Raw genomic sequence first — 115014 nt, 5'->3', positions numbered from 1 at the left:
ATGGTTGTTTGTCTATATGTGCCCTGTGATTGGCTGGTGACCAGTCCAGGGTGTACCCCGCCTCTCGTCCGAAGGCAGCTCGGATAGGCTCCAGCACCCCCGCGACCCTCGTGAGGAAAAAGCGGTAGAAAATGAACGAATGAATGAATGCTATGTAACATGACAATAGTTATCAGCAAATGTTGTTACCTTGCATTTAAAAATAAGTTTAAGTATTCATTTTGTCTGAACTGTGCACTTTTGTGTAAATGTTGTATAATGTCTGTACATAAAGTCTGTATATTTTTACTTTTTTTGTATCCATGCAGCGGTTGCAGTCACACATTTGATAGTCGACATCCCACCTTTCCAAGGGCAGCGATGGGATACGCTCGTTTCATGTTATTCTATTTGGATGCCACCCATACCAGGAAGCAGCAGTCACATATCCCGCCCATCTAACTGGTTCCGTTAATAGAACATGAGCGCTCCTTGTTGGTCATGTGACCTGGAAAAAAATGGGAGAAAGAAGGAAGATAGATAAATTATTGTTCTACAAGGATTTAACCGAGACGAAGCATCTTTTGTAACGGGTAACGTGTTTAAAGCTAACATTTACGTTGTTCATATTGTAATCGGGTCGCTAACGGTGCTAGCTGACATCGCTACTGAGGTTTATTGTGTTTTTGTGAACTCTTCCGCAGTTAAAGTGTATATTGTCTCGAGCCAGTCAAACCGGGGGAAACGGTATACCGCGAATAACAAAAATGGTGTACTAGATACTTTGCTTGTCTTTTTACTTCAACATTTTTCCAGTCTGAGCAAAGTGCTGATGTGCCAAAAAAAAGGGTGGCGACAAAGCCTGAATCATTATCTGGGTGTAGGACATAACAGCGACATGTTAATTTCCATGTAACATAAACTGTTGTTTTAGTCATGTTTTTTTTGTGAAATAGTGTGGAGATATGATATTTGAAGGTTTGTAAACAAACGATGATGGACGCAGGAGACAACTTGGCGCGTAAGTCACTAATAGTTTTAGATGAGTAGGGGTTTTCATATTTCATATGGTGGCCTGGGGCATTTATTTTTATTTTATTTATCAACTGCAGAGAGAACCTGGTAGCTAGTAGGGGGCTACACTTCCACCTTCAGTTATTTTTATTTTGTATATCATGGCAAGAATTTGTTATACCTTCGCATATTTCATATTTACCTCCGTATCCAACAAGATATGGATATCTAGGTATGAGCCTGTATATATTTTTCTAAAATTCAATCGTGAAATTATGACTTTTAAGAGGATGCCCTGTGTTGAATGTGTGTTGTTTACCAAAGGCTGTGACCCAGTTTATGGTAGCGCATGTGACTCCAAAGCAAAGTTTATCCTATTGTGAAAGACTTAAATCTGAAATGTCTGCCTTTCCAATGGCTTACAGATGAATAAAGCACACGGCGAGGAAGAAGAAGAGGAGCGACGATGAAGCTGAACGAACGCAGCGTGGCTCACTACGCCACCTGCGACTCACCGCCCGACAAGACGGGCTTCCTGTTCAAAAAGGGCGAGCGCAACACAGCCTACCACCGCCGCTGGTTCGTCCTGAAGGGAAACATGCTGTTCTACTTTGAGGAGCGCGACGGACGCGAGCCCATCGGTGTCATCGTCCTGGAGGGGTGCACCGTGGAGCTCTGCGAGTCGGCCGAGGAGTTCGCCTTTGCCATCAAGTTTGACTGCGCCAGGGCTCGGGTGTACAAGATGGCGGCCGACAATCAGGCCGCCATGGAGTCGTGGGTGAAGGCGTTGTCACGAGCTAGTTTTGACTACATGAGGCTGGTGGTGAAGGAGCTGGAGAGGCAGCTGGAGGAGATCCAGGAGGCTGCAAACGGAAGCAGGGCGAGGACATCCAAGCGAGGGTCCAAATCAAGATCTGGAGCATCTTCAACATCATCCTCTTTGTCATCATCATCAAGCATCTCTTCCACATCAGCTTCTAGTCAAAAGAACCACCAGGATGATTCCCAGCTCATATCCGGATCTTCTAAGGAGAACTGTGTCGCATGGAGCAAACCACACTCAGGCTTAGCCAACGGTTCCTCTGATGTAGTGTCCTCCTGTGTGGCCTGGGAGGGCGGGGGTCAATCTGGGAATGGCTGCATGGGGATGGGTCACAGGGCCAACGGGGTGAAGGCGCCACCGGTGCCACCCAGAAGAAGAGGAGCCTCTCTGGAGAGCCCCGTCTGCCCCGGTACGGGATGCTTTACCAAGCTTCATGACTGGTACGGCCTGGAAGTGGAGGAACTGAGGGCCCAGTGGCTGCAGAGCCAATAAACATAAGGAATCTAAGCATATGTCATTCCGGAGGCTGGAATGAGCCTGGACCTAACGCAAAAGGGAGACAACATTCTGGACTGATTACCAATCAATCTCAGTCAGCTGTGTGAACCACTACACTATTAATAGCAAATACAACATTCCTTCTTAACAAATGATTTGCTTTACCTCTAAGAGAGGACTTATTGTAATGGTGATTGACACTACATCCTGTCTGGCACAGGAGGACGAATCAGTCTTATTTACTAGTCAGGTTGGTATAATGCAAAAGAATCCATAAGTCATCACTTTATGACACAAAGTAGTGTTTAAAATGTAGCTAACGTTCACTGCATGTCTTAATATCTAATTATAATTTAGTGCCTATACTATATTTACATTTACCGGTACCTACCGTGACCCATATCTTGTGAACACATACTTTTTAGTTTGGCTTGGCAGTCAACTTCAGCATTACGGTACATTGTTTGCGTATTTGATGATCGATGCACCCTCTTCTGTTTGAGTTGAGTTGTTCAGGTACACCCTAGGTTCCCAAAGCGGGGTACGCATACCCCAAATAAGTACATTTGAGGATTATTTTGTGCATTTGGAGTGTTGAATCTTAAAGAATCCATGCACTGAGGCTTTATCATTGGTTGAATGTATTTTTTTTTTACTTTGGATACTGCTTCATCGTGGTTGTTAAAACATTCCCCTTCAATCTGGTATTAAATGACTATGCAGTCTTAAACCATAATCATTGTGAGTGGACAAAAATGCACAAATTGAAGCCATTCAAAGGGTAGAACGCCAACATCAGACTGGAATAAAAAGTAGGATGATTATCTATTTCTTACTGAAACTGTATAAAAACGTGGCAATATAAAAAACACATTTTTGACCCGGAATCACTATAAAATTAATTCACCAGTTAATCATTTTCAATATTTCTAGTTAATTAAGTAGGAGTAGAGGGTGCTTTGCTTCAGGTCAAATGTATTAAGAGCGATGCAGCTGCAAAAATGAACACCAGAGATTGACTAACTCAACAAACTAGCCAAATTATAGCTAAAGGGACTTTTGGAATTCTGTACACTATTATAAAGGGTCCTAGTAACTTCTAACATCGTCTACACTGTAAAAAGTGGAAATCTATGCAAGCTTAAATCTTTTTTTCTCACCAGCCACTTTATCTCAGACCAATCAGGTTATGTTAATATATCTATACATAAGGTAAACTTAAGGTAAACACATTTTGCATGATAAAAGTGCCTAGTAAGAAACATTTTGACTTTTGATTTCCACTAATTGCAGTGTAGCACAGTTTTCCCTATCTGGGACAGCCCTAATAAAAGTCCTCAGATAGCCATAGTAATTGATGGAGCAAATAGTATAATATTACATATTATGAGCATTTGTAGGGGTCAGTTTCAATTCCCACATTCAACTTCAAGGACACAAGTTTTGACTTACTGGAAGTGACGATTGCAATATTTATAGGCTTTCTCTTATGTAGTTTGTTTTGGTGAATTATAACCACTCCAGGTAGTTCCTACGTAGCCAAGATGGCGATGAGCGAGGGTGTTTAGGATACATTGTTGCGCACTCGCCATTTGTGGCATGATGAGTGCAACAGCCAGGTACTGACGCTGCACTGCATTTTGCAGTTCAGTATGCTAAGTGTAGGCTGGGTTAAATATATATTTTTTGCACTTTTTATAACAGATCCTGAGGTTTTAGCAATTTTTACTATTTCATGGCACACTTGATCAAATGCTCTTCTTGGCTGGAGTTTGATCACCGTTGAGCTAGAGCTTGCTAAAGAACTATAGAGTTCATACAAAAAAAAAATCAAATGGCTAATATTTTGCATCAGTAACGTCCTTATTGTATGTACCAGGTGTACATTCATCATTCACTTGAAAGGAAAACTGCACTTTTGGGGGGGGGGGGGGGGGGGATTTTGCCCATCATCAATGTTGAACACATGAACACATGTCTTTTTCTGTTGAGTTCTAAAGATATAAAAATAGATTTCAAAAATTAATGCGCATAGCGGGACACACCTATTGACCTGATACATGTTGTGACCTTCCTGTCCTTCCTGGGTGCATTAATTTCACAAAGCAACACCTACACCTAGCATCAACTTTTCCAAACTCAAAAATAAAGTGGCAAGTGGCCCAATACATTTTGAGCGCAGAGCTGATGCACTGTGAGGAATGTGTGGTGAGGTTAGTTGCTAGCCGGCTAGTAGCTAGCCGATGTGGTGTGGCGAGGTGTCACTACACCAGGAAAGTAATTATTTGGCATAACAATGTTGCTGTAGCGATGCAGGTCACATTATGCACTGTACTGCACTTTGTGGCCGTTTTTTGAAGGATTTTCAAGGGCAAAATTCCCCCCAAAAGTTTTCCCTTATTATTTTTTTAGTTGACGGTAGGCTGATGATGTATTTCCATTCTATTTTTTCCACTACAGTGCCAGTTGTGATCGAGGCTTCATTCAATTGTGAGGATATTTGTCTCTGTGCGTTTATTTTCCGCTTACTCTGCCATGACACGTATTTGAAGTGGGTCACATGGAAGAATGTGGAAAATTTGGTTGCATGAAGCGTAGTAGTGGACATCTAACAGTGCCTCCACGTAGTAGTGTAGTGTGTACATATGCTTTTGCAGTCCATGTGAGTCAAGAAACAGATACGGATAGGTGAAATCATACTGTCACATGAGATGAAGACATTAGGTTGCTATACATATTTTTGCTAGTGGCTTGACATTGGGTATAACTGAGGTTTACAGGATTTCAGTGGTGTCCTTTGTCATTTGGCTGCACAATCAAATCATGTCGTTCCTTCACAGTTCACAAAACCTGTGTTATCAGTGAACATCTAACCTCATGTTTCCTCTTCCATGTTGGAAGCACACCAGCGCCTCCACAGTGACTCAGTCAGTGCACATTCACAAAGCATTTACTTTGCTGCGGCCTTATGTTTATTTTTATAACCATTTTCCAGTCAAGTATTATTTTAGGACCAGATTTCTTTTCGGTTTTGTTTTTTTGTTTTGGCTTGTTTCTTTTTTTTCTGTGAAACGTTTAGTGGCTGGGTGGCTTCATCTGTTGATGCACAACATTATTAATACATTATCATAACATTATTAATCTGTTGATTAACTTTACAAATCATGATTGTTAAATCACACATTGTACTATGATGAAAAGTGCCAATTTATTAATGAAAATCTCAAATTTAATAACATCTTAGTTAATAGTTTAGTCATTTTTTTATGTCTTTGCAAGTGTCTGTGTTTATTTAAAAAATGTGTTTACAAATGGATCATGTTCTGAAAATCAGTAATAATCAAATATACTGTAATGATGATGATGGTACTCTCCAATATGTTTAATCACTTCTTCAAACAACCGAATAAACTATCAACGTATATCCTTAATGTGAATGGTTTTATTGTTTAAAAGGTGTGAACTTTTGATTCATTCTTTAGATTTAGGAACAGTTACGGTTATTTGACTTTACGGCATTACAGCTATTAATGGCTTGTACCCATTGACGTTCTTCGGAATATTCCGGCGATTTCCGTTTTTTCCTGAACGACGGGCTACTAGCTAATTGGTTAAACACATTGTGAACTTGACTGACTTTATGACAGTCAGTCTAGAACAGGGGTGGGCAAACTACAGCCCGGGGGCCACATCCGGCCCGCCAAGTGTTTGAATATGGCCCGCCCAATCTTTCCAAAGTACTTCATTTAAACTCAACATACAACCTGGCATCATGGCCTGAGCCAACCTTTTGATGGTTTTATCAATTTCATTTTTTAACATGGTCTGTTGTTTACAAAGTGCTCCTGAAAAAAGGGACACAAGCACATAATAATAATAATAATTATAAAGATTATTATAATTATTATTAGAACTATTGTGATGATTATAATTATTATATTAATGCTAATTATTATATTATTTATATATAATCTTATTGTTATATTTGCATATTTTACATAATAATATACTAATTATTATTTTAATTTTATTGTAATTATAATATTTTATTATTTTTAAAATATTTAAATATAAATATAAAATAATAAATAATAATAGCAGATTGCATGACAATTTTACAGATACAATAATACCAGGTGGACTGTTACGTGTAAAATATATAGTCCCCCCCCGTAAATTTTGTCATATCAATGCGGCCCGCGAGTCAAAAAGTTTGCCCACCCCTGGTCTGCAACCAAGAGAAAGGCACTTCTGTCACCGTCGGTGACAAAACAGTGCGACACAAGCACAAGATACAGGTAATTATGCTGCAACGTTAACTACGCAGGAATGTGTTAGAAACGGTGAGTTAAGGTACCGTAAAAGTTAAAGTTGCTAAAGTTGGCCAAAGTCTTCATAATGAAATGTCATCTTATTTTAAAACGTGTGTCCATCCACAAAAAAAACAGCCAAGTTGCATCTCTCAATATTATCTTTGTTGTTTCCATTACAAATGACCACACACCGCTTCACACACGGGTTGGTGTTATGCCACTTATGAACACTGAGCGTCGCTGTGCATCAGTTTGACCATTCACCGACCATCACTTTGCAGAATTGTATAGAGTATAATCAAAGACAAGTTAAAATGTTAGATTTTATGCATGTTACATTAGCTTTACGATGTGAGTTTTTCCAAATATTGTTGAGATGTTATGTTTTTGTTTGTATAAGGTGCATGTTCTCTGAGGCTAATCATGCAATGTATAATATAACATAATATATATATATATAAAATATATAATATATAATAATATAATACAATATGGGGCGGCATGGCGGTCGTGTGGTGAGCGCGCAGACCTCACTGCTAGGAGACCAGGGTTCATTTCCACCCTCGGCCATCTCTGTGTGGAGTTTGCATGGTAGAAAATGAATGAATGAATGAATAATATAATATGATATGATATCACAGGGCACATATAGACAAACAACCATTCACACTCACATTCATACCTATGGACAATTTGGAGTCGCCAATTAACCTAGCATGTTTTTGGAATGTGGGAGGAAACCGGAGTACCCGGAGAAAACCCACGCATGCACGGGGAGAACATGCAAACTCCACACAGAGATGGCCGAGGGTGGAATTGAACCCTGGTCTATTATATATCATTATATTAATAATATTATTAATAATTATATTATATTATATTATTACAATACAGTTGGAGAATAAAGTCATACTATAACCTTTGCCCACGGCCAAAGGGCACACAAGTCCCCCTTTTCATAGCTGTCTCAGGCAATGTCTGTTATGATAGAATATTAAAATAATCTGAGATTTTGAGGGAAAAAGTTGTAAATTTACTTGAAAAAAATGTAATATTACAAGAATAAAATTGTAAATGTATGAGAATAAAATCATACATTTATTTGAAAAAATTATGTTACCGGCATTGTCTTAGACAGCTACAAGATGAAAAGGGGGGACTTGTGTGAATTTTGGCATATGGAGGGGGCGGGCTAAGGATGGCAGAAATGAAAAAGGCTACACATAATCTGTTTGTGCTCAACTGCACTGTTTTGCTGCAACGTTATAAATAAAATTACATTAATTTCAAGATACTCGGTCGTAAATGAAATTATCATTACACTTGAGTTTATGCACCATGTGGGCAAATGCTATTCCTATATAAAGATCCAATAGTTATTGAAATATTAATTATTGAAATAATTTCATTTGACATTAATTATTAATAAATTATGATTAATTGCAATCTACATTACAAAATATACAAAAAGAAAATAAGATGCAAATAAATAAACGAATATACCTTACAAAACAATATATTAAGACAGGAAATGATAAGTGAATAAGTTGAGCTTTATCTTGAAAAAAACGCTTTACTGCTATTGTGCTTCATATTTGGAAGGCTTAATGTAATTTAGAATATTATCAAATTATCAAATTGCTATTTTTATTCATCATATGTCTTCATGTTAATTGATTATTTTAACCACAAGATGTTGACCAAGGAGTCAGTTGGTTTCTGTGGAACTTTTATTTTGGTGAGGCGGAAGTAGAGACGCGCCGTTGTGAAATTTCCCCAACTTGTCACTGTTGGACAGTGGTGGTGGTTTTTTTCGGTGAGCGGAAACGAGGGGTCGCCACTTTTCTTTCTTTCCGCGTCAAGTTCGTGCCTGAACCCCCCCCCCCCCTCCTCTTTTTTTCAGTCGGGGAGACATCGCCAAGACAGTCACAATGGGAGCCAGCGAAGAGACGTTTTGGTCCTCGTATATTTCTTCCCGCTAACTTTGTAGTCTTTTTTGACTCACTTTTAAAAAGTTTTTTCGCCACATGTCCGTTATGCGAAGTCCAAACTGTTGTGCTGTCGTCGTGCTGCGGTGCGTGCCCATCCGAGATAACGGAGGACGTGAGTATGCTACGAACACGCCGTTTTACTAACTTGAAACTCTTTTCACAACGTGTCCTTTTCCGAACGTGTTTTTTCTCCCAAATCCAAATTCAAGTCATTAATTGTTCTTATGTGAACCTTTAAAAGGAACTGGTATAAACGTTCCGTGAAGTGCTTGGCTTCTCATCAAGACGTTAACTTTCCATATATTTGTATTGGAAGTAGCAAGTTTTTGTGACGCTGCCCTCCAAAATTTGCTCTTGTGGCTGTCACCATGGCAATGACGCACACATTCTGTACAAACATGCAGCAAAATTAGCATTGGCATGTAGGAGCTAATGCTAATGTTGTCACTGCAGATAAGCGTTAAAGGAAGGTGCCCAAATTGTTATGTAAACATGACGTGAATCAATGACAAACAGCAGGTAGCATGCTACCAAGCTAATAAGTGACACCTCCGTGAGCAGTACCATTGTGTGTCACAAGGGGCACCAGAGAGTCACTAAAACACAAGGAAGTACACAGCACAAGTTAGAAAGCTAACCTGCTAGCACAGTGTTTGTATCCTGGGTGCAATATCACTTTGTTCCTCAGGAGGTATTTCTAAAACACAAGGAATTACAAACGAAGTGCAGTACCACTTTGTGTCATGAGAGGAGTTAGGTAGTTGCTGCCATACATGAAAAAGATCGTGCAGTGTATGTAATTTGCGTAATACCACATTACACCACAAGAGGCTTCAGAGAGTCATCATCGCACAAACACAAATGAAAAGTATGCAGCAAGTGTGCACTGAAGCTAGAATACTATCTTACGAACTAGTAAAACATATTTGTGTCATCTGGGAGTTATTGAGTGCAAAAAAATAGCCCTGTTTTAGTGTATTACCTCTGTGAGCCACAAGCAGCATCAGGAAGTCACCATGGCACAAATAAGCCACCCTAGAATCTCAAATCCACTGAAGCTAAAATGCTAACCCACTAGCACATGTTCTATTCTGTATGAATTATCACCATCAGTCCTGATTGTTGTCCCCATAATACAGGAAAAGAAAAGTAATGAAACACGTCAAGTGCCCACCAACCTAACCCATAACCCCAATGCCTGTCCTGTGTGTAATACTACTGTGTGCCTCTAGAGGCATCATGGAACCATTCCACAATTGTAGCTAGCTTTCACCATTTTTTTTCACTTTTATATCATAATATCAACTTTTGTATGTATTTACGCAAAAGAATACAAGCACCATTTATCTGCTGCAGCGGATGTATAGGCTGATAATTTACACCCCTGCAGCAGTGGAAGGCATGTGGTTGCGTCATGTCTGATTGAGTCACTCAGACGTGTCTAAAGTGAAAGATGTGCCTGGAGGGTGTGGAAGCAGCAGGTTAACTGGTGTAAAGTGTGATTTATGACTTGATGTTTTGTCACACATCATTAATTGCCTTTGTTTTTGCTAGTTTTTGCACGCACAGCTTTGCTCCTATTGTTATACATAGATGCACAGATAACATGAGCATTGTGCTTTGTTGGACTTGTCTGTGAACTTTTATCATTAATTTAAAGACAAAGTCAACTTCACCGGCTCACTTACAGACCAGTACACGTGACACCCACCTCATGCACAATATTTATTGTTTGATTGTCCCTAATTTATCACAAATCTACCACAATAAAAACACATAAACAATACTCTGCACATTCAGCGAAATGCTATATTTGTATTATTCTTTAATGGTCCTGCATCACTTACTTTTCTGCTTTTTTCATTCTTACTCTTGTATTGTACGTTTTATTTTTACGCTCTTAAATTGTTATTATCCCTGTGATTGGTGGGTGTACCCCGCCTCTCGCCCAAAGACAGCTGGGATAGGCTCCAGCACCCCGTGACCCTCGTGAGGAAAAGCGGTAGAAAATGAATGAATGAAATTGTTATTATATAAGACTCTTCTGGTTTTTTCCACATCTCATCTCATGATATGCTAATACAATGACCATAAAGACTTGAATCAATTAGCTCTTCCTCGGTCCTCGGGGGTTCTAAGAACTCTGCAGACAAGACCACGAGAGAGGCCGAAACGGCGCAGCAGGGAGGGGGCAATGGACAAGGAATGGAGTTAATTGACTGACTAATTGGAGTATGAGTTGTGGTTTTTAAGAAGAACGAAACAAATTAGGCCGTTAATATTGAAAAGAAAGACGCTGTATGTTTGGGAGTAGTACGGAAACTATAGACACTGTTTGGAAGTGTGGCTGTGTCAGAATTGTGGATTTTTCTTCCGTCCCCCCCAAGACAAAAAACACAGAATTCCCATCTTAAGTTCATGTTTGTTTTGAGGCAAACGCATACATATGGCCTTCAAAGCAGACGTAATTAGAGAGTCCTCATTCTCCGAAGTGTCCCTCCACCGCAATCTTGTTGCTTTGTGGGTGTGGAGGGGGTTGTTGATTACAGGTCCGATTTGTAGTTGCAGCAGTGTTGAAAAGCATGTGTGTACTTGTCTGTTCCATGGTTGTTCTTAGCACGGAAGGAGACACCGTCAAAGAAACGCATTTGTTTCTTTGCTGTTTAGCCACAGCACGGTTCCCCAAGCTTCACGGACACATCTTGATATATTTCTACATAGATTTTAGTTTAATCGAGATGTTGTGTTGTGCAGCAGAACTGTCACAAGAAGTAAAAGCACATGTGTTATCACACAAGTGGGAGGACAAGCCTTAAACCTGCTTATTCCAAAAACTTGTTCAAACAAGATACGGCGGAACATATGAGGTTGCGGCCAATCCTTTACGGCACATTATGTAATTTGCTCAAATGTACAGATGACTTTCACCATACAGCAGGGGTGTCCAAACCTTTTCAATCGAGGGCCACACACACAAGCGTTGATACATTACGTGCTTTCAAAAATGCTTAAACCTGTTCGGTATAGGTCAATATACGCTACGCCAGGGCTGCTCACTTTTTCAGCCGTTCAACTACTTTTAAAATGACAAAGAAGAGCAGCCATCAAACGGTTGACTTTTTATTCTATATAAATAGGCACTACAACTGAAAGCAATGTTATTAAATATAGACATCTTACTGCTGAGTTAGTCTATCCGTAATCGGAATAATAAAGATGAAAGTTGGATACGCGTGTGTTGCTGGAGAAATCTGTTCACCGCAAAGACGCAACAGCCAATCAGGAGGGGAGACGACTGATGTCTTGTGACATCTACAAAGTGATGTTTATGATGGCCGACGCTAACTTTTGTGAGCTCTCCAGCTCTCAATTGACATCTTGACCACCCCTGCTCTAAAGTATTTCGACAAAACTTCTATACAGAATTGCCAACATGTTGCATTTTTTTGGACTTGGCACACGCATTTCAACACTTGAATATGATTGTGCGCTTTGCTGCACTCAGGGTACCCATATAACTGGGTTTAGTTTCGCACCAGAGTACAGTACGCATGAAAACCTTCCCGCGTAGCGTGATCTGACGTGGGGAAAAAAGGCAGTTGCTTCTGCCAAAGCCTTTTCCCCCGATTTTGGGCTATAATAAATTTGACTGTTGTAATGCATTCATTAGTTCCAGCTGTAATTATAGTGTCTCTTTAATTACCTTTGTTCACTCGCAAACCGGTACATTTAGGAATCAGCATTCCTGGCACAACAAATTTACGGAAGTTTTTTTTGTTTTCTCTGAAATTTTTCTTCAGCACAAAACGGCACATTTCCCCCACTCAGATAATTTATGTCTAGTATTAACGTCTAGTGACATTTTGTCCCAGCCTGAAAACGCAATCACGACTGACTGGTGCATTGAATTGGTATGTTCCAAAATCTTTTTTTTTTTTTTTTTTGAGCTCGGATTAGTGGGCATGTCCTGTCATGTTGGCAGCATCAAACGACCGTGTGTGTGTGTACTGATAATACATGAGTGTGCTACAGTACATAGACCAGCTATGTTGATTAATAGGACAAGAAAGTTTTAAGGTTTTTAATACTTTCAATGTGTAGAAATATACAATTATTGAAAATGTGCCATTTTCTAAGCAGCATTTGCTCAAAGCTGTCTAGAAAATATGCCTCCATAATTGGACTTCCAGGAAGTCAGATGGCTGCCAATGATTCACAGTTGAATTATCCACCACCACCATTCACCCACCCGCGTATCTCTCGTCTCCAATATTGTCAGGAGTTTTCACAGTTTGCAATTAATCGAACAGTTCACACGTAGCGATGAGTCATTCCTTAAAGCCTTTCCTGGCTCAGCAAGAGACGGCGTCATACTCCCAGGGTGGAATATTTAAGCTTGGCTCTAGTCGTGTGCCTGATGGATTGTTGCTTTCAGCTTTTTGTGCAAACAAGCACGTGTTTAAAGATTCCAATGATAAGTTGTTGTTTCATGTTCTCAGTTATGTAGTGTAGGGTTTGGTTTGCAATAAAAGGTTCTTTGTGCCCCTTCAATAGCCATGTATACATGGACCTAAATATTCCAATTGCATTCAGTTTATTTGCTCAAACAGAAAGAATGTAACCTTTGTATACACCTCATTCCGAAAGAAAATTGCCAATCCGAATAACTTATTATCGGATTCACAGGGGTGGAATATTCCTTTCCCCAATACGATTGAAGTATTTTGTACCTGCTCAAACGGAAAGTTGTAAGGGTGCGTTCTTCTTGTTTTTTGTGTCGTGTTTTTCTTCTTCTGTTGTTTATTGGCGGTTGGCAAGCAGCCTTCTATACTTTATTCAGAAGTCAAGTTTTTCTTTGAAAAGAAAATATATATCTACATAAAACATGTGCCGAGTGTAATTATAAAATATTAAAATAATTTTTATCTTTTCCTGTTTAAATTTATCCCAGGTGCGTTCTTTCAGCGCATACTCAGAGATATGACGTAACACGCAGCTCGAGACGTTCTTCAGTTTTAAAAATGGAGGCGAGCAATTGGCACTAGACTAATTTTTTGATGCAAACTAAATTTCAAGACTGGACGAACGGAAAACTGGCAATACGGAGTTATTCCAACAAGTATAGAAAAACTCGGAAGTCGGTATCACGTGATGTTGATGTTTACTGCGCATGCCACATTGACTATTCTGTTTGATTATAGCGGCACATGTAGACAAGAGATTGGAATATTCCTTTGCATGTACACCATTATTTTCGGAAAGAGGAAAAACTCATGTAAACGTGGCTAATGTCACGATTGTGTGTCATGTAGACTTAAATAACGCCACTTGTGATAAGACTAACTGATCATGTACAGTCTTTTATTTGCCTTGCATAAATTCAATAACAAAGTGTTCTTGTTGGAGTACAAACACTGACATTGTCAGTCTGTAGAAAATTAACCTGGAAAGATAAAAAAAAAATCTCCAATGTGTTCAGATTTATGATGCATTCATTTTATAGACTGTGCTCCTGAAAACTGGATCAATCTACTCCAGGGTCAAACTTTTGCCTTTATAAAACCTTCATAAACTGTACAGGCATTTTTTAAATAAATAAACATACAATCTGGGATGTCCTATTTTTATCTTTCAATTATATTTGTGGTGCTCCCTATGGGAAACATGCTAGCATACATGTACAGTAATCCATCATTTATCGCAGTTAATTGGTTCCAGATCTGATTGTGATAGTAATTTCCGATCACGTGATCAGATTGGGTCATCCCTAATTTTCACCCCAGTGTGTTCAGCCTTTTAGGAGAAGAGTGAGATTCCACAAACACACCCATACAGCGGAACTTTAATCTCGACCATAATCTGTATGACTTTATACGACATTTGCCTTGTTTCTTATAGCTACATCAGGCGACCATGTGAATTGTACAAAGAGATCAATGGGGATGCTAATAAAGCTCTTATTGTGCGTTGTATCCTCGACGATTGTCTGTGACGCCAGATGCTCGTTGCTGGCCTCGTTCCCAAACTTCACATGTGTCCATCTTTCCAAAACGTTCCCCTACTCAACTGTGTCTGTCATTGGATCTCTGGAAGTTTTATTATTTCCTTAACATGCCAGGTTCAGTCTTTGGGGGGCATAATGATTGACTGCAGACATCTTTTATTATTCATGCTGGAAGAGAAGACATTGTTTTACGACTATGATCATTTATCGACTTCTTTTCACGGAATTGTCTTGTCCCACAACACGTCCATGTATTGCTTATTCTTCCAGCCCTTGCTTGGTGCTTTTCAAATTTTCCCAGCGTGCCTCTTCGTTCCCAGACCACGGGAAATAGTCCAAGAGCTGCAGAGCTTTATTTCTGTGCGTCGTAAGAATAGCAGCATTGTGTCGTGGCCGAGCGTGCATTGTTGTGGGAATGGAGAAACAAGCTAGAGAATGGAGAGGAAAAAAAAAAACCTTTTTGCTGACCTTACGAGTGTCTACCACCTCATGTTTGCACTTGTTTTTCTAGGTGTGGAAAAAAGGGTCTTGTAACATATCAAAGGAGTTTCCTCAAGCCACCCAGAATAAAAGAGTTATTAAATGCCAAGCATTCGACAAAAGAGGTGGTTTAAGGTTGCCGTGGCCCCTCAGCGTTGGTATTTTCGCTAAATTCAAGAGTTCGGTGAAAACTCGTGCTGCAAAGTAGCCGGCGGCTCCTCTCGTTTTTTTGTTACCGCAGACCAGCTGATGCTCCGCTCAGGTTGTGGGAAGTAAGTCTAAGGTTATCTCATGTTTCAGTGTCGCTTCCTCCTTTACAGCGTGTTCTTCAATTATGCAAGCCATGTGATATGTTCAGACTCAAAGCGCGACGGCGTCTCATTCACACAATGGCCTGTCCCCTTATATCTTCTGCACAGCATTGAGACATGATGCTCTTTCACGGCGCAGAGCTCCTGCTGGCCTTCCACAGCGGCCTGTCGCGCTCCATTATAAAACATGAAGTGAAAGTTACAGGAAAAAGGTCACATGGTGTCTGCGCTTCCTAACTAGTGTGTTGGCTAACATGAAGCGGGTTGTTTGCCCGTAATAACAATAATGAAGGGTTGGATAATTCCGGTTCTTTTTATTCCCTCCCCCACTTCTATTGACAGACTTGCATAATAACTGCTATTCTAGCCTTTTCCAACTGTTTTTGCTTTGTCATCATGTAAATATACACCAAATCTTCCACCCCCACCCCACTTGCATCAGATGTTTGAGAGCCTGGTGAGTTCTGACCACTCCATCTTTAAATAAATGCCAGACTTGAAACGCCAGAATGTTTCTTAACAAAGAACTGAAAGGAAGAATCTGGTGTATAGTCATTGGAAAGGATTTTTGGATATGGGATTGGATGAGCCATCTGTCAATCATCCATCACCCCATTCAGCAGATGAGTCATAGCGTTTCTGTCTTCCATGCTATTCTTCACTCCTTTGAGCCATGAAATACACCTCATTTGACAAAGCAGGAGGGGGAGAATAGAGGAACGTGTGGAGCACTAACAGCCTTCAGTCTTCTTCTTGCAAACTTGGTGTTTCTGTGATTTTTTTTTTTTTGTCAATTTATCCTATGCAACGTTTGCAAAATTTGGACCTGAGCATAAGGTTAATTGTACAGTGCTGGACTTGGGTGCAATTCCCCCTACCTTTCCTACCATTACTTCAATTTCTATGACATAGCAGACTATTTGCAATCTTATTTAGAGTCATTCTGATTTATATATTTTGCACAGGGTTGCTGCTGTCATGGATTTTCTTTCGCAAGGGTAGCACCCACATGAATGAAATGGCATGGCTTTAAACAGACTTCCCCAGACTTTTCCACTCTCCCTCCTCTGGCACAATTCGAAGATGTGGGCTAGGGCGCGATTGAATGTGCACACACTTTCAAGCATAAACGTGTCAGAGTTGTAGAATGAGTGGAATACGATCACAACTTAATGATAACCGACACACTTCCTAATAGAATTAACATGCAAAATAATCTAACACAAGGCACACCCACTAACTCGTAACGACTTTCATGTTCGCATTTAATTTTTAATGCAGGGGTCTCAAACTCAATTTACCTGGGGGCCACTGGAGCTAGGGTCTGGGCGAGGCTGGGCCGCATCAGGTTTTCCCCCCCAAAAAACGCATTTATTAAAAACAGAAAAATGAATAAACTTTGCTTTGGTTCCGATTTTCTACAAGAAAAGCTCTGATAAAACATTCCACTGTTCTCAAATATCTTATTATATTTTATTTTTCTACATAAAATAAGATGAAAAATAAATAAACAAATCAAGAATAAAGAAAATCTATCAATCAGTAATAAATAAATATAATAATAATAATAATAATAATAATAATAAAATGGCAAATAATAAAAACTTAAGAAACCACATATAGTTGGTGGGTAGACAAATTATTTTTTTCAGATTAAAATGAACAAAGCATTATTAGAGCCCTGTAGAAATGACAAAACACGACTATAGTCACATTTATACTCTTTTTATTTACAACATATTGCGCAACTGCAGGGCTTTGAGACACATGCTAACTCGCAAACTAGAGAGCTAGCGACCTAAACGGTATCCTTCAAGTTATTTCCTTTAAACTTAAATAGCCAAAAACTTACCACTTCCACACGGATAGGGAGGATAACTATTAACACTTATTTAACCTTTAACATGAACATTAATCAAACGTAATAATTTTTTCTGGGTACATGATACCATACAGCATCCATATCAAACTTGAGCGGGCCGCACTAACATTAAACTTATATCAAGGCATATGAAAGGCATATATTTCATATCATATCAATATCTGAGTTAATGCGATTACTCCTCTCGTAAGTAATTCATGACAATCGCCGCCTTCCACAATAGAAATAATCATATCAATAATCAATCAATAATCGACTCCAAATAAGACTGGAAATAATTGCAGTAATACAGCAGTCTATAAGTGATGGCACACGCATGCTCGGTGTGATGGGGGGAGGTGGAATCAGACATGGCACCAATGACGTGGCGCGAGTACTCCCTGAGAGAGAGCCCATAGTCTGTGTTTTAATTCATCCCTACAGTGTTTGATGGGGTTTGAGGTCAGGGCTCGCAATACTGAACAAGTTCTAGCATGCCTCTGTGGACTACAGGGGGTACAATCATGCTGGGCCGTTGCTCTGCACAAACTGCAAATTCGGGGAGACTTGGGGCATACTCACACTTGCTTGTACAATGCTGTAAACCTGCAATTTTTTCAAGTCATTATTTCAATTGTAGAAGGTGGCGGCGACATTTCTTTATAACGCAAAAGGATTATTCGCAGATAAATAAGCATATGGTGGGTTTTGACTTAAATCTCTCTTTGTACAGTATATTACTATTGGCAAGGATGAATTGTATTGCCATTCTATTACTAGACTATATTTCATACATGCATAAATAACCATGCCGTGCCCTGGCCCACCAATTTGAATTGAGCCAAAGGAGGGGAAGTGTACTGAACGAGCGTGGATCAGAACACCCACACTAGGCAAAGGTGCCGGACCTCAGTTGTGAAGTCGCAAAATGTGGCCAACTGTGTAGCTCCTTAAAAGGCTAGGTCAACCTTTTATGAGTTAATTTGATGTATATAATGCTACAGCAACATTTACACTAACCTTAGATGCACAGCTGGATGCCTGGTAGAACAAAGATCCTTTGCTAGGCCACCTGGACCTCCACCCCCAAACCAAGCCCTGTCTCCCTTTCGACCTCGCCCTATGATTTTCACACTTCCGGACATCTGTCAATACCTCAAACTTGTGCCTTAACTTTTCTCCTTTTTGCTTTCTAGTTTTATTTCCTCCCCCGCCCCCTTTCTTTCTTTTATTCAACCCCCCTTATGCCCACACATTTGTAGTGCTTTGTAAATGCAAGCCACTGTGATTCATTCTGTGAGTCACACAATTAAAATTCAAAGGTGGTAACAAAATCTGTTTTTCCTAGCAGTACCCTGTGATGCACATGTTGACATTTTTTTCCTCATCTTTTTTTTTTTTTTACACTCCACGTTTTCAGGGAAATTACGAATGTGATATGTCTAATAGATTCATGCAGTCTCATCAAATTATATCACAAGCTGCCTAATCATAGCAGTAAATTGTTGGGAGGCAGAGCCCACATTGTGTGCATCCATATTGTGTCCCAACAAGTGTCAACATCACTTTCCCAAAGCCCAAATAACAGACCTTTTAACCAGAGTTCCAACCAGAGCTCTGCAGATAGTATAATTAGGCTTTCCTTTCAATTGGGGTTTCCACCCAAACCGTGTACTGTTGTCTAATGTCGCACACCACAAAACCACATAAACCCAGACGCAGGTCAAGACCAAGATTTTGAGCAGCAGCTGAGACCAAGTCAAGATCAAGACTGAGGCAAAGTCAGACATGACCAGTACTTTGTAGTACTGATTGTAGTACCAGTACAGTACTACAATCTGGTTACTATAATCACTAAAAATGTACAATACAAAGATGAAACACTGCTGTCCCTACATCTTTTGTAGAGTCGAATCTGAGAGGAGACCAAATTAAAATGCAAATACTGACACTGAAAAAGTGATCTGAAGTCAGTCCAATGTTGAGTTGTACACAGCATATATATATATATATATATGCTGAAAAAGTGATCTGAAGTCAGTCCAATGTTGAGTTGTACACAGCGTATATATATATATATATATATATATATATATATATATATTTCATTATGATCAGTGGGTTACAAGGTCAAATTTACTGTACAACACTTATGTTATTTTAAGAATTTGTGCTTCAAATTGGTGTGTTTATGATGTAATCTTTACTGTGTAAACATTAATGTGCCTAAAATTTACTTAATAAATAATACTTAACTTAATAAGTTAAGAAAAACATTCATCACAAGAAAAATGTCTGATATTCAAAGTTAGAGGTTGGTACATGCAAACCAGCAGGCAGGTGTGTGAAGACACCCTTGGCAAACAACAGAGAATGAGTTATGATGTTAATTTTAAGATAATAGTCATCAATGAAGCAGAGTTAACTGTTGTTTAGGCAAGGAATAACTCTGACTTAACTTATGTTGGATGAATTATTGGTTAGTTACAACTTTGCAAATGTGAGTGCTCAGTGTTCTTCTGGCTTTTTTGATGTAGGCATCAAAAAGGGCATCATTGGCATCCTTGCTTGCAGTGATAGGCACCCACATATGCAGCTTTGCTTGCAATAATCTGCAACCACTAGATCATTTAGTCGCCACATGATGATATCTATCTGAGGCATGTCAGGGCAACAACTGCTTGCATCACACGTTCATCTCAAAATGCTTGGAGGTCCATTTCAAGGACTTTGTTAAAAATCAAACCAGCGAGTCATGAGGTAACTCGTGCCGACAAGATCAATTGGTATGTGTCTGTCATGCATCCTGCTTACTTCCTGCTCGATTAGAATCGGCTTGGGGAATACAGGGGAGCTTAGTTGCACTACGCCTGTGAAGTTAGAAGAGGTGAGTGTAACTATTTATTTTGATGTTTGCAGTCTGTGTGGTGATGAGAGGCAGAGAACTCCCCTGATGACGACTGAAACTAACAGTCTGGATCATCCATGAATCTGCTGATTAGTTCCTCTGCAGTTTTTTTCTTGAATGCCCATCACAAGGTCACTGGGTTTGGTTTGTTGGACAATAGGTTATACAACAACTACAAGCAATAAATGTTGCCGAAGGTCAGTGCGGGTTGCTTTTTCCACTTTTCTGACCCATAAATGTAGTTAGAATGTTGTATTCTCGTGTTAAACGATGCCAAAGTTTTAGATAATGAGGTTTTTGCATTTGGAAGTGAGCCCTGACAGAAGTTTGAGATGGCTCAAAACGCAAGATTTCAAAAGGCGTGGGATCCAGAAGCAGAGCGTTCTCACCGGGAAAGGTGTATTAATATTGGACAAGCTGTGCATCCACGTGCCGCCCTTACGTCAGGCTTCTGAGCTCCATGGCACCAACAGTGCCTCTGACAAAGTTTGTCCCACAATGACCACTCTTCCTCGGACAGGCGAGGTTTCCACATGTTCGCCTTTTCTTGAGCGGTGCTACGTTACCACCGAGTTATTTACCAAGTTTATACACGGCAAGTCAGGGGTCTCCGGCCAGTAGCTCCTTAACGCTCTCCAAAGACTTTATTCATATATTATAACTCCTATACCCACTATATGTATTAGAAAGTGGGGTTTGTTTGTAGTTAGGAAGCACTTTGGGCATGTCACCAATCACAGTGGAGTGGGTGTGGGCGGAGGCAGACCATGGATGGAATAAATTAAAAACAATCCAAGGAAATACAGCCATGGTTATTGTGTGTAGTTGCTCTATAGCAGTCCAAAACTCAATACAAAGGGTTGAAAAATGAGCATAATAGGTCCCCTTTAACACCAGTCATGGCAGATTAGTTTGGTCTCTGGGATAATTTGATTCATCAGCTAATAGTGAATGTCAGATGAAGACCATTTTCTCCATTCTCATTGCGAGCTGCTTTCCTGGAAGACAATTTGTACCAGCAGCTGTTTGACACGTGAGTATGTCCAATAAAGGCTGTGTTGCTGTTTTTAATTTGAAGCTTGCATTTGAGCGGCAGCATTGGTAGTTTTTCCTTCATACTGTAGCTGGGACCAAGCCTGTGGCTGATGTAGTTGTCTGAATTTATAGTACAGAGCAGGAAATAACTGACGTTTTTTGAGGTTGAGGCTGAGAAAAGCTGTGACCGATTTTGATGTGGGTTTGAACATGTGCATTGTGCGCATTTGACTTTTTTGAGTCTGTTTTCTTGAGTTTTTGAGGAAATAATTTCTTTTTATTATAATTTTTCCTTTCTGCAATCCTTTATATTGCAAAATAACCGAACTGGCCAGTAAAAATGTTTGTGTTTACGCGAAATCTCGCAAAATGTGACATAATGTGTATGAAATGACATCCTCATGGGGAAGAATGTTGCGGTAGGGAATGATTTTGCTGGCTGAATCTCATCACAAACACTAACCCATCCCCTTTCGAACTAAACATGCCAAAACGGTGGCAAAAAGACTTGGAAACTACTAAGGTAGTGGGGACTCAGGCTGGGTGAGTGTTTACACGGTGTTGTTTTACCGATTTAATTTCAGCTAGTGTTTTATAATGCCCGCTGACAACGTGCAGGTTCTGACACACCTACTTGTCAGGTAATGATAGTGATTTAGCTAGGTTTAGCTACTAACATTAACTATTTTTGAATGTATTGCCTATAATAACAACATCATGGCTGCAAATTGATTTGTTGACCGCCTCTCTGTGACTGCTTTTGTGTAGTGAATGCGTTGTTTCCCTGGGGAAAACTAGTTGTAGTTGTATAGCGTAGTTCACACATTCCATTTTATTGTCTGGCTTAATATGAAATGATTGAGAATATTTACCGATCATCTTGGAAATGATGTTTCCACATACCCCCTGCAATTTTGTCATGTACCACTTGGGGTACACGTAACCCTGGTTTGGGAATAACTGTCCTATATGTGCTGTTTTTAAGAATCTACTGCAAAAACACTAGTCAAAGATGCTTTATTAGAAAACAAGAATGTTGTGGTGTTTTTCTAGCAGTCTGTTGCAAAAATGTTAGTTTTGAAGTAAACATGTAGCCACCAGTTGAATAACCTTGTCATAGGAAGACAAAAGGACAGCTTAATGGCTGTAGTCAGAGTTCACAAGGAACAGTTCGGTGATCCAAAAATGTTATGTTTCCCCTCACATCTAGAATCCATAACTCCGAGGTGCGTTAATGCAAGCACATCTGGAGGAGCAGACAACAGGATGACAACCATGGGAACAGTGGCAGCTCAGACCCCCACCAGAGGCATCCAGCAGAGAGGAAGTGTGTGTTCATATGTGTGCGCGTGTTGAGTCAGTCACTGCTGAGTCATCGCTGGGCTGGCCACGCAGATAGAAACAGCCTTCTGGGGGGGCCAGCTGCAGGGGCGCGATGGGGACATGCACTGATGCATGCTTTAAAGAGTACAGGAAGGGAATTAGTTGTTGTGACAGGACTCCTCCAGGAACTTAAGTGATGCAATATTGGGCCATGCCAAGTTACTCTGCTCCCCGCCCTCCTACATTGGCGTTTGTATGTTCTAATTTGTAAAAAAAAACAAACCAAGCGCAAGCGTGTTTCATGACACAGTAAAGAAACGTCTGCCTCCGAGTGGCGTCACTGGGGACACGGCTGGAGATTTGGTGGAGAGATAACCGGTCAGGTTGGAGCATGTTTTTGCAGAAACACAAAGAAGCCCCCTTCTATTTCTTGTGGTTTTCTGTGATCTGTTGGATTACTGAATGTGCCCCCCTCCCCCCCAACACACAAACCCACATTTAACCATACGCACATATACTCGCATGCTTCCTGTGTGTAGAAAAGACCCTTCTCAGCTGCATGGCAGTAAGATGGTATGTATTGTAGACGTATGCTGACTTGTGTCGTGAAAATGAAAAATGTAGTGTTTTCTTGAAATCCTTGAAAGTCATCCACAGAGAAAGTTCTTTTTAGTTAGATATTTTACCTATTTGTGCTGATTTTACTGCATTTTTATTTCCCCGAAGACTGAACCCAGGCTCAAGCATCGTCATGCATACAAAGGCAGGGTGTTTGAAGACGTGATAGACAGGATCTGCATTTCCTTTGGATAGCCATGACTACAAACAGTCTCTTTGTCGAGATAAATGGTTAATTCCCAAAACTGCAGTGCCATGCCTTTCTAATTATGAGAAAAACTGCTCGGTATCAGTGGTGGGTATTCTTTTTGCTTAAAGCTTCATTGGGAATGTGACTCTCCGTCATTATTGAATTTAAGGAAGGTTTGAGGCCGCTCCAAAAGCCGCATCTATTGTAGAGCTACCAACTCTGCCGGATTCTGCAATTAGACTCCTGGAAATTGCCCTTGTCTCCCTACATCCTGACTGAAGTTAAAAAATCTCCCAGATTGTGAGGTTTTTGTGTGGCTATAAAATACTTAATTTTGTTTTTCGAATTTTGGAGAAAAAAAAACAAATATATTGTGTCCATGGGTTGAAGGCAACCACATTCTCGGTGGCTAGTTCTGTATGCCGCCTTCGAGTGCAGCTAGCTTGCATCAATCGCCAGCTTGCTCGCACCATCAGCACATCAGACTTACAGATTTGATTACAAGGAAATGGCTTCCAAGAAGATAAAACATTCCTAGAAGGCCATGTTTTCGGAAGTTGAGTCAAGGCAAATATCACGCATTCTGTACGGTTTGCATATTTCTCTAAAGAGCGGTGCGCGAAAATGTTAATGAAAATGAAATCTTATTTAATTTTCAGTCCCACTATTCATGGCTACATCCTTGCTGTTAATAATAAAAATGAATGGGTTTCAATTCTCATTGATTGCGGTTTATTGGTTCCAGATCTGTCCGCGATAAGTGAAATTCCGCTAAGTAGGAATTCCGCATTTTACAAATGCTCTGTTTTTAAGGACAACATTGGCGTGAGGGGGCGGCACGGCGGAAGAGTGGATAGCGCACAGACCTCACAGCGAGGAGACCAGGGTTCAATTCCACCCTCAGCCATCGCTGTGTGGAGTTTGCATGTTCTCCCCGTGCATGCGTGGGTTTTCTCCGGGTACTCCGGTTTCCTCCCACATTCCAAAAACATGCTCGGTTAATTGCAGACTCCAAATTGTCCATAGGTATGAATGTGATTATGAATGGTTGTTTGTCTATATGTGCCCTGTGATTGGCTGGCGACCAGTCCAGGGTGTACCCCGCTTCTCACCCGAAGACAGCTGGGATAGGCTCCAGCATCCCCGCAACCCTTGTGAGGAAAAAGCAGTAGAAAATGAATGAATGAATGAATGAATGAATGAATGAATGAATGAATTGGCGTGAGGACAAATTGCCAAAACATCTGTTTTTGAAAGAAGTTTGTGATGGCTGTGAGCACAAAAGAAACTAAGCTAAAGCGCCATACACATCCGACCAGAGTGTGAAAATGGGCCGTATGGTGTTTGTCATTTTATGTCAAGACAAATGGAAGTGTCCCAGTGATAATCCTAACCCAGTGAGCACTTCAAACTTCAAAGCCAAAAAGGCAAGAGGAAGAAGGGGAGGGAGGCGGAGGAAGAGGAGCATTGGGGGTGCACTTCGAAACGGGTCACGTGTCAACACCCAAGCGTACAGATGGCAGAGTCGGCAGTGTGGTTGATTGAGAAATTTTCCAACCATACTTCCTTCATCAGACCTCATTCAGTGTCTGTCTCAATGACTTATTACTGTGTTCATTCATTTCACATACTGGACCTTCTGCAATCTGTGGAGGGACTTTAGAAGAGATTTAATTGTCTAAATTGCTTTCACTTTTTTCTCCTTGTGTCATTCCTCTCCTCACTAGACGATTCGATAAACTCCAAATTTGAGAGGGAACCAGTCTTTTATTTATTTACTCAAGGTTCTTTGCAGACTCATGTAATTCAATTTGTACTATTTGAGATAGACTGCGGATGTTTTCTCGCAAAGTTTGAACATTTCAGTATTTGACCAAAATGCTGTGACTTGGTCACTCTTTATTGCACAGCACATTATTTCAATTTGCTTGTAATTAAATTTCTGTTTTGGAACTCTGTGTTTGTCCGCAGTGATTCTCAGACGGTCTGGTTACTGCAATGAATGGTAACACATTCCATCCAGCCAACACCACCGTGACAGCAGGGGGCGGCCCTGGCGTCGCAGCGCCCCCGAGAGGCTGGAGGGAGTTCTGCGAGCTGCACGCCATCGCCACAGCGCGCCAACTTGCAGGACACTACCGGAGCTTCGCCAGGGAGCGCCCCCACAATGACATCCTCCCGCCGGAGACGTTTTCCAAGCAGTTCACCGACCTCTTCCAGCAGCATTTCAGCTATGAGGTCGACAAAGATGGCGCTCCCCTCCAGCAAAGCAACTGCCCCACTGCTGCCGGCAATGCTACTGTGGCTCCCCCCATTCCTTCACAAACCGTAATCAGTCGATTGCGGATCACCTCTTTGTCCGGAGTCCAGGACTATCGGGAGGCCGGTCGACAATCGGGAGGAGCCGCTCGCTTTGCGGTGGTGTCACCCAAAGTGGAGCCGGTGGTGGCGAGCAGGGAGCAGGAGCAGCTGCTGCGATGTGCCCCAGGAAACCCCCGATCAGGAAACCCAGTGCTGCTCAGGGGCTTGACCCGTACTTTTGGAAGCGGATCGGTGCTGTTCCGTAGCCGTAGTAACGAGGAGCTGTCTGGCACAGACAGTCGACAAGCATCCGACTCCTCAGCCTCCACCCCTGCACACGATGTCACACACTTCTCCGTTAGTCAGATTCGGCAATCCGTAAGGCGGCTTTTTAAGAAACGGCCACTTCCCAGGCCCCCCTCATCACAGGACCTGTCCACCAGCAACCCCACCCATTCCGTCATCAGCCCCTCAAACAGTAGCGATAGAGTCAGCAGCGTGCCCTTCACATCTGAGCAACCTTCCTCTTCCTCACAAACCCGCTCTTCACTGAACTCTGACTCCACTCCCGCAGCGCCACCATTATTATCTGGAGTAGCTTCCAACTTCCTGGATCGTTTCCGTTGGTTACGCAGCGGGAGCATGAGGCAGAGGAGGTCAGAGGTCAGCAGCTGCTGTAAAGAGGGCCAGCTGAGGTACTTGCTCGTGGATGACGCCATCTCAGACTCGCAGCCACGCTGGCAGCGCTGCCGCCTGCTGGTCAGGAGGATCAGGGTCGCTGAAGGCGGAGGAGGCGAGGGCTACCAGTTGGAGCTTTATGATCCTCCAAAGGTACGAACACGTGGTCATGCACACATCTCTTCAAATAAATTATCATGAAGCGTAATTTATCACACTGAGATGGTTGATATGAAAGATCTCAAGCATCCCAACGAACAATGTAGTTGTTAATCACATTTCAAACTATTGTCAAGTTGCTTCTCTCTGCCTTCATTGCAGTTCAGAGCCAGGCTTAACATGCTCTGAACATACTGTAGAAATGCTAGTAGTGTAACGAGCGTTCCTCGGTTTTTTTTTCTCGGTTGTTTTTAAGTGCATTTTATGAATGAAACATTTTAAAATGATAAATGACGTGATTGTTGACCAGAACATGTCTGTGTAGAGTTTGCATGTTCTCCCCTTCCTCCCACATTCCAAAAATATGCATGCTGCATGCTTGCATCCTTTCATTTTTCATTATGTGGCCTTCAGTTGAAAAAGTTCGGACACCCCTGATTGATATATTTCACTGGGAAAGTGAAGCAAAAAGGTCTGACTTCTCTTCTGCACTGTCACTAGCCATGACTCCTGTTAGGCCTGCCCCTCACTCACTCGGTGTGGCAACACGGTATACCTCTGTACCTTATCAGATATTTCGTACCATGTATTCATATGATGCAACCCTTGGGCCAGCAATTGAAACCGTGCCCAGTACAGTGAAAGGCACCAACGTGTACCATTCCACCACCAGACGTGTAAAATAATTGATGTTATAATCAGCAGGATAAAAGCCACCACGTTTTTCTTGTCTTTTGTACATTGCATACAAGTCTCACACAACATACAGTGGGGGTACAAAGTCATTTCCTGCATCCAGCTTGTTTAGTCTCAGGGGCTTTCCCCTGCTTTTTAAAATCATCTCTGTTTGCCTTTGGTTGATTCCTTATGTGCATAATGCATCAGTTAACTTAGTTGTGAGTTTGCCATGTGACAACACACAGCAATGCTATCTTGCTATTTGTCTGTTTTTGTTTTCTGATCAGTCATTGTCACATTTTAACTATGCCCAATGAGTGTTGTGTGATGTTGTGGAACTAACCACACTCACCGGATGTTCTTTTTCAAGGTTCACACGTTAAAACTGAACTCCGTTTGTTGAAGCGTGAACGCGATCACCCCAACCCCGGTGTGTACCGAACATGTCTTGAGACTGCTTGAGCGATGGGTATTAGCTATGGATGGGAATCGGGATCCGGTTCTTGTTCAACTGGTTCCCAGTGTTGCAATTCCTTGGAATAATCTGCATAGGCTACATGATGTGTGTGATGATGTCATTCGTCATTCCAGTCAGCAGGAAACATGGCGAATTAGTGGCACAAAGCTACATTTGAAAAGAAAGGATGACAACAGGGCAACTTGTATAACCTGCAAAGCGCATATTTAATTGAGGACATTTTCATATTACCAATATGCAGAAACATTTGCACACACCGTATGCAGATAACTTTGAATGAACGTTGCACTTTTATTATTATAGTTTATATTTTCAAATTTTTATTTTTAAACGACTTTTTCCTGGGAAGACACCCTGGTACCCATCGACGAGCCGTTGTCTGTGGGCCTCTTAAGACCTTACTGTTGGGTTTGTAAGGTTTATGTTACTTCTAAACTAAGCAAAGTTGATGCTAACCGACTTCTTGGTCTTTGTTTTTTCCAAATGGAATTGCAAAAATTGAATTGATTACTCCTTAGCCTCCAATCCCTCCTGTGAGCTTGACATAAACTCATTCGTTACCAAAGATATAGTTATACGACTTTCAGGCGTATTTATGTGTATTGTATGTTTTTTTGAGAGAGTCGATGATGCAACTCAAAAATAGCGCATGTGTGGTGCAGTTCTAAGCTGCAAAAACAGCCACAAGGTGGCGGCACTGCATTTTATAATGTAAGCCTGCATATCTCCCATTGAAATACATGCTCCGCAGCAACCAGAAAGTGATTGCACAAAGGAAGTTACGCATTGAAGGTCAATTTTAACGCATGTACACCCATGTGCACACACACAGTTCAGTTGGAAATGGGAACATTTGAAATAGTTCATGGTGTTATACAGTAGTTGTAAAATATATATATATATATTTTCATGTGAAACAACCATTTTTTGGTGTTGGTTTTTGTTGAGGACTGATATTTTGCTGAAACGCACCTGCTGCTTCTGCTTCTTACTAAAGAACGGAAAAAGGTAGAAACAAACTTTTTTCCCCCGATGAAAGATGAGTCTAATTCTTCTTTTGATATATACCATGTCCTTTATAACCCAACAACACAATGTTCTATGTACCTTAAAAAATCAGTCAAAATCATCAAAAATGGCTGGTACCTAGAGGGACGGCGTTTGAAATATGTCTGACATTTGATGAACATTTGCAACAATAGTGACTGTTAGATTCAGCTTGGGTCGCTCACGACAAAGGACGCTAACAAGCCAAATGCACAGAAAATATATAGGTACTCGCCACTAATGAAAGGTAATGTAAGGCGATGAGTAGAACAGATGGAATCGGATTCACAGTCTAGCATTTAGCCTGGTGGTCAGTCTAGAGCTGCAACCATACTTCCGTCTGTTGTGGCACTGCCTCCATTATGCGGTGGTAAGCGGCTCCACCACTGTGCAGCCTGCTGGGTGGGTCATCCCACCTGGCTGTTAGGACATGGTTTCTAACCCTAATTTCAGTAACTTGTGTTCAGCTCTCTGCAACGTTTGGGGCCTGAAGAGTTAACTGGATAATTGTGCTGCTGTATGCATTTGGATTATGCTGTTCATTTTGTGCTTTAAAAATGCAATCAATCGTCATGCATACATGCAACATTTTAATGCCAAATTGCCATTCAGCTAATGTGCAAGGATTCATGTCCTCTTGCACTCTGGTGATTATGTATGCCTCCCACGCTGCTTCCTGTTTGTTTGGGGCTCACTTCAGCCACACGCTTTCCTAAAAGTGTTCTACATGTGACTTGATCAGTCTTGAATATGAAACTTGCCCTCACGTGTCAAGTTTTGGGCCAAACAAACCTAAAGTTTGCATGTTTGCGTTAGCACCATAGTCACAGCACTAGTCTATTCTTTTCTTTACTCATGCATGAGCCCGTGCTTGGCTCTCACATTGTGGTAGAAAACACTGCAATATATCAAGTTGGGTCCAGCTGCAAGGCGGCTCTTGTTTGCACACCCAGTCCCTCAGGAGCCCCACACTGGTAATCATAGTGGCTCACTTGACTGTTGTCCTAGCCACAGTCATCTATAAGGTCAATGGAAACAGAGCTCTGTCTCGTCTGGGTGGGTGCCAGTGTGTATTCTGGCCTACGCGCTTACGGTAGGTCAATGAGAAAGATGTTGCATGTGTGCGCTTCGTAGTGTTTTATATTTAGAAGCCCTCAAACTCTCTGCCAGCTGTAAGCCCAACCACATGCTTGAAGTAATTGAGTTAATGATAGAGGCCGAGCTCTGTGTGCCCGCGCATACGTGTGCATTTGTGCGCGGCAGCAAAGGCCTCGGCAAGGTTTTTGCCGACTGCTATGGCCGCTCTTCTTTGAGGGCTCTCGCTTTTGTGTGTTTGTGCGTGCACACACGTGTGGAATCTTGGCAAGGCAGAGACTTAAGAGCCCAGAGAATGGCCTTAAAAGGAAGGAGTGCTGTTCACTATCATGCACACAAGTTAAGAGTCATGTGAAGAAAAAGATCATGTGAGGAAAATTAGTTTTAACTTGCACTGATGTTTCACGCACTTGATAACTGTGTGAGAGCACAAATATGGCTGTAATCACCACGTCCGGTGTTGGCAAGTGTTATTTATATCTTTGGTATGTGTCTTTTGTGTGAAACAGCGGCATTATCAACAAACTCATTTAGCCAAAAGAGGAAGCTGCTTGCCCACTGATAATATATTCAAGTGGGAAAGTTGCAGCCATGACGCAGAAGTCCAAAGAAATTGATCAGATAATCTTGCAAGAGGATTTGTCCGATTAGTTGCAGAGACAGTGGAGTGTTACAGTAAATATGTCAATGGTGGGGGATGACGGTGAATAAAAGTGCAAATGCAGTCTTTATCAAGTGTTGTCAGTGGAGGGAAAACTTAAGGCCTGTTTCACTTCTGCATTGTCAAGATTGAGGTTGGAACGCGGCATTGTGTAATGAACGTCTGCGGCCTCATCCTTGTTTGCAATGGAAGTTTGATCCAAAGTGATACATACAGGATTGTTCTTTGAAGCCAAAAAATCTGCATGATCAGATGTTTTAAAGTCGGCCTGAAAGTGGCGGTCAACTTTTTGGCATGTAGATTAAAATTCCCAGTAGGAAATAATGGAAAATATATGAATCTCTTCCAGGGAGACTTACTGCGTTTCAACCTCTAAACTAAGTGTTTTCAAACGGTCTCATCCAGGGACCCACATTTTCCAATTAAGTTGCAATCCACTTTCATTGAAGTCATTTATTTGCATTCTTTTTTTGCATTTTTATTTATGTCAATTTTATTGTTATATACACTTGCTAATTGTTTTGTATTTTTTTAACAGTTGTAAGTCATTTTTATTTTTATTCATTTATTTTACATTTTTAATTCTTTTTAATGAACGGGTAACCATTATGCTCATTTTCTGCCCTTTGTATTGGTTTATGGACTCCTATAGCGCAGCTACACACAATAACCCATAACAGAAAGCTTTCTAGATCTTCCAGGTTGTGCACCTCTTTCTGCAGCCTTTCCATGGATTTCCTGCTTCCCACCCTAATGGTCTTTTTAATTTACTCCACCCACACTCCCAAGCGCTCCCTAGGACTTCTGGATATGTATGTCCGTGTTTGAGTACAGGAAATCTGCAACCCATATAAGGAAGTTCAACTACAGGATGCACATACACTTATGTTAATTTATCGAGGGCTCATAATTATCAATCTATTTTTTCAATAAATCGATATATCCATGATCGTGACAGGCTTATATTTGACTTTAAACATTCTTAACACACAGATGGACAAATGTCTATAGAGTGAATAATGCCTGGGCTTTCTTCCATTATTATTATTAGTGTTGTTGTCTTTGTTTTTACATTGTTGCCATGTTGAACTGAATAGCCAGGGCAGAGATGTTCTCTGCTTTTCTACATTATTTCAATTTCATGGTCATCACACATTTCTTCATCGCCATTGCTGGTGACTTTCAGATTTTGAGGTTTTACTCCTACAGTTACTCAGTCAGGGAGGTCAAAATGTGTTTTTGTAGTATGGTATCTGGTCCAATCTGGACCTTGTGCAAATTTGATTGAAACCAATCGTTTAACTGAATTTTTTTATTTTTTACTGCCGCAACCACTTTTTATAGCTGTGTGGGAATGACTGCAATAACCAAAACAATTTTCTTTTCATAACCACCATAAGTAGGCATCACGTCTGTTTTTGTTCTGCACATGTGATGACAAAACTAGTAGGCCCTGCAGAAGTGAATCTTGTCATTTCAGCTGAAAAGACGGAAGCAGAGACATCACTGACGCCGCGATATCTTCTCGGTCCTTAGTGTTCAGTATCTCCAGGAGGACAAACCAACCCGAGAACCTGTAAACAATTTACATTCCCCTGTTTGTCGTTTTAGATTAAGCAGCCTCTACAGCCAATGTGACATTGACATTGCGTATCGCTACACTTTCTTAGCTTCAAGGTTGTATTCTGTCAACGTGAACCCTGCTTTCTCTCAACTGATGCACACTTCAAAAAAATCAAAAAGGACTGCCGACAAGCTGAGAATGTTGCCAGGAAAGTTGCGGTGTTGTTCCCTTCCAAAAGTCACTTCGATTCCCACAGACGGCTAAAAGTCTCACAGCGGATATGTTTCCTCAGACCTCCTGTAGACTTCACCCTAATCACATCTCAGCTGTGCATGTGTGCGTGCATGTGTGTATTTGTTCCAACTTTTCTCGCCTTAATCTTTCCCACATGGTTTCTTTTCATGCTTGTGTGATGTTCTTGACTTTGTCCTTTGCTTTCTGTACGTGTTTATCCTCCCAACCACATATTTAATGAACTGTGTTTTCCGGTCTATAAGTTGCTTCATAGTATGTCACATCAGTCACAAAATGTGTCATGATGGGGAAAAAAAGCCCATAAAAGTCGCACTGAACTATATTTACCGATATTTAGGATTTAGCAGTCATCAGAGCGAGTTTGTTTTTTACAACGTTTAACAGCATTCAACTCACGAGAAGATGACGAAGCCAGAGGGAGGATGCAATGTGTACATCAACAAACAAAAGCTACACAAGCGGAAATAAGTCATTATTCGAGTATATGGATACAATAAAAACGTAGCTGTTTAATACATTTCAGAATATTCCCGAATAATTTTTAATAGTAGGAGCGTATGAAGCAGCAGTATTTTAACACCAAAATGCCATTTTCTGTATTCATAAATGAATGAAAATAGACTGAAAATCATGATTTAGTATTTAGTTAGTCTGTTGCTGACACAGTAACAACACTATCCAAGCTAGACATAACTAGTGTCCAAATTAAACAACACTGCTGTTTAAGCCATTCTCAATCCACACGTATCATATATTCAGATTTGTACATCACTTACCGACACAGTCGTAAAATAATTACTTTTTTCAGTTCTATGCTAGTCGTCATACCTTTCTGGTGTTTTAGAGTTTCAAGTTGGGCGCTCAACTGTGGTTATGGACATGCTTATGCAGATGGTAGGTAAAGGCGTTTGTAGCGTCAGTGTATAATAGTTTTTGCATAGCCCGACCGCCTTGTCCATCTGTTGCATGTTACTTGTACTTGAGCTTCTCATATGGCAACACGCAGCGTTAATTTGGCTCTCGTTGCATACCACAACTAAAGCACTCAACACACATGGGGCCAGTCAACTTAACCAAAAACCAAATGGAAGCAACTAAGCAAGCGAGAGGGAGAGTGGGATGGAGAGACACCGGAAATGCAACAGCAGGAGACATTAGAGACACAGCCGGGAGCGTTAAGATAGGAAAGCCAGGATGTCTGTTTTTTAAGTGTTAAATTATTTCTCTTGGACCAGGATTTGCAGAAGTCTTGCATAATCTGGTGTCACAAAATGTCCTGTTGTAGTTTTGTGGTTGATGTTTTGATGTGTTTGATGTGTTTGATTGGTATTCAAGACTCACTTTTACTTGTCAGTTTTGACGCAAATCCTGTGAGTTTTCCTGGAAAATTGATGACACGTGCACATTGAATCGTGCCTGGGCTATTGCATCAGAAGAAAAAGTGAGCAAGCCTTCGCTATTTGCATTTTAACCATTATCGGCCAAAGAAAAGTGATTAAAATGTGAGCTGAGCTAAGATGTGGTAAGCAATAATTCAGTATTTTGTTTACATTATGCTCCATTGAGTCTTTGGCCTGCATCTCACATATTCTGGAACTTCACTGTGAGTGTGTGTGTGCTTTGCTGTGACAAAAAAATCAAGGGAAACATCTAAAGGAAGTGAAGCGGTTAGAGTCATGTGGTCAAGATGTTTATCAGGTTGCTCTCGCGTCTTTTCTTTCTAGTGTCACTTTTTGCAAGAGTGGCTGCCTTCGAATATATAAAACCATACACGCGCACTTCCTTCTTAAAAAAAAAAACCTCACACATTTGACCCTTAATAAAAATAATAATACAGTTTATTTGTATAGCGCTTTTCAAAATACTCAAAGACACTTTACAGAAAAATTGAGTTGAATAAAAACAAGTAAACAGAGTAAAAGATACATTAAAAAGATACGTTATGACCAATAATGTTAGATTCCCAATACATTATTGTCATTTCCATTGTGGGAAAACACTGAAAGGCATATTTTTCCTGTGTTAGATTTGTGCTTGAATGTTTAAATATTTATTTTTTAAAATAATTTTCGTAAATGATTCTGTGTTTGAAGAAAGCGGAGCAAGTGACTTCAGATCCAGACAGTCCCACCCGGAACCTGTGCTCCACTACAATGCACTTCTTTGTGAATTTCAGTTGTTTGTTACATATTCATTTATATTACCCGCTCGTTGTGTTGAGGGCTTTTGCAAGAGCACTCAAAGAGACTGAGTAAGCTGGTTCATATTTCTAAGATGAAATAATGGACGCACATTTGAGAAAATGTTAACATTTTGTTGCATGGTTTGAACAAGTACTTCTGGTAGAAAAATTTTATATGTATAAACATAAAATGAGGCTGCATGGCATAGGAGTGGTTAGAGCGCAGGCCTCATACAGTGAAGAAAATAAGTATTTGAACACCCTGCTATTTTGCTATTTCTCCCACTTAGAAATCATGGAGGGGTCTGAAATTTTCATCGTAGGTGCATGTCCACTGTGAGAGAGATAAACTAAAAAGAAAAATCCAGAAATCACAATGCATGATTTTTTAACAATTTATTTGTGTGATACAGCTGCAAATAAGTATTTGAACACCTGTGTATCATCTAGAATTCTGACCCTGAAAGACCTGTTAGTCTACCCATTAGAAGTCCACCTGCACTCCATGTATCATCCTGAATCAGATGCACCTGTTTGAGGTCGTTAGCTGCATAAAGACACCTGTCCACCCCATACAATCAGTAAGACTTTAACTTGTAACATGGCGAAGACCAAAGAGCTGTCCAAAGACACCAGAGACAAAATTGTACACCTCCACAAGGCTGGAAAGGGCTACGGAGCAATTACCAAGCAGCTTGGTGAAAAAAGGTCCACTGTTGGAGCTATCATTAGAAAATGGAAGAAGCTAAACATGACGGTCAATCTCAATCGGAGTGGAGCCCCATGCAAGATATCACCTCGTGGGGTCTCAATGATTCTAAGAAAGGTGAGGAATCAGCCCAGAACTACACGACAGGACTTGGTCAATGACCTGAAAAGAGCTGGGACCACCGTTTCCAAGGTTACTGTAGGTAATACACTAAGATGTCATGATGTGAAATCATGCATGGCACGAAAGGTTCCCCTGCTTAAACCAGCACATGTCAAGGCCCGTCTTAAGTTTGCATATGACCATTTGGATGATACAGAGGAGTCATGGGAGAAAGTTTTATGGTCAGATGAGACCAAATTAGAACTTTTTGGTCATAATTCCAATAAGCGTGTTTGGAGGAAAAAGAATGAAGAGTACAATCCGAAGAACACCATCCCTACTGTGAAGCATGGGGGTGGTAGCATCATGCTTTGGGGGTGTTTTTCTGCACATGGGACAGGACGAGTGCACTGCATTAAAGAGAGGATGACTGGGGCCGTGTATTGTGAGATTTTGGGGAACAACCTCCTTCCCTCTGTCAGAGCATTGAAGATGGGTCGTGGCTGGGTCTTCCAACACGACAACGACCCGAAGCACACAGCCAGGAAAACCAAGGAGTGGCTCCGTAAGAAGCATATCAAGGTTCTAGCATGGCCCAGCCAGTCTCCAGACCTGAACCCAATCGAAAATCTTTGGAGGGAGCTCAAACTCCGTGTTTCTCAGCGACAGCCCAGAAACCTGACTGATCTAGAGAAGATCTGTGTGGAGGAGTGGGCCAAGATCCCTCCTGCAGTGTGTGCAAACCTGGTGAAAAACTACAGGAAACGTTTGACCTCTGTAATAGCAAACAAAGGCTACTGTACCAAATATTAACATTCATTTTCTCAGGTGTTCAAATACTTATTTGCAGCTGTATCACACAAATAAATTGTTAAAAAATCATGCATTGTGATTTCTGGATTTTTCTTTTTAGTTTATCTCTCTCACAGTGGACATGCACCTACGATGAAAATTTCAGACCCCTCCATGATTTCTAAGTGGGAGAAATAGCAAAATAGCAGGGTGTTCAAATACTTATTTTCTTCACTGTAGCTAGGAGACCCGAGGTCGATTCCACCCTCTAGGTTGCTAGGTTAATTGGCGACTCCAATTTGTCCATAGGTATGAATGTGAGTGTGAATGGTTGTTTGTCTATATGTGCCCTGTGTGACCAGTCCATGGTGTACCTTGCCTCTCGCCCGAAGACAGCTGCGGTAGGCTCCAGCACCCCTGCGACCCTCGTGAGGATAAGCAGTCGAAAATGAATGAAGGAAACCTTAACGTAAAGGATTGCGTTTGTTGATAAGATAGATGTGCTGGAATTTTCAATCGGACCTTTTACGTCTTGAGAAACAATTGTCACTTGATGTGTAGGTTTTTGGTGAATATGTGGAACAGAGATGAGGAATGTAAAATTATTTCAACATGAATATCATCTGCCAAACTGAAGAGCACGAAATGATCTCTTACAGTAAGTGTTAATTAATTTTCTGCATTCACCTACAACCACCAACGAACGACAAGTCACACGACCTTGCCGAGTTGCATGTGGAAAGCCCCCAAAGTAAAGCTGTGCAGCACTCTCAACCAAGCATTTTCCTTTGGCTGCTGTCCTACTTTTATATCGGCGTTATTTGCACCCATACTGACATCAAAACACATTCCACCGATAATAACTACATGCTTAGACGTAATCAATATCATAATTCACCTCACCCCCCATTTAGTTGGTCATGGCACACAATATGCAGCTATGCCTCCAAGGCTAACAAGGCATAGTCTTAAAAAAGCGATCATTTTAAGATGTACTCTAACAGTAATGTGTGTCCCTAGAGCCTGTTTATGAGCAGTACACGTGAAAATAATGTGCACTGCCACTTCCCCTCACAAATCGCTCAGTGTTATATTTTATTTTATTTATTTGTCTCCTGTCGTATCTCTGCGCACTGTCACCTGTGCATTCTGTATGTGATGAAGACGCTTACATTTTCGTCCGCTGTGGAACACATGTATTTTGAACCCATATTGTTTTGAGAAGCCAAAGTCTTTACTTAAATGTGCTCAGCAACTGATCACGGAAATCCGACCAGAACTGGACTCATGGGACCAGTTTGGTGGGGGATATGTCTCTGTTTATGTACTACACTGCTGATGGGGATTTCATACAATTTCATACAAGTTCATACAAATCCCAACAATAAGTCTGTAAGTCTTTCTTATTTTGTTTGTAGTCAACTTTTTTCCCCCCACACTTTTTAATTCAGCATTTGTTTTTCAGCTGTCTGCAAATACTCAGTGGCTGCAGATGGAACTTTTCCAGGGCCAGTAAATATGAATATGAATAAGCCTTTTATAAACACATCATGTATTAGTTGAAAAACAACTCACATTTTAGCCTATGTATTATCACTTTCACCCCAACGCAGCCACTTCTTTGCTTTGAATCATATTTTATGTATGATTAGAATTTATGTTCATGTAGAGCAGGGGTGTCAAACTCAATTTACCTGGGGGCAGAACAGAAAAATATACAAACTTTTTCAGTGCTTTAGTTCCGATTTTCTACAATAAAAGCTCTGATAAAACATTCCACTGTTCTCAAATATCCTAATTTTTATTTTTCTGCACAAAATAAGATGAAAAATAAATAAACAAATCAAGAATAAAGAAAATCAATCAGTAATAAATAAATATAATAATAAAACGGCAAATAATAAAAACTTAAGAAACCACATATAGTTGATGGGTAGACAAATTATTTTTTTCAGATTAAAATGAACAAAGCATTATTAGAGCCCGGTAGACATGACAAAACACGACTATAGTCACATTTATACTTTTTTTATTTACAACATATTGCGCAACTGCACGGTCTTGAGACACATGCTAACTCGCAAACTAGAGAGTGAGCGACCTAAATGGTAGCCTTCAAGTTATTTCCTTTAAACTTAAATAGCCAAAAACTTACCACTTCCACACGCATAGGGAGGATAACTATTAACAGTTATTTAACCTTTAACATGAACATTAATCAAACTTAATAATTTTTTCTGGGTACATGATACCATACAGCATCCATATCAAACTTGCGCGGGCCGCACTAACATTAAACTTTCATATCAAGGCGGGGGCCCCTGATGTAGAGTATATATCCTGTGTGGTTATCGTCTTTTTTTCAGCCTCAAAAATCCCATATCGGTCAGGCTCTCATTAGCATTATAGCACAGACACACAAAACAATAGGCTTACGAAAGGAACTGTCTAAATTCCAGCATCAGGGCTAGATTTTGGCCAGCACACTTCCAATAATCTATTGTGGGACCACTGAGACGTATTTCAAATTGTTGAAAAATAGATATAACGGACCTTGGCAAAAAGGTTTCTTCTGTTTTTCCTTCATCCAGTCTCCCTCTGAAAGAGCTGTACAACTTTGCTCATCCCTCTCCATAAGCCTGCTTCTCTCATTCTCTCTGGTTTCCATTACATTGCTCTCAATTATTTATTATCGGGTGCCTCTCAAATGTTTGTTAAAAAAAAATCTTATAGCCAGTGAAGCTTACTGGTCTACAGAGCTGTATAGCCTCTGCGTTTTAAAAACATCCAGAGGAGGTTGGCCCTGGGCAGTCACGTTTGGCTTTGACGCTTGTGTGGAAAATGTTTGATCTCCCTCCCAGTGCAGGCGCGTTTCTGGATCAGCCCGAACCAGGAAGTGAAGTCAGGAGGAGTGAAAGTGCATTAGAATGTTTGTCCAAACTGCAAACGGGGGAAGAAAGAACACAGTGTGGGTCATTGCCTTAGTTTTTTCTTACAGTCAAACAATCTTAAAATGGAATTGGTGATCACAGATGGGCATTTGAGCACATTTCCTTGATCTGTAAATTATATCCAGTCCTCGTCAAAAGTTTACACTCTCAAGCTATTGAATGAGGTGTGTTTAAACTTTGACAATTAATCTATGTTTTGATCATTTTTATTGCTGAATACAAACTTTCTTCTTCCAAAAATGCATTAGAATGTTTGTTCAAACACTGTAACCAGGGGAACAAAAGAAACAAGAAACTTCATTACAAAACACTGTTGTTGTTTTTTTACAGTTTTAATGGAACCCGTATTAGTGCTTTGTATCAGGGATGGACATTTGAATACATTTCCTTGACCTATACATTGGGGAAATGACTTACTTTTTTTTCCATTCATTTATTCATTTTCTACCGCTTATCCTCACGAGGGTCATGGGCATGCTGGAGCCTATCCCAGTTGTCTTTGGACGAGAGGCGGGGTAAACCCTGGACTGGTCGCCAGCCAATCATGACATACTTAATACACAAAAATATATACAGTTAAAGTAAAAAATCTGGACCCACTCTCACTTGCTGTGGAATCTCCTGCCGCACGGTGGTTTAGTGGTTAACATATTGGCCACACTGCATGATCTAATTATACATTGATAAATTATGCTGTTTGTGGTTGAATATAGTCTACAAATTGTACATATTTTAGCTTAAATTAATAATTTTCAAGCATAAAATGGCTAAATGGACTGTAATACAAAAACAAGGCATTCAGAAGACACATTCAAAGACGCTGTCATCTTTGGTATTCTACACTGGTCACTACTTGTATCGCCGTTGTTAGCAACAGGTTTTTGTTGTAGTTTTGAATTATCTCACAACAGGCAAAATAATCCCTAATAAAAACACAAGCTACTGTTGTGACCATGACCCACGCAAAGCTGCAACTCAATGGTGAACCCCCGATGTCACTTCCTGTCCACCCACCACCCAGCTCCCCTAGGAGCTTTATGTCTGAAATTGCTTATTCACACTTATCATGTCTGCGGTTTTGGGTAATATGAGTGTGAAGGAGGCTATAGGTGTGTTATTTCATGTCTATAGGGCTATAATAATGCTGAAACATATTTAGGAGGTCATACACAGGTTTTCTATGGTCTAATTATAGTTGGAAAATATTCCAACTGAACTGCGATAACAAGGGATGCCTGTACATTGAGAAATGGAGTGCCTGTGTTTAGTGCACATATGCTAAAGCTGTGTATGGATCATGTCAAGGCAGCTCAAGGAGGAAGGTCGTTTGACGTTTGACTAGCTATTCCCACATATGCACACAGTTGCCTGCCACGCAACACGCACTTAACTAACCGTCACTCTATCTCACACGCCCTTAACCGACACACACAACGTCACATGTGTAAGTACGCAAGCGACCATGTGTTGCAGATGAGGAAAAATAGCTCTCGATGTTCTGTGAATGACGACAATGTTCCATGCTGGTGTATAGCTTTTTTTAAGTTTATGGCTGCTTATGTCAATGCCACAAATCTTTTTTCCTGGCAAAACCTATCATGGGTATGAAAAGATGAAAATCAGAATATGCAAAGTGCCTTTTGCGTATGCATGTTCACGTTCTATTTGATTCCAAACTCTGACATAAACTATTTGTCTTGGATGGCGCTCCAAAATGATGCCACTGAATGGATATTCATTCATTTTCTTCCGCTTTTCGTCACGACGGTCGTGGGGGGTGCTGGGACTTAAAAAAATAAGTACGATCTTTGTAGGTTAGCCCCTTACTCCCATCTCAGTTTATTTATACTCACTATCACAGAGTGTCATCTTGGGCCAAAGGGCAAAATTATATGAAGTGTACATTTCTGTTAAAAACAACACACACACACACACACAGCCAATTCAGCGAACGGGAACTTGAGATGGCTTCTGTGAATCTTCAGTGTGCTTTCTTAACTTCTGCATATTTGGCCTTGCACGTCAGGGTTTCTGAGAAGCGTGCAGAGAAGTGAACAGACAGTTTAATTCATCGACTTCCTAGAACTTTCTCCTCGCTATCAGTTTTGCGAGCCCGACTCGAGCACTTTTTGAGTGTGAGAGTTGTTGGTATTTTTTTTTTTTAAAAGTAAATGTGTCGCCACATCCTCCAAGCTGCGCAGATGGAGGTGATTGTCGGTACATCTGTATTAAGAATTTAGGCTTTATAAAGATAGTAATGTTCAGTTTTGATTGCTTTCCCGGGTTTTTCATATGCTAAGACGTTATATGAGGCTTACACAGACTTTATTGATCCACAAGGGAAATTGCTTGGTTGCAGCATCTCAATTGCAGAAGAAAAGGAAACACACTCCTATGAAAAAAAATATAATCAAATCCTAAAAATATAAGCAAATACAATACATTTACACTATATACAAGGGAGGAGCATTATCTTTTACATACAGGTGAAGTATTGTAGAGCTGAATGAAATCCTGTAGCGTTCACTGTGGGAGTGGAACTGGAGGAGTCTGTTCAGAGGATCGGAGTGAGGCCTGAATAAGGTCCCTCAGCTGACTTGGTTACACGCCTCTGTTCTTCAATATAGTGAAATATCAGATGTACATTATCTTTAAAAATCAGCACACACCTACACGGAGCCCAGGAAACATCATGAATGTTTTTTTTTCAACCCTTTTTTTTCCATCCACACACAAATGTTTTGCCAAAAGCTACATTTCTACATTTTTAAGGACAAAACGCTATGTTTGCATTTGAAAGAGAGGCCAAAACTTTTATTACAGTCAATGTTTTGAGATAGGACAGTCATTATCACAAAAAGTTAAATTTATGTCATAATTATAAGGCAAAAAGTCAAGTCATAATTGTGCAATTAAAAAGTCACAATTATGACAAAAGCCACAAATTGAAGTAAGGAGATAAAAGGTCAAAAGACACAAACTGAGCATGTGCCGAATAAGGCGTTTTGTATGACTACTTATTTCATAACTTTTTTTGTCTCATAATTATACCTCTCCTATTTCAAAATTATGACTTTCTTCTCTCATAATTGTGACTATTTATCTCATAACTTTTATATTTTTGTCTCGTAATGAACTTATCTCGTAATTTTGAGTTTATATCTCATAATTATGCCTCTCCTATTTCATAATTAGCACTTTTTATGTCATAACTTAGAAGTTAACTTAGAACTTATAACTTTTTTTTGTCTCGCATGACTTAATGACTTTCCTAGCTCATAATTTGGATTTTCTTACCTCATAATTGTGACGTTCTTATCTCATAATTGACTATTTTTACTTCAATTTTTTAATATCTTGTCATATTTTTTACTTTATCTTTTAATTACGACTTTCCTATCTCACAATTATATTATAACTTTCTTACCTCATAATTATGACTTTTTTATCTCATAACTTCTATTTCTTATGTCATAATTCTGACTTGTCGTAATTTTGACTTTTTATCTCATAATGATGACTTTCCTAGCTCATAATTCTGATTTTCTTACCTCATAATTGTGACTCTCATCTCATAGTTTACTTTTTAGCTCATAACTTTGATTTTTATGTCTATTTTTGACTCTTAATTATGACCATTATGACTTTCTTACCTCATAATTATGACTTTTTATCTCATAACTTCTATAGTTCATCTTGTAATTATGACTTATGTCATAGTTTTTATCTCATAATTATGCCTTTCCTATGTCGTAAGTGTGACTTTATCTCGTAATTATGAAGTTTTTTTTTAATCTTTTGACTTTTTGATCTCATAATTATGACTTCCCATTTGTTTCCTTTCAGTGGCGGAAATGGGCTTCTATACTATTTTGTTTCACTTGCATGCCACAAAGTTGGAAAAAAAAGTACTGTAAAAAGGAATTGCATTTCCACAAAATTTGTATCTATTCCTTTTTGTAAATGACCACTTTTTAAACTGTAAACAATAGCCAACCCTGAAGTTGAGTAAACACCCAACACCCCTGCGCCTCAATGAGGAAATGTTGCTTTAATTGAACAGAATGTTTACTTCCTCTCTTCATGTGCAAACTGCAAGTTCCCCAAAAGCGCCAAAACATGACATGTTTCAGTCCGATACAGTACAGCACTTGATGGCGAGACTCGGTACATAGCAAGTAGGTTGTTTGGGACTGTTTAGCTACATTTGTATACGCTTTGAACCATACTGAATATCTTTAGACTTGGAAAACAAACACAGCAACATTCCCAGCTTGACCCCAGGGGAAGCGCTGACAGATGTGTCGATTACGACGTTTAAGGTCAAGGTCTCCTCCGCCTCACACAGCCCCCAACGGGTGGTGTCTTCCAACACACACGTACAGGCATCCATCCTGGACAGTGTAAGACCACAGCGACCCTCGGAGGGATAGTGGAATGTTTGAGTGTCAGTCAGTTGCCGTGGCGATGACCTTGAGAATGAGACTCTGGGAATGTCGTGTTGGACTCCTAACATCCTGTGTGTCACTCTTGTGTGTGTGTGCGCACAACTGTTATGTGTGACCTAGTGGGTGCGAGGTCGCGTGGTCACATCTGTTCTCAAGGTACGTTTTCATCACCACTTTGCCACGTGGAGTTGTGCATTGGATGTGACGTCACAGTTGAAGTGAACGATATTGGCATGTGTCTGTGTAGGTTGACTCAATGTGAAAAAGAAGAGTAAAGAATAGTCATAACAGTCATAACACGTGATACCATTTTGTTGTATTGATATCATGCTGAGTAAAGTATCTTTACCGGTGAGCTGGAGTCTGTCTCAGCTGACTTTGGGCAAGAGACAAGGGTCAGATACACACATCCTCTGACCCCCCCTTCACACAAGTTGATTCACAGCCGTCAGATCTGTTGCGATGTGTGTTGCTCAACCCCTCTCAGACATCTGCCGCTTGTTTTTGTCTTCTCCTCCTCCTTCTGCTTCACTCCACATATGGTTCCTTAAAGATGCTCTTAGTCACACACTCATTCACGTTCTCACAATAGATTCCTTTGCCATGACTCACTCTCGCTAAGACACAGATCTCATTTATCATTTGCACCTGCGTTGTCGTCGTCGTCGTGTGAAGTCATTGGTACACGGCAGAATGCAATGGGTTAAATAAAAAAACAATGAATTATGCTTTTCTTAATGATCATTTGGATCAAGAAAAGGAGTTGAAAGGCCATCCCTAATGGAGTCTTAACAGCTGATTAGAGATCCAGTCACCACTGTTATGTTACAAGAATTAATCCAAAATATGATGGGATTATTAACGGGAGAAAATTTACAAGACGAAAGTTGAAATACAGTAGTTCGAAAATGATAACAAAAAATAACAAACAGAAAACAGCTGTAGTTTTACAAGAATAAAGTCAACATATTGTATTCCAAAGAGTAAAAAAGCTGCAATTTTTTTTATGCGAATAAACTCGTAATGTTCTGAGGAAATATAATTCATTTTAGTACCATAGGCAAACAAAATGTAGTTGTCATTTTTGGAAAATTAGGTTGGGTAAGAGTTTACATTTTACCATAATAAAGTCAAAATATTATAGAATAAAGTCATAATATTACGAGTAAAAAAAATGTCCAACCATATAAGAAAATGTGAATATTTTGGAAAAAAAAACAGTAGAAAATGATAACAAAAAATAACAGAACCGGAAAAACGCTGTAATATTACAAGAATAATGTCAACATATTGTATTCCAAAGAGAAAAAAAAAGGTCACAATTTTACGAGAATAAACGCTTAACGTTCTGAGGAAAAATAATGTCATTTTCGTAGCATAGGCAAACAAAATATAGTTGTCATTTTTGGAAAATTTGGTTGCGGAAAAGTTTAAATATTACCATAATAAAGTCAAAATATTATGGAATAAAGTCATAATATTACAAGTAAAAAATTTTTTACAAACATAAGAAAATTTGAATATTTTGGAAAAAAAACAGTAGAAAATGATAACAAAAAATAACAGAACCGGAAAGTCGCTGTAATTTTACAAGAATGTCAACATATTGTATTCCAAAGAGAAAAAAAAGTCACAATTTTACGAGAATAATCGCTTAATGTTCTGAGGAAAAATAATGTCATTTTCGTAGCATAGGCAAACAAAATATAGTTGTCACTTTTGGAAAATTAGGTTGCGGAAAAGTTTAAATATTACCATAATAAAGTCATAATATTACAAGTTAAAAAAAATGTACAAACATATAAGAAAATTTGAATATTTTGGAGAAAAAAAACAGTAGAAAATGATTTAAAAAAAAAATAACAGAACCAGAAAGTCGCTGTAATTTTACAAGAATATCAACATATTGTATACCAAAAAGAAAAAAAGTTGCAATTTTACAAGAATAATCGCTTAATATTCTGAGGAAAAATAATTTCATTTTCGTAGCATAGGCAAACAAAATATAGTTATTTTTGGAAAATTAGGTTGGGGAAAAGTTTAAATATTACCATAATAAAGTCAAAATAGTATGGGAATAAAGTCATAATATTACGAGTAAGAAAAATGTACAAAGATATAAAAAGAAAATTTGAATATTTGGAAAAAAACAGTAAGAATGGGGATGACAGCAAGGAGTGACGTTGATACAAATAATAGCTTTTTTCATATATAGGTATACGTATCACAAAGCTGGGATGCCGTTTTTTTTTCTTCAGATTAATGGACGACTGTAGTTGTAGCCTAGCAATGTGATAATAAAGGAAAAATCTGAACATTTACCCGGTGAATGCAGATTGAATCCATTCGTGGTTACCGAGGGCTGAAATACTAATATCTAAAGATCTTTGGGAAGTATTATGAAATTGGAGGTGTTGCAGCAAGAGTTGTTCACTTTCAGCCACTGGCTGAGTCACGTCTGCCGAAGTGAGTCATTTCCCTCCCATCGCCGTGTCAGCATGGTTGACACAGACGGCCTTCCGACTGATGCCGTCCATTCACAAAAACTGGCCATCTGAGGAAATGGAGCGGGCGGAGGGTTAGTTCTTTTTCGTGTGTGTGTGTGTGTGTGTGTGTGTGTGTGTGTGTGTGTGTGTGTGTGTGTGTGTGTAGGATTAGCATAGACATTCCTGAAGCTCACACGTTGTCACATGGACTCACACTCATCCGGTGTACAAAAGCCCTGGAATCTGGCTTTCTTCTTCTACTGCTCTCCATCGCTCCCTCTTTTTTCTTCTCCCCCTCTTTCACCGTCTCGTCTGTTTCCTTTTGACGCTTTTGTTCTCTCACGACACTCACTCACCCCCACCATCTACATATTTTTTTTGCTATGTTCCCTGGCGTACAACATGTTGTCCCCATTGGGTCTTGGCTTGATGTAAGACAGGCATGCGAGCCATGTTTGGACGGGAGGAAGTTGGCCATAGCGGTGAGAGAGCCATGAACTAAATGACACTCACTATCTTATCTGACTATCTCTCGCACCAATACACAACAAAAGTTATCTCAGATACTTTACACATGGGGCAGGTCAACAAGCTTGTACCTTGCTGCGGTGGCCCTCAGTCTCCTCTTGGATAAACAAATGGCAAAATGACAGGAGACACAAATTCACCATTTTCAAAAATTACAATTTGAAACAGAAAAGCTCCATAAAGTCGTTTTTACAGATTGGGGTGTCCCGATACAACTTCTATTATAATATCAACATTTCAGCCTTGAATATTACATTCTTTGAATATTACTTTTCTATTGTGGATTGTTACAAAAGGCTTAATCAATTCATATTATTCAAACCGAGAACGTTAGTCAGCAAGAGCAGGTATGAGAAAAAGTCATCCATTTACTTCTCTATGGTTGTGGTGTATAGTTTTATCCACATTGGAGTAATGCTGCTTCATATTGGTCGCATTAAACTTCCCCGGTTCTGTGCCACCACAGGAAACTTTCATGACAAGTTTTACGCTAAGCTGTAACATCTTTTTTACTGCCACACGGTTGACATCACTCCTTCTCCCAGACTATTGTTGTGAGAACACGGGTTCTATCCGGTCGCTGACGGATAGACTTGCTGATGCGGAGTCTGGAATCGACTACTCATATCGGAGATGATGCAACTCCACAGTAAAAGAGCGCACGTTTGGTACCGTTTTAAGCTGAAAAAAAAACGCCACTATGTGGTAGAAGTGCATTTTATAAGACCGCAGCCTGCATCTTTGTCTTGTAAAAGATCGCTCTGCAGCAACCAGGAAGAGAAAAGGCTTGGAGCCATATTGCATGAAGGGAAATTTTAACACATGCATGAACACACACAGATCACTCGCAAATGGGAATATTGTAAATAGTTCATGGTACCAAGAGGGACGGTTTTTGAAAAATGGTTGTAAAAAGTAAAATATTACTGTTGGCACTGGGATGGTTTGATTTTTCAGTATGATGGAAAAAGTTTGGGCACCCCTGCTTCACTCATTCCCGCTGATGCGTTTAGTGCAGCGTGGTATTTTTTTGAAGTGGCAAACAAAGTCGTCAAAGAAGTGGAGCTGTTACTGTGCGGTGGAAACAGGGCACGAAAATTAGGTATGAGATACCCCCTTACTCCAAACCATGGCATCCCATACTAGTTTCCGAGGATACATATGGAAGTGAAGGCAAACCAAGATGGATCCAAGAAAGCTAAAATAGCCCGCGTGTGAGAAGACACGCCAGCTAATCAAATGTCACTAGCACTGTAGAGCCCGCAGATCCAATCCAGCGCCAACATGGCCGGCGGCATAAACACACACACACACACACACGGATGGATGGATGGGTCGGTCAGCCGTGCGTGCGAGCCTGCGGGCCCCCGTGGGGTCAAAGGTGACAGCTGACAATAACACGTGCAGGCATGCGAGTCAGAAAGTCATGAGAGGTTAAAAAGTGTCATTCATACGTTGGCTATTCTGTATCGAGTCGCTGTGCGCCGGTCGAAGGACGGGGACAGTCGCCAGGCAGTGATGATGATCAACAGGTCTTGCTCTTCATCAGCCCTCCATTCATTCAAGTCATACCAACCTATCGAGCCTTGATACTCAAACGTAGACAGTTTCAAGGCCCTGCTGGCAGCACACTGTTTTGTGCATCTGTGGCTTTAATGCTAATGAGCTGTGTTTGTCTGCAGCTCCCATGTCCATAGCTTTATCTTAAGGTGTGTAGAGAAGCCTGTAAAGGCGATGTGGTTCCAATTTTCTTTTTCATCTGCCACATTTACCGGATCAGCTGTGTTGTACGCATCCTGTATGTACGCCATGTCTCATGGAAGGGCTTCACGACGACGACCATGGCTGTGTTCGAAACCGCATACTTACCTACTACTCATACTAACTCTGAGTATGCAGTGTGTCTACACTGGCAGTATGCGAGAAGTTCCCGGATGCATACTGCATTCACCAGAAATGTTGAGTATGTATCATCATCTTGCTACTCACAGTCAAATTACCCAGGATGCAATTTGACGTGATGTCACCGCGAAAAGAACACTGAGCAGCAGGATGGACCAAACGGCAGTGTCAAGCAGGATATATTACGAGTTGGATTGCTTCTTGTTTTCATAGTAAAAGCAGTGATTTATGACTGTTTTTTTTGTATGAGAAAACTAAGGGGGTGTTTTATTTTGTGAAAGTAACCGGAAGTGCGTTGCTCACTTCGGCGAACTTAAATTTTGCTGAAGTCGTCCGAATGGTTAGTATTTGGACAAATAAATGGCACACTCGGGATCTAAACAGACACTTTTTTGCCTGATTTTTTTTTTTTTTAATCTCAATAAAGTGATGTATTTGATGTGCTTAGAGCTAAAACAGCCTCATCCTGTCGATTCCGGCCCGGGTAGGAGCACAATGCATTGTGGGTTATCATGTAGTACGCTGTAGTGTAAACACTTTGCATACTGTCTGATGGATTGGGTATGCAGTATGCAGTGTGGATAGTATGGGCATGGAAGTATTTAGTAGTAAGTATGCGTTTTCGAACACAGCTCATGTCTTCCATCCTGTCTCATTTGATCGGCTAATGTTCTCGAGCGTGTCTTTCAGGCCTCCAGCCCCAAACTGACGACTCACTGCTCCGATATCCAAGAAGTCCGTCGCTGTAACCGGCTGGAGATGCCTGACAACTTAAACACGTTTGTTTTAAAGGTGTGTGTTGGTTCATATGGTCTATTATGCGGGGCATTTGAAAAAAAAAACATCTTTGTCCCTTTTTGAAAGGTTAACCGAGGCAGTTTGATATTTGAGACGGACAACGACCAGCAGGTCAGCTCTTGGACCACGGAGATAAAGGAATGCATCAGCAACAGGTGGGAAACACTCCGCCGGAACCACCGTGCCGTGTTTACCATGACTCTTTAGCTGTATTGTACTCTCAAGTGGACTCATCCAGATAGTGGACCGCCATGCAGTGTGTAGCAAGAGGAAGTGTGGGGGAGGTCCGAGTGCTCAGGAGAATATGTCCGCTTTTCTCATTTTCCCAGATGTCAACCACACACGCACATATGCACACACTCAAAAGGTCAAAGTTCATCCTTGAATTCTGACTAATGTCAGTTCACACCCGGAGTAGAGACGTTTCACTTTTACCGAGCAGGTGCCATGAGTTCCAAAGAACATAACGATATTCAAACTAGCATTAGGAGTGGTCCACTACGACACATTTAATGCACCAGCAGCTAACAAACAACAACAACTAACGGTTGTTTTTATGTGATTAATGGAGTTATCATTGAACAATTAGGTTGGGGAAAAAAGTTACAATATTATGAGAATAAAGTCATAATATTGTGAAAAGCAAATGTTTGAAGATTATTAAAGAAGAAAGTTTAAATATAATATTTACAATTTTATAATAATTAAAATATTTTAATATGTGGGCGGCACGGCGGTCGAGTGGTTAGCGTGCAGACCTCACAGCTAGGAGACCAGGGTTCAATTCCACCCTCAGCCATCTCTGTGTGGATGCCTCCCCGTGCATGCGTGGGTTTTCTCCGGGTACTCCGGTTTCCTCCCACATTCCAAAAACATGCTAGGTTAATTGGCGACTCCAAATTGTCCATAGGTATGAATGTGAGTGTGAATGGTTGTTTGTCTATATGTGCCCTGTGATTGGCTGCCGACCAGTCCGGGGTGTACCCCGCTTCTCCGAAGACAGCTGGGACCCTCACGACCCTTGTGAGGAAAAAGCGGTAGAAAATGAATGAATGAAAATATTATAATGTGTAAAAAAAACTACATACATACATAATGCAATATCAGCAGTCATTGCATGTGAATTCTCAAAAGATCAAGAGTAAGAAATGTAAAAAGTTAAAGTAAGAAAATTTGAATTTTGAATGAACACATGAGCCCTTCGGAAGCTGAAGCTGAAGCTGGACTGAATTGCTGTGGAAATACACTAAAACCTAGAATGAAAGGAGGAGTAAACTGGTACAAAATGGTTCATGGAGAATTTTAAGTGACTTTTCACTAGCAGAGGGCGCCATTTAAACTGACCATTCATTTTGAATGGAAATTTTTTATAAAGAAAAAATGAAATTACACTAAATGTGGGAATATTGTGAAAGGTCTGAATAGTAGCACACTTGTCCTGAATGAGTTTTGATGTTGGATTTGTCTGAATTAGTTAAGAAATGGAGGAGTAGTTAGCGGACCAAAAAATGAGACATTCTGTATTTACACAATAACAGCAAAAATGAGTGACGTTGATACTTGTAACAGGCGTTTTTACAAAATATATATCATTGAGTGTGTACCACTAGATGGCGCCCATGTAGCATCACTGGTACTCGTAGCACAGTTTTGAGAATCCACACTGTAAACAACATTCCTATGTGTGTGTGTGTGTGTCCTTCAGGTCAGGCAGTGTGGACCTGGAGCTCCTCCCCTCGCCGGCTGACAGCTCCATTTCGACCAATCACAGGGCGAGCTCGGAACTGGGAAGTCAGAGCGAGTGGCGGCCTGTCTCTTCCCACCTGGTCCACCAGACACGTCCCGTAACAATTAGCTGTGTGTATCCTTTTGCTATGCTTATACTGTAGATTTCCATATGAGTTGATTCTAAGAATGCTTGTATATTTGCTTAGCATGGATCATGTGACCTACACGTACTTGGCTTGTGGCAAATGTGGAGATATTAGAAATAGTATATAATAATATAATAATAATAATAATAGCAAAGGGAGCCACAGTTTGAGCATCTATGCATAACAAGGACCCTTATTTGATGTACTGTTCAACTTTTACATCAATGATATCTCCAAAGTCACGAAAGACTTAAAGCTGGTATTATTTGCGGATGATACCACTACTTTTTGTTCTGGACGGAGTACAGACGAAATCATTAGAAAGGTCAGAGACGAAATGCTCACACTAAAAAGATGCTTTGATAATAATAGATTGTCCTTGAACTTAAGTAAAACTAAAATCATGCTGTTTGGTAACAGCAGAAACAGACACACACCAGCAAAGACAAATAGACGGTGTAGACATTGAAAAGGTGAACAAAAATACATTTCTGGGGATCACAATAGATGAAAATATGAGCTGGAAACCTCATATTACAAATATACAACATAAGGTGGCCAGAAATATTTCAATATTGAACAAAGCAAAATTTGTTCTCAATCAGAAATCACTCCACACTCTTTATTGCTCTCTGGTTCTACCATATCTTACTTATTGTGTGGAAATATGGGCTAATAACTATAAAAGCAATCTTCACTCACTAAATGTACTGCAAAAAAGGTCAGTAAGGATAATTCATAATGCCACCTATAGAGAACATACTAACTCCTTATTTCTAAAATCACAAATACTTAAACTTGCTGATGTACTTAATCTTCAAACAACTAAAATAATGCATAAGGCTAAAAATAACCAAATATCTAAAAATGTCATCCAATACTTCTCTACAAGAGAGGACAAATATGATCTCAGGGAAGAACTAAATTTGAAACACTTCTATGCTAGGACTACATTAAAAAGCCATAGCATTTCAGGATGTGGAATCAAACTATGGAATGGATTGCGTAAGGACCTCAAACAATGCACAAGGATGAGCCAATTCAAGAAACAATACAAGCAGTTGATGTTTGCTAAATACAAGGATGAAGAGTCTTGAACCAGTCATGATGTGCTATACATATCACTAAATTGACAGTTACTATGGTAACCATTATGTCATTGGATGGTCATATCACCTCGAACTTCGGTACGTGCCAAAAAAATAAAATTAAAAAGATTAATAAAACTAAAAAAAAGCAAAATTAATCAAGTAAAAGAAACTTAAAACTAGATTAGGAAAGCAGGAAGTGAACAAATGTAACAGTTACTGATTGTAAAAGTACCAGATGGAGGGGTAGGATTTAATAAGCTTTGCTTCTTCCTACTCCTTTTGGACATGTGGAACTGTGAACTGATTATGTGATGCATTCAAGTGTAATCTGATGCATGTTCAAATGAAATAAAACCATTACCAAAAATCCTCATTTCTCCTCAGGCCCGGTTACCTTCACTCTGCCGGAGCCAGTCATCCATAAGACGGATCACTTCCTGTTCTCCTACCCGTGGTTCCACGGACCCATCTCCCGGGTCAAGGCGGCCCACCTGGTTCAGAGCTCGGGCGCCGAGGCACACGGTGTCTTCCTGGTGCGTCAGAGCGAGACACGACGAGGCGACTACGTCCTCACCTTTAACTACCAAGGAAAAGCCAAGGTGCACTCTGAGCCTCGGAAGAGCGTCTTTTGAGATGATTGAGCGATTCTTGACTTCCTCTTTGTGTATGCAGCACCTGCGCCTGTCCCTGACGGACGGCGGCCATTGCAGGGTGCAGCACCTGCGCTTCCCCTCCGTTATTGAGATGCTCAGCCACTTCCAGCTCTCCCCCATCCCGCTCGATTGCGGAGCCGCTGGCGCCGTCACGCTGTCCAGCTTTGTGGTGGCAGGCTCCAGTCCCCCATCACAATGTAAGGACCCCACCCTTAGCATATATTCTAATAGTGCTGATAATAATAATAATTTCTTTTCTGTCAGGTCACCGCTGGAACTCCGAGCCCAGCTTGGCTCACTGCAGCCTGTCTCACAGCCAGTCGCCATGTTCTTCTACTTCCTCCACCTGTGGCACCAGCGCCCCCAGTTCCGGCCCCCAGCCGTCTCTTCGCGCCGGCAACCCAGCCCCGCCCCCGCCGGCCACCACCCCCCTACATCGCAGCGAGTCAATGGGTAGGCGGCCGCTGCTTCGCCACAGCAATCCGCACCCTCCCGTCATCCCCCAGCGGGACTCGGACTATGAGCTGGAACCGGAGCGCGGCCGCAAGCGAGCCATAGACAACCAGTACATGTTGCTCTGACCTCTTGTGGAGCCGAGGCGTTATTGCATGAGGCGCTATGTATGATGCCGTGGGGCTGGCACAAGCGTCCACAGTGAATGTATGTCCCATTATTTCTTTTTTTTTTTCTTTTTTTCTGGAGGGGAGGGGGACAGTTTGGGCAAGCAAAACTATTTTTATAGATTTTATAATAGCGCTACAAGCTAGCACCTCCCAACCAGCAGGGGGTAGCGAAAGAGCAGGAGTGTCCACCACCAGTAATACAATGAAATGCTAGCTTAGCACGAGTCACAGGTGAGTGCAGCACTTATTTATGATCCACACCGAGGTGGACCGCTTTTTTATTTTATTTTATGCTAGCTTTCTGGGTCGCTCTTTTAAGAACTAATAATGCATTTATTCTTGGCACAAGTCTCATGTAAACAACTAAGCACTCTTTTTTTTTAGAGCGTATGGACACTCTTATTCTTCTTTTCCACACATTATTTTATTTTGATGTGCCTTCAGTGCACTTTGGAAAACAATGTACCAAGTAGGGATGGGCATAATAAAAAAAAGGGCAAACTGAAGTACGGCGGTGTTTAGTCGATCTCTTATATTTCCTTTTCTTTAAGTCTTCCAATGGCCATAAATATAAAAGAGAAAAATGTCTTGTTAGCATAACTTATTTTCTCGCCGTTTAACTGTTTGTTCTACTTCCGCCTTCAGTCAACTTTCTTTCCGATTGGCTATTGGTAATCCATGTGACAGTCATGGAGTCCGGCGTGTTTACAGGATTCTTCATCGTTAATATCGAATTAAACATGAAGTGAAATGCCCATCCCTATCAATCAGTGTGATTCATTGGTGACCCTAAATTCTTTATAAGATTTAAGTTTTTAAAACGTTTCCGCCCCGTGTGTACCTCATGCTGCGTTCAAGTACTAAAAGCTCGTATAGTAAAAAAAAAAAAAGAACTTTGGCTTCGTGACTTTGTTTCAGGCAGTAAGCTCGCAAAGGCAGCCCTCACAAAAAACACACTTTTGAAAAGTAAATATATAAAGACACCAAGCCAAACGCTAATATTTCACTGCTAGCATTAATTGTTTCATGAACTAATAGCAACAAAATGAGGGCCATTCCTACACTATGTTCAATAGAGACGCTTTGCGGTGCTGCAAAAACAAAATAACTTCAACCAAAGCTAGTGAGCAACCTTTAATGGGAAAATGTGCCTTTTTCTTAATCAATAAAATATAAAGAAGCTTTATGTTGCCAGCAAGAAGGGGTAAGTCTGTGCTTTAAACACTAACATCCGATTTACTTTTTACCATCGCATTAGTCTCAAACGCAGTCTCATTTTTATTCTGCGACAACTATTCCGATAAAAGTGACACACCAGCTGATGTATTCCAGCAACTGTAACATGTCGACCAATCAGGAGTTGCCTCGTTGCAGCTAAGAACAGATAAACCAAAAAAATGTCAGGGTGCAGAAAAGTGTGTCGTGCAATAATCATTTCTAAAAGGCCATACTATATTTCTAATTAAATATGAGCTTTTGTGGGTTACGTGTTCTTTTGTGGCTTTTTTTTTCACAACAGTTCCTTTGAGGGTTTGTTTTTAGATTTGCAGCAAATGCTCAAGCAGTGCCACAGGTTTTCTATCCCTGCAAGATAGCCACAATATCCTGTGTAAAATGCAAAGCTTTACATTGTCATTAATAATTCATTTTGCTTAAGCTACATTTTATGACCCCCTTCAGTCATTTTCGCCTTTATTTGAAAAATGTCCTAATGATGACTAACGTGTTCTCAATACTGTTTGTGTTTTTACCTCAGCACTGTAAAGCTCCACCCGATGACCACCGCAGAGCTTCTAAAAACATTGTCTTTGCAATCCCTTTCATTCAGCCCTCTAAATTATATATCAACTGTATATTTGACTTCTTTTTGTAAAATAAACCTAACCAGACTAAAGCCTTGTTCATTTATTTGATGTTTTTTTTTGTTTGTTTAAAAAATAAATAACAGCAACTGGTTCAGTTTTTAAAACTTTTTTTATTTTGTAATTTTTTTGGCTCATTTTTTTAAATTATTTATATTATCTACAAAGTAAAAGTTTTAACTTAAAAGTTACATTAGGGTCAGGTGAGAAGTGGGTTCCGATCACCGTCATATTTATTTTTTCCATAAATAACGCTCCTCATGTCCTCTTGACTTTTTTTTTTTAGTTTGGTTAGAAACTTGTCTTGTAGCAGCAGCAGCAGCCATAACACAGTAAGATTAATACTGTCTATTTACCAGGTGCAGACAAAGTTCCAGTTGAATTCTTCTTTTTCGGATTAAAGATTAGTTATCTCACTTTGTGATCGGCTTCTTGTGGCAAAAACACATCACTGCATCAGCAACCTGTTAACATTCTCTTATTGCCTTGTTGGGGAGGGGAGGGGGGGGGTAGGAGGGAGGTAAGCTGATGTGAAACATGAGGATGATGAGCTAAGAGAGGAGGAGGAGGAGGGCGGGGGTTGAGGGAGGAGGAGGGCTCCTTGTCTCTTCATGAATGGAAGGTTCCACTTGAGGAATTCAGCTCACCAGCGCCCTCTATCTACAGCTGCTGCTGGTGATGAGGCTGCACTGCAAGTTGAATGAAAAAGTCAATGAAATGAGGACGCGGCTTTGTAGGCAAAAGAAGCGTGCTACCTTGTGGATGTGCCAGGTAGGAGAAATGTGTGGTGGAAGAAACGGGGATGTGGTTGAGGGCCGTCTGAGCCATGGGGGCCTGGGGACCTCCCGGCGGGCCCTGGGTGGCCATCAGCATCATTGGGGGGTGGGTGGGTCCCGGGTGGTGAGATGGCACCATACCAGACTGCATGTGAGCCTGGCAGTGACAACACCGAGGAGGCGAGAGATGAACAGAAGGATGAAACGGAAACGTCATGTAAGGACGATGAAACGTTTGGCAGCTCCAAGAAATGACCGAGTGGCTGGAAATGCGTCACCGCTTGTAAAAATATGCCAACATGTTAGGAAAAATACTTCAGAAATGATGTTTTAAGTTTTCATTTTTGGAGAAACAAGTTGTGGTATCATAAATCAAATATAAAAAAGTTTAGCAAAAAAATAAATTGTATTATTCCATGAAAAAAAATAAATAGCAAAGATGCTAGGCTGGTTAAAAAAGGGTCAGTAGGGGGCGTACCTGCTGCACGTGAGCCATGTGGTTGGGGTTGTAGCCGTGCTGCACCTGCTGGGGGTGGATGTAGACCGTTTGCTGGGCAGAGGGGAAGGACGCCTGTGGGGACTGGGGGTTGGGGCCCGGGGTCATGGAGGGGGGTGTGGGGGCCAAAGCCGAGTACATCTGCTGCTGAGGCTGGTTGGCCAGGTGGAGGGCCTGGGCGGCAGCGGCTGCTGTGGCACAGAAGATATGTTTACACGGAAGCTAAAAGACACGCCCCCTGTGCCAACGCCACCTTTGAAGCCAAATGTACGCACCTGCTGCTGCCTGAGGGTGCTGTGGGTGCTGGACCGGGCTGGCGGCAGGGTGGCTGGGGGGTCCTCCATGCTGAGGGGGCCCCCCTTGCTGACCTTGGCCTGTGGGTGTGGCAGAGGGCTGAGGGTGCTGGGGGTGGGGGTGCAAGGTGGCACTGGGGTGGGGATACTGCTGGGGCATGGGACCAGGAGACACTGGCGGAGGCAAAGAGAGGTCGCATGAGACGGCGCCTCATCAAGACAGCAAAGGAGAGGTAGGGGGCGGGACTTACCATACATGGTGTGTGTCTGCTCTGGGTACTGTGTGGTTGAGGAGGACACCAGGCTGGGCTGGCCGTGTGTGTGCGGCGCCATCATGCGGGCGCTGCCTTGCATTACAGGACTGAATACATGCTGCGCCTAGAAGAAACACCACACATTATTTCATCTCGTGTGTGTGTGTGTGTCAACATATAATGGTATTCAGCCCCATTACAAAGCCATACAGTATGATGCCATTCCATTACAAAGCCCCAACGGAACAATAATACCCAATTCATGACTATATAATTCAGTATATTACGGAACAATACGACTTCCAATGCGATACAATTCCCTTGAATTAAAATCACATTAAAAAACATTTTTTTTTAATACTAATGATTGAAAGTGTCCAACAGCAAGCCTTCAAATGACCTGTGACTGGTAATGTGGCATCTGCTGGACCAGCGGCTGACTGGGGAACTGCTGCGGGCTGCAGGTGAAGTACTGGGCAGAGTAGGCGGGGCTCTGTGTGATGATTGGCGGCCCCGCTGCCGTGGCAGGGTGCATGATGGTGGGCGTGCCTGGCGGGTGATGCTGGTCTGACCTCTGCTGGCTCATGTTGGGCACTGATCATGAGGAAAAGATAAAAGATGATGAGCATTTAAACTACATGCAACTTTTTAAAAAAATGAGTTTGATGTTTTTTTTTGTGCTGTGAGAAGAGAAAGGACATAGTTCTCACCTTTACCTGGTCTGTATGGTTTGGACTGGTTGACAGGCATATGAGGCATCTGCACCTGGTACATGGCTGGAGACTGCAATGGGAGGAATATAACCATAGGAGGAATTATTCGACGGAATGAGGTGACGTTTCTTACACCACTAAAGTCTGGTGGACTTCTACACTAACTACAAAGGACACAAGCATGTCACGACTGTGGGCTCCGTCTCTTACCTCCACTCATGCATTGTACATTTCAACTGTTAAAACAAACCTTCCTGTCAATAATAAACCCCATGCACTTCTATTGACTGCAGCAGGAAATGAACGCCTAGCAGCTTGAAAACAAAAGTTAAGAAGAGGAGGAGGAATTGCAATAAGAAGTTGGCAAACCAACATCTGAATGCGTTAAAAATTGACAAGCAAGCAAACATCTGAAGAGCTGATTGGGCTTTAACAAAAATGTAAATAAAAGGATATGAAAAAAATTGAAATTTAAAAAAAATTCACAAACCTTCCATATTATGCTTTTCTAATGGAGCGAGAGAGAGAGCGATAGAAAGAGAAAGAGGAGGAGGGATGGGGGGAAGAAAAGGGAAAATGTGTGTCTTTACAAGTGTCTGATGTTGGATCACCAAGTTGTTCTTAAAGCAACACAAACATGACAATCCAGAGTTGTCACACGGGTCCGCTGGGGAAGAGGCGGGTGTCTCACCTGCACGCCGGGACTAACTGGTGTGAGTGGATACATTTGGGGGAAGCACACCGTCTGACCGTAGACGGTGGGGGGCTGCTGGACCACAATGGAGGGGCTGGGTTGGCCCTGGGGCCGGGGCGGTGTCGGGGTATTGGCCGGTTTAGGCTGCTGGGAGCAAGATGCACGTTACTTACATTTCCTCAACCCGTGGCTTCTGCTGTTAAACGCCACAGAAGTATTTACCGTGGTTGTTGCCCCTAGTAACAGCCTTACCCTAACAGCCAACAATGGTTGGCTGCACCCTCACCTGTGTGTTAAACCTTGGCTTGAACTCGTTAGCGTTGGGGTTTAAGGTGGACTTTCTCACTTGACTAGAAGAAAACAACAGGATGTTATTATGAGCATGATGTCACTTCATCGACCGACTCATACAGCTTTACTCACTCTTGCACCGCCTCCTTCTTGTCCTCCTTCTCTTCATGCTTGGGCCCGCCAAAAGTGGACGTGGCTGTTGTCTGAACCCCCTGCGACGTCACATCCAGGCCCGCCCTCTTCTGGTCCGGGCCGGAAGGAGACGGGGACAGGGCGGCGGGGCTGCCGGGCTTACTCGTGCTGATGGCGCCGGCAGACGGGGCCGAGACACCGTGGTCTTCGGGGCCCACTGCAGAGGCTTTGTCCAAGGGGGCATCGGTAGGCTTGTCTGTGGGATCTCTTGAAGGTTTGGTGATCATGTGGTCGAAGGAAGGGTCTGGGTTGGAACTAGATTGCAACTGAAGAACAAAAGACATGCTGGGACTTAGGCCGTGTTCACAAATACTTCAGTCAGTACGCTTCAATAAGTATACTGTGTACTATGTACTAATGTGCAAATTTTAACATAGCAGCGCCATGTCACTGCACACTTCCTGGAAATGAAGTGCAATATTTAACGGCTTTCTCTTATTCTCTCATTTTTTAATTGTGAATTGCAACCACTCAAGTCAGTCCTGCCCCTTTCACTGCATAGCCAAGATGATAACTACCAAAGATGGCCAGTGTCCATCATGGTACACTCATTATTTTGGGGGTTTTGAGTGCAACAGCCTCAATATTTTGCCATGTGCATGCACGTCTGATGTTCTCGTCTCCTGCCTTCAATAAGGGAGTTCACTCTGTGCTTTTGTTCCATAGAACAACAGCATGAACAGAGTGAGCACATTTGTCAGTCACATAGTCTCTTTGTCTCAGTGGGTGGAGGTGGGGCTGGTTGCATACACGGAGTGCTTAAGAGTGATTGCTCGTGAGGAACAATGCAAGGCAACGTTGTCATACATTTTTTCATTGTACTTCTTAACAGTAATGTTAAAATCTTGTCTCCTTCTTGCAGACGACACCTCGTGTATCTCGTCTGGTGACGCAGTAAGTACGGAAGTACGGAAGTGTGCAAACTTAAAACAAAGATACTCACCCTAAAATCTTCACTAAATTTCTTTAAATTGTCTATTTGTTTTCTGTGGTCAGGGGCCAAGGAGGGGGGACCTGTGAGGGAAGGAAAACTCATTTAGGGTTTTGACCAAAAGTGGTGTCTGGTGCTTTAATGATGGTCAGGACTTTGGACTACCTTTGCACACGGGTCTGTTGACACTAGATGAACTGTCCTTCATGTTGTCTTTGTTGGCTTTAGGGGACGTCTGCCTCGTCTCCTGGACGCGACACTCTTTTACTGCACATAGATGACACCATTAACCCTTACAGCAAGATGAAGCAGGGTGAGAGCTTGTGGCTAAACTTTAAAAGCCTTACCATCAGAGGCGACCAAATTGGGGCCGGGGCTTCCGGCAGTCGGGGAGGAAGCGGACGTCGGTGTGGCAAAAGTGTCAATGGGAGCTGTTCCTGTCTGCGGGGATGTGGAGGAAGGGGAGGCTCCGCCCATGCTGTTCTGACGAGGGGAGCGCGGTCTGTGAGCTGAAGAAGAAAAATGTTATCATCCCAGCACCTTGACATGTAAGGTACGCCTCAAAAGATGGGTTCCGTCTACCTCCACTAACTACAGAAGACCAGGTTCCTCCTGATGAGTTCCCTCTGTTGGACGGCGTCACTGGGAGATCTCCGGGGGAATTGTGGGAAATCAGATCCACTACCGGTGGCATTCCTGTGGTCCGGCTGGTCGGGACTCTGTGGGCACGGGGCATCCTCTGGGATTTTGGAGACATCCTTGGTGGACCTAGAAGAAGGAAGACAGAAAAGAAAAAGACATTTGAGGGTGCCGTTGACTTGTGTCAAGTTAAGGTCACACCGGGAGTGTTTAGAGTGCGTGCTGGGCATGCTCGTTAGTACCACAGAAGTGATCAAACCAAACACACCAAACGTTTCAAACCGCAGCCAGGTGAAGAGTGAAGAGAACGAGAGAGATAGGAGGGGGACAAGGCAAGGTGGTGCTGGATAGATTCACCAACTATCAGAGTTTGTGCAGGTAAATAGAACTTGACCACCCAGTGAACATTTTGCTCCCAAAATGGAGGGGGTGAGGGGTGTCACAAACCAGTCACACTGGCAAATCTCTATTCCATGAATGACATGGAACATGCTCAAGTGGTCATGGACACAATCTTTTATTTGCAACTTTAGGAAATATCAATTTATTTACATATTTTGGCAGAAATTCAACCTCATTTGCTGCATCAAATCCCAGGTGTAGGGAAAGATACATCAATGCATTTTTACTCACATTAACACAAAACCTCTATCTTTTAGAGGAGATATCAAGTTTAAAATAAAGCTTTTATTAAGTGCTCAAAAAGAGTTATCATTATGCTAGAAACGTTGATTGTAAGATACCTTCCTTATTATCAAGTCAGTCTGCGTCAGCAACTTCACCTAAGACTATTGCTCCACACTAGACCTGGGCAAATGTAGTTTTGAAAGTAGCTGCGTGTTTTACGTTTAGGACGTGTTAAAGCTGGGAGCATGGTCACTCTGTGGTTAAGATCAATCCATCCACCTTCAACTCATGCCTTTGCCCAGGTCTACGCCACACTGATGTGGGTACCTTCTGAAGACATGCGTTTGGGCAGAGTGGAGGCCGGCGATGACGGCCCGTGGTGGGGAAAGGGAGACGAGGAAGAGGGATGGGAGGGATGGGATGAATGAGAGAGAGGCCTGGAAGGTCGAGAGGGGGGTCTGGAGGGTGGCCTGGTGGGCGTGGCCGCCCGAGGAGGCAGGGAGGAAGGGCCGGGCTGGTAACAAGGGAGGGGGCGGGAGGAAGGAGATGGACAGGGTGAGGGCCAATGGGATGAACCTAAAAAAGGGAAGGACAAATAATCAAGAATGACACAGCAGACGATGACCAATTCAAAACGAAAAAAGAGGCGTACAGCAAGGACAGGTGTGTGCAACTGATTAACATGAGACACGACGCCAAGGCTTTTAAAATTATTTCACAAACAAAGACAGTCAGAGAGGAACACTAATTACAAATGCATGCAACTAAAATGCAATTCTGTTCAATACAATTAAAACTCAGTCGGTCAAAGGATTCAAATGCTTAATCAGAGTAATCCCTTTTCAAATTAATCATGATTAATCATCACCATTTGCAATTTTGTCTGAAATATGCCCATTTTCATAGTACTCGATTATCCGAAGGCTAACAATCTGGCATGATATATATATATATACATACATACATACATATATATATATACATACATACATACATACATATACATACATATACATATATATCTATATATACATATATATACTATATATACATATACATATACACTATATATACATATACATATACAGTATATATACATATATACACATATATACATATATACATATATACACACATACACATATACACACATATATATATACACACACATACACATATATATACACACACACATACACATATATATACACACATATATATACACACACATATATATACACACACATACACACATATATATATACACACACATATATATATATATACACACACATACATATATACACACACATACATATATACACACACACACACACACACACACACACACACACACCACAAGCCTCTTAAAACACAGCAGAACATTTGTATCACACTTTAACCGTGGTACTATGAGCAATGAGGGCTTGCATTCAAAGACACCACAAGAGTCACAGTGCAGGCTAAATAAGATGATTCGTGTTCATGGTTTTCGCTCGCCGCTGTCATACACGTACTGGGCGCACATACCCAACAGCAATTTCAGAAGCGGCCGACAATTTGTTGTCATTGTGTGGTTATGACATAACATGACAAACATGTTAGTGTTTGTTACGTGGGGCGTGGCTTGCAAAAGCCAAGCCGGAAGACCAGCCCCCCTATGTATGTAGTACCTAACCAAAGCAGACAGCACCTTGAAACCATTGCCTGCACAGTTCATAGAGGTTCTATGATCACGCCAGTTTGAGCCTGGAGCAAACTATATAGCATTACTTTACATTAATTCCTGTGAAAGGTTGTTTTTAAATTACAACAACTTGGAAGTCAATCAGGGTCACGGAAAACGTTTGGAGGGCCTACTTTGTATTGTATTACGGTAAATATAACAGTGATGGAGAAAAACAGTAAAATAAGTTGACAAAATGCACACAATTGAATATCAATTGAGAAAAGTTCAGATGGATGTCTGTGATGAGCTTCCCTCCGGTATAAAAGTTGAGACTAAAGTATAACAGGCATGTGTGATGCACCACTCATACCTCCATTCACCACCCTCTGGTCAGCCCCTGTGCTCTGGTTATAGTCATGCAGTCCTGCTCGCGGAGTTGAAGGTCCGGCTGAGTTCGGAGTCAGGCGTGGCGAATTCTGCCGTCCGGGCCCCCATGACATGGCCTCCCTGTTTCTTTGCCCTGGGTGAATGTACTTGTTCTCCCTGGAAGCAGACATTGATCAATACATGACTCCACCAAGAGCACTGCCTTAGTAGAGCCGTCTCACCTGCTCAATGTGTGCATCTCTCTTTCCCCTCGTACCACCGCGGTAAACTTCTCCTCCTCGGAGCGCTCGTCGTTCTCCAGGGCCACGCGGGCCTTGTACGTGGAGCTGGCTTCTATCTCCTCAGCCAGCTGGGCAGCTCGAGCTTCCCTCTTCAGGAACTCCTCGGAGTTGTCCCGCTCTAGTGGGACCCTGTATTGTAAGGTGTGAGGAAACAGATGATGACGAAATACTGAAAACATTTGCAATTCATTTCTTAATGAACATTGCATACTTGTTGCTGACAAAATGAATCCACAAAAGGAACAGCGCACTGTTGCTTACGTATATGTGGACAGGCTGCTGTCATAGGTAGATAAGACACCGTACTTCTCTTCGTTGTACTTGAACATGTCATTGGGGTCCCACCCGTTTGACTGAAAACAAAAAAAAGACAAGAAGTTGCTTTTTTTGTAGCCCAAATGCCAGTGGTTGTTGTGGCTTTGTGTCATGTTTTCGCACCACATCAGTATCCAGAGACTCGAGGCTGTCAGAGTTGTGGGTCTCTCCACCATCCCAGGGCTCCAGATCTTTCTCTTTGTGCTCGCCATTGATCCTGCCGCTCACCGCGGAGTCTGTGAAGTTATCTGAGACACGCAAGGATACACCTTTATGCTCTGCAGACACACAAACACAGACACATACCAACAGAAAGCAGAGAAGCTGCATTCTTACTGCTTAAGCACCAAAGCAAGTACATGCCTTCAGCATTTCTGCCACAAGATCTTTTAGTGCTTTTTCAACACACGCATTAACCACACACCAAAATATAATTCCTTTTAAATAAATAGCTAATTCGAAGAACAGTATGAAATACTACTTACTGACAAACATGTTGAGCAAAGTCTTGTTCTCATATTTTAATCCTACTTACAAACTATGAAAATATCCATGGACAACATAAAGCACATCAGCCATAACAAAAAGTTAGAAACTACAAATGCACCAGTCTGAGATAACATTGCCTGAGTCAGGTTAGCAGAGATGGCGGAGAGGCTTTATGACTGCTATCTGTCATAGAACTTGCACGTATAAGGTGAGGGGGTGGTGAGGCAAAGCAAGCATGCGTTTAGAATGCAGTCAAAAATACCTGGGATTTTCATCCAATCATCTGAAAGCATTTTCTCATTTCTTGCGTGAATCGTTTGTGTTGCTTACAAGCTGTTGCTTTCAATGGAAAGGAGATATTTACTGTACCGCGTGGTACTGTCCTCGACTATAGACTTCACTGCATGTTCACTTACAGTGTGTTGATCTGGGTGGTACACTTTCTTGAACAAAGCAATGCAAAGAAGGCCTGGGCCCAGGGAAAATTACACAAATTTTCAACCAGTTAAGGCACGATTAATAGTAGTAGCCTTGTGTGAGTGTGCCCTAAATCTAGACTTGAAGCATATTGAACTTTTACATCGCATGTTTGTTAAAAAGATATCAATAAATGAAGTGGAAGCTGGCTTATTTTCCACTGAAAGCAACATTACACAAGATCTGGTGGGAAAAATATATCAACTCAGTGGAACTGCCTCAGAGATCATACATTTTAGACCCAAATAGGATAGGGCTGGGCATGGTTTGAATTTCAACGATTCCAGTTACGCTTCCTTGTTTTGAATCTGGTTCTTAGATTCTCGACTCCGATGCTTTTGAAAGGCAGGGTCATTAAAGTTTACATAGTTTAAATGAGGGCTCTAACCACAGTTCTTTTTGGATTAAATATCTGAACATTACCATGAATTGTTTAATAATATTAACTTAATCAACTTTCCTATGATTTTTTTATACAGTATATAAGGCTAACTTTTTATCTTCTACATTGGTGTCATTGTTTTTTCCAGTAGGAGAAGTGGGCATAGAAACAAGGAATCAAAATAAAAACATTTTAATGATCCCAGGAGAATCGCAATGTCAGTCCTGGTTCCCATCGATGCTCGAAACTTAATGCCCAACCCTAGTCGAGTATACATCGGAATACACCATTTACTCTCTGCACAAGCAACGGCTGTGTTGCTAGAACAGCCCCATGACCCATAAACTCAAATGCCACTTGGTCAATGTCCTAATAATAATAATACACAATATCATTTCAAACGGGGGCAGCTTCAAAAAGGGATGGTAAGAGCAGGATTTTGAGAGGATAACATATTCCATATGAAACATGAAGGGGACTTACTTTTTAGCACAGTAGATCCAGCGTCACCACAAGACATTATTTCTTATGTCTTAAACCGCGTTTTATTATTTTAACATTTTACCAACAGTTGTATGACTAAGTTAAGAATGTAAAAATGTTTCTATAATTTTTCTATACAGTTTCATGACCCAGGAACAATTTATTCCTAGTCCCATTATTTTTGATCCGAAAAGTCCATGGACCTTAGTAGTTCCACTGTTTTGATTTTTAATTTTGTAGAAACCCCCAGACAGCATCACCATACAGGGCATGAAAAGCAGTAGCAGCACTAGCAATTGCAACAGGTTTGATTTTCGAGTAGAAATGGGTTACAGGACAAAGGTGGGAGTATACAACAGACATAATATATTACCTGTGTCAGAGGAAACTAGACCATGGGAGAGCAGAGACAGACAGATGACAAGAGTCAGAAGATGGACTGACAGAATGACCAGAGGCCTCATCTATAAACCTTGCGTATGGACAAAACGGGGACGAAAAGTTGCATCCGCCGTTTGATCTAGAAAAATACAACCTGACGTAAGCATGTGTGCACTGGTTCTTTCGTAACTAGCAGACGCACTTTTTGGAGACATGGCAGAAATGCGCCGCACATTTTAAGTGGTGATTTGAAGTCATATGTTAGAAACAAACATGCAATGGATGCTAATAACGATTTATCCATCGCTGCGTGAAAACATTCTATTGTTGACTTCAAAACATTCCTGGAAAGTGTTATTTTACATGAAACTGACAGATATCAGTAGTCATTTATTCCAAATACCATTACGCACGTGTATCGTATCCGGATGAAAAGACACATGAAAATCATGACGCAGTGCTTGAATATTTCAGAATTCTCATCATTATAACATTATGTGTTAGATTAATGTAAATTATAACAAACATTAAGTTGTCAATTAAATAATTCTATAGGGTTTAGATTTGCAAGACTATGATGTCTTCAGTGCTCCATTTCTTGCTTTTCTTTGGACAATTTATCAAAAAAATAAAACAATTTCTTGTTGCACATGCCTTTATTTGTGTGGATAGTGTCAGTGCTATCCTCTTTCTTTTTCACATGAGTATCTACCTAATATTTTGAGGGCTTTAATGTCATCATTAAGTGGATTAAAGCAATTAGTTTTACTCCATTCACACCTGTGACAGCAGACTTGCTGTTACTCAGTATTTTCATACTTTATTTATCATGCCACTTTTGTGTCTGGATGGAGGCTCCAATGGAGGCTCTTTAAATATGGACGCCACATTCACGAGTCACTTTGCGTTGACATTCTATGGTGAAGTGGAGGCGTGGAAAGGGCGTGACTTAAGGCGGAGTTGTGTATGCACACTTCTCCTCAAGGTGGAATCTATAAACCACAAATTGTGTGAATGCGTGTCTACGCCACATTTTATAGTTCGGAATACGTCTGTCCACACGCACATTTCTGGCGCACGTAGACTATTAGTCAGATTACGACGCACATTTTTATAGACAAGGCCTTAGAGTGGTGAACAACTGACTTACTACCCAAAATCATATTATGAACAGTGTGGCTTTGTGTTTCATGTTTGAATTTTGTGGTCATCACTAATAATAAGCACTGCACTATCATTTGTTCCCCACCCCACTCAACACCATTACACTTGTTCATTTCCACACAACAAAACCCTGGCACACAGTCAATAGTTCTCAAAAGGAGGCTTGGATGGGTCAGGGTGAATTTGCCATAGTCAGTCGGTCTTTATTGAGTGCCCTTGCTGCACCAGGGCATCCTTAGGACCAATCAATACATTACATTAGTCTTCAGTAAGTGGCCTCTCAAAGCAGACACATGACAAAGTCCCTGCTTGGTAGTTAATACAGGCAGAGAAAAATCAATACGTCGTGTGTATGCGCTGATTTACACAGCCGTGTGTTTATTTGTGAGCCTGTGTGAATTCATAGTGACAAAGTCACCTTTTCTTACTGTGACTCCGGCATGGGTTTTATCAAGATTTATGCAGAAGAATAAAAAGAAAAAAAAGGCATACCTTTTCTGGCAAAGTTAAGGTCGACATCTTTGAAGGACACCACAACGACATCCGATGCCTTAAAGACGATGCTTTCTACTATGTCCTCCTTCCTGGGGCCCACACTCGGCTCTGGGCTCCTCCTGTGGGCTGCGTCCAACACCAGGTCACACTGAGGGAAAAAAAAAAGTTGTGATGGAAAAAAAATCCAAGTGGGAAAAACAAAAGTCCAAACTAAAATGCTAGAAGGTTGAATTTTGCGGGAGGGGGGAAAATCCCATGAGTCAAAATGATAAAAAAGAAATTCCTCTACCCACACCCAAATTTGCAGTCTTCTTCCTTCCTTATTTCAGTCCACAATGTTTCATGCAAATTTTGTGAAAAAAATGCTCCCATTTCACACAGACAATCTGTTAAATTGCCGAATCAAAGCCCTAACAGAAGATCTGGCTTTGCCAACTAGCAAGAATGCAGCTCCTCTGGGCAGCATTATTCTGTTGAGTGCAACATGGCCACAAAAAGCCCCAGTAGCTATTCTAACCTTCTCTGTAAAACAGTACTTTAAAAAGTAAAGAAAGGATTAATTGATCGCTAACTTTTAAATTGTTGCCCAAAGTCCAGCCCAATTTGAAACTTGTTTGAGTTTAGATTTAATTGGGTGAAACATAAACACTGCTCACAGGGACTGACTGAGTATAAAAGGGAAGATGAAGGACCTTGTATCTCTCATCCATAAAAGGACAGACTAAAAGGGTGGACTTTGTCGGTCCCACTTCAGTGGTTCGCCTTCCCACCAGAGAATTTCATTTCATGATTGCCATCTTACCTCTGGACCGTAAGTCTTGAACACTCCTTCGTAGATCGCTCCGTTTTTCACCTTCAGTTCACACCTGGTGCCCTGTAATCATCCACCATTCGTTAATGTGAGATGTCAGTGGAAATGTGAATGCGCTGAAGACGAGTTTAGAAGTAATCTGCTGTGACACACAGTGATGACTAATCAATGTTTTTGTTGAAGCAAGAAGCCGTCGGAGCGAATCCCACAAGCTATGTTTTATTGTTGTGGACATTTTTACTACGTTGTTTAAAGCAAGCATAAGGCCATCTTGCAATGCTGCTTTTACTATTGTGGCACAGTATTCTAACTAGAAGTGTATTTGAAAGCATCATGACAAAGATCAGCAAGACAGTGAACATACCACAACCGATGTCAAGACGTGGACCATCCTCATGTTTGCATAAACGCCATTGAAAATAACCTGAATATGTAAAAAAAAAACAAAACAAAAAAAACACAATGCCATTGAATGGCCTCTCTCTCATCCCTCTCCAGGGTCAATGCCTTGCAACACAGTTTTAAAAGTGTGTTGTGTTCTTTCACTCAAACAGGTTACTTACAGCAGCAGGACCCTTGGCACTGTGTCTTCCCCTGTAAAAGAAGAAAATACCACTGACGACATATGCTCGCTTGTATTTTACAAGTGATCAAAGTGTTTCCATTAAGAGGAATGACAGAAATTTCAGGCCACTTTCATTATAGATCACTAACTGAGATTATCCTCAGCAGCAGGGACCACACACACAAAAACACAGCATGTTGTACTCAAATGAAACAGAATCCAGGAAGACTTGTTGGTAGTAAGACAAAACTGTTTTGAAAATGCCAAAGATTAGAGTGGTTTATTATTCAAACCATACACATTGTTCTTTCAGCATGTTCCAACACCTTATTCAGGAAGTACGTCCTTGAATGCATGTTTTTCTAGTAAAATTAACCATGTCCTCATGTATGTCCTTACTCTTAAATCCTTAACGTGTGTACACCAAGCTATTCTATGTCTCTTATGCATCTTATTTTTTTCGAGTATGTCCTAAAATTCACCTAATTCAGGTATCATGTCCTTAAATGCATGACCGTATTCTTTTAGTACTTACTTCACCTTATTCGTGCAATATGTCCTCAAATAGACCATGTTCTACAGGTATGTCCTAAAATGCACCTTATTCATTCCAGCAGGTGCCTAGAATGGATCATGGCTTCTCGAATTTCCACTAAAATGCACCAAATCCCTTAAGTACTATTTTCAAAAATGTAACGTGTTATTCAAGGGTCTCCTGGAATGCACTTGGTTCTCCTACTGCAACTGCAAGAAAGTTATTTTGTCCAGTATTTACTCCAATACAACATGTTCTGGAAAACATCAGATTCCTCTAGCAGTCCTTAAAGGCATCTTATTTTGTTTAACATGTCCTGGAATGCACCTTATTCATTTCAGCATGCATAATACGCCTTGTCCAGAAAATTCACAAGCTATAATACACCTTATTATTCTGGAATACAATGAAACATATTTTGTCTAAATGGCCTAAAACGCACCTTTTTCCTGCAAGCATGTCCTACAGCACACACTATTAGTATAGCAGGTAATAGAATGCACCATACTTTGTCTGGCATGTCCTAAAATGCACCTTCTTTTTCTGACACGTCCTAGAATGCACCTTATTCATTCCAGCATGTCCTCGAATGCACCTTTTTGTTGAGCACATTCAGCCCACATTCGCCTTCATTATAATCAATGCCTATTTCCTACAATTAATCGCTTTCCACTGAAAGATTCACGTCAATCTCCACTATATTCTAGTCGTAAAAGTCCCCACTGAAACGTAGCTTGTATAAATGTGCTCATTTCGACGGATGCGTGTTTAATGTAAGAAAAAAATGACGGCCTCAGTGGAAAGCTACGCAATGAGAAAATAGGGCGTACTGTGCCGGTGACCAGTGAATGATAAGAAGCAGCCTTGCACACGTCCAAGTTACAGCAGCTATTTCACTGATAGCCTGCGATCAACTTGATCCTCCGGAACATGTGCTTAAAAGTCATACATACTTCAAGGGCATTATTTCACATGAGCGGCAACGTCAAGGTTGACAGTTAATTTAACTCCATTTTCCTATCTAAACCCCCTTTCTCCACGCATAGACACACACACACACACGCCCTACCACCTCGTTCGATTATTTACACGAAACCCGTGTCTCGTTGCATTGTGTGGATGCTACTGAAACACAATTCAAGAACATGCAAGTGATGCGTTCAGGTGACAAATGCAATGATTAGAGGCCATTCAATTACGAGCTGTCAAACGGCTAATTAACGCTAGCTCGCCGGACTCTACGTCAACTGGTGCCCTCTGTACAAGCTTAAAGGAGTATTCGGCCAAAACGTGGCGTTAACACACAAATAAAAGCGATATTGTGATATGAATGTGCATGAGGCGGCTATAGGTTGCAACATTTCAGGGACAAACAGCCAGGCCGCGCTAGCATGGGGGACCAAGGCGTCGCAAGGCCCGTTTAACGTTGGCAAAACCGCCTTCACAGGTTTGGAGTACAAAATGGGCATGTCATCTCTCAAAAGCACCACCGTGAGTGGCCACTGTGTCCATACTCTGGAAGCCTACCGGGGTGGGTCACGACGGTAATTAATTTATATTTTAATTGCACAAACCTGCCCAGATTCTGTCGTCCCCCGCCGCTTCCTCCAGCGCCAGCGGCGTTACCACCACCGGGCTTGCTGCGATTTCCACCGGCCTTCATTGACATGTCGATCCCATAAAAGACGGCGTGTTAAAATGACCAGCTCGACACCGCAATTCTCTCTTGGACGAGGACGATTGTGGTGTGTGTGTGGTTGTGTGACAGTTGGCCGCTGCCGTTAGCAAGTCTGAGGCTAGCAGGCTAATGTCAACGTGCCTCTCGAGGGAAAATGCTATGCTAACAAGCTAGCTGGCTTGCTAGCCCAATTAGCAACCAGTACAATTCGTATTAAAACTGAAAAAACTCTACTTAAAAAAAGACAACACGTACAAATGACTCTCTTAAAATAAATACGTGCGTTGAACCTCTTGCCAACGTGTTGTGTAATCTAAACAAAATTAATTTCTAATCACAAAACGTGGTTCAGTGCTGTCTAGGGCTTTTTCCGTTGCTAACATCTACAAGACCAAAACAGTCTGAAAGGGGACAAAAAAACAGCGGAGGGATATTTGACATGCGTAACGACACATAGAAGCCTTGCGGTCGTTAACGAGAACACACAACCATACAAACAAATCCTTATAGACACGTTTGTAAGTAAGCAAAACAAATATACTGACAGTATATTATTTTAACACAAAAGCTCTACATAATGGAACTATTTTCAGGAAGTGCACGGTGGCTGTGCTGTGGCATCCACGTGAGCCGGCTAGCGCGCAGCATACCCATGCGCATCAGTATGCATATACTATACTGCAATCAAATATTATCAATCCATTTGTATTTATGTAGCATTATCTATATATGCATATGTTTTGCAAGTGTAAACATGTGATGTTAAACATGTTAAACATGTTCAAAACAAACCTTACCATCATGCATATACAGAGCATGATGATTATACTGTGGACAAAAGATGACAGAAACCGTCATTTAAATTGTGATTATTGCTGATGCATTGATATTATGCATCCACCATAATCTACCGTTGCATTCAACAATTAAGGGTACATACACAATAGGACGTAAAACATATCACTTGATCAATATCATTGATCTTTAATATCCGATGTTAACGTTGTCATTTATGTTTTTTGCAAGTTGATAAACTTGCAGCAGCTTGCAATAAACAATAAAACATTCAAATAGTTCAAGCCACTAATATTATTATTGGTCACTCTAGTTAAAATTATATTTACATGACAATACATTGGAAGATTTGCCAAGGGAATGTATTTCTGTGTGCTGTATGTAATAATCCATATTTGATACTAACCATAAATTATACAAATTACTTACCACAAAAAATATTTTTACAAAACTACCTCATTTAACATATGCTTGCTGAATTTTGTCTCCCTCTTGTGGACAATAGAAACTATAGCAGAAATAATGTAAATCATTTATCTATTTACAGTTCCTTCAAATGTAAGTAAAAGTACCTTGTTTGTTATCTGTTAAAGCCTGTTTTATTTTGTAGACGTCATTCGTTAACAACAAAATTATATACATGATCATGTTTGCATTGACGTGTTTATTAGACTTTATGCACGGCATCCAATCGTGTTTAATACAATTTGCAGACACATTGCGGAAAGAATAGCCATTTTATTCATGTTAAAAGACAAATAACATTTTGATCAGGCATTATGGTTGACCTCCTATTGTGTACCTTCACCAGTACAGCTGGGCACCCCTCTCTGACATAATGCTACAAGATTAGCAAAATAGGTCCGTTCGTCGCCATGGCTATTTAGACTACTTTCCCGCTGTGTGGCACTTCTTTACACGGACAACAACTGGAGCTTAATACGCTATCTGGTGGGAGGATGTTATCATAATTTGCCGTTCCTAAAAAAGCAGAAAACTTCGCTCAGTTGCCACCTGAGCCATTCAGCTCGATAGCTTTTTAGCTAGCTAGCCCTGATCGACGGCATAATAGACTGCCTGGCGTTTATATTGTCATGAACGCGGTGTCGTCGTTTTGACAAGTTCACATTTGAGCTTCCAATGACAGTAGAATAAGTGGCTTTTACGTGAAATGAACGATCAATCGTTTGTTTTTTAACAGATGCTGTTATAGTGAAAAGCCACCTGAATCGGGTGCTACATCATGGCAACATGCAAACAATCTACTTAGCAAGCTAGCGTCTTGCTCTAACTAAAAATACACCCCTTGTCCTCTGTCCCGCATGCTGAAGCGGTGGGCTTGTCCCCTTAATTTCCCACGTCTCCGGCTTTTATGGTGACCTTGCTCGGCGTTTGGCACTCTACATGGTCACTACGGTGGAATCAAGGCGTCAGGAAGAGCGTGTCAGACCCCGAGGTGGTGAGCCGGGTTGGGCTGACTTTACGCCGCATCGCAGCTGCCGGGTGGTTCTGTTGTCCCCATGGCCTTGTGCCTCCATTAGTAGTCATATAACGAGCCCCGGTCCAGCCCCCGGGATATTGGAGTGAGACCCATCAAAGGTCAAGGATAAACGCTTTTGTTTCCACTGTCAACTGCGTGAGATCTGCGGGACATCTTTGTTAAAGTGGATCACAATGACAGAGGATAACAGTGCAGATAACTTCATCAAGGTAAGTTCTGTTTCCATGTGTATTCTTCGTGTCATGCCGCACGTCTGTTTAATGCCACATTTTTCATGTCTCATGAGCTCCATTGCAAAAGTTGTATCTAAACTGCTACCGTTGCAGATATGAAAATGCTCACATTTGCACAGAGTACGTGGTATTCATTTAGTGTTGTGCAGTTGCCATTAACATGCATTAGTGTAAAGTTACCAGGTATGCTGTTGCTCTTGTCAACTTTGCAAAGATGAATGTCCCCATTGTGGGACCAACAAAGGCTTATTCTATTACATTTTTGTCAGTGTAGTGCATGAGTACAGTAATTGGTGTGCTTTATCGTGGGTGGAGAACACTGCATCATATGGATGCATCTGATGTTTTGGTAATCTTATTTGGCTACAAGAGAGGGTGATAATACTCTGTGACACCCACATTTAGTGCCTTTTATAAAATAATGATGGAATTGTATGTACAGTACATCAAGGCACATCATGTTGGGTATGAGTTTGTGCATTCTCTTAGGTGAGAGAGAATGAGTGGCTTATATTAGTTCAGTCAAGGCAACAACAATCCTCCTTGTTCATGTTTTGTTACACCCCGGCTTTGGAATTCCTTCCCTTACTCGCTACCTTCCATGTGTCACTGGCCTGGCATCTTAAGTTAGCAGCAAAATGTCATCTCAAGTGCCCCGAGCCACTTGCTTTCACAACTGGGTCAGAATGTGCTTAATGATGGGATGACTGCCCCTGAGAACTGGAACACACACAGTGTGTCCACTTGAGCCATCATCATGGACAATGTAGTTTGCAAAAGAAAGGAGTTGACACAGCCCACGGCTATCTTGCTCTACAACCATCAGTGTTTGGACAAATTGTGGTCAAATCTAGCGCATATCTAACTAACAAGTATCAAACAATATGTGGCTGATGCCTATATCCTTAATGCAGGAGACATCCATTCTAGATGAATACAGCATCAACTGGACCCAGAAGCTGGGAGCTGGCATCAGTGGACCTGTGAGGTGAGTGGGACCAAGATATCTACTCTCCTCTAAAACTAAGCTTGTAAGCAGTGTAACGTTACTGACGCGCCAAGAGCAGAATACTACGTAAATACCTGTTTTTCAATATTTTTGTACTAGTAATAGTTCATTGTCAGCCACGAAACAACGATCGGGAGACTGAATTGTTCCTCTACAGGAAAGCGCTTTTAGTCAGAGTCTTTCAGTCACAGCTGTATAGGAGTGGAACTCTGCCCCAGACAAGACAGAGCTCATACTTACTATTAAAAAAATAAAAAAAAAAGCGCGTAGGCCTCACAGCTAGGAGACCCAAGTTCGATTCTACCATCGGCCATCTCTGTGTAAAGTTGGCATGTTCTCCCCGTGCATGCGTGGGTTTTCTCTGGAGACACTGGTTTCCTCCCACATTCCAAAAACATGCTAGGTTAATTGGTGACTCCAAATTGTCCATAGGTATGAATGTGAGTGTGAATGATTGTTGGTCTATATGTGCCCTGTGATTGGCTGGCGACCAGTCCATGGTGTACCCCGCCTTTCTGAAGACAGCTGGGGTAGGCTTTAGCACTCCTTGCGAGAAAATGAATGAATAACACAGCATATTGGAATCACTAATACTACCATTAACAGTACATTATAAACTTATTCAACATCATCTATTGATGAGCTAGTGTTTTATTTGATGTCCTTTATTAAAGGTCTGCCTCCTCCGTAGTCCAACTTGGTAAAGTTTGCTATTGTACAGTCATGTACCTCTCGTATTAGTGAGAAGCCATCATTCCATCATACAGTGAGTGTTGGCCACAGGACACAAGACATCAGTCCACAAGGCAGTGGACTCATCAGTGTGACATATTGACAGACTCATGAACTCAATGAGTCAGACAGCGCAGTCTCTGTTTCATCACCTCTGAGTCACTCTTGTTTTTCGACTCTTTGTTTCTGAAATTGACTGTGATTCACGAGGCCTTGTGCCTAATAGGGCCGCTGCGCATTTGTAATTCATCTCTAATAGAACATTTGTTACTCAACATGCCCCCCCACCACCACCACCACAATCTGGACCTGTACACAGCTTTGTGATTCACTTTTCCCTTGCAGTTGGTGAACTTTGGCCAAAGCAGAATGTTCTCTTGCTGTAATACTGAAAGAGTAATGTAGTGTATTCTTGGAAGCCTTTCAAGGGTCAGTTTTTGTTGTTAGTTCTCTCTGTCTTAGATAAGCAGGAGTGGACATTTTTGGAACTTTCATGACAGAAACGTATTACTTTTGGCTGCTGTTCTTCATGGGAGATCCTCAAACGACAGTTAATAAACACATAATAAAGATAAGTCCAAATAGTCAGTTGACGAATGCAAGTCCAGTGAGAATGAATCAAGGTTGGTTTTTTTTGTTTGTTTTTTGCAGCCCTAATGCTCAGCTTCAGCGTTCTCCACGCTGGAGAATTCACTGTTCTTATCTATCTACTTCCGCAATGCCTCATATGAGACGAACATAACTTGACAGCATTGACTTTGCTTTCAACACTTTCAACTCCTTTGTATTTGGTCCTCAAGGGTTTGTGTGAAGAAATCATCACAGGAACGCTTGGCCCTGAAGATCCTCATTGATCGCCCAAAAGCCAGAAATGAGGTTGGACAAAGCACCAGTGTCTATTTTATAGTGTCTGTTCTGTTTGCCCTTCAGTCGCACTCTTTTTTTCTGCTTTGTATGGATGTAACATTGCTGAACGCGACATGTAGGCACCCTTCTTTTGCTTTCAAACAAATCTCTCATTACCAGAGGTATCTTAAAATTGGCTCCATAACTCCAGCTGCTTGCTAAATTGTTCAACCTGGTTGCTCATGCTCATGTTTCTGGGCAAATACACAGTAGAGTTCTTTCTATCAAGTGTATACTTATAGGTCATCACATGGTTTGTCTGGTATCAGGCCAGGTATCATGCCCCCAAGTGTCAGGTCTCGGGCTGATACTGGCGCGTGGGGGCATGATACTGGGCCTGATACCAGACAAACCATGTGATGATCTTATTATCCCATACTATTTAATCATGAGCTTATTATCACGTACTATTTAATCAAAAGACCATTTTGTTTCCAGAAAATTTTCAGTTTATTACATGTATTATATCTAAACAGTGTAAACTGTGTGTTCACGCTCGTGCGCTGTTCTCTGATTGGTTGTTTCACGGGAACGATATCAGAGCAGCGCGCTCTGAGTGGACAGCTCAGTATCACTGTATCAATGTATCACTGCCCTGGGCTTTGACACTTTTTCGGCCTTTTCCCGTATCATTCATGGGCGGTTTCTAGGGTACAGGGCCAATTAATACTGTAGTATGTGATAATTGTATTTAACAGTCTAGCAGTGTTGCAGTTCTATTGTGTGAGTTCATTGTCTCTGCTTGTAGGTGCGCCTCCATATGATGTGTGCCAACCACCCAAACATAGTGCAAATCTTGGAGGTGTACGCCAACAGTGTCCAGTTCCCACACGAGTCCAGCCCGAGGTGAATTTGTCCGTCTATGTTCATTCCATCGCCACAACTTGTATGTACCGCATATTCAGGCTGTTTTTTCCCCCTGGTTCTTCCCCAAGAGCCAGGCTTCTGATTGTGATGGAAATGATGGAGGGCGGCGAACTGTTCCATAGAATCAGTCAGCACAGACACTTCACTGAGAAGATGGCCAGCCAGGTCACAAAGCAGGTAGGTGATGGATGTGTATGCACACAGAATGCTCTGTTTCCTCATTAATCCTCACCAGTGTTGTTTGCTCGCATGTTTCAGGGTGTTAAACCCTTTTTGGCGCTTGTGTTACAGCCATTCTGGCAGTCTCTGTGTCTCATTAGCAGCTCCCTGCTTGGATTCGGCAGCTGATGCCGCACTCTATCAGCAGAACACATGTTGTTTGGACACACACGTGAATAACAGCATCACTCCTCCTACAGATCAGTCAAGCCTTGGAACACTGTCACTCCCTAAATATTGCACATCGGGACCTGAAGCCAGAGAACCTGCTCTTCAAGGATAACTCTTTGGTAATTCCAGAAATGTGCTCACATCATATGTTCCACGCTCGAATGACATCTTCTTGCCAATTGCCTTGCCTCAGGATGCTCCTGTGAAGCTGTGCGACTTCGGTTTCGCCAAAATTGATCAAGGGGACCTGATGACCCCGCAGTTCACTCCCTACTACGTAGCACCTCAGGTAGAAAACACACTGAAAATGAATCAAACTGACTGCACATCAAACCCACTGTTGCCACACAGGTACTTGAGGCTCAAAGAAGACACCAGAAAGAAAAGTCTGGAATCATACCTACCTCACCCACTCCTTACACCTACAACAAGGTGAGACTCAGACCTTTTGTCAGCTTTACTTCACCCACAAGTCCTTTGGAATTTTTTTTTTTTTTTTTTGCAGAGCTGTGACTTGTGGTCGCTGGGCGTCATCATCTACGTGATGCTATGCGGCTATCCTCCGTTCTACTCCAAGCATCACAGTCGCACCATTCCGAAGGACATGCGGAAGAAGATCATGATGGGCAGCTTTGACTTCCCCGAGGACGAGTGGAGTCAGATCTCAGAGATGGCAAAGGACATTGTGCGCAAGTAGGTTGGCATATCTTCTTTGTCTTTTGCCACTGTACAAATGCGTCCGTTCCAGGGACCGAGCAATGCTGCATGAATTGGAGCCGATTCTCGCAAGATTTGTCTTTACAAATACAATATCAGCTTCCTGTACTTCCCTACTATAGCTTCTTGTGTCTCTTTTCTTCATTTGCACCCCCCAGGCTGCTAAAGGTGAAGCCAGAGGAGAGGCTGACCATCGAGGGCGTCTTGTCTCATCCATGGCTCAACTGCACTGAAGCCCTTGATAACGTGCTGCCCTCTGCACAGATGATGATGGACAAGGTAGGCGGGGATATTATTTGCCATGACTGTAAATATTGACAGTTACAAGGCGACAGTAAAAGCAATTTCTCATCCCTCTCAGGCGGTCGTCGCAGGAATCCAGCAGGCCCATGCAGAGCAGTTGGCCAACATGAGGATTCAGGACTTGAACGTCAGCCTGAAGCCTCTCAACTCTGTCAACAACCCAATCCTCAGGAAGCGGAAACTGCTCGGGTGGGTTTATTTTTTTTTATTTTATTTTTTTATCCTTAGAACGTTGAAATTTGGTGGCGTGAGTGCCAACCCTGTTTTGTCGTCATTGTTCCAGCTCTAAGCCCAGTGACGGTTTCTTCATTCACGACCCAGAAAACGGAGGCGAGGACTCCAACGTAGCGCTGGAAAAACTACGAGATGTCATTGCACAGTGCATCCTTCCACAGGCGGGTCAGTAAAAACACAGAAAGGGAGCAAATACCTGATACTTTTTGCATGCGTACTAAGAAGCTGCTCTGCTGCGTGTCTCTTTAGGTGAAAACGAGGACGAGAAGCTGAACGTGGTGATGTATGAAGCCTGGAGGTTCAACAGGGACTGTAAACTGCTACGAGACGGCCTGCAGGGTCTCAGCTGGGATGGTTAGTGCTCAGCACGTCTTGTGATGTCTCCTAGATTTGCATTTTTGCTTGTTACTGGGCCTTAGCTGTGGATGTTGCAGTAATATACTGATACAGTTTTCACTTTGCTGCCCTCAGGCTCCAGCATAAAAATCAGTAGTAGTAATAGTAGTAGTACTAAATGTACATACTTAATAATTATTTGAAGTAGATGAAGAAGTGGAAAAGAAAAAGGTAGCAGTCATTGGCCACAGGTCATTCATTAACAAGTATGTTGCACAACGCAACAGAACCAATGTTCTAATAGCCAGCCAACATCAATACCACTGGTGGGTTCATTCTGATCAACTGTTCAGCAAATGTTACAGGCAGTTTCACAGTTCAGTTTATTTGTGTTGGTTCACTCAGGGGCTTGTTTTTATTTTATTTTTTTTTGTATTGCAGGTCGAGCCTTCTCCGACAAAGTGGACCGTTTGAAATTGGCCGAAATCGTGAAACAGGCCATCGAAGAGAGGACAAACCTGGAGGAGTCTCATTAGCAAACGACTTTCTATTGTTGTTTTATATTAACTTTTTATCCCCAGTCGAATAATTGCGCCCCACCGCCCCCGCCCCCGCACCACACACACCACATGGATTCACTTGCAAGGCCTACTGTACAGCTGTAGATACACATTTCCAAAAAAAAGAAAAGACTCATTGGTACTTGCATCAACAAAAACAACAACAGACTATATTTTCGTTTTCCAAAAAAGAGATTTTCTCTTAGGGAATTTTTATTCTTTTTATCACAAATATTTCATCCTTTTCTTCACCTTTCCGAAGAGTTTATATTTATTTGAAGCAAAAGTTGCTTTATTTATACAGTTTTATTTTTAGCCTGTGAGCAGGCTTTAAAGAGAAGCATTCTGCCTTTTATGCACTCTGTCATTTTCTTTTTCAACCTTTTGGTTGTGTGCAAAAATGCGTGCCCCCCCCATGTTATTTTAGTGTAAAGCCCTTTCTCTTCAAAGACGGATTTTACATCCATTAACACCGAGCCTCCCCTTCTTCCTCACAGCAAGTTGGCTTTGCTTTTTGACTACAATAGCCACTTGATCTTGAGCTTCCTTCTCTAAATGTCGTTGGAAGGCTTGATTTTTTTCTTTCCCTGCTACTGCTCCTTCCGTGGACGTGGTCTTTGATGCGTCAAAAGATTCATCAGTTTGTCAGCAGCCTTAAAAACTTTCAGAACTCTTTCATACATGAAGTGGATTTGTTTTTACTACGCCTTTAAAGACACGCAGGTTCTTCTGTCTCGACATGTCAGTAGAGACTATGCGATGGGGTAATATTGCCTCCACAGTTAGCCAGTGTGACATTTCCATGGCGATCGCCCAACTGCTCTTTGTCTTCTCATTCATGGCGTCATTATTTCTACCTGTCATTGAATATTTTCTTTACGTATGCAAATTGATGAAGTCTTACCTTTTTAGGGACAGTTCCTCGTACATTTCCATGTTGTTGTCTTTCAAAAGGTAAATGTTTATCATACAATTTCACATTTACTTTCATTTACATTCACTCTCATCCAAAATGAGTTGACTGTTAGACAATTATCGAGGCGCTTTTGTTTACATCCTTCCGTAAAGAAAAGGCCATCTGTTCTGACATAATTAAGAGAAATAATTAGGGGTGCCATCGACAAATGTAACCCACTTGATGCCTCACAGTCGCCCCTTTAAATCTCCATGACAACCATGCTGACGTTAAAAAAGGCCTTATTGCACACATAAGAAACGTGCCTTGGTAACCTTTGCTCATTACAAGACTTGGGCTTATTGTTAAAAAAAAACAAAACTAAAAGCATTCCATTTTATTCAGTCATCTCTACTATACATCCCACAACGCTCCTCCCTGCATGGCCCTGGGGTCAGATTTCACAGATAGTAACTTCCACTTGTCTTAAAAGATTGTAAACTAAGTTTGCGCTCAAGTTCACAAGGAGGTGGTGGTGTTTGGTACAACAAAATGCTTCCTCGACCAAATAAATAGTCATCTGTCCTTCATGGTTTGTTTTTCTCTGCTGATGTAGCATGAATACACATCTCTTTCTGCCTTCTCTGGAATGTCATCAACATGCTGACTTTGTAATAAAAACACTTTTCAAGAACCTGTCTTTGTTTTTCTTATGACTTTATTTTTTAGTACATTATTATAATAATTATAGAATATTTATTGTACATGACTTTCATTCTCCGGTATTTTCCATGAATTATTTTGCTTCTTGAATATTTTAACTTTATTACTTCGTTACACTCACAATTATACTTTTTTGTTTCAGTGTTGGCACCAATACTAGCCAACTAGTTTGGAGTAACTGACTGGAATAAAATACACTGTACAATCCTCCATTTTGCATTCTTTTGCACACTGTCTCAAATAAAAAAGCAAATACTGTCTTATGTTAAAACTCTTTAATTCCAGATAGAAGCAGGTAGAAAGAACGAGTCAAGTTATGGAAAGAAAATACACATCACACCTGCAAACAAACAGTTTCACATATATAAAGGCACTTTTTTTCCTAAACATTTGTCATAAAGCAGCAAGATGTTTCTCCCAAGTAGCCATCAAAGTATTTTACATGATTTTTTTAAAGGCAGAAAGTGATGGAAGATGGTCAGTGGAAATGTTTCATGACTAGATTTTATTTAATAAAGATACACATAAATCAAAGAAAGGATGCAGCAAATGTTACCTGCATGACTCACTAGCAGCACCAACTAGGTGGAATGTGACTTTTGGTCCCAGAGGGACAGTTTTCTTTAATGTTTGCACTGCTGTGATGCAGCAGGAAGGGAATTAAGACAAAAGATTCAAATAGAGTTTCTGTAACAAACCACGAGGGCAGCAAAGTCCATGTGAAGTATGTGTTAAAACCCCTCTGGACTCCTCAGTCCGAGTCCTCGTCATCCAAATACTCCTCAGCGTGGCTTTGCGTGCGGGTGTGACCTGAGGGAAAAGCAAAGATGCTCAGGGTTGTTCAAACAGGCCGTCTGTCTCAAACATCAAGGCTGCCCTCTAGTGACAGCTGGACTTACTGCTTGCCAGCTTCTTTTTGAGAAGTGTGGCACAGAGATCATTGGTGGCCATCTCAACAGCCAGCTTGTTCTCGTTGTTCCTGATGTCTGTCTGCGCATCTGAAATCAAAACACGCTTATTTTCTCATCTCTCCTGTTTAAATTAGACCCTATTTGCCCACCAATAATGGAGATGTAGTGTCTAAAAATTTATTTCTGATGTATCTAAAAGGAGGAGATTTAACATCCTGAACATCATCCTGGCATCATGAAATGAATACATGATTATATGCGCCTTTCCATACAGGGTTAATTCATGCAGTGAAGAAAAGGTGCAAAAGAATTGGGGGTTTTCAAAAACTAATTACAAAATAGTAAATACTTATTGACTGCCGTATTTGAAAAGGAATGTAACATGAATTACATCAATCTCCCAGCAGAGTGGTAGTGGACGGGATCAATAATGTTTTGTACACCGCAAAAATAAAATCCCTACATTGTTGAAGAATTAGCAAAACTAGACGTGGATACTCACTCTTGTTCAGCAACATCTCCACAATGTCGGAATAACCCTTCCATGCGGCAGCGTGCAGAGGCGTGTCCCCAAGCTTATTCTATGACAAAAAAAACAAAACAAAACATGCAATGCTCTCCATAGTCAGATTTTTTTTTCTTGGCTTTAATTGTGACTCGTGTCATTACTGTTCTCACCTGTTGGTTGAGCTCGATGTTGGGCTGGTTGAGTAGCAGCTCCACGACATCTGTTCCAGAAAGACAACGGTTATTACAGTGAAATGTTGTTTTTCCCTGAAGTCGTATTTCTCCTCTCTTGTAGAAAAGTGTTGTAACATTTTTGGGTAATAAGTAATTGTTAGTGGGCTGCACGGCGTACAAGTGGTTAGAGCGCAGGCCGCTCAGCTAAGAGACCTGAGTTCAATTCCGCCCTCGGCCATCTCTGTGTGGAGTTTGCATGTTCCCACATTCCAAAAACACGCTAGGTTAATTGGCGACTCCAAATTGTCCATAGGTATGAATGTGAGTGTGAATGGTTGTTTGTCTATATGTGCCCTGTGATTGGCTGGCGACCAGTCCAGGGTGTACCCCGCCTCTTGCCCGAAGACAGCTGGGATAGGCTCCAGAACCCCCAGCGACCCTCGTGAGAATAAGTGCTTGAAAATTAATGAATGAAGTTATTGTTAGCTTTATGCATTATTTTAGCTGTTTGAAGTTGCACAGGTTTGGTCCCAGTATTGACACCTGGGGTGCTCCACATGTAACATTTGAACTTGCAGATGTATATTCCCCCAGCTTTACATATTGCTTCCTGTTGGCAAGGGAGCTTTTAATGATTACCTTTATGTCCTCCATGACATCCCCAGTAGAGGGCAGTATTTCCCGCCTTGTCCAAGCCGTTGATTCCCACCTTGTTCTCCACACATTCCCTCAGCCAGCTAAGATTCCCTGATGGAACGAATACACACACATACATATGTGAGTGGTTGCTAACAGCTTACACACAAACAGAATTGAAGAGAGAAGTGGTCACACCTCGTTTGGCAGCTTCGTGCATGGGATGGTGGATACACTCTGCCTGTTCCGTCACTAAAAACAAGCCAGACAAGTGTTTTATTTAGAGATGCACTGATGAGAACGACCATGATTTGTCCTTTTTACTGACCATAGTTGCGTGGAATAAGTCCTGTCCTGCCTCTACATGTTCCTTTCCACCAGTTACAATCACTCTGAGGACAACAGGAAAGCCTTTTTTTAATTTTACATCTCGCAGCAAGAAATGAAAAGGTTTACTTACTTACTGTGTCAGAGATGTAGAGGATGTCTCCTTCCTCAAAGTAAAGTTCGTCAGGCTGCAACACACACAACTAAATGTTTCAACCAGCTGCTTATGGAGAGCTGCTTCAGTTACACCATTAATCATTTTATTACATTAATTACATAAGTCACCTAAAAATTGCAAAAATAAATTAAGCACTGTACAGCCGCTGCATGGCGGTTTCAATTTTGTGTCTTTACGTTTTTTCAAAAATTTACAAATGACTAAATCATTCTGTGTTGTCGTTGAACACGGCCTACTATTCGTTTTAAAATGTGCATATTTATACAAATGTGATGTCATTTTTTCCCAATTTAAAAATTTTCAGGCATAAAAATGGCTATACAAACTAAAATACTGATAAAGGCATTCAAATTGTGACATGTAGTATTCTATATTGATCTCTCGGCGTCAGTAATGTTACTGTAATGTTCAGTGAATGTCTACTACATGGGGTAATGTATGTAGTACATGAGTGTAAAGGTGACTATGGGGTGCTATTTGATGTCTAGAGGGCTCTAATCATGTTTAAAAGCATATTGAGGTCATGAACAGGTTTTCTATGCTCTAACAACAAAAATATTCCATTTATAAAGAAGGAATCCTACTTTGTGGAAATTCACTTATCACGATCGGGTCTGGAACCAATTAACCTCGATAAACAAGGCATTACAGAACATTCTTTTCTGTTACACAAAAAAAACACGGCAAAGAAAAAGTTATTCATTCTCATCTAACCGAGGTCTCATTGTGTAACTATTCTCATTCATCCAGGTATGCTCATGGCATTCAATTGATCACAACTCGACTGGACAGGTGGGACAACTCTCGTCTGACTAGGTGGGAACAGCTTTCTTATATTCACTGGGTAGGAGATCTACAAATACAATTAATGATCGTGGTCTCTAATTAGTGCAGGGGCAAAAAAAACAATGGTAACTGTGGCTGTGGGCAACCTACTGATATATATAATTTTTAACCCCACAAAATGGCAGTAGCTGCATTCCAGGTATCATGCAGTACCAGCAGCTTTTATCTACCTCTGCGTGCACTTTAAAATGTTGGTCATGCTACTCAGCTTATCCGTGTGAAACTCATGCATGTTACACTTGCCGTAACATTGTTTACAATTAATTGATCAGCAGTTTGCTACTGACAGGGATTACAACATTGGTTTTGTTGCTGCTGTGTTGTAATATAGTCATAAATAAATGACGATGGGTGCTAGTTTTTCCTTTCTACTTTGTCATGCAATGATTTTGGTTTAGGTCAATAAATGTCACAGATATAATTGGCGCTTTTAGAGTATATTTTATTTATGTACTTCTTTCACCACATACAGTGAAGAAAATAAGTATTTGAACACCCTGCTATTTTGCTATTTCTCCCACTTAGAAATCATGGAGGGGTCTGAAATTTTCATCGTAGGTGCATGTCCACTGTGAGAGAGATAAACTAAAAAGAAAAATCCAGAAATCACAATGCATGATTTTTTAACAATTTATTTGTGTGATACAGCTGCAAATAAGTATTTGAACACCTGAGAAAATGAATGTTAATATTTGGTACAGTAGCCTTTGTTTGCTATTACAGAGGTCAAACGTTTCCTGTAGTTTTTCACCAGGTTTGCACACACTGCAGGAGGGATCTTGGCCCACTCCTCCACACAGATCTTCTCTAGATCAGTCAGGTTTCTGGGCTGTCGCTGAGAAACACGGAGTTTGAGCTCCCTCCAAAGATTTTCGATTGGGTTCAGGTCTGGAGACTGGCTGGGCCATGCTAGAACCTTGATATGCTTCTTACGGAGCCACTCCTTGGTTTTCCTGGCTGTGTGCTTCGGGTCGTTGTCGTGTTGGAAGACCCAGCCACGACCCATCTTCAATGCTCTGACAGAGGGAAGGAGGTTGTTCCCCAAAATCTCACAATACACGGCCCCAGTCATCCTCTCTTTAATGCAGTGCACTCGTCCTGTCCCATGTGCAGAAAAACACCCCCAAAGCATGATGCTACCACCCCCATGCTTCACAGTAGGGATGGTGTTCTTCGGATTGTACTCTTCATTCTTCTTCCTCCAAACACGCTTATTGGAATTATGACCAAAAAGTTCTATTTTGGTCTCATCTGACCATAAAACTTTCTCCCATGACTCCTCTGTATCATCCAAATGGTCATATGCAAACTTAAGACGGGCCTTGACATGTGCTGGTTTAAGCAGGGGAACCTTTCGTGCCATGCATGATTTCACATCATGACGTCTTAGTGTATTACCTACAGTAACCTTGGAAACGGTGGTCCCAGCTCTTTTCAGGTCATTGACCAAGTCCTGTCGTGTAGTTCTGGGCTGATTCCTCACCTTTCTTAGAATCATTGAGACCCCACGAGGTGATATCTTGCATGGGGCTCCACTCCGATTGAGATTGACCGTCATGTTTAGCTTCTTCCATTTTCTAATGATAGCTCCAACAGTGGACCTTTTTTCACCAAGCTGCTTGGTAATTGCTCCGTAGCCCTTTCCAGCCTTGTGGAGGTGTACAATTTTGTCTCTGGTGTCTTTGGACAGCTCTTTGGTCTTCGCCATGTTACAAGTTAAAGTCTTACTGATTGTATGGGGTGGACAGGTGTCTTTATGCAGCTAACGACCTCAAACAGGTGCATCTGATTCAGGATGATACATGGAGTGCAGGTGGACTTCTAATGGGCAGACTAACAGGTCTTTCAGGGTCAGAATTCTAGATGATACACAGGTGTTCAAATACTTATTTGCAGCTGTATCACACAAATAAATTGTTAAAAAATCATGCATTGTGATTTCTGGATTTTTCTTTTTAGTTTATCTCTCTCACAGTGGACATGCACCTACGATGAAAATTTCAGACCCCTCCATGATTTCTAAGTGGGAGAAATAGCAAAATAGCAGGGTGTTCAAATACTTATTTTCTTCACTGTAGATATTTGGAGATGACTCTGGAGAATACTCTGATGTTAATAAACTACATTACAGAGCAAAACATGTCTCTTACCGTTCTGGGGTCAAAGGTGTACTCGGCTCTGAACACCTTGACTTGGCCTGAAAGACAATAAATAATTGACTACACAATGACAGACAGAAGAAATCCATACTTTTCAACGGGTCATTTTGTAATGGTAGACGTAGACTGTATGCAATGCGGCAGCACTTGTTTGAAAGCAGCGAGCATGCAAAGCTGTTTATACAGGCAGTGTCAGCAGGTCCTTGCATGAGTTGGCTGCAGCTCCTCGCCCTCGGGTGCTGGCTGCACGGCTGGAATCTGCACAATGTTGGTGCAGGCTACTTTCATAGATTATCTAATTATTATTAGAGTTGAAATAACTCTTAAATTTATTTGAATGTTTGAATGCTGGCTTGCTTGTTGCCTGTCTTGTGTGTGTGTGTGTGTGTGTGTTAGTCTAGACACTGCTGCAGTGTTCTAGGGGGTGGAGGGGAGTCTAGGCCATCACACAAGACTCAGCTCTGTGCACTTCACAGGCCCGGTCATGTTGCTCTGAATACACACAGTGTGCTGACATGTCCATGGACAAGGGAAGAAATGCTGCAATATCCAATAGATGCAATACAAAGATTCTGCCTTTACAATGATAATAATGCCTCAGTTTTGATTGACAGCTGCAAGAAAGTGAATAAAATCTGTTCTACGCAAATACCACAAAATAAACTACTAAAAAGGCTTGAGGGTAAATTCCTCAGCTAAACAACTAGACACACACACACACACACAGTCCTCTTTTACAGTTTCTCTACACATAGATCATTAAAAGTCCATCTGTTGGAACATGTCCCCTGTAACACACACTACCCGTTAAAACCATTACAAATGGCAGTTTTTTAATATACAAGCAAGTCTTGAAAATGCACACACGAGGCAATTCCACATGCAGATGACTTCATATGAACATTTTCCATCAGTGTCCATCCAAAATCTGTGACTCTGTAAACCTTATGATTCAATCTGAACAAGATGCACAGAGCTGTGCTTGGAAAAACTGAACCATCTCTCTTTAGAACTATGCATCACAGATGAGGCAATGGCTATATTTATGAAATATATTTGAGGTACTTCTGCTTCATGCTATTTTCCCTGCAGTTTTAACTTTTTAACACTGTTGTGGACTGGCATTCTACTACATATATTGAAACAAAGTCACTTTTTAATGACAATTCAAGTGCTGCGCGCTCATTTTTAAAATTTCAACCATCCATTTTCTATACTGCTTGTCTCCATTGGGATTGTGGGTGTGATGGCGCCTATCCCAGGTTATAGACCAGAGAAGGGTTACACCTTGGACTGGTAAGCGATTACATGGAACATAATAGGTCAATAACCATTCACACCTATGGACAACATTAGTCTAAAATGTGTATTGGGGGGGGGGGGGGGGGGGGGGCAGGGTACTCCAAGAAAACCCATGAACATGCACACTCCACATAATGATTTGAACATACTGGGTGCATGTCATTCTCATTACTGACTCACTGTAAACCGATTCCTTCAAAAAGTTCATTCATTCATTTTCTACAAGCCCATTCCAGCTGTCTGCGGGCGAGGGGCGGGGTACATAATTATTAATAATCAAATTACATAATTGACCAAAAACGGTCAAAAATTGCTGAGGTGTGTTTGTCAGGACAAATTGTCAATTCACAAACAAAGCAAATACAATCTTATTAGGGTTGTCAGCCATGTTTTTGTTGTAACGTTGTGTGTTATATTTTTAACAATTCCCCATGTTGCTTTAATGCAAACCTAACATTCTGTTATGCCAATGCGCCTGCGTCAAAACGTTAACCTGGAAAGCCTATCAGCGTACAAAACTATAAAACGTATATTCTGCTAGTTGGTCAAGAGATACATATCAGTAAGCAACCCAGTACGCTAAATCATCATTGTTTTAATATGTACTATCAATGTAAAATAAAGGGCAGGTCAAAATTCAAATATGATACGGGCTTCTCGGATTTGTTGTCACCTTTCGACCTCTGACCTCAAACGCAAGCAAAATAGGGAAATCAGGGAGGCCCGCAGACTGTTCATAACCGCTATATCATCATGGCCATTTTCCACGTTTCTCATAAAATCTATTTAATCCTGGTGTTGCCAATGTCTCCAAACATATTTTAAATTTCCTTTAAAATCAAATAAACACATACAATCGCTATGCAGCATTCCCTCTTCAAGATCGTCCGCCCACAAACCTCAAAGCGATAACTAGCTTGTTGCTAGCAAGGTGTTCTTACCTTGCCTACATTCGGCGACATCTAAACAACAAAGCCCATATAAAGTTGAGCTTACCTGGTTTGGCCGGCTTGGGAGGAGGCTTGGACATTTGCGAGTATAAAAGTGGAATGGAATTAGACGCACTTGAAGCACAAGTAAAGAAAAAAAAGTTCACTGGGCTTGACAGCGGTTAGGTTTTCATCCCCTCCAATGAGGAAGTAGGAACTCCTGCCGCGAGCAACACGGAAGTGTTGCTCTGCGCATGAGCAAGAACCACAGCAAATTAATAATGCAAACGTCATTACTTTCTATTAAGCGCACTTGCAATCCAAAAAACAGATTTAAAAGATCTTACTTTAAAAGATAATAATTTACAGCGCTGTTGATTTTAAGTTATGTACTTCTGGATGTGCTGTTATTATGTTCAATATACAAAGGGGCAATTTTGCACATATAGTATTTACATCTAATATAAATGTATATTATATAGCTAAAAACCATAAAAGACGTGATGAAAAATTTATTTGTATTATTCCATATACTTGCACAGAGGCTGTCCTAATGTGACGTCACATCCAAGTCAGCCAATCAGGAGAGTCGAAAGACGGAAGTGCATGACTGTGTGCCGATGTCAATGGACTTCACACTGCATACCTTACTCTCAGCTCTTGCAGTGTATACATGCGTGCAAAATATAGTACTTTATGTAGCACTTTAGCACAGCGGGCTAATGTTTGACGCCCCGAGCGAACTTTGTTTGAGATGAAGACACTAATTGTGGGAGTGGGTGGGTAAGTAGGAATGTGTCGACGTCTGTGTGAGTGCTAGTTTTCCTGTATATATTTATTGGTGATGGAAGAAATAGGCATGCCAACGTTTCTATTTGAAAGTGTTGGTGTTAGTGAAGGAAAGCAGCATATGACAAGCATGTGATTGAATGCATACCAACTAAACAAGGGTGTTGACTTTTTTGCATTAGTTGTGTGCTTTTCTACTTCAGGATGACCAATGGAGGAAAATCCACTCTTTCCAAAAGTCTAAAGGAGAAGATCCCCAACAGCTGCATCATTGCACAGGATTCATTCTTTAAGGCAGGGGTCTCAAACTCAATTTACTTGGGGGCCATTGGAGCTAGGGTCTGGGTGAGATTTGGCCGCATCAGGTTTTCCAAAAAAAAAACCCAAAAAACGCATTTATTAAAAACAAAAAATTAAAAAAAACTTCGCTTTGGTTGCAATTTTCTACAATAAAAGCTCTGATAAAACATTCCACTGTTCTCAAATATCTTTATTTTTATTTTTCCACACAAAATAAGATGAAAAATAAATAAACAAATCAAGAATAAAGAAAACCAATCAATCAGTAATAAATAAATAAATAAAATAATAATAATAAAACGGCAAATAATAAAAACTTAAGAAACCACATATAGTTGGTGGGTAGACAAATTATTTTTTTCAGATTAAAATTAACAAAGCATTATTAGAGTCCTGTAGACATGACAAAACACAACTATAGTCACATTTATACTTTATTTACAACATATTGCGCAACTGCAGGGTCTTGAGACACATGCTAACTCTCAAACTAGAGAGCTAGTGACCTAAACGGTAGCCTTAAAGTTATTTCCTTTAAACTTAAATAGCCAAAAACTTACCACTTCCACACGGATAGTTAATATTAACAGTCATTTAACTTTTAACATGAACATTAATCAAACGTAATAATTTTTTCTGGGTACATGATACCATACAGCATCCATATCAAACTTGCGCGGGCCACACTAACATTAAACTTTCATATCAAGGCGGGAGCCTCAAACTAGTGTCATGCAGGCCACATTTGGCCCGCAGGCCACGTGTTTGAGACCCCTGCTTTAAGGTAAGATGCTTTTCTTCCTCACATCAACATGAGTTACAGTGAAAGCGTGCTCATAGTGCCTTTCTCCAGGATGATTCGGTGGTACCAGTGGACAGTAACGGCTTCAAGCAGTATGACAGTAAGAACACGTGTGTTCAACAATGCGCTTGATGAAAGCATGTCAGATACCTACAGTGTATGATGATGTCTCAGTAACGCCCAACGCAAAATAATCAGAATATGTTCTTGTGATGTCATCCAGCACTTGACGCCCTCCACATGGACATCATGATGAGCGAGGTTGACGCCTGGCAAAGAGATCCAGAGACCATCGTTAAGAATATAGATCCGGCTCCAGAGAAGACGATACCATCGTCACCAGATGATGTGTTTGTGCTGATAGTGGAAGGCTTCCTCATATTCAATCACAGGTAAGCAAGGACACCAATCACGACTGTACTGCTGGATTGATTGTGTACAGTGATTATAGAAAGTGAACACACCAACTTGTGAAAATCGATACAATAAACACAAACATTTAAATTATTGTTTTTAGCGTCTTTGAGGACCAATTGCCTGTTTTTTCTTTTTTTTTTTTTTACATTTAAATGTAAAAATGTAACACCTTTTTGCATCTTGTAATAGATAACCTAATTTTAATGACTAAATAAAAATTAGTGCACATCTGACAACCTGCATGAATTTGACATATTCAGCATGCAATTTGACTCCATGCTTCATTGCTTTCCATTATCAACGCGTGTACTCACGTTTGATATACTATATAATAAATATAATTTTGTTTGCAGAGCATTGAATGAGCTCATGGATAAAAGGTACTTCCTGGAAATACCTTATGACACCTGCAAGGAGAGACGAAGGTGAGACTCAGTCCTTTTTTCATCCGTTATTTGATGTAACTTTTCACATTTAAACATCCGCTGCTTGCACAGTTTGAGGGTGTACAAACCGCCTGATCCTCCAGGCTACTTTGATGGACACGTGTGGCCCATGTACCTGAAGAACCGCCAGGAGATTGAGGGCACGGCCACGGGAATCTGTATTTATCCTCGATACATGTTCTTGTTTTTATCTATTTGTGTGGCATCTTAAAACCTGTTTGTGTGGCAGTGTTTTTGGATGGACTCAAGTCAAAGGAGGATCTGCTAGCCACTGTTTATCAGGATGTTTGTGTGGAAATGAAGAGGCTCAAATGTAAGCTCCCGCTAGATTTCCATTTATCAGTATGTTCAATTATGGGAGGCAGATTCTTAAATCATGGTTGTTCCATTCATTCATTCTTTCATTTTCTACCGCTTATCCTCACGAGAGTCCCCTGTGGTGCCCCAATCACAGGGCACATATAGACAAACAACCACACTCACATTAATACCTGTGGACAATTTGGAGTCACCAAATAAGTACCTGTAGAAAACCCACGCGTGCACGGGGAGAACATGCAAACTCCACACAGAGATAGCCGAGGGTGGGATTGAACTCAGGTCTCCTAGCTGTGTCTCTGCACGCTAACCACTCGACAACCGTGCAGCCTCTCTGCAGTGATTACAGTTGTCAACAAAGAATGACAGGAGTGTAATGGTTACTACAGTGGTATTATTTCATGTCTACATGTCTCTAATAATGGTAAAGATTATATTTAGAAAGTCACAAACTTTCAAACTTTTTCTATGCTCAAACTATAAAAATGTTCAATTTATTAATATTGAATCCTACTTCCCAGAATTTCACTTATGGCATTCAGGTGTGGAACCAATTAACCATGCTAAACAAGTGATGAAGTATACATTTTTGCACATGATCCAGTCATTGTTTGATTTTCTTTACAGATTCAGACTGTAAACTATAAACGGTGAACTGGAAGAGCTCCGATCCCATGGAGTCAGTTGCTTGGAGTTGATGTGCACCTAAACGGACCAAACTAACTTGCCATAATGTGTTTTTAGATAGCGGTCACTGTGAAGATGTAATGTGTGACACTTTGTTTTTAGCTAACCTGAGTTCTCATTTTGTTGTTTGCCACATCATGTCTTTGTTTTAGCCAATATGTCTGATTATAGCCATATATAGAAATTGTCAGAAAATGAATAGTCAGAAAATGTCATTAAACTCATGATTAAATGTTGAAATAAAGTTGTATGTTTGTGTGGAAGAAATGTCATACTATTATGAGAATAAAAATAAATTATATTAGGAAAAAGCAGTAAAATGATCGTACTATTGTAAAGTTATTAACAAAGAAACAACAACTGATTGTGAAAATCAATCAAAATGTGATTTAACAGTTAAAAACACATAAAGGATGTAGCCCCTCTGAATCATATGAATAATAAACAATGATTGATCGTACTCCTTCTTTGTTGTATTACCTTATGTAACTGATATTATTATTTCACCCCCAAAAGTCTAGTCATGATTAATTCAACGTAGAAAAAACAATATTTAATTGAAAAAGTAGCTGTGAGCATGTGACTGGTCACGTGTGAAAGTCTCACTTCCGTGTTTCCACAGATTCAAAGTTTAACAGACTCGTTGACTCTCTCTAAACGGACTTTTGTTCTTTTGTCCTGGAACAAAAATGAGATCGGGCTTCTTTGTGTGTGTGCTTTTTGTCTGTGGATGTTGTCCTCACCTGACGAAGCAGACTCCGCTCAAGAAGAACATTGTCAATGACAGACCTGTTATTGGTACGTAAAGCTGCGCTCAATCGGCAATATTTCAGATCCAACTCATGGCACTATTTTTTCCCAGACGCTGTAAACGCGACACGGAGTAGATGAACAAAGGTTTTGTTTGTGAAAATATATATTTTTTGTGTTTGTCTGTTTGACTTCCTGTTCTTTGTCAGCCCTATAAAGTTTGCCTAGCAACAAGTGACCAAGCAAACATCTGGGGCAGTTTTTAAATGTAAAAAAAAAAAATTGCTCAAAAGTCTCAAAATAATAAAATACTTATAATATAATAAATAAAATAAATAAAAAACATAAAAGCAAAACAATCTAATTTTAAATAAAAGTCTAATCAATAATAAAAATGTAAAATTTTAAATGGTATGGTAAATGGTAAAAAATGTAAAAACACAAAACTTCAAAAGTGTCAAAATTATTAAATAATTTAAAAATAAAAATTACATTAAAGTAAAAAATCTGATTTAAATAATAGTGTACAAAATAATAGAAATAAATACAAATATAATGACTTAAATAAAAGTCACAACTTTATGACCACTATGGGTCCCAGGTTGAGACTAGTTGGGCACCATTAGCTTTATTATTATTATTATTATTATTATTATTATTATTATTATTATTATTATTATTATTATTATTATTATTATTATTATTATTATTATTATTGACCTATATTGGATTGGAATCTTTCCAATCAACTTCCTCATACTGAATACTTGAATAGGAAAGTGTCTCAAGACTTCTGACTCATACTTTAAAAATATACGTGTGGCACTTTGTATAAAAATAACATAAAATATAATTAAAAACAAAATGAAGTGGCGGATAACATAATTTTGCTGCCTCTCTTGTGTCCTGCAGGTATTTTGACTCAGATAGTTTCAGACGCTGCGATGAAACCATACGGTAGCACCTACATACCCTCTTCTTATGTCAAGTACATTGAGTCTGCGGGAAGCAGAGTCATGCCCATCAAGTCAGTTTTCAGCCATTAAATTAAGATTTAAGAACATTTTAACTACTACTAACTCAATGTTTTTGTTTAACCGTCACACAGATTAACTCTTCCTACTGCAGAGTATGACAGCATCTTCAGGAGGATCAATGGGTATAAGAACCAACAGACTGTGTTATAGTTTACATACATTCTCTACATTAATTGGGATTGTTGTTCCAGCCTCCTACTCATTGGTGGAGCCTCTGATTTGGAAACATCTGACTTTGCAAGGGTGTCAAAGATATTTTATCAGCTTGCTATGAAGGTTTGTGCTGTGGAGCTTTAAAAGTGACTATATACGGAACAATGACAAACCATGAGAGCAAACATTGCAGATCAAATAAATCAGGACAGTGTGTGTGTTTCAGGCCAATGACGCTGGAGACTTCTTCCCAATATGGGGTACATGCTTGGGAATGCAGCTGCTTACTGTCCTGGTCGCTGGGCAAAATCTTCTGACTACAGCCACAGCTGAGAATGTGGCCTTGCCTCTCAACTTGACAGCAGGTTGTCATTCTATTGTGTTATTATGCTCATTTATTAACGCATTATGCGACGTAGATAGGGTGGATACTGTACAGGATGTGTTTATGGGTCGCTGTGCTGTATTCTACCACTTGGGGGCAGCAGAGAAAATAATGAGTCACAGTTCTTATACTGTAACAAATATGTCCACGCATTAGGTAGACATGCACAGATTAACTAATAAATAAATACTATAAAGTTTATACATATGTACGGCGGTCAAGTGGTTAGCGCACAGACCTCACAGGTAGGAGACCAGGGTTCAATTCCACCCTCGGCCATCTCTGTGTGGAGTTTGCATGTTCTCCCCATGCATGCGTGGGTTTTCTCCGGGTACTCCGGTTTCCTCCCACATTACAAAAACATGCTAGGTTAATTGGCGACTAAAAATTTTCCATAGGTATGAATGTGAGTGTGAATGGTTGTTTGTCTATATGTGCCCTGTGATTGGCTGGCAACCAGTCCAGGGTGTACCCCGCCTCTCGCCCCAAGACAGCTGGGATAGGCTCCAGCACCCTTGTGACCCTCGTGAGGAAAAGCGGTAGAAAATGAATGAATGAATAACTAGTCACAATAGTTATGAAAATGTGTACTAGTTTATGGTTGTATATATTTAGATTATTTTTAAAACGTTACATTTTAAATATATTTTATATATAAGTTTGTACTTGCATGAACAATTTAAATATCTTAACATGTATAAATGTATAATAACAAATGTTAATAATGCAATAGCTTCTTTAATTACTGTTTGTGTACCATTTGCAGCATTTCTTGCTTTTCAACTGTATTAAAGAGCAGCATTTCTTTTCCAATTTAGGAAAGTAAAAATAATACAAACTGTAGTAAGTGATTTCAGACCTTTCACAATGTACATGCAACACTAAAATACTAATGATGTCTTTCTAAATTAGTTTGCATGGACGTACTCTCAACCTACATCAGTTTATACAATATGTGAAACTCCTGATTGGTCTGGTACGTAATCATAATATTAGAAAGACAGCTCTGAGTCTAACTGTCAATATGCTGCAACTCTTGAATTAGACCTCATTGGACTGTGTAGGGCTGTTAAATGAATTGTCCGAATAATTGAGCTTGAATTTTCCCTCACAGCAGCCTACTCCAGTAGGATGTTTGAGGGCTTCCCTGATGAGCTAATGAAGGCCCTGCAAAGAGAACCTCTCACTGGTAATTTTCACCACTATGGACTCACAGTGAAGGTAGGCTCCACTGTGACACAGTAACTGCACATTCAACTTTTGTTGATTTGAGAAATCCTCTGATTGTATATAACTCTGGGAAAAACTGTTGATTTTGTTAATACTTGGGTTGTTTATATTGTTTATTTTTCTATATTGTCTATTTTGTACTGCTTAACTGACTCTGTACTCTTGCTGCTGTGCAATGCAAATTTCCCCACTGAGGGACGAATAAAGGCATATCTTAATCTTAATCTTAATGTTAATCTGATTAATCTCCTTGTGATTAACATGTCGTCCTGCAGGCCTTCAAGCAAAATGAGAAGCTGCAAGGATTCTTCACAGTAATGTCTACAAACATTGCTGAAAATGGAGTTCCCTTTCTCTCAACTATTGAAGGTTAGCAAAAATGTACTTTTCATCTCAATTACCAGTGCATGGTACGGACAAAAAATTGTTGAGACACAGGTACTGTAAATTTATTGCAATGGCAGGCAAGCGATACCCCTTCTACGGGGTCCAGTGGCACCCGGAGGTGAATCGTTTTCAGTGGGACAGCACACGGAACTTTCCACACTTGCTTCACGCCGTCCAGCTGTCGTCGCTCCTGGCAGAGTTTTTCGTCAATGAAGGTTGTCATTAACTAGCTAACTGCTAATCAGGCGATGAGTGCTGCAACTTACAGTTACATGTAGCACAAACTATATATAACATTGGTTACGTTAATCACACCGCAAGTCTCTTATTTCTGCTTTTTTCTTCTTCTTCTTCTCAGGGAGGAAAAGTTTGCATGATTTTGATGACTCTAAAGAGGAGCCCTTTGCACTGATTTACAACTACACGCCTGTTTTTGCTGGAAACTTCAGCGGCTATGAGCAAATCTATTTCTTCTAAAGTGCTGTCTTGCAACTGTTGTGATAAGGGTGACATTTCACAAGGCGGACGAGTCACACAGGGTCACCAAGATGTCTTTTGCAGATGTTATGCTAAGGGAGTCTGTTTTATGGGTAAAATCAAACCCAGCAATGTTACAATGTATTCCCCGTCAAAGCATTATTATTTCATGCTATCCAATGATGTAAAAATAATAATAATACTCAAGGTATTAATTTCACAGTTGGTTTATTATTGGAGTCGTAGTTTGCAGTGGTGTAGAACAGCACATTCATTCATTCATTCATTTTCTATCGCTTATCCTCACAAGGGTCGCGGGGGTGCTGGAGCCTATCCCAGCTGTCTTCGGGCGAGAGGCGAGGTACACCCCGGACTGGTCGCCAGCCAATCACAGGGCACATATAGACAAACAACCATTCACACTCACATTCATACCTATGGACAATTTGGAGTCGCCAATTAACCTAGCATGTTTTTGGAATGTGGGAGGAAACCGGAGTACCCGGAGAAAACCCACGCATGCACGGGGAGAACATGCAAACTCCACACAGAGATGGTCAAGGGTGGAATTGAACCTTAGTCTCCTAGCTTAGAACAGCACAGTATCTTAAATATCAGCATAAAAAGGTGATATCAGTTGATATTGATATCAGATTTTTTTCCAGAACATGAAAAACGATATTTTAAAAAATGCTGTATACAACACATAGTATATGTTCATTCCACCACAGGAGATATGTCATGTTACACATATCGGTATTGGCTGATATCGGTATCGGTTGGACGATATCGGTTTTCAGCAAAAAAAAAACAACATGGCTAACTAGTTAGCCTCCTATTTATTTGTGCTAAACTTAAAGCGTTTCTAACAGAATGGACAAAATAAGAAGCCACAAACATACCACTTCCACACATAAAGGGAGGAGAACTTTTTTCACTCTATCATGTTGGACATGCTGATATAAGATGACATAATCTAAGGTAATGCCTCATCAATGTAACATTATTGAGGCCTAGAGAACAGAAGACTACATATAACTTGTCTTTTGGTGTTTTTTGTACTAATAATAGACCATAGTCAACCACAAAACAGCGATCAATTATTATTCATTAATATTTTTAAAAAACATGATGTAGCGAGGGATGACCGTAATAGCATTTATGATAATAACTATGCCATTGTCACATTTTGTTTTCTATGCCATTATTTTTGTATCTCTTCTTTCCTGTGTTTGCCTTTTTTGTTTTTCAAAGCCAAGTCATATTGATGTGCAACTCTTATGCCTTTGACCTTGTGGTACCACCATAATCTCCCCCCCCCCCCCCCCCCCCCCCCCCCCGGTTTCCTGGTTTTATTTATCTTTTGCTGCTCATTTTTTATTTCCGCTTGTTGAGCACTTTTTCCTTGATTTTTGATTAAAATGATCTTCTATGCATCCACTACTTTCTACAGTGTCTTCATCTTGGGAACCAGCCCACTTCGGCACATGACTAAAATAAAATAAATAATAAATTAAAAATATATATATTAGGAAAGTAGGAAGTGAACAAATGTAACAGTTACTGATTGTAAAAGTACCAGATGGCTTTGCTTCTTCCTACTCCTTTTGGACATGTGGAACTGTGAACTGATTATGGGATGCACTCAATTGTAATCTGATGCTCAAATGAAATAAAACGATAACCATTACTCAATCATATAATGATTTTTTGGGGGGGATACAGAATGGGTAGAAAGGTTCACGGGGGTTACCGTCCAGGATCCCCCTGCTTTTTTTTCTTACTTTAACTATTTATTTTTTTTGACTCTGTGGAGGGAGGAGGACCTGCCCCTGGCTACTCATCGATACGATACGTCTGTGGTATCGGGAACAATAGTACAATTTTAGTCAGGATTATCCAGTAAAGAAAAGGTGAGTGGACAATCACGGATGTCGGGAAACACTCTGCCTCCAGTCAGCCGATGTGCACATTGGTCCCCACCCACGTCACGATGGTGTGTGTGTGTGGGTGGGTGCTGTAAAGGCGGTGATCTACTTTGTCTTCTCTCCCACAGATGCTGCTGGGCTCGCCTCACTGTGATGACGAAAAACACAAGCAGGGCAGCAGAAGCGTGGATGAAGCCGAGGATGCAATGTGGATCATGTGTTTGTCGTCTTCATCTGCTACGTTCGGTGATGACCTCATCTTGACTGTCTAGTTTAGCGTCCCCCCACCCCACCCCCGGCCACTTTCTTGAGGTCAACCACCAGCTTGTTTGCAAACAAGACTCGGATCCTGCAAGGAAGACTTCCCCCCACCCTTGATGCATTGATGCAACCGTTTCAGTGGTGCAACGGTAAGCAACCTTTTTCACTGCGCCTACATTCATTATCTTCTGCATGATTTGAATGCATGAAAAACACATGCAAGGCAGCATCCTTATTGCATGGGACAACTCCTCCATTGTCTATTTTACTACATGCTAATGTCAAACAAAGTCAAACCCCCCTGTTACCGCGTTGGCAATGGTGATAAATGATGATGGATTACAGCTAGTTTCCCTCTTTTTGGGCTGCAGCTATCTCCTTGCTCGTGCTACTGCTGCTGTTTTGGACAAGAACAATTACTCCCTTTGTGCTGCTCAACTCCCCTCCTGTTTGGAGGAGAAATAGTGCAAAGTATCAAAGAATGACATTCTGCAGGGAGGGGAAAATAGAGTCTCAAATGTTGTTGTATTATGGATCATCGCTGGTGGGTTTATATATAAAAAATGATCCGAATTTCATTCATTCATTCATTTTCTACCGCTTTTCCTCACAAGGGTCGCGGGTCCAAATTTCATAAATTGTAAAAAAGCTAAAATAGTAATTTTCTATAAAAGTTCCGAACTGAAGTAAAATGTTATATAGCTAGATAGCCTTTAGACAAAGAGTTATTCCTGTTCTTGTTCTTGCTCATCCTTGTGGACTTGTTGCTAGGCAGAATTCAAAGGGCTCCATTATAACAGCCCGCCCCGCCAATGAAAATGTCTTAAAAATAAGTGAGTCAAATACTTTGTGACGCCCTAGAAAACTTTACTAATCAACTAGCTGGAGCTGTTGGATCAACAGAATTGTTCCTATTCTTGAAAACCTGTGAAAAAAGGCCCACAGAGGTCAACTTTGTTTCATTGATTCATTCATTTTCTACCGCTTTTCCTCACAAGGGTCGCAGGGGTGCTGGAGCCTATCCCAGCTGTCTTTGGGCGAGAGGCGGGGTACACCCTGGACTGGTCACCAGCCAATCACAGGGCACATATAGACAAACAACCATTCACACTCACATATACCTATGGACAATTTGGAGTCACCAATTAACCTATGTAATTAACCTAACCACTGGACCGTCAACTTTATTTATGCAGCATCAATTTGCTACAGAGATGATGTCAAAGAGATGAGGAAAGACACCACAATAGAAGGAATCTAAACAAAAATAAGGCTATCATTTATTTTATGATTGAAGCACTGCTCTGTATTAACTGCAAAATACTATACACATATGTATTATATTCATTCATTCATTCATTTTCTACCACTTATCCTCACAAGGGTCACAGGGGTGCTGGAGCCTATCCCAGCTGTCTTCTGGGACTGGTCGCCAGCCAATCACAGGGCACATATCGACAAACAACCATTCACACTCACTGCATTTTGTTGCCCTGTACCAGTGACATGAGCAATAACAATAAAGCTGAATCTAATCTAATCTAATTCATACCTATGGACAATATGGAGTGGCCAATTAACCTAGCATGTTTTTGGAATGTGGGAGGAAACCGGAGTACCCGGAGAAAACCCACGCATGCACGGGGAGAACATGCAAACTCCACACAGAGATGGCCGAGGGTGGAATTGTACTCAGGTCTCCTAGCTCCAAGTGAGTAGCAAGATAATTGTGTTTTGCCAACAGTCGTGGTTGGTGTTAGCATCATCATCAGGTGCTACATGACTCCTGCCGAGCTGCGGTTCATTGAGGAGAGCATGAATTCCAACATGTACTATGACATTGTGTAGCAGAATGTGTGTTACCAGCTGCAGAGCTGCACTGTGTATGACGGCGTCATGTTTATGACAACACATATAATGTTGTCATGTTATCCTGTCATGGTTTGGCCTCAATCGACTTTTTTTAAAAATATAAAAACATAGCAGCTCCAGCAGGCTTGAATGATCCCCCTCCTTTTCTTCCTCCTCCTTCTTCTTCTGTCTCATGTGAACTGTTGAATATTTGATGCAAAGTTCTGTCTTTAGAGCAAGCAGTACCAGCAGATTTGTGCGTAAATAGGACAAAACCCCACCAGAAGCTGTCAAAGACGCTATCAAATCACAGAGGGGCTTTCCTAACGTATGTCCAGCAGGCAAAATTATATTAAATTGTTTTTATTTTTGGCAACATGTCTTCAGTATACCAATATATAGGTCAGTGGTCCTGCAACAACATAATAGCACATACAGTACATAGCTGTCTGTGTTCAGTGCATACAAAGGTGGAGGAGGAGGATGTGTGCACTCATGCATTTGGACATTCGTAGGATAGGATGAACATGCAGTACACTTGAATGCAAATGACCTAGATTTGCTCAGTGTGTGTGTGTGTGTGTGTGTGTGTGTGTGTGCAGGAGCTTTGCAGGTGTCATCAGCTAGTGCTACTTCCCTGCCTCCACATCGTCTAAAAAGCAGATAAATACTGTCTATATTTGCCGTGAAGTCATTTCGCAACAGAACTTGACCGCCAAGCCGTTGATGAGTTCTGATTAATAGAGCATCAGTGTTCATTCACACAGAGTGGAACAGAGAGGCGTCCGTTATTGATCATCTCAGGCTTCAATTTTAAACTGCAAGGTGGGAGACAAATGTCACTAGAAATGTCATCGTGTTACTTTTTTGGCGGGGGGGATTCTGCGATCGATGGAAAAAGTAAGCCCAGAGAAAACAATAACTGTTATGGAGAAATAAGATTGGTAAAGGTCGCCATCCTGACATCCATCACCATATATTCTTTGCTAGTTTTAAAATGAGTCATCTGTCTGTGAAATTATGTCTTCCTCTTACCTTTATGTGTCAAATGGGGTACCCCACAAGTCCCTTCTCAGTCCACTTTTGTTCTTCACTAGCTCTCCAAAGGGTTTATTCATTTATTATTGACAGAAATAGAAAGTGGGGTTCTGCAGTTGTTCGGAGGTCCTCTGGAACACTTGGGAGTATGACCAATCACAGCGGAGTTAGCGGGCCATGGGTGGGATAAATTAAAACAGACCGCATTGGAATTACAGCTGGAATTCTGGAATGTGTGTGTTATTGTGTGTAGCTGCACTATAGGAGCCCACAACTCAATAAAAAGGGCCGCCTTGTAGTTTAGTTTTCAGAAAAATATATTTGTAAGGGTGCTTCTTTTGGGAAATGTTCACTCTTTTGTGTGCAACAGTCTTAACTTCCTGTCTGAAATGGAGTACCCCAGGGTTCCCTTCTAGGTTAATTATCATTTTCCGTATACGGTACATGAATAATCTCTATGAGAATATACACAAACATCTATCCATACATTTAATAATGCTTACATGTACTTCAATCATCCATTTATGTACACAGCCATCCATTCAGTCATACAATAAATGTATTGATCCATACAGTAAATAGCCTTTGCATTTAAATTATATGGACTAAACCATGCAGACCTTTCAATGCACACACAAAAGGTTCGTTCTATGACCAAGTGTGTAATTATTGCTGATGCAGATATAGCAAGCAGATTACTTTTGTTGCACATCACAATGCCCCCGTTTGTTATTCCGTCGTCAGCAGCCTCCTGCAGCTCTCTCTTCCTGTAACCTTGGCGATAACAAGGATGATGATGTCTTACGGTGGTCAAACCCGCAGGAGTTGTGCATCAAAGTATGATGAGACAAAGAAGGGCGCCTTTAATGGAAGCACCATCTGTTTGCTGTGGAGTTGTTGACTTCAGCTCAAAACTTGAAAACAATGGACTGTTGTGCTCTCAGAGGGAGTTTAGTGTGGGTTAAAGTGTACACAATGATAAGTTGAATTTATTTTTTAAAAAAACCTCTTCATTCACCCAATGTGGTGCTGTAGTTCTAGTCATATGACAGTCAAGTAACTGGGAGTGTAAATCATTTACGGTGATGTGCAGCAACAACTGCAGTCTTTTACAGCATGTGGAGGAATTTTTGCCCATTCATCTTTGCAGAATTGTTGTAATTGTTGTCACATTGGAGGGTTTTCCAGCCTTTGTAAGGTCATGCCACAGCATCTCAGTCGGATTCAGATCAGGGCCCCATTTCACGAAGCAGTTTCAACCAACTCTGAGTCTAACCCTGAACTCTGAGTTGATCTACTCTGAGACAGGAAACTCTGAGTTACGGGTTTCAGAACAGGTGATTTCATTTGGTTCAATCAACACAGAGTTTGTTCACTCTGAGTTAAGCGCGTGCACCACGACTTTAAAAAGCCCTCATCAATGGAGCCCCGTTCCCTCGATTCACCATGGGTGACCATGTAGTTGGTCTACATTTCTCATCAAATGTCTTTACACTTAAGACACCACAGAAAAAGTAACTGGTTTTCAGGCAATTCTCACTTGTTTCACGCACATTTTCAATTGAAATAAGTAGAAATAACAAACTTGCTCCACTGACAGATTTTTCAAATTATTTTTTTAAGTGAAATGTGATTGAAACATGTGAACATTGTCTAAAAACAATTTACTTTTAGGTGTGATTTGAAATTAGACATTTTGACGAGAAATAAGACAAATATTGTTGGTATGATTTTGAGTTTTTGCAGTTTGATGCAGTCTGACATTCAATCTACCTGCACATTGATGCTGTGAATGGATTTTCTGTTCACATAGTCTCCTTCATTTTCTGAAGGAGCAACGATGGGAATGTGCGTCCCATCGATGCACCCTATCACACCAGGGAATCCTAAAAGAAATGAAAATGACAAATCCCAGTGTGAGGTTGCAGCACCATGTCATTAACTGAATATGATTTATAATCATACATTTTAACTGATTTCTACATTCACCTGCAATTCTGTGGAATTCCTTCTTGATGACCCCCACGGGTTTATGTCCCGGGAACACAACGAAGGAGTTGATTCGTCTTTTTAGTGCTAGGGACACTTTCCTCACAGCTCTGCAGACGGTGGCCTTGCTAATGTTTTCTGCATCACCTATATCAGGGGTGCTCATTAAGTCGATCGCGATCTACCGGTCGATCGCGGAGGTGGTACTGGTCGATCGCTGGTCGATCGCGGCGTGACATTAAAAAAATATCATCCTAGCATCAATGCCGTCACTTGATTGATATACAGGGCAGCCATTCAGATGACAACTGAATGTTGCCCTTCGGGTGACCAATCAAATCAAACAACGTCTCTAAGTGCAGCAGAACTTACGGTGTCAGCCTATCATCCATCCCCGTTACTTGATTGACATACAGGACAACCAATCAGATGACAACTGAATTTTGACCTTTAGGTCACCACTCATGCGTAAACAACGATGCAAAGTGCTAAGCTAGTCGGCGAATTGCGTCAGACTTTAAGCCCTCGCCAAAGTTGAAGTAGCTGGACCAAGTAAAGAGGCAAAAACATATCACTTCCATACGGAATGGGAGGTGGACTTTTTTTTTCACAATGTCTTTTTCGAGGTGCGTTTGCCTGGCTAACCTGGCTAACCTGGCTAACCTGGCTAACCTGGCTAACCTGGCTAACCTGGCTAACCTGGCTAACCTGGCTAACCTGGCTAACCTGGCTATCAGCAGCTACTGTCCGGACTATGCATCCCTGGCTGATTCAATTCAGTGCAAGTCATCAAAGTAAACTCAGGTAATTACAAAAAATGTTCATAGTTAATTATGTGTGTGTTTGCAATATTGGCTCATTTGGTTATGTAAGGTACATCAACATACATTGTACGTACAAATAATCCTCAATACATTTGAAAATAAATAGATGTTTTGCATTTTTGTAGTGGGTAGATCATTTTGACTCGGTCATTTTAAAAGTAGCTCGCATGCTGAAAAAGTGTGAGCACCCCTGACCTATATTATATAAAAAACTTCCATTGGCAAAAAAACGAAGAGCAATACACAGAATCTGGGTGGATGACAGTGGACGTCCACGGTTGGTGATGTTTTGAATGTCCTGACGGATGAGATTATGGATGTAAGTGATGGATGGTGAAGTGAAGCGGTACCGTTCGAAAAGAAAATTATCTGGAAATGATAGCGTGTCCAATCTCGGCCTGTGGATAACTTCCCTACGAATACGGAGCTCTCTTCTGAGTAGTAGTGCCTCTTCGTCTGCAGGGTCTTCTACAAACGGACATGCCATGGTTCAAAAAACAATGCGACACACAGCACACCTTGAAGAAAAACGACCAAACTGGCTTTAAACACGCGCGACAATGAATGAATCACACCGTGTGTAGCGTAAGAGGGCAGAGACAGAAAGAAACTCGAGGTTCATTGAAGAAAACCCGGTCCCGACCAGGTTATGTTCACAGAGTCTGTTGCCATAGTAACTGACACCGAGGTTAAGTTACCTCTCTCTGTGAAACAGGCTGGAGTTTCCCTCATTTCAGGGTTAACATACTCAGAGTTTTCACTAAACCTGCTTCGTGAAATGGGGCCCCAGGACTTTGGCTAGGCCACTCCCAAGTCTTTGTTTTTATTTTTCTTCAGCCATTCAGAGGTGGACCTGCTGGTGTGTTTTGGGTCATTGTCCTGCTGCAGAGTTTGCTTCAGCTTGAGGTCCCTGACAGACATTCTCCTTCAGGATTTTTGGTTCCATTTATCACATTTAGCAGCAAAACAGACCCAGACTATCACACTACCACCACCATATTTTACTGTTGGTATGATTTTTTTCTGAAATGCGGTGTTACATTTACGCAATGGGACACACACTTTCCAAAAAGTTAAACTTTTGTCTCTCTTGACCACATTCATCCTCTACCGCTTATCCTCACGAGGGTCGCGGGGCCTATCCCAGCTGTCTTCAAGCAGTGGGGTACACCCTGGACTGGTCGCCAGCCAATCACAGGGCACATATAGACAAACAACCATTCACACTCAAATTCATACCTATGGACAATTAACCTAGGATGTTTTTGGAATGTGGCAGGAAGCCGGAGTACCCGGGGAAAACCCATGAGAACATGCAAGCTCCACACACACAGGGATAGCCGAGGGCGGAATTGAACTCGGGTCTCCTAGCCGGGAGGTCTGCGCGCTAACCACTCATTCACCGTGCAGCCCCTCTTTGACCACATAGTTTTATTAACAAATATGTTGGACAACAGCAACAGAACCAATGTTGTAGTAGCGGCAAGGAGCAAGCTGCTCATCCAGCGTTAATAGAACTGATGAGTTCATTGTAAACAATAGTACAGCAAGTAGAACGCATATGGAGTGTCACAACAACAGAAGAGTAGTGCATCCGACATTTTAAAGCGCATGCAGAGGTAGATGGTTTTGTAGGTATGCACCGAATGAAACGTTTGAAGTGGTTGTCTCTCTGTCTCCTCTCACAGGCTGCTTCTGTGGTCTGACTCAGGACTATTCCAACAAGTCGTGCACCATGCCTCCCATCACCTTCCAAGACCTGCCTCTAAACATCTACATGGTCATATTTGGAACGGGCATCTTTGTTTTCATCCTCAGCCTCATCTTCTGCTGCTACTTCATCAGGTGAGGACACATGATGGGATTTAAAACGCTGAACTCTGCAGACTCCCAAATGAACTGCAGGGAACGTTTTTGTTTGAAAGGCAGGATGTGAGGCAACGGGAAGTGTTTGCCGCAATGTCAGTGTTTGTAGCAGGAGAGTGGGAGTACAACAATTGGGGAACACCTGCAGTTTGGTCTAACAAACCTCAAGGCTGCTGTACATATTAGATAAGTTTGCTATTTAAGAGTAAGCCCCTTCTCTTCAACTGCTGGTCAATTGTGTGTGTCATCCTCCTTTTACCCCCCCCCCCCAAAAAAGCCCCTTTTGTTGAGAGCATTTAATCATGACTCATAGGCAGTGACTCACTTCCTGTGTCCACATTAACATGCTGAAGGTAGTGCAGGGTAGGAGTGCGACTGAAGCTTCATTTATGGAGCTTGATTCATCTGATGAATGTGCAGAGATGAATGCCTCTCTTTGTCGGGGAGGGGGTGCTTTCCTGTTATCCCCTCCCTGCCTGCCCCACTCCTAAAGGCTCCTTCCCAATCAAGCATATCCTGCGTGGTTTGTGGTGGGAGACCCAAAGACAAAAAGAAGTCAAAAGAAGCCTTTATGTATTTCTCTGTAGAATCCCCCCTTCCTTTTAACGTTTGACATACATTGAAGCATACAGGATCATCTCAGCCTCACATTCAAGCACCAAGTGAGGGTACCTACACCAGAAATTTAAATTAATGATGGGCATTTAAGTAAATATCCATGACGACAGGCAGCGAACATTGAATCCAAGTGGGCCATGTTCTGTGTCTCCTTATGGAGGCGGCGGATCGGAGGCGGTAATGGCGGTATTCCCAGAACTCATCGGTAGACATCAGTGGGGAATGACTTCCGCACGGCTTAGAAGAGATTTTAGACTATCATCCGCCATCCCAAGAAGGGGAAGCAGTACACTGTCAACACCGTATATATACGTATTTGCCAGTCTAGATCTGTTTTTGGACTTGGTGAAGGGATTCATCCATGTTCCTTGAGGAATCCTGTGGGGAGTATTCCAGGAGTATGGGGTACTGGACTAATTCAGGTGGTTTGGTCTCCTTATGAGAGAGCTTGGTCTGCATTACCAGTAATAAGCTTGACTTGTTTGCAGTGAGTGTTGGATTCCGCCAGGGCTGCCCTTTGTCATCCCTTCTGTTCATTACTTTTATGGACAGAATTTTTATCATCCAGGGCGTTGAGGGGCTCCGGCTGCAGGATTGGGTCTCTGCTTGTTGCAGATGATGTAGTGATACTGGCTTCATCGGGCCATGACCTTAAACTCTCACTGACTCAGCTGGTATGAGAATCAGCTCGTCCAAGTCCGCTGAGTCCATGGTTTTTGCTCGGAAAAGGGTGGAGTGCCATCTTCAGGTTGGTGAGGAGATCCTGAGTTCAAGTACCCCGGAACTCAAGGTCAACAAGAGTGATTTGGACTACTGTCACCTAAGGTCATGAGCTTTGGGTAGTGACCGAAAGGACAAGTATGGTGGCTGGGCTCTCCCTTAGAGATAAGGTGAGAAGCACTGTCATCTGGGGGAGTCTTGGAGTGGAACCGCTGCTCTTCCGCATTGAAAAAGGGTGCCAGAGGAGGTGGCTTGAGCATTTGGTCAGGATGCCTTCAGGACGCCTCCCTGGGGAGGTGTTCAGGTCACATCCGACTGGTAACTATGTTCATTTATCCACTCATTTTCTACCGCTTATCCTCACGAGGGTCGCGGGGGTGCTGGAGCCTATTCCAGTTGTCTTCGGGCGAGAGGCGGGGTACACCCTGGACTGGTCGCCAGCCAATCACAGGGCACATATAGACAAACAACCATTCACACTCACATTCATACCTATGGACAATTTGGAGTCGCCAATTAACCTAGCATGTTTTTGGAATGTGGGAGGAAACCGGAGTACCCGGAGAAAACCCATGCATGCACAGGGAGAACATGCAAACTCCACACAAGCCAAAGGTGGAATTGAACTCGGGTCGCCTAGCTGTGAGGCCTGTGCGCTAACCACCTGTCCACCATACAGCCCATATTATATATTAACATTATTAATCGAAATGCCGGTTAGAATAAAAACTGTTTAATATTGATGAGCTTTAGTGTTTTTTGTTTTTTTATGTGATTCCCCGCGTACAATGTTTCACACAGTAAGAGCTGGTCAATGGAGACCCAGGTTTAAATTCTTGCACACAATAGCTGAAGAAACGTCCATCATTCTCCCCCTTTAACCCACTTCTCGTGTTTCCCTCTGCATGGGAAACCTGCACACATGTGAAAGCTGCATCCTCACATTGTTCCTCGTGAAGGTTTTTGCTCGCAGCAATTAGCGCAAACAATAAACCAAATGTCATAAACAACTCAATAATTGTTATTTCCATTCTTGAAACGGTCACTCAGCGACATGTGACTTTGGTTTGGTATTCAATCCAGTGAGGCCTGACAAAATCCCTGACAAAATCCCAGACGGTGACAGACTAGGGTGTGTGTGTGTATTTAGTTGTGCAAAAATAACTGCTTGAACAGACACAGCTTGCGCTGTGATAAGCATGTCGACATTGTTGCCTTTGTGGGCGCTGAAGGGATTCCAAATAGAGGGACGAATCATTGGTTTGTATTTGTCATCATTGAAAAAGATGGGCATGACTCTTCATTACACTGGTTCACACATTTTTGGATAAAAGTGGCTAAATCTGGTTTATTTTGATGGGATGAATTGAAAATCAATTGATAACCGCGCATTGATCACCATCACTACTTTTGTTCCGGAAGTATTTTGCTTGTAGACCAGTGAGTGATCAGAGAGCATTGGACCCTTGAACAACCTTGGTTTCAGCAGGGTGTCCCAAAATAAGACAAATATTTCCCAACAAAACAGAAAAAGGCGGCTCGTCTTACATTTGCAGAGATTCAAACATGCAAATCAACGGGTGGCATCAAACGACTTCTCCACAAAGGGAGCTGCAGCTTTTCTTACAGTCACTCACACACCTAAAACAACAATTGTTGCTGATTTGAAGATAATGGTGATCAATGAAGCAGAGCCATAAAACAACTGTTGAGCAGCTAAGATATATGATATGCCGTCATCCCTCGCTACATCGAGGTTTGAATACCGCTGCCTCACTCTATCACGTTTTTTTCATTAATAAATGATCGCTGTTTTGTGGCTATCTATGGTCCATTATTAGTCAATAAGTATTGAAATACTAGTTATATGTAGTATTCTGGCCATTAGACTGCAGAAATGACACAAAGCATTGATGAAACATGACATTAGATCATGATAGAGTGAAACAAAGTTCTCCTATTCCGTGTGGAAGTGGTACGTTTTTGGCTTCTTATTTTGTCTTTCTTCCCTACTTTGTTCAAAACACTTTCTTAGGTATACAATAAATAAAATGGAGGCTAACTCGTTAACTCGCTAGCATGCTGTACATGCATCGCTGCAGTGATCCCATAGCCTGTGCTTTATCAATGTGATGTAAACAATGAATAATAGGCTAATAATATGGCTATAGGGGTGTTATTTTGTGTCTACAGGACTCCAACAGTGGTAAATAAAGATGCTTTCAATGCTCTAACTCCAAATACATATATTCAATTTATTAACATTGAATCCTACTTTAGTGAAATTCAGTAAACCACGGTTGGGTCTGGGTCGGCATATTTTTGACTTTACCAATATTTAGTAATGTTTTTGTCAATTGTTCCTTAGCAAACTCCGACACCAAGCCCAGAGTGAGCGGTTTGGATACAAAGAGGTAGGTCTGAAGAACAACACATCAACACATCCAAATACTGTATCGTCTACATTTACTGACATTTCAGCACGATTTTTCCTCTGTGTGTCTCTGCAGGTGGTTTTAAAAGGAGATCCCAAAAGGTTGAATCTGCATGGGGTAAGAATGTGCATGTACATTTCCCTGCCTGTGCTTTATTTCCACGTGGGAACACTTCTTTGCAAAACAATGTAAATGTCAAAAGGCTGAGCGTGCTGTCTGTCACTCACACAGCAGACGTGCGCCGTGTGTCTGGAGGACTTTAAAGTGAAAGACGAGCTGGGAGTGTTGCCATGCCAACACGCTTTCCATCGAAAGTGAGTACATGACAAGGGCAGGTTGTATTTCAAATCACACTTGTCGTTTTCCTTATACAAGCATGTTCCATCAAGGGTAAATAATGGCCCGTCAAACAAACAAGGCTCTCTTTGCATATTCCTCGACTTAGGTGACCTCCATTGTTGTGCCACGGCTATTAAAAACTCATCAAACAGCTTCCTTTATTATTTTGGCAAGGTCGTTTAGTTTGGGTCAATTTCAGTTCCGCTGCAAATGATTAAAAATAGCCCCTTTGTCTCCTTATGCTGGGGGACGTTTTCCAGCAAGTATCATTTTTTTGGGCTTCTCTAAGACTTGTATTGACTCTGGCCACAAGATAGAGTACAAGGTATACTTACACCAGCATTATAAGAGCCAACAAAATCACCCTTTGATGGATTTTCACGTAACATCAAATGTACTGTTATTGTGTAATGTTTATTTTTGTGGTTGACATGAGCATACCTAAAATATAAACATACTGCGATGAGAAGAGACACCACACATGCACTCAAACAAGCATCACATGTGTTTACCAACCGATGTCCGAGTGACTGACATCCGCCCATGTGTCCGCCCCTGCAGGTGTCTTGTCAAGTGGCTGGAGGTTCGATGCGTCTGCCCCATGTGCAATAAACCCATTGCCGGCCCCCCTGAGCAGCACCACAGCATCGGTACCCTGCTGGATGAACTGGTGTAACCTAGCAACCGCATCCCACCTTGGCTGTAGTGATGGTAGCCACCGGCAGGATGGAAGGACCAGTGTTTGGCTGCTACGAGGACACCATAAGAGCACTTTGGGGCTGGCTAACCACCCAGAAAAAGACTCTGCTGAGGGATGCTGTTGCCTAGCAACCCAACCCTGAGATGGCAACACGGCGGCACCTTCTTGATAATCTTCAACCACCCACACGTCCCTGCTCCACCAGTTTTCTTTCCACATCTCCCTCTTCACATATCTTCAGTTCCTTCCAGTGAGGTCAACAGCTTTTTTTTCTTTCTTTACAGCCAGGAGGGTTCTATTGACTCCCGTGAGAAAGTTGAGGCATTTACACGAGTGTACATCCGTGTTATTTGAAGAAGATGAGAGCAAAGCACTGTAGCAAGGACATGGCAAATTTGATCAAACGTGGATAATATTTTCTGAAAGGCCATTTGACTTCAACTACAAATCACACACATACACACTAATTCATAGTGTTTTAATCAATGCCCATTTTAACCCTTTATAGTGCAAGGCACCATATTTGCTAAGTCAAAGAGGCATCACTATTAACCTTGTGATCTTTCCCAATCAATCGGCAAATGATGATTATGATTATACATCTATAAAATAATACAAATAAATAATTACATCATCACATACAAATTTTTAAAATATATGTACAGGAAATTATATGAAATCAACAAATAATATATGATCATTTCATAAATATTAAATATAATTCTAAAGATTATGAACTGATATCATAATTACATTTTTTAAACTATATACAATAATTGTATATATGGTTGAAAATGCCATATAAAGGGTTAATACCACTAGTGTTGTACATTTACTGTCCCCCCATATGTTTTTATTGTGTTAACGCACACCCACTGACCACAACATCACCTGCAAAATCTAATGAGATCCAATTCAAGAGCTAATCAGAAATTATAATAATATAATAATAGATAATAATGCTTTAATTTAACAATATACTTATTATTGTGCGCTGGTCTTGTGCTGGTAGCAGCCAGTGGTGTAGAACTGCACTGTGTCACATGTCGCTAAATATTAAAATATTAGTAATAGCTGCGAGTATGATGCAGTACAGCTGTAATTTCACACACCACTGCATACTACAACTACAATAATACATAAAACTGCCTCATTATCCAGGCTAGGTTTTTACAGCTTTTTGGATCTCGTTAGATTGTGCCTGTTGCACCCAGAAATACCCCACTGCAAGAGTTGTGCTGTTCCATGTTGAAGTATTTTGAAGATTAATGCACTTTGTGTTCATATAAAAGACCATATCAGCTCGCTGGGATGACGTGGCTGCAAAGTCTGCAGTATTTTGTGACATTAATGTTGGTGCTTCTATACATTCTGTACATTCCACTGCTGTTTTTTAACTAAAGAGTTGAAAGTGAAAAGCAAAACACTGCCTGACCTGAGCACAAATCTCACAAAAGCACATTGATAATAATATTAAGAAAAAACGCCAAACAAGTTCCACATTTTTGTAAACTAACTGATGTAAATAAACGGAATCAACAATAAGTCTACTTGTCTTGTTTGTTGACGTCTTCATCTGCAGTGTACATGTGGCGCCACCCTCAGGTCAGATCTGGTACAAAAATTATTTAGTATTATCCAAATCGCTTCTGTTTTGTGCGAGCTTATTTCTATTTTGTTTTACATGATCTGTAATATATTCCAACGAATGTCCTAGGTTGCAATTTGGAATTTATGAATATTTTTATTTACGTATAAACCCTGCTCAAGCACCCAGTAATAATAATACTATTTTTGATAATATTATTAATATTATTATTATTAATGATAATTTATTATTATACCATGACGTGTATACACATGACAACCCTCACAAACAAACAAAAATATCATAACTGAATATTATTTTTATGTCTAAAGTGAGTTAGTTTGACGAAAGTACCAATGATTTTACAACTCCCGGAATTCCCTGTAATGGCGGGTGTTTAGCCCCTCTCCGCTTTTCATTGGCAGTGAAACAGCCGCACATTATCGCCATTGTAGCTCATAAGTCGCAGCTTTAAATCAATACTAAATATTATTTATGTGACACTAGTTGGCGGCGCATTTTGTCTATGTTAAAAAACCGCTAACATACATTTTTTCTATAAGTTGTGCCACTACTTAGACTGCCGTTAGTAGCTAGCTAGCAGCTAGCTAGTAGTTAGGTTACGGCACTATTTTAAATTACGGTGGCTGCTAAGGGTCAAAAACTTCAACAGTTGCTGACAGGTTTACAGTTTAAATTCTACAAATATGTGTTATACTTACTAATTGTCATTATAACATTGTTAAATCCGGTGGAGTTGGCCAAGTTAAAGATTTTTTATTTACATTACCGTCAATGCAAGCGATGAAACACATCTAATGCAAGTCAGTCTTCCTGTAGTAATTAGAACTAAACGTCAGGGTTAGTAGCAAGTGAAAACAAGGTCATATGTGTACATTTCCTCGTGAAAAGTGCAAGACCCCAATTACCCGAAATAGGAGTGCCATGCAACAAGGAGGGAGGTGCTGGGAAAAAGGTGGAGACTGAAGGAGAGCAGACAAGGATGCATGCAGAAGCTCACTTTGCTCCTGCAGGACCACTTACAGCCTCATGTCACCTTTATTTTAACATTATCAAACATTGTGATGTATATTTTTGAATTAGGAGGATAGTGACAGATTCCAATTAGATGGTGAGTACACATATTCTTCTGAATTTAGCATATAGGTGTTTATTTTCACTTTAATCTGTTTGTTTACTGCATATGAAGCATTCAAAAAATGCTA

The 115014-nt window shown here is 41.1% G+C and overlaps 8 protein-coding genes across 26 annotated transcripts in view; 6 read left to right on the top strand and 2 right to left on the bottom strand.

The window, feature by feature from the left end:
- The window catches only part of LOC144894381 (sesquipedalian-1-like), an 8885-nt gene extending 4649 nt beyond the window's left edge, over positions 1–4236 (top strand). The window contains exons 1-3 of one of the 4 annotated variants that reach the window (XM_078789617.1): positions 401–572; positions 936–1000; positions 1419–4236. In XM_078789617.1, the coding sequence (XP_078645743.1) occupies positions 1460–2308 (849 nt within the window). In that variant the 5' untranslated portion in view covers positions 401–572; positions 936–1000; positions 1419–1459 and the 3' untranslated portion in view covers positions 2309–4236. Of the gene's footprint in view, positions 1–400; positions 573–774; positions 1001–1418 lie in introns of those variants that run through there. The other 3 variants (XM_078789616.1, XM_078789615.1, XM_078789619.1) reach the window with 3 other exon arrangements.
- Positions 4237–8412: 4176 nt separating this feature from the next.
- sh2b3 (SH2B adaptor protein 3) lies at positions 8413–55297 on the top strand. Its single transcript, XM_058072068.2, has 8 exons — positions 8413–8730; positions 25320–26480; positions 49055–49156; positions 49229–49317; positions 50868–51019; positions 52512–52726; positions 52800–52977; positions 53045–55297. The coding sequence occupies exons 2-8, from the start codon at positions 25347–25349 to the stop codon at positions 53359–53361; spliced, it is 2187 nt and encodes a 728-aa protein (XP_057928051.2). The 5' UTR covers positions 8413–8730; positions 25320–25346; the 3' UTR covers positions 53362–55297.
- atxn2 (ataxin 2) lies at positions 53308–71758 on the bottom strand. Of its 12 annotated transcripts, none has more exons than XM_058072054.2 (26): positions 71180–71758; positions 69069–69099; positions 68870–68929; positions 68497–68568; positions 67692–67842; positions 66028–66042; positions 63947–64101; positions 63770–63861; positions 63449–63637; positions 63211–63383; positions 61499–61747; positions 60488–60673; positions 60253–60414; positions 60071–60172; positions 59918–59988; positions 58915–59240; positions 58778–58841; positions 58489–58638; positions 58288–58305; positions 57795–57867; positions 57485–57678; positions 57082–57208; positions 56813–57004; positions 56520–56728; positions 56021–56198; positions 53308–55954 (listed from the first exon to the last, which is right to left on the bottom strand). In XM_058072054.2, the coding sequence occupies exons 1-26, from the start codon at positions 71272–71274 to the stop codon at positions 55926–55928; spliced, it is 3363 nt and encodes a 1120-aa protein (XP_057928037.2). In that variant the 5' UTR covers positions 71275–71758; the 3' UTR covers positions 53308–55925. The 12 variants fall into 12 exon arrangements, with proteins under 12 accessions (XP_057928037.2, XP_057928039.2, XP_057928043.2 ...); XM_058072056.2 differs by having other exon boundaries at positions 53309–55954; positions 56520–56725; positions 71180–71756; XM_058072060.2 differs by having other exon boundaries at positions 53309–55954; positions 63947–64071; positions 71180–71755.
- Positions 71759–72876: 1118 nt separating this feature from the next.
- On the top strand, positions 72877–81142 carry mapkapk5 (MAPK activated protein kinase 5). Its single transcript, XM_058072069.2, has 14 exons — positions 72877–73788; positions 74727–74800; positions 76354–76429; positions 77208–77305; positions 77395–77503; positions 77746–77835; positions 77910–78005; positions 78068–78148; positions 78222–78409; positions 78592–78712; positions 78795–78925; positions 79020–79135; positions 79220–79324; positions 79748–81142. The coding sequence occupies exons 1-14, from the start codon at positions 73753–73755 to the stop codon at positions 79840–79842; spliced, it is 1416 nt and encodes a 471-aa protein (XP_057928052.1). The 5' UTR covers positions 72877–73752; the 3' UTR covers positions 79843–81142.
- Positions 81143–81742: 600 nt separating this feature from the next.
- ostf1 (osteoclast stimulating factor 1) lies at positions 81743–89678 on the bottom strand. The gene is made up of 10 exons (XM_058072070.2): positions 89521–89678; positions 87214–87260; positions 84177–84227; positions 84041–84104; positions 83911–83964; positions 83716–83823; positions 83074–83123; positions 82898–82976; positions 82384–82482; positions 81743–82294 (listed from the first exon to the last, which is right to left on the bottom strand). Exons 1-10 carry the CDS (start codon positions 89552–89554, stop codon positions 82236–82238), a joined length of 645 nt encoding a protein of 214 aa, XP_057928053.1. The 5' UTR covers positions 89555–89678; the 3' UTR covers positions 81743–82235.
- Positions 89679–90034: 356 nt separating this feature from the next.
- Positions 90035–93626, top strand: nmrk1 (nicotinamide riboside kinase 1). 3 transcript variants are annotated; one of them, XM_058070847.2, is made up of 8 exons: positions 90035–90236; positions 90446–90536; positions 91396–91444; positions 91568–91736; positions 92115–92186; positions 92259–92365; positions 92437–92520; positions 93153–93626. In XM_058070847.2, exons 1-8 carry the CDS (start codon positions 90208–90210, stop codon positions 93170–93172), a joined length of 621 nt encoding a protein of 206 aa, XP_057926830.2. In that variant the 5' UTR covers positions 90035–90207; the 3' UTR covers positions 93173–93626. The 3 variants fall into 3 exon arrangements, with proteins under 3 accessions (XP_057926830.2, XP_057926831.2, XP_078645423.1); XM_058070848.2 differs by having other exon boundaries at positions 91396–91454; XM_078789297.1 differs by having other exon boundaries at positions 90446–91454.
- Positions 93627–93813: 187 nt separating this feature from the next.
- Positions 93814–98924, top strand: LOC131128187 (gamma-glutamyl hydrolase). 2 transcript variants are annotated; one of them, XM_058070802.2, is made up of 9 exons: positions 93814–94010; positions 94875–94989; positions 95071–95121; positions 95191–95275; positions 95379–95517; positions 96655–96758; positions 97043–97136; positions 97232–97369; positions 97513–98924. In XM_058070802.2, exons 1-9 carry the CDS (start codon positions 93902–93904, stop codon positions 97629–97631), a joined length of 954 nt encoding a protein of 317 aa, XP_057926785.2. In that variant the 5' UTR covers positions 93814–93901; the 3' UTR covers positions 97632–98924. The 2 variants fall into 2 exon arrangements, with proteins under 2 accessions (XP_057926785.2, XP_057926784.2); XM_058070801.2 differs by having other exon boundaries at positions 96652–96758.
- A 668-nt stretch (positions 98925–99592) lies between these two features.
- On the top strand, positions 99593–113734 carry rnf122 (ring finger protein 122). 2 transcript variants are annotated; one of them, XM_058071800.2, is made up of 6 exons: positions 99593–99969; positions 107211–107367; positions 111095–111140; positions 111237–111278; positions 111396–111475; positions 112062–113734. In XM_058071800.2, the coding sequence occupies exons 1-6, from the start codon at positions 99945–99947 to the stop codon at positions 112174–112176; spliced, it is 465 nt and encodes a 154-aa protein (XP_057927783.1). In that variant the 5' UTR covers positions 99593–99944; the 3' UTR covers positions 112177–113734. The 2 variants fall into 2 exon arrangements, with proteins under 2 accessions (XP_057927783.1, XP_057927782.1); XM_058071799.2 differs by having other exon boundaries at positions 99597–99969; positions 111393–111475.
- Positions 113735–115014: the final 1280 nt, after the last annotated feature.

Source organism: Doryrhamphus excisus, linkage group LG3 (assembly GCF_037039965.1).
Source record: "Doryrhamphus excisus strain RoL-2023G ecotype Guam linkage group LG3, RoL_Dexc_Guam_v1.1, whole genome shotgun sequence".
Classification (NCBI taxonomy): Eukaryota; Metazoa; Chordata; class Actinopteri; order Syngnathiformes; family Syngnathidae; genus Doryrhamphus; species Doryrhamphus excisus.
Note: the sequence above shows the minus strand (reverse complement) of the source record. Positions and strands in the feature narration are given on the sequence as shown.

Bases quoted from the DNA above. Each gene is read 5' to 3' on its own strand.
- sh2b3 (XM_058072068.2), top strand. From the start codon at position 25,347: ATGAATGGTAACACATTCCATCCAGCCAACACCACCGTGACAGCAGGG. The intron at 49,157-49,228 runs GTGTGTGTTGGT...CCTTTTTGAAAG, and splicing joins TAAACACGTTTGTTTTAAAG to GTTAACCGAGGCAGTTTGAT. The intron at 51,020-52,511 runs GTGTGTATCCTT...ATTTCTCCTCAG, and splicing joins ACGTCCCGTAACAATTAGCT to GCCCGGTTACCTTCACTCTG.
- atxn2 (XM_058072054.2), bottom strand. From the start codon at position 71,274: ATGTCAATGAAGGCCGGTGGAAATCGCAGCAAGCCCGGTGGTGGTAAC. The intron at 60,674-61,498 runs GTACCCACATCA...TCCTTCTTCTAG, and splicing joins CAAACGCATGTCTTCAGAAG to GTCCACCAAGGATGTCTCCA. The intron at 60,415-60,487 runs GTAGACGGAACC...TTTCTTCTTCAG, and splicing joins GTCTTCTGTAGTTAGTGGAG to CTCACAGACCGCGCTCCCCT.
- mapkapk5 (XM_058072069.2), top strand. From the start codon at position 73,753: ATGACAGAGGATAACAGTGCAGATAACTTCATCAAG. The intron at 78,410-78,591 runs GTAGGTTGGCAT...TGCACCCCCCAG, and splicing joins GCAAAGGACATTGTGCGCAA to GCTGCTAAAGGTGAAGCCAG. The intron at 78,713-78,794 runs GTAGGCGGGGAT...CATCCCTCTCAG, and splicing joins CACAGATGATGATGGACAAG to GCGGTCGTCGCAGGAATCCA.
- ostf1 (XM_058072070.2), bottom strand. From the start codon at position 89,554: ATGTCCAAGCCTCCTCCCAAGCCGGCCAAACCAG. The intron at 87,261-89,520 runs GTAAGCTCAACT...ATTGTCTTTCAG, and splicing joins TCCCAAGCCGGCCAAACCAG to GCCAAGTCAAGGTGTTCAGA. The intron at 82,295-82,383 runs GTAAGTCCAGCT...CTTTTCCCTCAG, and splicing joins CAAAAAGAAGCTGGCAAGCA to GTCACACCCGCACGCAAAGC.
- nmrk1 (XM_058070847.2), top strand. From the start codon at position 90,208: ATGAAGACACTAATTGTGGGAGTGGGTGG. The intron at 90,537-91,395 runs GCAGGGGTCTCA...GCCTTTCTCCAG, and splicing joins CACAGGATTCATTCTTTAAG to GATGATTCGGTGGTACCAGT. The intron at 92,366-92,436 runs GTATTTATCCTC...TTTGTGTGGCAG, and splicing joins GGGCACGGCCACGGGAATCT to TGTTTTTGGATGGACTCAAG.
- LOC131128187 (XM_058070801.2), top strand. From the start codon at position 93,902: ATGAGATCGGGCTTCTTTGTGTGTGTGCTTTTTGTCTGTGGATGTTGT. The intron at 94,011-94,874 runs GTACGTAAAGCT...TGTGTCCTGCAG, and splicing joins CAATGACAGACCTGTTATTG to GTATTTTGACTCAGATAGTT. The intron at 97,370-97,512 runs GTTGTCATTAAC...TCTTCTTCTCAG, and splicing joins AGAGTTTTTCGTCAATGAAG to GGAGGAAAAGTTTGCATGAT.
- rnf122 (XM_058071799.2), top strand. From the start codon at position 99,945: ATGCAACCGTTTCAGTGGTGCAACG. The intron at 111,141-111,236 runs GTAGGTCTGAAG...GTGTCTCTGCAG, and splicing joins AGCGGTTTGGATACAAAGAG to GTGGTTTTAAAAGGAGATCC. The intron at 111,476-112,061 runs GTGAGTACATGA...CCGCCCCTGCAG, and splicing joins CAACACGCTTTCCATCGAAA to GTGTCTTGTCAAGTGGCTGG.